This window comes from Pituophis catenifer, unplaced genomic scaffold (assembly GCF_029215685.1).
Source record: "Pituophis catenifer annectens isolate HBS135680 unplaced genomic scaffold, rPitCat1.0.hap2 SCAF_2, whole genome shotgun sequence".
Taxonomy (NCBI): domain Eukaryota; kingdom Metazoa; phylum Chordata; class Lepidosauria; order Squamata; family Colubridae; genus Pituophis; species Pituophis catenifer.
Window position 1 is genome coordinate 105,991,375 of NW_027256882.1, and position 115,376 is coordinate 106,106,750.

At 41.8% G+C, this 115,376-nt stretch overlaps 1 protein-coding gene and 1 long non-coding RNA gene across 2 annotated transcripts; one reads left to right on the plus strand and one right to left on the minus strand.

The window, feature by feature from the left end:
• Positions 1–11,025: 11,025 nt before the first annotated feature.
• SPRY4 (sprouty RTK signaling antagonist 4) lies at positions 11,026–27,905 on the minus strand. Its single transcript, XM_070933934.1, has 3 exons — positions 27,850–27,905; positions 25,409–25,504; positions 11,026–12,044 (listed from the first exon to the last, which is right to left on the minus strand). Exon 3 carries the CDS (start codon positions 12,014–12,016, stop codon positions 11,126–11,128), a length of 891 nt encoding a protein of 296 aa, XP_070790035.1. The 5' UTR covers positions 12,017–12,044; positions 25,409–25,504; positions 27,850–27,905; the 3' UTR covers positions 11,026–11,125.
• Positions 27,906–35,811: 7,906 nt separating this feature from the next.
• Positions 35,812–74,171, plus strand: LOC139309733 (uncharacterized). The gene is made up of 3 exons (XR_011599874.1): positions 35,812–35,882; positions 70,079–70,249; positions 73,956–74,171. It is a non-coding gene; the product is annotated as an uncharacterized lncRNA (long non-coding RNA).
• Positions 74,172–115,376: the final 41,205 nt, after the last annotated feature.

Sequence of the window (115,376 nt, forward strand, 5' to 3'; positions counted from 1 at the left end):
CGGTCATGATCTGTTTGATCTGTTTGTTGTTTTGGGTTTCTACTCTTTTATAAAACTCCTTGAATTTTTGGAAGGCCTCATCCTTTTTTCTTAAGGTGTAGACGAAGCCATATCGACTATGGTCATCCACTATGGTGAGGAAGTACCTTTTTTTATAGTTTATGGATGGCCTTAGGGGCCCTACCAGGTCCATGTGTACTAAATCGAATATTTGGTTGGCGGCGCGTAACGACTTCTTGGGTCTGGGTTTTACTTTCAGTTTTGAACATTTGCACACCGAGCACTCGAGGTAGTTTTCACAGTTTTTTATTATGGCACCCTCGGTACAATTGGCCATTTTCTGTATCACGGGAAAACTGGCGTGTCCAAGCTTGCGATGCAAAAGGTGGGCACAGTTGTCATGCATTGGTTTGCCTATTGAGGGTCTTCTTTGGGTGTGTTTGTTGTGTTGTGTTTCTGGTGTCATGTTACCATCTTTATTTACCTCTCTCCCGCCTACCTGTTCACCCTCAGTCCTGCCTTGGTCAGTGTCTTCTGCGTTCTCTGAACTGGTGTTTATGCTGTGGGCGTGATCCTCATAGAAAGTTATGTAGGGCAACCCTTGGTTAATGGTTACTCTCCCTATATCTTTCCCTTCCTTGCTAACCTTCACGTTGCCTTTTGTGAATATCATCTCAACCCCTGACTCTCTGCTAAGCTTTACTGCGGCCAGGATGTTGTGGGGTATCTCCGGGACTAGTAGTACCCCCTCTATTTTCCCTACGCCTGGTAATGTAATTGTCCCTTTGCCTGTTACTCTAACCTGGTTCTGGTCTGCAACTTTGATGGAAAAATCCTCTCTCTTGAATGATGAGAGTAGTTTCTGATTGTATGTGGTGTGGTTGGAGGCTCCCGAGTCCAGGAGCCAAGAGCTGGTGTCTTTGTCTTGGTGTGTGGTGTGTGTGTGCTCCCCTATTCCATATAGGGACCCTGTCCTGCTGTCGCATGAACTGTCCCTGTTTCCCTTCCTATCCCTGGGGATGGGTGAGTCTCTACGCCTATACCTTTCTCCGGATGTGTGCCTTTCTGTTTGTCTGTGTCCATGCTCTGGCCTGCCTCTCTCCCTATAGTTCTTGGGGCAGTCCCTTTTTATGTGTCCCCTCGACCCGCAGATGTAGCACTCGGGGGTGTTGTGTTGTTTCTCTTGGAAAACTACTCTCCTCTCACTCTTGTGTTCTCTGGGAGGGCCGGGGCGGCTCCTCCTCAGATTATCTTCTGCGATGAGCCTGTTGGATAGCCTCTCCACAGACAGCATCCCTAGGCTAACGGTGTCTAGGTGAGTCAGGAAGTTATTTCATGAGTGATCTAAAGAGTTGATTATCACACTCTTCATGATTTGGTCGGAAATAACTTCTCCCCTAAGGTGTAGCTCTGCTCTGGTGCCACTTAAGGACACTAGGTGCTCACTCATGGGGGTCCCTGGCTTAAGTCTGGCGGAAAAGAAGTCCTTGGAAATTTGCGTGGTGGTGGACACGCTCTCACTATAAAACAATCCAAACATTTTCCCTATAATTTCGGATACTGTGAGGTTATGGCCAATACAGTGGTAAATTGTGGGGGAAATACTGGCAATTAAAAGGTAGAATGCCTTATGGTGCATGCAATCCAGCTCTAAAGTCCATGGTCTCTCTGGGGGGTCATTAATAAAATGAGACATGTTTTCTTTCAGAAACACCACCTGGAGCTGCTGTGACCACTCTAGGATATTACCCCCATCCATCCTCAACTTGGGAAAGTCAACAGGTAAGTTCCCAGCACTAGTAGTAAAATTACTTACTGCTGGCTGCTGTCCATGGTTCCTTATGTTCCTATAGCAGCAGTAAGGCATGGGAACGCTTGCCGGCAGTTTAAAAGTCCCGCTTTGTAATTTTTTTCTTTTTTCTTCCTCTAGGCGGAAGAGCGCATGCGCGAAGTCCATTTCAGCTCCGCCATCGCCGAGGAAGGATCTGTTCGTCGCGGCTCCGCTGTAGAGGCCTCTGCTGGTCGGGTAGGCCTCGGCCTCGGCCTTGGGGGTCCAGGCGTCCTCTGGAAGGGGTCGTCCAGCTGCTGCTTCCCTGGAATGAAGATCTCGGCGGTGCTGGGGCTCCGGCGACGGTTGTAAGTAGCTGCCCCAATCCATGCGGTCCGGGGTGCGCGGCCTGGGCGATTGGAGGCGCGGTGTCCCTGGGGTGCGAAGGTGGGCTGGCGAATCGTCGCGGGCGTCGGTGGCTCTCGGGTGGGTGCCCCGCTGCCCCTCTCCTCGTCTTCCCTTCTGCTTCGGCCTCTCCGGCTTCTCTTTGGTGATTTTGAGGCCTGGGCCGAAGGCGGCGGCAAGGGTCTTCATGGCCCTATCCACTTGCCGCTCGCTGGGGGTGTACCAGGGGTCGGAGTCGGATTCGGTTCCCTCTCCCTGGTCACTTTCATCATTGTTTATGGTCCGGCATTTTTCGCGCGCCGGCCATTTTGAATTCTGATCGCTGATTGGTTGGGGGTCGGCCATCTTGTCTGACCATGTGGACAAAGATGGCCGCCGTTTCAAATTTAGAGCGGGGCTTTGGGGCTCGGTGGCCGTTGGGGGTGCCCTTTTGGGCGATCCACTCACCGAGTCCAGCTCCTCGAGTTCGGAGTCCGAGTCCTCTTCGCTCCTTGCCACTTCGCGGTCGATTATGAAGCTCCGCAGGTCGGCAAGGAGGTTCTTGTCGCCGGCTCGCTCTTTCAGCAGCTGCAGGACGTCGAGTCGCAGCTTCTCTTCCTCTTGATCGTGGTGGTGGGCCCTTTTTCCCTTTTCGATCTCCCCCCTTTCTTCCGTCGCTGTGGCTTTGGGGGTGGCTGAGGTTCCTGCCTTCCCTGGCGAGTCCAATGGGTTGCTCTCCCGTTGCTTCGGAGGTGTCGCCATTCTGCAGGTAGGTATGGGTCCTTGTCTTGTGGCTTGGGATCTTTGGGCCTTACCAACCATCCTCTGCTACCATTTTGTCACAAGGAATGGTGGATCAGGCCCAATAAAGAGACTTGAGTCATCTGGTAAAATATATCTCTTTTATTTGCAGGTTCATCACATCATCACTTGAATGCATCAGGGACTGGGGCGAGGAGGAGTGTGCCCACCTTTTATACCTGTGGGCGGGGATTCAGGTAAGGAGGGGCCTATGGGAGGAGCTGACCAGGTGGGAGTCTGGGTTAACCCCTGCACTACTGCACTATAGCTGATCCCTGGCACGGGCAGAGCATTTATACCTGACATTCTAATGACGTCGGGGTCGGTGGGCGGAGCCTCCCACTGGTTTTACTACTGGTTCTATAGAACTGGTGCAAACTGGGGGCAACCCACCACTGAATTGAACTGAATTCACACTTGCTAAACCAAATCAAGCATTTTTCTTATAGCTTTGTGTAATTTTTCAAACAGGATTCTAAAATGAAGGGTTTTTCAACTTTTTCAGGCCACAGAACTTGTTAGTTAAAAAAATAAATCCTGAAATCCAGATCAAGAGGAAAGTTCTAGTGATAGGAAACCTGGCTTCATTTTTCTTCATTAGTCTTTCATGGAACCACCTCACATTCACAAGAGAAGTCAGTTAGGAAAACCCTGGCATGTAACACTAGATTTTCCATCTGAAAATCCAAGTCTCAAAGAAGCTACCTTCATGAGAAGTCATGGTAGAAGGCCTTGAGTGTGCATAAAAAGGACAAGCTTTGATTGTGTGCTTGTGGCTGGTATCTTGGCTATTTTGACCAACCACCTCCATGCAGACACCTCCCCCCTCCCCCGGAAATTGGTTAAATGCCCATTCCCAAACTCCAGTAAGAACATGAAAAACTATCCCCTTTCTGTGCCAACAATCTTGATCTAAATCAGGGTTGTCAAACTCAAGGCCTGTGGGCTGCATCTGGCCCACGGATTGCTTAAATCTGGTCCAGGGGCCACTCTGGAAACAGCAAAGGACCGGCCTGTGGTGCCTCTGCCAGCAAAAACAGAACTTGGGAGGGCCCTACGTGGTCCTCCCAAGATCCATTTTCGGCTGCAACAGCCTCCTGCAGCTCTCTGCCAGCGAAAACAGAGCTCCATTTTCACTGGCAGTGTGCTCAGGCCCCCACAGGAGCCCCCTACACGAATGACATCGAGCTGGCCATGCCCACCCTGGCCCCGCCCACGTGGCCCCCTGAGGTCAAACATAACCCTGATGCGGCCCTCAATTAAATCGAGTTTGACACCCCTGATCCAAATCAAGAAGGCTGCAATGGGATATTTTTGTGATAGGAGGCCTGTGGAAGAACAAGGGCTGCTGTGAGTTGGGTATGATGTAAAATACCAAGAACACGTATGACACATATGGGAAAACCAAGGTTTTCTGGGGTTGCCTTTGAATTTTGGTGGAAGGTTGGATTTTTAAAAAACTCATTTCATCTATTTTAAGGCCTATACTTGGTTTTGGTTTATATTTTTAAATGCCTAACCCCCGAACGGTGGTAAATGGTGTTTCCTAATTTTGACATTTGTGGGCTGGTGCTAGAGAACCACAAACCAGGAATTTGAAATTGCCTGAAATCCTAGGGCCTCAAGGGGTCCAGCCCAGTTCTAGATAGACCAAAAACCTGACTCAGAAGACTGCAGCTTCCTCTTTGGGTGGGAAGCGATGCGATCGGAGATGTATATATGTATCTTTGTGTGCTTTTGTAAAGATGCTTGTACATAGGCGCACTCACAAGCCCACAATCACACATACCAATAGAAGATAAGTCATCATGGGCTGTGGCTTCTCCCTGCCTCACAAGTCAATTACCTCAGAAAAATGGCTTGTTCATGGAATTAGCAGAGATGGCTAAATTGAACTGCTTTGGTTAAAGAAAGAAATACAATTAATGTTGTTGCTACTTGGAAACTGCTTCTGGACTTTGTGGTGGAAACAAAATGAAACTTTGATTTTGGGTTTTGCTGATTGGATAGGTTTGTTGTTATAGGAATGGCTAGCATATATTATTATGTAAAAGTAATTTTACATAATAATATGTTATTATTAAAATATATTATTAATATATAACATTATTATTATTGTTGTTATTATTATTATTATTATTATATGTTATTATTATTAAAAAGTGATGCGGTGGCTCAGTGGCTAAGATGCTGAGCATGTCGATCGAAAGGTCGGCAGTTCAGTGGTTCGAATCCCTAGTGCCGCGTAACGGGGTGAGCTCCCGTTACTTGTCCCAGCTTCTGCCAACTTAGCAGTTCGAAAGCACGTAAAAAATGCAAGTAGAAAAATAGGGACCACCTTTCGTGGGAAAGTAACAGCGTTCCATGCGCCTTCGGCATTTAGTCATGCTGGCCATATGACCACGGAGACGTCTTTGGACAGCGCTGGCTCTTTGGGTTTGAAACAGAGATGAGCACCGCCCCCTAGAGTTAGGAACGACTAGCACATATGTGTGAGGGGAATCTTTACCTTTACCTAAAAGTAAAAAGTCAATGCTTTTCTTTTTCTTTTCCCTTTTACCCTACACGTTTTCTCCTTCCCCTTTCCTCCCCTATTTTCCCATTGTTTTTTCATTTTTCTTTGTATTTTTGTATTTGATATTTTGATAAACTAATATAAATACTTAAATCAAGACAATAAAAAATAAGTAAATGCCTTGTATACTTGTGATTATTGTAAATGCTAATAACATTTTAATGTATGAGTGGGTGGGGGGTTGGTTGATATGCAGAGAGTGATGAGGATCAGGCTCATCTAGCAAGAGCTGAAGCATTGCTTATTCCAGTTCGAGAGAAAAGCAGAAATACATGCTGGAATGATTCCGGTTCCAGAAAGAAGTTTTAGTGCCATAATATTGCTTAGGGGATCAAGGTTTCAAAGCTAATAAAAACTAGAAGAAATCCTAAAGGTGGGCGGGGGGGGGGCAGAAATGGAAGAGACAGGAAGGAGGGAGGCTGGTACATAGTTTATGGACTTTGGGAACATTTAAAAAACTATCTCTAACTCTTAACCAGCAGACTGTGTTGGGATTGGATCTTGCACAATCCTGCATTAGATTCCTTGAGATTGAAAAATGGACAGGTGACAAGGTGACCATTAAAAAAAAAACCACACCTGTGCCTTTGTGGTGATTTGGAACACAGTGTACCCTTCCATAGAGGTACAGTATGAAAGTCTTTACAAGACAAACCAGTGTTCCCTTGGAAAAAAAAAATTCTAGGTCAGGCTTTTCCAATGTTTGGGGCTTGCTGAACAACCTGTAAGTCCTTGAATGGGTTGATGAGCTGAAGAGTTTGAGTCCTGCTCTAAGTGGGTTGTATTTATGTGATAGACACTGGTCAATACAGGAATGTATATAAAGTCTGGTGCTCCCTGAGCAGAGTTTGACTTCTAGTGATGTAACACATCTAGGTAGTTTTTCTTAGTAGCCATACAATGTGACTTGCCACTGTCTTTCTAGATCCATCTATACTACGGGTGTCAAACTCCCGGTCATCTTGCCATCATGTGATGTATCGTGACATTATTCCCCTTCACACAGCTGGGATGGGCGTGGCTTGCGTGTGATGCATCTGACCCGTGGGCCACCAGTTTGACACCCCTTATCTATACCCTTGGGATTTTTTTGATGGTCTCCCATTTTTCCAAGTGTTCTTCCAAGAGCAGCCATGTGGGATGACAGTGCCACAAGTAACAAAAACATTTTTCAAGAACAAAACCACAAGATTGCCACATATTTAACAATATATATTTAATATATAATTTCTAGATCAGTACATTCAGTTTAATGTGTTTTTCTTCACAAACAGAAGAACTCTTACAATAGTAAATTTCTAAAATAAATACTATTAAAATAGAGCTTCGAAATAAATATTCTATACAAAGGAAAACTTCTGTGGTAATTTTTTTTTCAGTCGAGGAAAGAAGTAAAGAAGAGGGAAAACCTGGACTGCTCTCTGTAAAGATTAATAAAAATAACCTAACCATGCACAGAGCTCAGGACAGCAACTTGAAAAAGCAGCTATTTTACTTTGCTAAAGCAACAAGAGACAGAAATAGCAAGTGCTGTGCCACTGTGTTGCCCACTTTCCGTCTCCTTGCTTTGTATAGAATTATGCTGCCGGGCATGTCTTGGAAGAATTAATGTTTGCTCAGAACAAGGGATGGAACTATGTCCCTTACTTGGTATGCATTTTTCTTGTTTGTCCTGTTGAAAGATGAAGGTGCTACTACCCATGTGAGGGGAGCTTTCAGGAATCACCCAGGGAAGGTAGAGGAGGAAGAGGAAGATCAAGGAGAAGAAACCTTTAGCATTTTCCACCACTGGCCATTCAGAAAGCTGTCAGGAAGGCCTACGGGTTCCTTGCTTTTCCCATGGGTTTATCTATGTAGATCACGGGCGTCAAACTCAATCACGTCACATGACGTCACATGATGTATTGTGATGGTTTTGCCTTTGCGGAGCCGGGGTGGGCGTAGTCTGCACATGATGCATCCGGGCTGTGAGTTGCCAGTTTGACACCCCTGATGTAGATTGCACTTTGATGTTCCTGAACAATTTCCTTGTGAATCAGGATCCAGCCTGACCAGCTGGGAAAGTGTAAGGAAGTTTCCCTGGATTAGCCAGTCAGATCTTAATTTCACATAGATGTGTGGTGGTTCTGTCTTTATAACCCTTTGAGAGGGTGAGGTGGTCAGAAGGGTGAGTGGGAGAGAGGAGACAAGGATCAGCTGTAGAACGGAAAGGGCAAAAGGCTTGAAGGTGGCTGGGGAAGAACTTTTCAGGCAAAGCATTCAAGAAGGCCATGTCAAAGGAATAGCATAAGCCGTTCAGGGTCTTCTTGGGCTGGACTAACCCAGAAAGTTTTCAATGCTCGGCAAAAATGTTGTCAGTGGTGTTGCTAGGTCTCGAGGAAAGAGCTGTAGAAACATGCGGACCGACTGCTACAGAAGAGGGATAGTCAGGAGGAGGGGGAAGCTGTGGAGGCTGGCAGCTAAATTCTGCTTGCATTTTCAGAGTCTTCCCTTTCCATGGTCTTTTTCACACATAATCCATCTCCAGTACATTGATACCGATAGATTAAAAACAAGCTTCAAAAACCCACGCAGTAATTTAAGTGGTTTTCAACTATGTACAGTAACAATAAAAGCCCCAAGTTTTCTTTCTTAAAAAGTCTAAGAAATAATAAGACAAATGTAAAAGGTCAAAATGTTGACCCACCGGTTTGGATATTCTGCTTCTTTGTCTGACTTAAGAGTGCTAGAATTCTACTTTTTAAATATATATATATTGCTTGATCAGTACTGCTGCACACTAATAGGAACAAAAGAGACAATCAGACAGCATTTTCAATTTAGCGACCTCCAGATGTTTTACACATTAGTTCCCCTGCTGTCAGGAGGATATGGAGTTGACGTTTTAATCAATCTAGAGGACACTACTTTGAGGAATGCTGTAACAAAGCATTTATGGTTGGATAATGCTACTTCATTACCATGAATATTGACAGGGATGAATACATTCAACAATATGTTGACTAAGGTTCTTTTTCCCCCCCTCACTCTGCCTTCACCCCCATGCCCCTGTGATTCTCTCAAGTATTTGTAAGAATATCCATAACACACACTGAGCAGAATCCAGCAGGAACTTGTAATCTCCACTGAAATGAGTGGAAGAAGAAAACTCTTGCAGATTTCTCCCACCATTCATTTCAATGAACAAAGGTTTCCACCCCCAGTATCTCCTTGGTAAGGCTAATCTCAGACATCAAGGACTTGTAAAACAAATTCTCTTTCCTATAAAATAGAAGAACAGAAACATTTAAAATTATTAAAAATAATTTCCAGCCAAATCTACCATTCTAAATAAATCCTCCATCGTGAAGAAAGTGAGGATATTCCTCTACCTGCTTATCCCTAATATAATAATAAAATTGGCCTCCTTTCTCTCTACATAGTTGATTAATTTTGGATCAGAAATCCTATTTGGTTGAAAAGGTGCCATGGATTTTTCTTTTCTAATTAAAGAGAGACATATTCTTCACTTTTACAGATCAGCTTTTTTTTACATGCCTCTCTTTCCCATTTGTTGTATAGTGTCAGTGACTTCCTGTTTAGCATCTTGTAATAAGGTTAATCCACTGGCCTTGAGCAGGGATCCTTCCCACTTAAAAAAAACATCTTAACAGCCTTTGTTGCTGTCCAAGTACAGAGATTAACCTTTCCAACCTTCAACCCTTCAAATATATTCCACTCCTGTTTTCTCTATCCTTCCCAGTCAGCACTGGAGCCGCAGAACTTGTAATCCAACCTACCCAGGGGGCACCAGTTCAGGAAGTTTGATATTGATAGATGATATCTAGAAAGACAAAAACTGTAGGCACTTTGTCAGAAATATGCCCCTCAAGCTTATTTCCCCTCCCCAACACTTAAAAAAAAATGTTAGCAACCCTCCTGTAAGAACAGCAGCATGTTGCTTTATAGAAAGAGAATTAAGCAGCAACTATCTAATTTGAGAATTAAAATATTGAGTGTATGCTGTTTTGTCAAAAACAATTACATTTCAAAGAGAGTTTGAGATTGTGCTGATCCATTTCTAACTGTCCCAAGATACTCAGATATATTGTGCTTGGTTTGGGTTAATCCTTCAGATGCAGAGTAGAGGCTAATTCTTAAGCTTCAGCTCAAGCATCTCTATCATCTGATTTAATAAAGTATAATTTATTTCAGGAGAATTGAGCTGCTTATATTTATCCTGAAAGTACCGAGATTAGTTCCCTTGAAACTTAAGCTCAGTTTTCCTTCTTTTCCTTCTTCTTTTGCGTAGCAGGATCTTATTTGTGCAATAAAAATGTGCAATAATGATCAAGCAACATAATACGCTATTTCAAATGTATGCTCAGAATTTTGTGCATCTGAAATGCAAAAATCAGCTTAAAAGTCCTAGAAACTATGACCAAGTTGGGTCATAGCTTTCAAACTTGTTCCAGCGTTGAAACGTCAAAAGCCTTATGTTACCATTTGCTCCTACTTGACCTGAATGGAAAAAGTTCAGTCTGGTGGCCGCTGGTATGAATTCTTTGTGGAACTTGCAAAAAGGAATGAATTCCCCCTCCCCACCATTTCTGTTACAAGAGATCAAGAAACACTTAATAAGGAAGTAATCCATCAGTTAGAATATATTCTTTGTAGTGATCATTCTAGAAAGAACAGAGAGAGAGACAGAGAGACAGAGATGATTTTGGAAGAGAATTGGGATATTTTCTTGTTATTCAGACTTTCAAGACTGTGCCTTAATGGCAGTAAAATCAACAGGAGTTAAAGGTAGCACTAATCCAGGTGTTAAGCTCACCCAGGGCATTTAAACCTCTATAGGGAGGGCGCAGAGTGCCCTATCCCTGAATCTATCCATCTGATCAGTCTTGAACTCTTTATTCAAGTTTGAATACTCTGTTGAAGCTTAATACCTGAGAAGAGCTACTGATTTCTACATATTCAGAAAGATTATTTTTAAAAGGAGTACTCTTACAACGTACAGACACAACAATGACAACAACAAAAGGAGGCGGTAAGGAACATTCTTGTTAAAGCCTTGAGGGAAACTTAGCCCTTACTGCCCATAACCTATAAATATGTTAATTGGATGGTGGCCCTGAACTGAAGTCCTGCTTCCATCTGCTGATGTACATGCCAAGCCTACTTCTTGGAGGCTTCTTGGATTATTCTTGCAATCTCTAGATTGATCAAACTGCCAGGACTAAGGACTAGGAGAGGAGATGTCTTCACATTGCTCTATGTAGTCTGTTTTGGCCCTTGGACAGCAAAATATCCATATCCATATCCATATCCATTTCTCTCCCTCCTTCCTTCCTTCCTTCCTTCCTTCCTTCCTTCCTTCCTTCCTTCCTTCCTTCCTTCCTTCCTTCCTTCCTTCCTTCCTCCCTCCCTCCCTTCTTTCCTTCCTTCCTTCCTTCCTTCCTTCCTTCCTTCCTTCCTTCCTTCCTTCCTTCCTTCCTTCCTTCCCTCCCTCCCTCCCTACAAAAGGCTGACATATGTTATACTTTGACACAGGTGACAAAACACCCTTTCTGTTTTCTTTTCCCATCCTGTACTTCCCAACATCTCTCCAGCAATCAAAAAGATTTCTCCAGTCTGCTGTCAGCTTTCCCGTCTGGGGACGCTTTACAAATCACGCTGTTTGTGTTTTTGCACCGGCATCCAGGCCGACTCACTCGGTCATAGCACCGCTGCGATAGCTTCACACAGCCGGTGGCTGGCAGGTAGCACAGCAAGCAGGGGAAAACCAGGGAGAGGGCGCTCATGAAGGACCAACGGGCACAGCAGTTCGAGTGGGAGCAAGAGCAGGGATGGTCCGCGCAGGAGCCCTCGTCATCCTCGTTGGTGCAGTGGTAGAATATGCCCTTCACCAAGCACATGCAGGTTGAGTAATTGACCAGGTTCTGGGCTGAGCACAGACATTCCTGATTGCACACCCAACATGAGGGCAAAGTCATAGGCAGGGCACATTCCTTACACTTGCATTTTCCACAGGCTTCACACAGCAAAAAGTGCTTGTCCAGCTTCAGAGAGGGGAGTCCTTTCAGATCCAAGGGCTTGCAGTGAACTGCCTTGGGCTGAAGCCGAACTGCTCTTGGGGAGGACTGGTCAGCCACGGGAGCTGGGACCATGTGGTCCAAAAGCCTTTGATCTGAAGACGTGCTGCTGCTGCTGCTGATGGAGCTGGGTCGCCCACTGAAGGAGATCCACGGATGGGTGACATCTTGTTCACACCGTGGTGGAAGGGTGGGCTCGTGGTGGCTCCGGGGAGGCTTCTGAGCTACCAGTTGAGCCAGTGTGGGATTGTCAATGTAGTCGTTCTCCATATGTGTGGTCTTCATCTGGTCGATAGGCAGGATAGTCAAGGGATGTTGCAGTCTGCCATAAGGGATCCGGCTTTCTAGAAGAGGCTGTACCATGGTAGAACTGGGCACCACAGTCATGTTGTGAGGCATTCGAGGCTCCATTTTATTTTTCAGGCTGCTTTTAAGTGTCCTGAAAAAAAAGGAGAATAAAGAAAAAGAGGCTGAGATATTATCCATTGCTGTCAGAGTTCCAACAAAGAGCTGAGCTGTTCCTCTGCCAGGGTTGTCCCAGGGTCAATCTTGGCAGTTTACAGGTTAACTCTTTGGAGTGTTGTCAGTCCCATAGAGGAGAAGCGACAGTATGGTTGTGCAAGTCAAGTTGGGATGGCTCTACACTATGGTGGCATTCCAAAAAACTTGGAACTGCAATCTCACCTCCATGGGATTTTTTTTTTTTTTTCATATTGGGGGAAAGGGGAAAAAAAAGCATATCTATTGTTGTTAAGAAGAAAAAAGATAGATTAACTAGTATGGTGTAAGAGAGCCAGTCTAGTGCAGTCTAGTGGGAACCCCTCTTAGGGACTTTGAACCACTCACTCATTCTCTCACAATATCTCACAGGACTGTTTTTGTAGTTTAAAAAAAAATGGGACAATGGAGTACTAACAATAAGTAGCTAGGGCAAACTTCTGAGGGTAGCACTAGGAGCTGTCCACCTAGAAATCCACCTTCTGGTGAAGACTTCAAGCCAATGTGGCTTCAGTGTGCACGGGTTCCTATCTTTTTTGAGCCATGGGGACAATTTCTTCATGACCTCTGCAGGAATTCTTTTTCTCATTTTTTAAAAAAATATTTCTGGATAGCCAAAATTGTGGGAGCCAGTATCTAAATTTAATAATCAATAAATGTATTGCACAAGTTGCTTCTCTAGGGAAACTTTGTAACACACATATATGCACACATACTGAAATTAAAAGGGATCTTCTGGAATTAACCTGATTTCTATGAGTCTCTTCAAATATGACCTAGCAGAAGAGGGAATTTAAATGGAAAGTTACATGTTCTTTAGGGATTAGTTGAAATAAAAGAGGTGTACAATCACAGACATTGCCAATAGTTTTCTGCGGAGTGCAATAAAATGAGTAGAATAGGACTAGTTTGTCCTATGAACCTGGAGTGCAGAACTGGAATCAAGAGTCTTAAATTATGGAACTGTACTATTGAGTTAATGACACTGATTCTTGCCACATAAATTCTGGGCCTGCTGCCCACAGTGCCATCTGTCAGCCTCAGTTTTCTAGTCTCTAAATAAGCACACTAGTTATGATGACTCATTTGTTGAATCCGTACCCAGTTTCTGAAGGTCCAAAAGTAAAAGATGATAAATTAAGAGGAAATGTTAAAATGCATACATAAATATCGCCTAAAATCCAGCCAAAAACAAGCGCTGCCAGCTTATTCAGAAATATCTGTGAACGGAAGAGGGGAGTAGTAATGTCATCGCTCATCACTCTTAACTCATTCACAGGTTTTTTTTAAAAAAAGGTTGGCCATGAATGTATGCTAGTCAACTGGATGCCCTCCAGGTATGTTAAGATTATGACTCTCAGAATTTCCAGATAGTGATCGTGTAAGATTGGATCGTGTAATCACTGCACATCTTGAGGGCTCCATTTTGAGAAAGGTCCCCTGCATAAATCAAGGTACAGATGCTCTGATTCTAGAAGACTTGGAAAACACAGAGAAGGAGAGTCTCAATTTTTACATCAACAGTATCCAATAAGTGTTCTTGAGCCTCGGTTTTATATTTTCAAATGTCAATTCATTCTAAATGACTGATTTCATAGAATTAAAGAACTGGAATGATCTCAGATGTCTTCTACTCCAGGGATCTCCAACCTTAGCAACTTAAAGACTTGTGGACTTCAACTCCCAGAACTCTGGGAGTTGAAGTCCACAAGTCTTAAAGTTGGCAAGGTTGGAGACCTCTGCTCTACTCCATTCTCCTGCTCAGGACAAGATCTGCTAAAGCATTTTGGATAGATGGCTATCCAGTTTCATTTTGAAATCTTCTGGTGAAGGGAAACATGCCACTTCATGAGGCTATTTATTCCACTGGTTAAAAACCCTTATTGTCAGGCAGTTCTTCTTAATATCTAACCTGAATCTATTTCCCTGAGATTTTAACTCATGGGTTTCTAATTCCTGCCCTCTGAGGAAACAGAGAATAAGTCCACTCCCTCTTCCATATAATAACCCTTAAAATCTCCTAATAGTAGAATCTGATAGTGAAATATTGATAGCCCCCCCCTCAACCAACTCTAGTTCAGGGATCCCAATTTTAGACTATGATGCCGAGTATTAGACATTAGATTCCAAACAAGGCAAGATTCCAGCTGAGAAAAGTGAAATAATTATTCCACCTGATCTGGATTCCATGCTCCTCTTTACATATCTGAAAATAACAATGCCAGGGTACTAAAATCCTCCAGTAAAACCTTTCTCGGCATCCTACTATCGGGAGATATTCATGCTAAAACATACAGGAGTACCATCTCCAGATGGGGGTTCTGGTTTTGGAAGGAGCTCAGTGGACAGGTCCATTTGACATCAATGTTGATTCTGACATTAAGCCAACTCTAAGTCTGTCCTGAAATCTTTGGATTTCATGGCCTTCAACTTTATAATGTCCACATGCCATCGCTCTCCATTTTGATGAAGACTGAGTGGATTATAGATAATGACTGTTTTGATTTTTTTTAAGACGTTTGTGCCAAGCTCAGATTTTACTGCTCTAGGGTGGGCTGGAAATAATTCACTCACTCACTCACTCACTCAATCAATCAATCAATCAATCAATCAATAAGACAGAAGAATAGCCATTTTCTAAATCAGCTTTTATACTAGAATGCCTCATGTATATTTTGGAATTAGAATGGTACCGATATCTAGACCAGAAGGACAATGGGTCCTTCCCCTCCCACCCTTTACTTCAACTTTTTATCAGCCAATCATTGCATAGTACATAGTGACTATGTTTGCATGTAACTTCAGACCTTCAGTTATTTCCAAAATTTAAGAGTGCAAAGTTTCTCAGCCTTGGTCATGTGAAACATGGCTGGCTGGGGAATTCTGGCAGCTGAAGTCCATGTATCTTCAAGTGGCAAGGTTGAGAAACACTGTCTTAGTGTATTCCTCAAGAATTCCCTGAATCCTCAGGACACAGGTCAGGAATATATCATGATTATGTTGCAGGTAGGTCTAGATTTACAACCATTCATTTAATTTCAATTACAATGGCAGTCCTTGCACTGTCCCTGTGATGACATGTGATTAAAATTTGGACTCTGGGACACCAACATGTATTGACACTTGTTGGAGCCTCTGGGAGTCACACGATCACCATTTGTGTCAGGTTCCAAAATAGCAATACCAATAGCATTGCTATTATATATACTGCTTCATGGTGCTTTACAGCCCTCTCTAAGCAGTTTTCAGAGTCAGCATATTGCTCCCAACAATCTGGGTCCTCATTTTACCAACCTTGGAAGGCTGAACCAACCTCGAGCCTAGTGAGATTTGAACTGCCAAATTGCAGGCAGCAGAAGTAGCCTGCAGTACTGCATTCCAACCACTGCACCACCATGGCTCTTACCAAGAAATACAGTGAGTGTCTTCTAAGTAGTTTCCTTTACTGTTTCATTTAATGTGTTTGTTTGTTTTATTTGTATCCTGCCTTTATTATTTTTACAAATAACTCAACCTGGTGAACAAATGCAACATACCTTCCTCCTCCTATTTTCCCCACAATAACAACTGTGAGGTAGGTTGGGCTGAGAGTGTGTGACTGGCCCAAAGCCACCCAATCATGGTGAAGGCTGGACTTTCTCACCTACAGACAGAAATCTAGCCAAACTAAAGCAGGTACTTGCTTCATTAAAGATGAACTTTGAGAACTCCTAGGGAGTAGATATCTTGGCCCTCTACCTCGCAACTGAACTATTTTAACTTTGCTGTTTCTTGCTCCTCTGGAATGCAGCATTCCCTCCTGGGAATCCAGACTACATTCCCACCTCATTTTGTGACTGCCCCATTTCTTCTGACAAGCTTCCAACAAGCGGAGTCAATGTGACTTCCAACAAGCAAAATTAATGGGTGAAACCGGATTTGCTTAACAGCCCTCTGATTTGCCAAGGCAGTTTGCTTAACAGTCGTGGCAAAAAAGTTCATAAATGCATGACTCACTTAATGGCCACATTGTTTAGCAGTGGACATTCCAGTCCTAATTGTGGTCATAAAGTCAAGAATTACTTGCATAACCTAGTAATGAACCCATAGTGTGAAGTTCAATCATACCAATTAAATTATTTAAATTATTGGGGTTTTAAAACAGTTCAGCCAAATTTATTTAATTGGTTTTATCTCTATTTTAAATTTTGTATTTATATGTTTTATTTCATGGCTGTTCACCGCCCTGAGTCCTTCGGGAGTAGGGCGGTATACAAATTTAATAAAATGAAATAAAATGAAAATGAAAATCATACCAAGCTTTGGGCTCACTTTCACTCTTTACTCCAGCATGGCCAAGACCAGATTGGAAAGTCACTTTTTAGAATAAACCACAGATTAACAATATACATAAACTAAACTCTCAGTAACATTAACTATGTATTTTTAAATCCTCTGCTTATGAAATTGGCTTAACACCCCCATCTCTGAGCATCCAGAGTTTATAGTATGGAAAGTACATTCAGATGTGATTAATCTACAATGGAAAATTCCAAATTCTCTGCTATGCTTGCATCAGAGGAAATGCAGTGTGCAGCCCTAACATGTGCTGCAACATGTTCTCGCAATGCTAAACCAGGATAGGAGAAACTGTGGTTATAGTCCAAGTTTCATCAGTCCCACCCAAATGGCCCAGCTAATGGTGAAGGTGGAAGATGGGAGCTGATGCACAAGAATTTCTGGAAGGCCACAGGTTGCTGAATTGGGGGAGGGGGCGATAATTTACTTTTTAACTGCAAACATAGGCAAAACATTTTCTCTTCCCAGTAAAAATAAGCCAAATATAAATTCCTTAAAAGCATATTCCTTAGGCATTAACATCCTTAGGCATTAACATGACTGTTTTGCAAAAAAAGGAGCATAATGACTGAGCTGCAAATCAGAGCAGAGGACACAAAATCCTTTAAAATATTCAGACTATTTTTTCATCCAAACACCAAACACCACATAATATTTGGTTTAAATGCTGTTTACTAGCCAATCCCTTTATTGCTAGTCTCTAATTTCATTGGAAGAGTGCAATTTATACTGGAGCCCATCCAGAGATTCAACTGTAGGGGAGGACATGAAACCACAGGAAGCAACTAAACTTAAATCAAAGAACGGAAATGGCTTGGTTCAAATTTAGAGAGTACACATTGTTTTCTGGTGGAGTTGCCACTTCCTTGCAGTGACCTTTAGATTCTTTATTAATTATGTTTAAAAAAAAGAGAGAGAGAGGCAAGCAACCCCAAGCATTCCTAGCTGAGGCTGAAGAGAAGCTGTTGAAATCTGTGAGCCGAAAAAGAGAACTGGAGGGAAACACCAGTTCAGGGACAGAATGAGTAAACATGAGAAGTCATGGGGGAGAGAGAGAAAGTGCAAGAACTCCATTCAACATCCAATGAGACTTAAAAATCCCTCATTTGGGCTACATCTTGATTTTCATCCCATTAAATCCAAACTCCAGTTTCAATGCATGCTGTGAATCAGGCTTCGTCTCCCTTGCTTTGTGTAAACCAGGCATACTTATCAGCAATTCAAATGCCATTTCGAGCCTTTGGCCTTGCCTCTTAGCTGGAATTCTAGCTGGACTACCTTTTTTTTTTTGTTCTTAAAAACCAGAATGGTTGAAACCCTTGTTTGGCCCTTCAGTAATACTCCCCCAGTTTAGAAAAAGAAACATGTATTTTTGACGAGCTACACAAGTGGGTGGGTTTGTGAGGTTGTAAACTCCAGCCAATCGGAGCACAGGATAGCCGATTTCTGCTGCAAACTGGCAGAACTGGTTTCTCCTCTGCTGGAACTCCAGAGAGGGAGTCCTATCCCAAGACACAGAATGTGGCAGAATCTGCTTTTTCAGTGACACTGACGGGAAAGAAGTTCTGCATTTAGGTTGAGTTGAACCTGAAAATCTTCAGCTCACTCTATACTCACTGAGGGGTGGATACAGAGGAGGCAGAGAGTAAATCAATGTTCGCTGACTGCGAAGACAATAACAACATTTGTGTTGAAATTGTTTGGCACTGTTTGACTCACTTTCTAGAGTTCAGGGCACTTCCAGTATGAGCTAGGAAGGAGCCAAAGGTAGGGAATTAAACTGGTCTTGCAGATATTATGTATTCATTTTCAGGATTACTTGGCTGAATAATGAGAACCTGATAACAACAAGCCTTGTGCAATGGGAGGAATAAGACAAGAAGTTATTTCAAGTCAACAGTGAAGAAATTGCTAGTGGCATTGCCCTTTATGACAATGTCAGATTTTAAACAATAGTTTGACTTTTTCTGTCATTCAAAATAAATCCCTAAAGTATTTGGAATTGACTGATCACTTAAAGTTATGGATTTCAAAAGCCTGTTTTCACCAGGAATGCTGCTAAGCTCTTAAAGCAACCAAAAGCTTGTTAGGAGCAAAATGAGTTTAAAGATTAAATTTGCATTTTCTTTTTGCTGCAAGTTCCAATCTCAAAAATATATTTAAGGTAATTATATTGTTATGAGCATTTATTTCAGTTCTGTGTAGGCCTTCGACTTGAACGACTCTACAGCTTACAACCTGTTAACACAAAACCATCTATGGAGGCAATAGAATTTTTTAAAGTCTTGCATTCATAACTCATCGCCAAATGCCCAAAGGAAGAAGATGATTTTGACCTGCTTCCTAAAGGATATAAGAAGGCGGGCTTAAAGTAGACTAATTGCTTGCTTGGGTCAACAAAGGAGACTTTTAAGATTGAAAGCTTAAAAATGTGTATTATATTTGTGGACAGCTGGTTTCCATCCTTGATTATTGATGACAGAAATGTTGATTGAGGTTGATTAAAAAAAAAAAACTGAAATTAAGGTGAATAGTTATTTGCTCCTTATTCCAGCATGGACAGAATCAATAAATCAAGCTTTGAAAGAAAAGATTGACTGTGCAACTGTAACATGCATCTTATATTTTACCATGATAGGGTTTGAAATGCATACTACGGTACATTAACAATATTAGTAATAATTACTTAATTGCTAAACTTATCACCAGCATGAACTGGATGCTAAAAATCATAGCTACGTAAGAAGGTGATTAAACACTATGACTGTATTTTCTCTTGTTTTACACTTATTTTAGAACAGAAGTGGGAGAAAGTGAAGTTGAATATCATATTAGTTTTTAAAGGTATGATCATCTGGGAGGAGCTATGTATCATGCTGTCTCTGAACCTCTGAAATAGATCTGAAGCAGCACATGCAACATGATGCATTCCATCATTTTTGGGACAAGGCAGGCTTTTCTACTTATACAGTGGCTTTCAGCAAAGATGTCTCAAAACTGTCCTTGCACCTCAGTTACAGGGATTATGGTACATGTTATTTGGTACCTTTGAATTCCATCCTTGCCTTCAAACAACTAAGTCAGAGGTGGGCTTGTTCGGGCCTGCTTAGCCTCAGAGATGAAGCCATATCAGGGACCTTCAGGTCATTCAGAAAAGTGAAAGGTGGTCACAATAATCAGCATTGGAAGGAGAGGGAGGCGTCAAGAACACAAGGAACAGGTGAGAGACAAGTTATGCATGATAAGTTGTGCTTTAAAGAATAAAACTTTATTATATAGGAAATGGAGTAAATCACCCATATGAAATATGAATACAATCTTGTTGCAATTTGCACGTTTCAGCTCTGGTAAAGTTGGGCTCAGGTAGGAATAATATTACTTCTAACTTAATATTAATTTGCTGAAGTCAGAGGAAGCTGATGTTCAAATGAATAAATCAGATCCTCCTAGAACTGTTCTGATGTTGTTCTGACCATTCTCAAGATGCATTCACTTCAAAACAACTCTTCTGAGTTTAAAATGGATGTTTTGTACTTTCAAGGGCAAAACACATTTGGAATGGTAGGAATAAAGGCTTCGAATTCAGAACAGAATAAACTTCAAACATTTCAAATGCAAAGTCATTTGTACACCTTAATTAACAGCATTAGCAGAATCTGAATATTCGGAAAACTTGTAAGATTCCAATGAAGATATGGAGCTCTTGTTCACAGAAGAGAAAAATAAGATATAGAATTGAATCAAGAATTATCAATATTTTGAGACGTACAATAAATAACGGAATTCAAGAAATGTACTTTTAAAAATTTATTGGCCACCAAACTCCACTGGACTAGAGGTGGTTAACTTCAGAATGTCTCTTAGTAACTTAGAATTTTTTTTAAAAAAAATAGAAAACAATAAAAAGAAAATTATGCATCTGGACAAATCACATTTTATATGCCAGAATTGACCTATTGATTAGATTGAGTCAATAGTAGATTCAGAGCCTTTGGGAACTAGATTCATATTCTCTCTCTCTCTCTCTCTCTCTCTCTCTCTCTCTCTCTCTCTCTCTCTCTCTCTCTCTCTCTCCCCTCTCCCTGTCCCTCTCCCTCTCCCTCTCCCTCCCCCCCTCTCTCTGTGTTGTGTGGAAGCTTATTTCTGAACTGCATCCAATGGACAATAAGAAAAGAAAAGCAAAATACTTAAAATAAGTTCAGTAGATCATATAATACAATGGTATAGGGATTGACCAGGACTGATGTGGATATACTGTAAAAAGGCAGAGTTCATTACTAAAGTCATTTTTATTACGACTGATGGGGATTAAGAACAGGCAACAACTCTTTACCTTACTTGTACAACAACTGACCCCAATCAAAAAAAGGAATTTTAAAAATTAAAATAAAAAGAATTCTTCAATACTTTTGAAGAACTTTCAAAGTATGTTGAAGGTAGGTAGAATCTTAAAACAGAAGTTGATGCTTCTGTGACAAAAAGCAACATGACTAAGATGCCCCCAACATTAAATAGAGATTATTTACAGCTGAAACCACACAATAGCACCACACCTTACAAGATCTCATGAAATGTTAGTATAGGTGTTCATAGAAAGTTGGGTAAACTTGTGAGATTGCGGTTGGAACTAACAAACTTGTGATCCCACAATCATGCTTTCAGCTTTAAAAGTTCACCACCCAGGATTTTTCAACAATAACTAGTGTGACAAAGCAACTCTCATGTAACCATGGATGTTTGATTGATAACGTTTGGATCCCGTAATTTAATCGTCCCCTGAGCCTTATCAGTAGAGTACCTGCACCGTGCGGCAAAGAAGAAAAGTAGTTGGATATTAAATTAGATGCTAAGAGATTTGACATATAATTCAATAGCATATCTTATATGCCCACACTCCCCAAATATAATCTTTCACATTACTATTTGATCCAAAATGCTACTAATTGCTAATTAATTAGCACTCAAGGTCAAGCCCAGAGAAAACATGAGAAATGAGGCTTGCAAAAGTAGGAGGGATTTCAGATTGCCGACGTAAGAATCTACTTTCAGGATGCATTCTGAACAGAATTCTCTTATTATTATTATTAGGAACAATATAAGCAACATAAACAACATGGCCTATGAAACTTAAATCGGTACAACAGCACTAGAGACGATTCTATATAAAACAACTGAACAAAGTGGTTGGAACACACACAGAGATAAATTATGGATTGGAAATGGAGCCGTTTTATTTTTTGAGCAAAGTCAAATCATGAAAAAGGAATATTTCATTGCAGGTAATCTTCCAGGAAATTAAGGTAATTGTTTTTTTTGTTTTTGTTTTTTTTACTTTTCTCTCTTGTCCCTCCAACTGAACATGTTCACAACATTCATTTGGATAGCCTTTTCGTATGCAACTCATATGTAGCAACAGAAGCAAGGTTACCATTCTATATGAGCCTTACCCATTGACCTCCCATATTGAGTCTGGAGAGCAGGACAGGAAATGGTAGTTGTGAGCAATCACTTGGATCGCTAAGCACTGGAGGGACTTGAGGTCTCATTTCACCCTTCAAATCTTCCCAGTAGTTGGGGAGCTGACTCTACACATTTTGGGAGACACAGTCCTTATTATACTACACAAAGTCTGCTGTGGCCCTTGAATCAATGGAAATTGTGTCCTCCCTTTATAGACTCTAAATTAGGATTTAAATAACAATCCTGTGTTGTCAATTCCCGTCAGGCACTGTCATCAAAGCCAAGAGCTCAGGATCACGGCAAGCAAGGCTCAAACGGTCTATTCTTTCCTATGCTAAAAGATATTGCGTGTTAAAGCAACAATGTCTGCTATTTCAGATATGAATCTGAAAATACTGAAATTCAAAAATAACAAAATAATTCAGAAAGAGACGCCTTGAAAAGAAGTCATATTAACAAAATCCTGAAAAGAATATTTACTAAGCATAGTTCTAGTGGTTGACTTAGGCCATAGGAGACTCAGATTCAGAGTTCTTACCTGAATCCCAAGAAAGGCAGGCTTGAACTAAGAGAATAGAGCTATAAATATTTGGACTACTAGACCAATCTCTCTCAAAGGTAGGGGGCTGGAAGAAAGTGCCTCAGTTAATAATTAGCCTTATATTTTAATTGCACATTTTATCAAGGTGCAATCTGGCCACCATCCTACAAAATGAAGATAGCTATGGGGTATAACTTCCTTCAAAATAATCATGGTGAATATATTAAGGTCGTGTTTCTAAGGATGCTTATTTGGAAATATGTTGTACCAAATACATTGGGAATCATCTCCAAGTAGAACATTAGTAAGGATTTTCAGTTCATTTAGAGTGAAGGTTAGATATAATCTTAAAACATAAATCAATTTCATTGTCCCATGTATTTGATTCATAATCATAGGTAATCCAGTAATCACAGGGCCTCTCATCTGTTGGGCAGTTACTATCTGCCATAGTATCTGCCCAACTGATCAGATCTGGCTGGGTCTTTGGAACATTGACGTTGTTCTTCTCCACGGCTTTGGTGAGGGTGGGAGAAGCCTCCTCGGATTGCGTGAGTTAGTTTCTTCCCTGCCCCACCACTCTGAAGTTCATGTCTGTTTGTTGTTGCCTTTGTCATTTTTTTATTCTTTATTTTTGTTTTTTATTGTATTTTTTAAAACTGTTTTTATTTGTGAGCTGCCCAAAGTCACTAGGAGTTGGGCAGCATGCTAAACAAACAAACAAACAAACAAACAAACAAACAAACAAACAAACAAACAACCCACATGCTAAATAAATAAATAAATAAATAAATAACCCCACCTACCGTATTTCCCCGAAAATAAGACCCTGTTTTATATTCTTTTGAACCCTGAAATAAGTGCTTGGCCTTATTGCCATGCGCTCAAAAGCCTGATTGGGCTTATTATCAGGGGATGTCTTATTTTGGGGGAAACGGTAGAATTTCTACAAATATGCCATTTCTTATTTTATAAATTTACTATGTGTATATTCAATGTAAAGATAAAGAGCAACAGCTTTCTAGAGATTTCCAAGTCCTGTGGCTTTCAGTTGCTGAGTTAAACATACCCCTAGGTGTGCCTGGGCGATTGTAGAACGCATCAAAGTATTTAGATCCATCTCTCGTGCAGAGTTATCAGTGGAAAAGCAGTACCAATAGGACACAATTTGGAGTCTTGTCTTCACTCCATTGAAGAATGTAAATTGCTACAAATCTGGCTCAAATACAAGCCGATGTTTTTCTCTTTGTTTCCCTCCCCTCATTTTTGGGTCTTGGTTTTTAATCATCTTGAGGAAGAAAACAAATGTCTACCCCTGGAAGATTATTATTATTTTATAAATTTTACAAAAGGTATAGTTTTAATACAGGTTTCGATTTTTCTCACAAACCAAACAAAACCTTCTTTTAAGGGAAACTTTACTCTTCCCCCCCACCCCCACTCCCCGAAAGAGCTGTTCAAGAAAGAGCAGAAGCCTACTGAATTGAGTAAACATGCAATGGCTGTGGAACTTTCAACTGCTCTTGTTGAATGTTCCAGAGAATCCTGGCATGAATTGAGAGAGAATAAGAAAGTATTCATTCCACTCGGACAAAAGACTTCTAGAAGCAGGCAAGGCAACAGTGAAAGAATCTGAGGAGAAACTCTTACTTTGGGGTCAACCATTTGGGGGATTAGAAATTGGGCAGATTATCTGTCATATGTAGACAATGATCCAGAGGATCGAGCAACTTTTCAATTTGCATGGAGAAATATGAAACCAGGAACAGTAGGTACAGCAATTTCATGTACACAAAACCACAAGACAAGTACCATCCCTAGTAAGACATAACGCTGGGCTTCCCATACATTCCTGAGCAGTAAACCTTCTGAAGGAAATTCATTGGAATTTCAATAAAATGTCTGATCAAATACCCAGGCCTTGTCTATAGTTGCTCTATATTCTGGGTGCTCATTTGCACAACTGTAAACAGTCAGTCTGGTAAGGGTGAATGTAAATATCTCAATTATGAAGATCGCCCTGCTGTATTAGAATGAAAGATCTCAAAAAAGATTTCAAAAAAAAAAAGGGGGGGGATCTGTGGCCATTCTGATCTTGACTCCAAGCCAGTTCCAGCCAGCAAGACCAATAGTGAGGGATGATGAAATTTCTGATGAACTGTAGGTTTTCTGATTCCTAATCTAGAAATATTTTCAGCTACAAAATGCTTGAAAAAGCAACTACTACTTGAAAACTGTATCTTCAGGGAAGATACAGAGGACAGAACACAATGGAACATTCAAAAGAATTTCCCAGTATGCAAATCAAGGAAAAAGTCTCCCTTGCATTGACCAAACTGACAGGAGAACAGGAATGCCAGTTAATGAGGATTAAATTACTTGTAATCCCCATGGAACATGTAGTGTTTAACACTGAATAGCATCAGAAGACTTCAAACTACACTAAAGGGAACACTTGACATAAATCAGGAGCATCCAGTTTCACACATGCTATCTCTTTCTAGGTTTAAATGATACCTCATGTACTTCAGAAAATTTGCTTCCAATTCCTTCCTCAACTAATTTCAAGCTCTACTTAATCAAGGGAGTGACTTTGATGCAATGGAATTAGTCTATCTGGAATAAATCTTTGGTATAAAAGAAGCCACATTCAGATATAAGAAAATGAATAAAATGGAATGAAATGGCAAATTGATTAAATTTCTAAAATTGGGATGGTAAAACTGCAATATTTTAGGAGAATTATAATCAAATGTTTCAAGTGCTTCAAATTTTTCACTTTAAACACCAAACTTTCTTTTTTTACAGGAAAACCATCCAGCACCCTGTGAATTTATCTGTGTTCTACACATCAACAGTATTGCTTGATTTCTAAGCAAAAAATAAATAAATTAGCCCAGGTTTTTTTTTAGACATTGATTATAATTCTTGAGCTGCCACTACCCAGACCAAAGAAACACACTTACCAGGCACACTGAATTCAGTGAATCTTACTTCTGAGTGAACATGCTTAGGATCAGGCTTCAGGTCTTTTAAGACTGCGACAACCACCACAACTCCATCTGTCAAAAGGAAAAAGCAACGTTGCTCTCAAAAGGTCTAACGAACATTATATTCAATAGGTGCCCTACATGGGAACATGAAGGTAAATGGAAAGTAATCTTCCCATAACCTGGACCTTTGTAGATGTGTTGGACTGTAATTCCCAATGGACTGTGGTGGCTGGGAACGGCGAGACTTGTAGTCCAACCTGCCTGGAAAGCACCAGGTAGGGAAAGTTGCTGCTAAGGGAAAGCTTCTTGCTGCAGCCATTTTACAAAAATGGTCACATAAAACCATGGCTTTGCACAGGCAGAGTTAGAAGTGGCGCAGCATAAACCTTTTCATTTTATGTAGTATATAAACCTTTTCAATTTTTTGCAGGTGAAAAGATCATTTGCAGAAGGGGAAGGCAGCTGTTAAAAAGAGGTGCTTGAATACAGGAATCCCATACAGACTCCTTGAACAACCAATAGGTTGTAGGAAGCAGCATTTATCAAATGGAGACGTTATCAACAGCATTCCAATATCCTGAAAATGTTTTAATGCTTCCTTAATTCCTCTACTGTTCACCTTTATATAATGGGAACTTGGAGGGTCAGTAGAAGGAAAGCAGTGGAAGAGATCCTGGTCATTCAACGATCCAATTTACAAAACTTCTTTTAAAACAATTCCAGATCAAGAAAACTAGGTTACATGTTGAACATACTACAGTAATTAGTAATATTAGAGGGAGAGAAGAAAGATAGAAAAGAACAATACGGGAGTGAGAGCAAGCGAGTTTGTGTGTGTGAGGGAGAGCTTTAACATCAGGACTGAAATATTCTGTCCTGTTTCCTTGTGAATTTGATGACATTATTATTATTATTATTATTATTATTATTATTATTATTATTATTATTATTGTTGTTGTTGTTGTTGTTGTTGTCGTTGTTGTTGTTAAAAGAGGAGTGTCAAGCAGAGCAGAAACTCAATATTTAGACCGCCAGGCGTTTTTAAATAAAATAATCAAACGTGTTGGAAGATAGGAAAGAGCCTGGGCAGCCCACCCGTCTTTCCACCCTTACTAAATTCGATAAAAGGAGAAAAAAAAAGTGACACTGACATTTCAGGGGCTGCACTGCAAGAAAGCGGCAGACTGCAACGCCACCCTCTCTAGGCTGCCCTTCCGACCGGGGTGGGGACCTTCGGAAGTGGCCACAGCTCAGGCCCCTTTCTCACCCCCCCCATCCCGGTCAGATATCGAGACCCCTCCTTGGCGGCCTCCTCGCCTGGCTCAGCCTCTGGGTTCTTTTCGGCGCCTTCCATTTTCTGCCCTGGACCTGCAACCAGGCCGCACTGGGAGGGGGAGGGGGGGTTCTAGCTCTCCTATCTTGTGCGACGTTGACGAGGCCCAGCCGGTTCGAGCCTCGGCCTAGATCTCCACGACGCAATAGGTGGAGAAGGCCCCGACGAGATCAGCGCTTCCCACCACCACCCGTCCCCTCTCCCCCCCCCTCTTTTTCTCTCGCTCGTCTGCTGCGCACAGGTACAAAAAAAAAAAAAAAAAAGCCCTTGGCACACCCAGCTGGCGCCGTTTCCTTCTAGCGCAGCGCGATCCTCCCAGCTAATCTCGTAGTTCAAAGCCACAAGCCGCTGAGGGAGTTTGGGGAGGGGGGGGAGAGAAGGAAAAAGGGGGACCAGGCGAAGCGAAGCATATACGGGGTGGGTTTTGGGGGTGGGGGTAAGAACGAGACCGCATCGCAGGATGGTTACCCGAAATAAAAGGCAAGCGAAAAAGAGCAAAGGTCACGGCAGCGAGCAAGCAGTTTGGCTGGGGGACTGCCCCGATCCCAGCCGAGGCGTCGGAACCGCATGAAGCTTAACGAGGTAGGAAGGAGAGACAGAGACAGAGATGCCAAAGGCAAGGCGGGGGGGGGGGGAAGCTCGACGTTCCCCAGTGCAGCCGGGCTGCAAGCCGGAAAGTCCAGTCCCTTTGGCTGTATGGGCTGATCCCGAGCGACAAGCGGGGCAGACGCAGCTATAGGATGCGGCCGACAGACCGATCTTTAATCCCAGCGAACGCCCAGGTGCCTGCGACTAACACAGTGCCTTAATAAGGCGGGTATGTAGGGAGAAGGGACGAGTCTCTATCGCAGGAGCATCGGGCTTAATTACAGTCCGTGCCGAAGAGACAATTGGTGGGAAAAAAAAGAATAAAGCTTGGTCCTGGTGGGTTTTTTTTCTTCTTCTCAAGATACATCAAGAAGTTTCAGGGCACACGCCTTTCCCGCAGAAGATCAGACGAGGAAGTAGAACGATCCCCCCTTCTTTCATCCCCTTTCCTCCCGCTCCCTCAATCCCGCGATGATTTTTTTTTTCTACTTACTTTCAACAATCCAGTCCAGATCATATCTCAACAGGCGAGTTAATCCTAAATCCGAGAAAAATCCCGGCTGTACTTGCACGTGGGTGGTGAAGGATGAGGTTAAAATCGACACGAAACACACCCGGGGCTCAGAGAGCAACCTGAACAAGTGGTGCGCTGTCAGGAGCGGCGGCAGCCGTCGCTTCGCTGTTGCAACAACCGCTGCCTGGGAAAATGGCTATTTTATGAATGGGAGGGAAAGGGCCTCTACTACGCATGCTTGTCCTCCCAATTCTATGAATGGGTGGGCACTGGAGTTCCAAGGCGCATGCTCTGCTCTCATTTTATGAATGGGGGGCCGGAAGGAACTCATTGAGAGTTAAGGATGACTATAGACTGGTGTTTTTCCTCTTTTTTTTTTATGAATGAAACGCGGTAGCTGCAGGCAGTTGCGCATGCACCACAGTACACACCCCCAGCCTCGGGCTGATGGTAAAGCGAAGTACAGTAGAGGCAGGGAGTGGATGTGCGGTTAAGAGTGAAATAAAGGAAATAGGTCGTAGTGGAAAAATATCCTTTGTCTTTGCGATCGAGGGCGGCCGCTGGGATTTCTCATGAGTAATTAAGGAAGGCGGGCGGAGAGGGCGTAAGAGAAAGTGCGGTTGAACGTTGTTTCGGATCCTTTTGCGAGTATTTCTCCTGGCTGGTGCTGGGCTTTCATTTCCCGAGGTCTGTAGTGAGCCTCTGGACGTCCCGCGGGATCGCGATACAACGCCGATGCCTGCTCTCCTTCTCTGAAGGGCGGCCACGGCATTTCTGGTTTATTTAAGTTGAAATCCAGGTGTTTCGGAGACCTTTTAAAAAATGAAGACGACACTGGGAGGGTGGGAGAACATGTCCCCCTCTCCCAATCCTTTCACAATTCTGGAAATTGTGTAGGGCTTTACTCCGATCTTATTCGTTTCCCACGTCAACGGTTCAGAAGAAATCTGGAATTCCCTGTATTGGATATTGCATTGTTGTTCATTTAAAGGACACGGTCTGCATTCCTGTCAGCCTTGAGGACAGCAGGAAGGAAGGGATGTGATTGAGAAAAGGCCTCTGAATCGATGGAAAACGGCCGAGCTGGAAATCAATACTCATTCCTTAATCCTCCACCCCATCAGCTTCCTCTCTTCTTTTCCCCCAGGACAGGGTCGTATTTATAGGGCGTGTCAAATTTTTCAACTTGCAGTTTCCAAACATTAGGTGTGCTCAATGTCTTGGGGGAATTGTAAAAATATTTTGGTTACTTTGATATAATGTAGATGTGCTTGGTAAGTAAGTATATAAATATCATAACTTTTTAACATTTTGTTTGTTTCATTTGTTATATCATAGCTGCATTCAGTGCATCTGAGAACCCTGAGTAAAAAAACAACAACCCCAGGGTAAAGAATAAAAAATTAGCCTGACTAGGTGGCTCAGTGGCTAAGACACTGAGCTTGTCGATCAGAAAGGGAGGTCGGCAGTTCGGCGGTTCGAATCCCTAGTACAGGTCTCCTGAATGAGCAGAGGGTTGGACTAGTTGACCTCCAAGGTGTTACTGTTACTGTAAGTTTAACGTGGAGCATTTGATTTTCCAGAATATCTTCCCAAGCAAGAGCAGAACCTGGATCATCCAGAAAAGCTGGGCAAAACCATGTGAGCTGACATCTTCAAATTCAGTGACCTCCAGTTGTGTAGGACTACAATGATCTCCACCCCCAAGCCGAGGGGGGTGGGTGGAAGCTGTTAGTCCATCACATTTGGTCTCATCCATCATCACTGAACTTTAGAAGCAGTAAAATAAACCTGAAATGGGGAGAAGGGCAGAATAGAGCAGAAATGCAGATGAGTCTTAAGCAAAACAGTTTATCCAAGTAATGCAATCCAAATCTATGGCAACACCTTTATGGGTGTTCTGGTAAAATGAAATGTAGCTGTTACTTTCACTCAGTGGAAAGGCTCAAAGAATATTTTCAGACCACCTACAATCTGATATTTCTCCATTTTGTGTGAATCATGGGAAATAGAAAGAAATGGAAGATCTCTGTATTTCAGTAAATGTTCCCAGCTAAAGGGGCTCTTTGTGCTGTCAATCAAAAGACAGGGCATTGCTACTCTTGTCTCTGTATAACCATATTTGGTAATAGCAATGTTTGGTAAATGTTAATAGGTATTTGGTATTAAAAATAAAATATGAAAAAAAAAACAGTAGGAGGGAAGAATGGAAGATAAAATTATTACATTGCCTCTACAGTTCTATAAAGGAAGCAGGGTAATCGTCAGTAAAAGCCTTGAATATATTTTTCTAGCTAAACACTTGCGTTGTAAATTAGATATAAGTTATATGATCCTTTTTTAACTGAATTCATTGCAATTCTAGTCAGTATATTTTCTATGTGGAACTCTTTCTTGCCCCAATGGGGAAAGGAGGTATCTAGAATTTATAGTGCCTTTGATCCTTGTAAAGAGCACTGGGATTTACGGCAGCATAGCCTTCTATGTAGGAATGGAACCTCCTGTTCAAGTCAAATTTTCATCTTAGTATTGACTCAGAAATACACCTCTCTAAAGTGCCAAGAAAATTTCCAGGAAATTGGAATATAATTAAATTTACATTCAGACATGATTCAAGAAACAGTGAATGAGAATTTCTGAAGACTTAACTTGTTGATGTGTTCAATAATCTCATAACGTTTGACTGTTCCTGTAACCTTGTTAAATATTAATTGCAAGTGCCTCTCGTTCACTTTAATAGAGGAAGTAAACACGAAGGGAGATTCAGAAACATTTTTCCCCCATGAAGACTTCGTATTATTCTGGATTGTAGAATAAATTGAAAATGGCCCCTTGAATATTTAAAATGATGTAGAAATACAAATTACTATTTAATATATAAAAGATATTGAATAGAATCAGATGGATCCTGGTAGCACTTTTTCAGATTAACACATTTTATTAAAAGGTATAACACATTAGAGTTTACCTCATGGAATAGTAACCATTTTGTTAACTGATAGCTAATGCCTGTACGTTTGTATAAGTTAAGGAATGCAAAAGGGAATTGCTTCCTTCTCAGTTTACGGAGATCTTTTTCACGTGAAAGTTCAGGAAAGAAAAAAACAAAACAAAACCTGAGTATACACTTTGTAATTTTTTTAAAATTCACATCAACTTCATCTCTACTCCAAAACATTATTTTCAAAGACTTACTGATAACATTAGAATTGCTTGAATTTCTAGAACAGAAAACTAAATCACACAATAAATATCTCCTGAGAAGCTTAAGAACAGCTATGCAAAAAAAAAAAAAAAAAAAGGAGGTATCGTTTTCTTGCAGAGCTGGCTATATCCATGGGCAATGTGAGTGCCTCTTAGGGAGGGGTGCTAAAGAACAGAATACTGTACAGAGCTGGAAGGGAACTTGAAGGTCTTCTAGTCCAGTGGTCCCCAACCTTTTTATCGCCGCGGCCCGCTGAGCGCGCGCAGGGGTGGGGGCACGGCCCAGGAGCTTTTGTGCACGGCCCATTGCGCACGGCCCAGGAGCCTTTGCGCTGCAGCGTTCATGTCCCCCGGCCGCTGCGCGGCCCGGTGCCAGGTACTCCACGGCCCGGCACCGGTCCGCGGACCGGGGGTTGGGGACCACTGTTCTAGTCCAACCACCGCTCAAGCAACAGACCCTATACCATTCCAGACAATTGTCTGTCCAATCTCTTCATAAGAGCCTACAGTGATGGGAGCACTCAACTTCTGAAGGAAATCTGTTCCACTGATGAATTGCTCTCACTGTTAGAAAATTTCTCCTTAATTCTAGGTTACTTTTCTCCTTGATTAATTTCCATTCATTGCTTTTTGTCTTGCTTTCTGGTGCATTGGAGAATAGTTGCCCCCCCTCTTTTTTGTGGCAACCCCCTCAAATATTGGAACACTGCTATCATGTCACCCATAGTCCTTCTTTTAGCAAAGAAGGTTAAAGTAGTTGGATGATACACAGTGCTAACCCTTCAGCTTCTCAAGGTATCATATTTTATACAGTCAAATCACCTGAAGTAAAATAATAATCTAATAAAGGAGAATATTTGTAGCTCAAGGTTCACCTGAGGGGTCCTTGGTGCTCTCTGAGCTTGCAGATGTTTCATTACCCAAACTAGGTAACATCACCAGTGCTAGATGATGTTACCTGCTTTGGGTAATGAAACATCTGCAAGAAAACAAGTAAGCTCAGAGAGCACCAAGGACCCCTCAAATAATAATCTGTTGCACCTTCATTAGCTTCAAATGTGATATTTGGGAAGGAAAACAGTTGGGTTGTCATTGCTTTCCTGAATCAGTTTTAGGTATGCAGCAGCTTCTTGCCAGAAAAGGTAGTAATCCCATCAATTGAATTGCTGAAATTTATGAATCAGCCTCAAGAACTTAAAATAAAACCTGAAAAAGATCAACATAGCAATATCCTTCCTCTTTCAGCATGATAGATAGTGCTATCTCAGCAGGCTACCTTCTTTTGCCCCTTAAATTGGGAGGTTGAATCCCAGCTTAATTGTTTGCCAACTTTGCAAATCCAAGGTGGGTAGAAGGGATAGGGTTCAGCATAGGATGTGACATTCTCTTCATAAAAGATCAAAAAGGGCACCAGATGAAAATGTGCAAGTGAGGCTACAACATCTGGAGTTCCCATTCTCTGGCCTAATGTGCAGGTCCATGATCTATGTCTTCAATTCAACTTCTGAAGAAAAACATGTCCTTGACCCGTAGAGCCAATAATCTGACTAGGTAGACAGTAGTTTCAGCTATATTGAGTATGGACTATAAAAATCCATTTCTTCCCTAATTCTGGAAACATGCATTTAAGGTAACCTCAGCAATGTGTATAATTCAACAATCTGGCCAGATGTTTCAACAATGCTGAAGTTCAGTCAAGGCAGGCTGTATTCCCAAATCCTTATTTGTAGAGCAAAGGAGAGAAGTCTAAAAAAACATTTCTCCCTCCCCTTTGACTCTTTCTAGCCATCCAGATATGATTTATCCTAAGTTAAGGTAACATAAAAGATGGAGGATTCAGACTGCGTATGAAAATATGTATGAGATACATATTGTCCTACATTTCTTCACTGTCAAGGCCATCTGTGGTCATCTGTGAACCTAACTTTTTTTGGCTTCAGGAGGTGACATTTGTTTCAATTTCCCAAATTTGGGTTAAAACCAAAGAGTGGAACAAATACGGTCATGTACGTAGATGAAACCTCTGGCTTTTCCTCCTGCCTCATTAATACCTGGTACTTATATCCTCTATGAATTACTCATGACTGATTCTTATTTGGGGGTGGGTGGAGGTTACATAGCCAAGCCCAGCACCTTGTGAATTCCATTGACCCTTATCTAGCACAAATTTAATTTTGACCATTAGTTGACTAGATGCTTGTGTATAGGTAGCAATAAGAAACTCTTCTGTGCTTTGAACTCAATTAATGCTACTGGTTATCTGTGCCTGACAGAAAGTGTCTTGAATCGCACCTAGAAAGAAATTGGAAGTCAGTGTAGCTCACCCAGCATGGACAAACAGCCCAGAATTGTACAGGCTGCCACATTCTGAACCAGCTGTAATTTCTCGATGGACTCAAGGGAAGTCCCGTGTAGAGCACATTGTAGTCATCCAGATGAGAAATTACCAGGTCGTGGATGACTGTGAACTAGGTTTCCCAATCTAGGAATGGACATAACGGGCACACAAGATATATCTATGAAACTCCTCCCCCCTCCCCAGCAATAGCTGCTACCTACTCCTTGAGGACCTCAAATTGCACACAAGCTCTCTCAGGGAGTGTGCAACCACAGCAAAAGTTAAATATGATATTAACCAGAACTAGGGAGACAAAAAAACCTAGATCCCTTTTTCCTTGCTGTGGTTGAGTCCAAGCTGATTTCTCCCCCATGGTTTGTGCCTAAAGGCCTTTGGCATTATGCCCAGGAGCTCATGACCTAAGGGGCTGTATGCTATGAGGATATTTGAGCACTCTGAATCCAGGAATTGAATGAATGACATTTCCTCCCCATCATATCTTATTTTCCATACTTTCTTGTCTGTAAAGACTTCTTGTGGGTCTGATGAAAATTTAAGCAAGGTTGCAAGTCAATATGTCCCATTGAGACAATTATAGCAGTTATTGCATTGAATTATCTTTACCAATTCAATTCTATATCAGGGAAATTCAGATTCTGAATGATTTAATTAAATCACCTGCTTATTGTTTTCTAATGATCTGGATTCACTGTTTTTACTTTTGTGTAATCAAACTGGCAAATGTACTGAGCGACACAGTTGATAACCAGAATGTATATGGGTAGCTTTCGATGGGTGGAGCTGATGCCTTCCTGGGTATTATTGTCATATCATTTGTAGCTACCATCTCTCTTTCTAATCAGGAGAAGAAATTATTTTCTTTAGCTGAACACATGACAAGGACCACAACTAAAACTCATATTTAGCAGACAGTGATAGTTAGTTTGGAATATTTTCCAAGCTGATTTGTACTGGAGCCAATGATTAAATCAATGCTTTATAGGTAAATGGACATTTCCTGGACAGGATTTCACAGTTCAGCAGATCAAATGTATCCTTTTTGATCTGAGTGAAAATAGAGTGCAGAGTATGGCTTACAAAATAAATGATTTGCAGACAAAGCCAGAGTCATCTTTATCTATAAACAGATGTATCATTAGTTCATTCTAGTAAATCAATAATTTTATTTTTGCTCTGTGGACTGGAGGAAAGCATCCTGATTTTTGAATGAGCAGTTGACATCACGCATTGCAACCGGTGAGATAAGGTAGTGGCATTTTATTGCTTGATTATAATAATAATGAGTCTCAATGGTCCAGAAATTGAACTGGGGCTTAGCCATTATATCTGTAGTTGAAACTGAGTCTATGATAAGTATTTCTCATTCTGTTTTCTGAGAACCTACCTAGTTCCCACAATATACCATGTTATTTCTTTTATTCAGTACTTCATTCTAAAGAATCAAAAGCCTTTCTCCAAGAAAAATTCATAGCAAGTTATTTTTGACTGCTTCCTATATGTCTCCTGACTATGCATCTAACTTGAATAGAAGCCAAATGATGCTCCTTTCATGGGTTCAATCTTATTAATTAATTTTATATTTCAGCATTCTTAATATGGCTCAGGGAATGATCTTTTCATATTTTGTTGTCATAGCACCTAACTGGTGAAATAGGCTATGCCAGGAGAAGATGATAATCTCAAAATCATTCAGTGAGCTCCTTAACCAAAAGGGATCTTAAATCTCTATTGCTTCAATTAGTTAGGTTGAATGTGGTGGAAACAGACAAATACAAGCATAGAAAAAGGCAGTATATTGGTACAGCTTCTATGTCTCAAAGGTGCTTTTTTTCAAGAGGCAACTGGACTTTCTGGTTTTTCTCTGAAGTCGTTTTGCTTCTCATCCAAGAGGCTTCTTCAGCTCTCTTGGATGAGAAGCGAAATGTCTTCAAACAAAGTCCAGTTGCCTCTTGAAAAAAACAACTTTGCAACAACAATGACCTGGATGACTGAGAATCTCCATAGACAAGTAATTTCTATGCTAAAGAGAATGTCTACATAGTCCATGACACTTTCTAGAGTAGATCCATCTTCCATTTCATTATCTGGAGAAGATCAAACTGGGTTATACATGATCCAAAACGGATGCATACCAACTTAGGTGGTCCATGGACTGAATAGCATTTTATAGCATGGGCAAGATACTTATTTGCCAAAACTTAATCTGGAACTAATCAGTTCTCTTCCTTGAGTTCTTAACTCTATGAATCTTATGGTAGTCAGCTGACTACTTTCTCTGGACTTACCAGTAGCAGAAAATATGTTTTTTAAAACAAGAGGTAAAACATTGTATGTTACTGCCAAATATTTTTCTTACAGATTTCTGAATTGTCCACCCTTCTGTTGAATGCTTGAGACAATTTACAATGAATTGACAAAATTAAGAAAGGGAGAAGCTAAGAGAATCCAGGTGAGCACATTCATTTTTTTGTTTTTGTTTAAAAAAAGCTGATGGAGAAAAACCCGTTTGTCTGTAGCAGCAATCTTAGTTTAGCCCATGACAGCTGACATCATAATAATACAATATATTAATTTTCAAGATACCATAAAACTCTTTGCTGCTTTTTTTGCAAGTGGCTAATATACTTGCCCTTTTTTAAAAATGAGAAACAGGAACCTTTTCAAATCAGAGATAAATCTTCTGGGGTGTTTCTGCTGACTGAAGTGCTTCCTCTTGTGGGACTCTTCAACTGCTGATTTATGGCTGTAGCTGCAAAACTAGATACTAGGAATGTACCGTGTAGGTGTCTGCCAACTCTAGTAGCTCCTTCCTGTGCTCACCTGGAACTAGGTCTTACTGGATTCAGGGTGTTTACACTGTAGCTAGGCACAGATATGCCTTATTCTGGTGATATCTTCGGAAACCTCCTCCTTGGGTCTATGGTCATCTTTCAAAGTCCTCAGTCATTGTTGGGCCCTTACTTATGGATTGTAGCACTGGGGATGCCCCTGGTAAATTATTTCCTTAGGGCTGATTGAAGTCTCCCCTTCTTCTTGGCATTTCTGTTGCTTATTTTTTCAGTGCCCATTCCACAGTGGAATAATGTTTCATATTTTTCATATGCATTTTATTATTTTACTATTTTTCTTCCGTTTTCTAAAGCCTGTCTTTGGGTTGTAAGTGCCTTTCAAATCTGTTTGGAATGCAGCCCCTTCAGCTAGTTGGCAGATTAGAAATAATATCATCATAGGATCAGGTCCAACAAGCCACTGATATCTTTTTTCTTCTTCTCCTATGATTATCAATGTTGTACTTTTCTCTAGAGAAATCAGCAATAACTTTGATATTTATGGTGAATGCCCAAAGCATAGCAAAGAGACAGAGAGAAAAAATGACTGTACTGTAAACAAATACATCCCGGATGTGCTAGTATTAAATCTGGAGGAGACGTCATTTAATTACTGCAATTGGGATCTAAGCAGACCAAAACAGCAAAGATGAGGATAACATATTGCCTCGGGTGAAAAGGATGGGGGTCGTAAATGGCACTTCCATCTTCCGATGCAGATTTAGGGGATGTTTAACCTCATTAATTATATTTTTTGAAATAAACATATTTAAATCAGTGAGAGAAGCTGTAGCTAACTTTGCATAGCAGCCTTCGGTTAGAGGGATAGTGATATCGACTCTTGTTAGTATTTAAGGTGCTATACTAACGACATTTAAATAACTATTTTAGCAATAGAGTTTTGGACACTTGGAGGAATTTTTTTCTTCAGGGTTTTTTTTCCCCCATGAAAGTATGCTTTCAAGTCACATAGCAAATTGCTTTTGGAAGTCTTTTAATTTCAGAAGCATGCATCTACAATAGAAAGCTGCTCTTTGAAAACAAGCTTTCAGAGCAGTGCACGATTACAGTATGGCTGTAGTGGATTTCTTAGATCCTAGCCACTGTATCCTTTGCAAATACAATAGATCAGGTAGTAGAAATACTGTAGCTCACCTTTCCATAATGATTAAAATATCCCCCCCTCCGAGAGAGAAACAACACAGTCAGGACTTTGTATATTATTTTGAACTGGTGTTTAATAATCTACTACTTGATTAGAGAATGGAAATCTCTTAAGAATTGTTACTTTAATACTTTAGCAGGATTTTCTACTAACTCTTGACTGCAAGACCTTAGAAACAGATTTCTGAAATATTTTCCAGGTTATTGTGAATTTTCAGAAGGTTTAGAGCAGGGGTGTCAAACTCAATTTCATTGAGGGCCGCATCAGGGTTGTGTTTGACCTTGGGGAGAGCGGGGGGGGAGGGCGCATGGCCAGGGTGGGCATGGCCAGCTTGACATCACTCATGTCGGGGGCACCTGTGGTGGCCTGAGCACTCTGCCAGCGAAAACGACTCCCGAGCTCCATTTTCAGCTGCCATGGCCTCCGGCAACCCTCTGCCAGTGAAAATGGAGCTCCGTTTTCACTGACAGAGGGTTGCATGCTGTGGCAGCTGAAAACAGAACTCGGGAGCCCATTCTCGCTGGCAGAAGCACCGCAGGCCAGTCCTTTGCCGTTTCCAGGACAGCCCCACGGGTCAGATCTAAGTACCCACGGGCCAGATTTGGTGCCCTTGAGTTTGATACCTCTGGCTTAGAGGTATTGTCTTAAGAGTTATTGCTGTATAGAAAGTGGTTGGATGAGTCTTTCCTCAAGAGCTGCTCATAGATTACAGCTACGGCATCTATTACAATATTACAGATCCCATAATTTCCAACCACCTTAAGCAAGCCAGAAACTCAGCACTTCCAACTCCTACAGGTTAAAAATAAATATACTAGGTGCTATTTATGGCTGAGATATAAATATAATAATAATAATAAATTTATTTACGGTCACAGACCAAAATGCAAGCATAGCTACAGAAAAACATAGGAAAAAGAACATCACGAACAGCCGGCCACCGGAAGCCCCGGCCAAGAGGGACCACAGCACTCTCCTCTAATGGTTACGGCTCATAGAAAAAATTTTGAGACCTGAGAGGTAGTGTATGAGGAGCCATCCCCTAAACAATACAAGGCCAAATCACTATCATTGGGCCCACAGAAATCTGTCTCTAAGAGAGACATCAAATTAGTCCTGGCTACGTTGTACATGGGGCAGTGTAAAAGGACATGCTCCACAGTCTCAACCTCCGCTCTACCACAGGGACATAGCCGCTAGGTGCTATTTATGGCTGAGATATAAATATAAATGCTGAATATTTTAAAAAATAGAGTCTTATAGCCTGAGAGGAGTTCTATTTCTCACTCCCGAGTTTCTGGAAAGATGAGTCAGACAATTGCTTTTCAGAAACTGGCCTGATTCTACTTCTGAGCCTCAAATCCCATTAAGCTTGAAGTCTAAGAGCCATTGATAGCTGTTCCTCCCAAAAAAGTATTCCTTTCTTTTAAAGAGAGTTAGCTGTCATCTCCATACTGTAGGATGGCAATTCTATAAATGCAGTATTCCAGGAGGGCATTTTGCCTAAGATTCCACTGCCATTTAGTTTCATTGGGCCAAGTACAATGCTAGAATTACACGAGATGGAAAAGTTTAGTCTGCTACTTGTATTTCCCTTGGACTCTCGTTCTTCAGTTTCCCAGGCCTGCTGAGTTGCGTTCTTTTTGATCTCCCATGTTTTCCCTGGTTCCTATAATTAAGAAATGTGGAAGTGGAATCCATTTCACTACAAACCAAATTCTGGAAAGAACTCAGTACATTTTAACTTAGAATTTATCCTTTAAGCTTTTATCAGAAATATTCATCTGTGGTATACAATTAGCCAAGTGGATATAGAGAAGTCCAAAAATATTAAAAGCTTTTTTTTAAAAAAAAAAAACACCACCACTGCCATAAAAAGTTTTAATATTTCCTTCCTGTCTGTTTTAGATTCAATATTGTAAAATAAAGCTGAGAGTAAAATGGGAAACAACAGGCATTTTATTTCTAAGTAAACATGATTAGGACTGGGCAATAAAACTGCAATTCAGATAGCATTTATTTGGAAGTTAGTTCCACAAAAGATTGGCAAATGGGGGACCAACATTAACCCAGAAACTAGAAAACAATTAAGTCTGCAATTAGAAAACTAGCATTAAAATTTGTTCTGTGTGCATGTGTTTATATAGCACAGCTTTTTCATGCTCTGAAACTGTGAAGTAAAAAAAAATAATTGTAAAGCTGGAAGGGATAATTTCGGTTATCCATTCCAGCCGCTTATTTAATGCAGGACTTCAGACTGAAATATCTTCAGCATCTATCTACACACACACACCCTTTATTTGAAATTAGGATTTTAAAATGGGTCCTAACTCCTGCTTCTAAATGTTGCCGTAGCAAAGATTTCTGATCAGGGTCCCAAAAAGCTATAGGTGCTGGATTTAATATTCTGTTGTATTGTATTTCTGATTGACATATTGTAACATCACCTCAGTCTCTAGCTTTGCTATCCCTTGCTTTATTCTTGTTTTTTCATGTTTTCTTTTTTCCCAGAATTTCAGGGCCATTAAACAGGCCATTCATTGGCTATTTTGGGGAAAGCTCCTTCTATTTTAATCTACAGCTAGTATTTGTTGTTATTTTTGCTGAATAATCTTTATTGATGCAGACCATGCCATTAGAATTCAAAGCCAGATAAGGAATTTCTAAATAATAGCCGTTTTTTCAAGTGGCCCTAACTGGATTATAGGCAGGATTACTAAAAAAAAAACCCAAAAACGACCCAAACCAGACATGGATTTCAACCCGATTTAATCACTCCAAGCTTAAAAATACAAAACGTGTTATGAACAAGCTCCGTTTAATAGATGAGTTTATTTCTGAATGCTAAATGGGGGCTGTAAGGAGAATAAAAACTTATCGCCGCCGGGTTAGTTGTCCTGCACCCAGTTTGGAGCTGACCCGCCACTAGGATTTTACTCTCCTTACAGCCCCGTTTATTCAATATCGCTTCGCCGTTGCCTGGCAGAGTAGGGGAATGGGATCAGCGCCCACCGCTTTCCCGGAAAGCCATCTTCATCTCTTTACCCGGGATAATAAACTCCCTTCAACCCAGCGGAGTTTCCCTCCTTGTCAATATTGTCCTTGCTCCCGAAGCAAGCCCGTCCTTACGCAGGGTTGCTCGGGAGATGCTTACTCAGAGAAGTAAAGCCAACGTAAAAAGCAAAAAGCGGTGGAAAGCCGCCGCCAGTTTAAAAGGGTGCGAAAGAGCTGCAGCTCCGCAATACGGCTCGGGCGTGCACCCCGAAGGAACCAAGGGGAGAGCGGGTCGCTCCCTTTCCTAACTAGATTTTTGGATCCCAATTCTCGATCTGTCAACCGGTGCATAGGGAAAAGCCTCGCGCGCGGGCTCAGGGAGGTGCCTTCGCCGCCCCTCCTCCACCCAGCTCAACCAGCTTCAGCGCTGCTGCCGCCGCCGCTGCTGCTGCAGCTTTAAGGGACTGCAGCCATCCGCCTGGCAGACGCCGCCGAGCCTCACAAAAGAACAGGATGTTGTTGATTTGTAACCAAACCACAGAGAGGAAATGAGTGTCAATTTCCTCTAAACATCCCAACCGTCTGCCTCCTTCGCTTCCGCCTCTGCCACCCCCGCAGCCCTGGAGCGTCTGCGCCTGCGCCGGGTTCAGCCCAGGGAATTTCGCTGAGCCGGTGGCTTTCTTGCGCCTGGGCAGCTCCGCGCTCGATTCTCCGCTGTTTGTTGAACCCCAAGTCCAGATCCGTGCCCCCCCACCTTCCTTTTTTTTCATGGGTGTTTCCTGGGCTGGGGGTGCGGACCGCTTTACATTTTGTAAGCAAACGGGTAGCACCTTTCCCGACTACTGTAAAATAGCACTTTTTTTTTTCTTTTAAAAAGTATAAATTCATGATGTTTGGTAGTTGGTGAAGCTGTTTCCAGACTCTCGATTTCTGGCTGTCGTAGGTTAACACGACCGTCCTACGACCCCTATTAAAGATCCGTCACAACGCACTTGGGGGATGGAGGCAGATGGGGGCATTCCCTATGTGAGTTTCTCTCTGCAGGGAAGGAAGGAATCCATTAGCTTTAATCCTTTTTTTCTTTTTCTTTTTTGTAGTTGAGATCTCAAAATAACAGAGTTGGTCCTGCAGGAAATCCCTGAAATCCAGCGAATCTTCCCAATAATTCAGTTAGAGAACCCTGTTAAGTGCCACTTTCTAACTCGTGTGCCAGGGCTGATATATCAAGAGATGATGGCCCTCTTTTTTATTTTTAAAGCAGCAACTTTGATTAATCTACAGCCGCAAAGATTTTTTCACTCATAATGTGCACTCCCCTTGATTCCATGTACCTAAACAGATAATGGGTTTGGATTCATCATATAACAGAATACCAGTATTTGAGGGGTCTTTGGTGCTCTCTCAGCTTGGTTGTTTTCTGCAGATGTTTCATTACCCAAACTAGGTAACATAATCAGTGCTAGACATCAGTGCTAGTGTTAATACTAGAGCATCTGAGTCATTATTGAATAATTTGAGATTAACAAATTACTCAATAATTAAAATTAACAGAAAAACAAAAACAAGCCTAATACCGCAATAGCCCCACCAATTTTGTGTGGGAAATAAAAATAAGTTCTGTTTATGCTATTAGGAAGAAGCCTGTAGAACAGATTGAGAATAAGTCGTATTGGCTGATTTATTTCTGACAAGCATAGAAAATAGCTTTGGATGCCTGTTGATAAATGGGGAAGGAAAATCTGCTACATAAAGTCAAGGAAACAAGATAACTGCCAAAACAAGGGGAAAAAATCCAAAAAAATAAAATATTTAGAGGAACTGGATATTTAATCTATTATTGGACTCAGTCTTGACCATAGGATTTAATACCAATAGATTCTTGGAGAAGCATTTGCAATGATTAGTGCCGAACGGAACTGACTGATTTTGTTACTTGTTGGAATTTGTGATTTATGTATATATTATGATTGTTTTGAATAAAAAAGATGGCAAATACCAAATATGATCTTATGGTCCTGCAGATGGACAACAGATGTCCTTGTTATGTAGTTCAAATAATTTAAGCCAGAGAGGAATCAAGGGTATTATGAAAAGCCCTTTGTATTCACTTGCCCACATAGAGGTATACAAGCCTGACTGATAGCAATAGCACTTGGACCAGGGGTGAAATCCAGCAGGTTCTGACAGGTTCTGGAGAACTGGTAGTGGAAATTTTGAGCAGTTCAGAGAACTGGCAGTGGAAATTTTGAGCAGTTCGGAGAACCAGTAGTGGAAATTTTGAGTAGTTCAGAGAACTGGCAAATACCATCTCTGGCTGGCCCCAGAGTGGGGTGGGAATGGGGATTTTGCAGTATCCTTCCCCTGCCACGCCTACCAAGCCACACCCACCAAGCCATATCATGCCCACCAAGCCACGCCCACAAACCCAGTAGTAAAAAAATTGGATTTCACCACTGACTTGGACTTATATACCGCTTCATAGTACTTTACAGCCCTAAGTGGTTAACACAGTCAGCATATTGCCCCCAACAATTTGGATCCTCATTTTACCGACCTCGGAGGGATAGAAGACTGAATCAACCTTGAGCTGGTCAGGATCGAACTGCTGGCAGTTGGCAGAATTAGCTTTTTTTTTTAAAAAAAAAAATAATGTTGGCTTCCATAAAAGCATATTTATATTGCTGAATGGAAGACAGTTTGCTGTCTAGTCCCATGCATATTTACTCAAAATCAAGGCATACACAACTATATATCTTGCTAGAAATAAGTCCCATTGAACGCAGTAGGACTTCTGAATAAGTAGGCACAGGATTGCCTATAAATTCTTTTATGCCTGCAAATGTATTCTGGGATTATAGCTGTGGGGTACATCTAACGTGGTCTCCTTCAAGCCTTGATTCTGGGTTACTTCAGGGATATGTTTCTATAGTTTTTCTAGCAACAGTATGGGAGTACTTTGCCACTGATTTCTTCCAGGTTGGTTTTTTTTCAAAATCGCAGCCGAGTCTCCAATTCTGGCATTTCCTGATGCTACTCTATCCAAGTAATTACCAAGCTTGGCCCTGCTTATATTTTGGAGATAATTCCTACATTTGAAGAAGGGATTGCAGGTTTGACTTCTCAGCCTAACAGTGATGCTAAATCATAGGCAGGAAATTGAATTGCAACATAGGATTAAAGGGTGACAATCTGTTAATTGGTTATGGATGTATCCCTGTAGTAGTTGGATACCTCCCTTCTCAAAATAACTGATATGCAACTCCAAGATAACTTCCATACTTATCTTGATTTATTCAGTCATTGAGATTGGTGTTTTTTAAAACACACACACACACATGCACACACACACACAAATGTAGTAGCAAAATGCTATTTTGGGGGTCCCAGAGGAAGCTTAATTTGTCACAGTTAACTCCTTTCCCCAATATGTTTTCTAGTTTTTTTAGTTGCAGATAACATGTAAGTCTTTAAAATTTTAGGGTCTGGGTGTGATTTTTAGGACATTTTCAACCCTTCCCCTTGAAAGGAAAATGTCTATTATTGAAAGTATTTTTTTCTTTATCTCTATATTTTGATCCAAAACTTTTAGGAGATTGCAGTGTTTCATGTTGCAAATCCAAGCAGATGGAAGGGCTATAATTTATAAAATACGCTTAGGAACTTAAGGCAGCAATTCTATTCCTTCTGATACTGGGAGTCAATTCCAATTGACCACGGGTGTCAAACTCGCTGCGTCACATTGATGTCACATGATGTATTGCAACATTTTTTGCCTTCGCGGAGCTGGAGTGGGCTGGCCTGCGTGTGACGCATCCGGTCTGTGGGCCGCCAGTTTGACACCCCTGCTGTAGACCCAATAGGATTTACTTTTGTGAAGATACAGCTCCATAATGCAAACTGGAAACAAATTTATTTCCACTCCAGTTTCTTTCCTCACGGAGGGAGCATGGTTTTATATGCAATAAAGGTAGGGATTGTATAATTTTCCAGATGTTGCTGAACTACAAGGCCTATAATCCCACTGAGCATGGCAAATAGTGAGATATGCGGGGACTATAGATCAACACCACAGGATGATCCTTCTTCTGATATTCAAAGGATTCCCAGGAAAGATCTCATGCACCATCAAGGGTTACTGCTTTAGGCGCCTTCAAACATAACATGTGCAAACTTTTTGTTCTCACAAAAAGCTAATCAGGATATAAACCCAGACTTTAGAGTACATGTTTGGGTTTACATCATTTATTGATTGCTATTCAAAAGGGTTACCTACACATTGAAACTGAACACTGGGGATTAAACTGAGCTTGAGTTCTCCAATGTCATCTTTGTGTGTGTGTATGTGTAAGAATACAGGTTTTCCTTTTTTAGGACCACAATAGGAAACTGTACTTGATCATTAAATGAAGCCATCACTAAGTGAAACTGTGACTGTGCTTATGATTTTACTTCAGATTTTCTTTGCTTTACAGACCTGGCAAAGATTGGAAATGCAGGGATTGGTTGCAACATTACTTTTTCATCACCATTTTTAACTATGAATGGTTATTAAACAAGGCCGTAGCTAACTGAAGACTACCTGAACCTAAAAGTTCAACATGGTATAAAGAGGAAGCATGTTTAGTATGCCAGCCTTTGTTTCTGAGGTCACATTTGTATACATTATTCAAGTCACAGCAATAAGCTTTTTCTAAATAAGGGTTTAAGGTATTTAATTTCAGAATGCCAGACTACGATGGAGAGACAGCAAAATGCTTGCACTATACACTGGTTTTTTTCTAATACAAAAAGGAGTGTGGAGTCACAAACTATTCTAACAAACAAATAGAGTTTTTGGAATTGCATGGAGCAACATTTGCTTAGAGTAACCAATATGAGGATGAATCGAAATGGTAGTCCAATTGTTTTAAGATTGTAAATGGCTCATGGATTTGTCACTGCAGCTCCCTTTCCACTTTTTCTTTCTTGCATACACATGAACTTGAGTTTTCTGGAAGGAATATATGCATATGCATATTCAAAAATAATTCAGATATATTTCAGACCTTGTGCTTCTTTGCTACAAAATAATCCACACTACTCTGAAAAAAGATGAAAAAGTTGACTTAAAAAGCTGTTTTTTTGAAAATCCAAGGGTGCACCAATTACAGGATTATCTCTATCCATGTTCATATGATACTCTAAAAACTCCATCAGCAAAGCTGGAATTGCTTTGGTAGAATCCATGCAAATCTTGTTTTCCATTGTGCCTGGTTATTTCTTTTCAGATGCATATATGTGCTCCCAGCTGATGGAAATGGGAACCCTAACTCACCAGGGCTTCAGTCCCTAGAAGGGGTATTGTAGGTCTAAATTCATATTTCCATTTTTGCACATCCTCCGTTCACATTAATATTAAAATACCTTAAGAGGTGGGAGTTGCATGTAATGATTACGGAGAAAGGCTCATTGATTGCAGTCATGGCACAAAGTAGGTGGGATCAAATGATAGTAGAGCTTGGACTTTCTCTTTTTTTCCTAATGTGTATGTGTATGTGCAGTTTACTTCGGTAACATTGTAGTAACTTATCTGTTAAGTGTCTATGGAGATTCTCAATCATCCAGGTCATGGTTGTTCCAAAGGTAGTTCTTCAAAAGGCAATTGGTAGCTACCTTTTGAAGAAGCACCTTTGGGTTATCTATTAAGTGTAATGTACTATTGCTTAGTAACAATAAATCATAATAAGCTACAACAGTGTTTCTCAACCTTGGCCATTTTAAGATATGTGGAATTTAACTCAAAGAATTCTCCAGCCAGCATGCTAGTCATGGAATTCTGCAAGTTGAAGTCCACACATCTTAAAATGGCCAAGGTTGAGAAACACTGAGCTAGGGAAAAGCATTTATATTCACTTGTTTTTAACCTAGAAATCTAAACAGAGAAAGATCTAGATGGGAAACATCAGAAAATACTAGGGCAAACGGCTAGAAGCTACAAAGTGCAATAAACACCATGGAAGAAGATCATAGAAACTCCCTTGCCCAAATTTGTTAAAAAAACGATATGGACATGTGCATGGAATCACCAGGAATTGAGTTCAACTTGAAAGATTTCCTTTTTTAAGGGCCTACTTTACATTTGTCACATTTTTCGTTTCTTTCTTGCCTCAAAATAGGAATAAAGAGGATTTCCAGAGCTGCAAATAGGGGGTTGGGCCCATTCCTGGCCAGCAAGATAAGAGGAGGTTGAATTTTCTCCATGAGCTCTTCCTGAGTCCCAAGGTTCACATCACCAGAAGGCTATTTGAGATGCACGAATCCCAAGTGACAGTTTTTGCACTTGAGCATTCCTGTCCTGTTTGTTGGAAAAGGGCCCTCCTTGTGGGAATGAAGTATCTAGCGAGAGAAAAGTGGTTCTGCGGGTTCCATTTTGTTTATTCCTCCCCCTCTATTTCTTAGTCACATCTTTGGTTGTATTTAAGTTATCAAATAACAGCATCTCCCAGGTCTTGCCTTCAGCAGCGAAGAGCATATTCACACCAGATCCTGCTCTTGCCTCACTAGGAAAGGGGGAACCTGCATTTTATCACAGCTGTTTCTAGCAGCTGTGCTTTAGGCAGGGGGTGTTAATTGATAATTTATGTCTTTCCTGTCACAAAGTGTTACTTTGAGGTATTAGCAGCTTCTGCTAACACCCGGTCCTTGGATAAAAGCAATAAAATTAAAGGGTGAGGGGGTTGTGTCCAACTGCCCCTCTTAAAGAAAAAAATACACACATTTGTTCCATTTTTTGAAAAAAAATAGGAACTTCATTTTATATCTTCATTTGTTCATTTGAGGCTAGTCTAGAGAAAAGAAGGACTAGGGGTGACATGATAGCAGTATTGCAATATTTTAGGGGCTGCCACAAAGAAGAGGGGGGTCAACCTATTTTCCAAAGCAACATAAAGCAAGACAAGAAACAATGGATGGAAACTCTGGAGTTAAAGAGAAATTGAGACAGTGAAAACAATTAACCAGTGGAACAGTTGTGGGTGCTTCATCACTGGAGGTTTTAAAGAACAGACTGGACACCCACCTATCTGAAATGGTATAGGTTCTCCTGCTTGAGCAGGAGGTTGGACTATAAGACATTCAGCTCTATTCTGATTGATTCTCCTCATGACCATCAGATGTTTCTCTGTATCTACATACATACAGGCCCACACTTTTATTTGGTTTGTGTTCTGTTTGAAAACAGGCGTGAGAAGTTTACTTGCCTATACTGAGACCTGAAATGGCAATTGGTGCAGCTAATGAGTAGAAAAGGTGCTATTTTGGTCCTTATGTGGCACATTGCATCATTCAATGAAGTCAAGCATCTGTAACAGAAAAGTCTATGCAGGAAAAGTAATTCAATATGATTGCTTCACAGAGGCGTACACTCTGGGCCCATTAGGAAAATAAAAGGAGACAAGGTAAGCGGAAATTAAACAGGCTGAGGGAAAGAATGAGGAGAGGAAAGCAAGTTCAGGTAGGATTACTGGAAATGATTTTTTTTACAATCAAATGTTATTGCTTTTTTCCAGACTGTAGAGGTAAAGCCGCATATCTAAATCTCTCATACCAGAAATTCATTTATCTAGGAAATGAACATATCAAGGCAAAAGGATCAGCCTTCCTTTCTACTTGGCCTGCCACTTTGTGTATGTGTCATGGTTCAAGAACCCATATGCATGTGGACTGCAGACCACTCTTTCCTGATTTAATAATTTACTACAATCATTAAATTATATCGTTTAACTCTGCTTACCATAAAAAATCAGATCCAGGCATATGTAAGACTGAATATCTTAGTATAGGTAGTCCTTGACTTATGACCACAAATGATCCCAGACTTTATGTTGCTAAGTGAGAAATTTGTTAAGTGAGATTTGCTCCATCTTACAACTTTTCTTGCCACAGTTGTTAAGTGAAACACTGCAGTTGTTAAGTTAGTAACACCGTTGTTAAATGAATCTGGCTTCCCCATTGACTTTGCTTGTCAGAAGGTCACAAAAGCTGACCACGGGACACTGCCACTGCCATAAATATGAATCAGTTGTTGAGCATCCAAATCAGGTGAACATGAGGAGGCTACAACAGTGTGAAAAATGGTCATAAGTCACTTTTTTCAGTGCCTTGTAACTTTGAATGGTGATTAAATGAACTGTTGTAAGTTTAGGACTACCTGTACTTTAAAGCTTATCTCTATCTTTTTCTTTGTTGGAAAAGACTATCTGGATTATTGAAGTCTAAAACTTGTGGATGCCCTTCCTAGGCATTTGTACCTGGGAGCAGCCTGAATGAGTGTGGTGAAATTTATTTCTGAGCAAACGTGCAGTGGTGTCGTGTCAATTAATTTGCCTGACTTCTGGTGTGATATTTAGGGTAACTGATACAGAAAGGCAGCTGTCTGAATGTAAACAAAGCCACACAACCACAAGTAGGCTCTTTACTTTTCTTTTGTCTTGAGTAAACTGGTTTAGTTTATAAAGAAAATAATGGGGTTGAAGAAGGATTTATTTAGCAACAATGCTTCAGGACATCCTATCTCAACTACTGTGATTCACAGCCTTCTTATCCACTGTTTCCTCTTCATATGAGTCACGGTATTTCAAAACTATTTCCCGTTCCACCTATGTTAGGTGTTTTAGTTTCAAAGGAGCGATTCCTGAAAAATACACCTTTGGCTGTTGGAACACATTTGAGTATTGACAACCTAATGATTGGCCCTGGATCTATATGCCACTAACATATAGAAGGGGAAAATACAGGGTTCCCCCCCCCATCCCTGCTGGGTGGGAAATAAGAAGCTGGCATTTCCTCTTTTAAACTATTCAAAAGCTGGTTTTAAATAGGATTAACATCTTAACAGATGCTTCATGGTGTGCTCTCTGCAGGGAGGATCAAAGAGCAAAGAAGGTCCTCTGACTGTTTGCTGTTCCTTTATGTAGCAATTTTACGGGGGGGGGGGGGGGGAGGGCTGGCCCCTTTTGCCTTTTATTTTAAAAATAATGAAACAGGACCACAAGTTAACTTGAAATTGCAAACTGGATTGCAGATTCCACTGGACTTTTTGGGTCCCCCCCCCCTCCACTCTAGTGTAATCAAGAGATCCTATCAGTGGAAGTCTGGATGAAAAGAATTACAACAGGCTACATACAGTGCAAATCACCCAGTCCCTGGAAACTGAAAAAGAGATTCCCATTCTCAGCCATGTGTGTTTAGCACCGTTCTTCAAATTACAACTTTTAGATACTTTTGGTATATGCACGGTGGTTATCCAGTTTTCCTTCGGCTTCAATTACATCCTTAATATAGAAGCCATGATCCAAATATATGTGGTGTGATATGCATTTATACTAAGCAAAAAAGCAATAAATAAATACATGATAAAAAAAAAAACGGCAGACATATTTTTAAAATTACTCTTGGACCAATTGTCCTGAATTCAGTTTTCAAAGAATGATGGTGAAGGTGGGTTATCCCAGTTGTTTTAATCTTCATTTCCCTTCATTCCTGATTATTAGGCTATGCTAGTTGAGGGCTAATGGGAAACAACTGAAAGGACCCAAGTCGGCAAGGCCAACTTTAGACATTTAGGCGACCTAAGAAAAGTCATATTTTGGTACCCTCATGATTTGGTTCATCTTCTGATTTTGTTAGCAATTTCAAAAAGGCACTCTCTTGTTTCTTAATTATGTTTAACACTCAAGTTGACAAATTGGCTCAAGGAGTGTGCTGTTATTGCTTTTCATTATTTTACTATATTTTTCAGAAGGCTTCAATTTGGGTGCCCCCCCCCCCCGCAAGACATGGCACTCCTAGAGTGGTGCCCACTCGGTCTTGCTGGTCCTGTGGGGAAGCTAATACTTTTGGCAGATTCTTCTGCTCTGTGTTTGTTGGAACACCTGGAATAGAAGGTGCAATTGCCAAATTGTGCTTTAGAATCAAATAAAGCTTCTGCACATTGGATTTGTTTTTGTTTTCTGATAATATAATGATGAGCACTTGGCATTGGTTTAGTTTGTGGCAAAATATGCCCAAACTAAGATGTATTGTCCTAGGGAATGAAGCATATAATATAAATGTGACAAAGGCTGCAAGTAAATTTACATTTTATTTAATATGTGAATAAAATACAATCAACTGTGGTTTGGAGAAAAAAAGTAAATAGTAAATAGAGCATTAATTAACTGAAATGAAAGAAAATGTATCCGGAAGAGAGGAGATAAAGGAAAGCTGTTAGATATCTGAATGAAGGTCTCATCCTGTGGATCACTGCTGATAAATATGTACAGGGAAGTGAAGGGATAGGCTTAATTATAAACAAAAGGGCTAAAAGGTTTGTGAGAAACTGTATGTGTCACTGTTACAAAAATAGCTGGTTATCTTTGTATATTATGCTCCCATGAATAGGAAGAGCCATTTTGGGAATAGGAAGAGAATTTTGGGGAAAATTGTGTAATGTTTTGAATGAATGTGATCCAGATGTAAAAGAGTATTTTGATAAGTGATGTAGATAAATAGGTGGGAAAAGAATGAGATACCACATAAAAAATTGGATTAGGCTAATTGGAGACCCCAAACTGAGAATAACACTTAGATGAATAATTACTTAGAAAAAGTTTGTTTGTTTCAAATGTGTGATTCTGGGATAAATAGTATATCTATACTGAAAAAGAATGAATATAAATCTTAAAATTGTAATCAATTTGTTCACTAATGATGAGATATTGACATAATTAGTGAAATATATGGTGAGAAATTTTGAACCTGAGACAAAATATTTTTTATTTTACTAATCTCATTTTAATAATGTGTAAGAAATAGACATTAAATCAGTTAAAGAAATGGAGTGCACATTGGGCTGCAAAAATTATTTTATATGAAAAAATCCCAACAGAATAAAATAAAAGTGGACAGGGAAGGGAAGAAAATGTAAATGATGAAGGTAACATGGTAAAAAGTACTATATCTATATAGAATAACAGAATTGGAAGGGACCTTGGAGGTCTTCTAGTCCAAACCCTGCTTAGGCAGGAAACCCTACACCACTTCAGACAAATGATTATCTAATCTCTTCTTAAAAACCTCCAATGTTGGAGAATTTACAACTTCTGGAGACAAGTTGTTCCACTGATTAATTGTTCTAACTGTCAGGAAATTTCTCCTTAGTTCTAAGTTGCTTCTCTCCTTGATTAGTTTCCACCCATTGCTTCTTGTCCTACTCTCAGGTGCTTTGGAGAATAGCTTAACTCCTTCCTCTTTGTGGCAACCCCTGAGATATTGGAACACTGCTATCATGTCACTCCTAGTCCTTCTTTTCATAAGATTAGACATATCCAGTTCCAGCAACCATTCTTTATATGTTTTAGCCTTCAGTCCCCTAATCATCTTTGTTGCTCTTCTCTGAACTCTTTCTAGAGTCTCAACATCTTTTTTATATCATGGCGACCAAAACTGGATGCAGTATTCCAAGTGTGGCCTTACTAAAGCATTATAAAGTGGTATTAACACTTCACGTGATCTTAATTCTATCCCTCTGTTTATGCAGCCTAGAATTGTGTTGGCTTTTTTGGCAGCTGCAGCAATTGCTGGCTCATATTTAAGTGATTGTCCGCTAGGATGCCAAGATCCCTCTCACAGTTATCCATACACTGTACCTGTGCATTTTGTTTTTCTTGCCTAAATGTAGAACCTTACTCTTCTCACAATTGAATTTCATTTTGTTAGATAGCATCCAATATTCAAGTCTGTCAAGATCCTTTTGTATCTTAAGCCTGTATTATACAGTGCTTCAGAAATTTGTGGATTTACTGTACTGCAATGAAAAGGATTAAAAAGGACGTTGAAGTGAAAGAAGCTGTGGATGAAAAAATATATAAGAACATTATTGCTGAAAAACATGAGGCTAAGAGAAAGATTTTCTCTGAGTACAGAGAAAAAAAAAGTTGGAAATATGGGCAAAGAAAATTAAAAAATGCTCAATAGTAAAACAGGCAGAGAAATTATAGACCATTTTTAATGGAAACAAAAGAAAATACTTTGGAAGTTGGGGAAGTAGAGGAAGAGGCTCAACCAAGTTGCCTCTATTGGAAGAAATTGAACTAAAAAGGAAATTGATGAAATTATTAGGATTTAAAGGAAATGATGGAAAGAGAATTTTAGAGATCTTTATGAGAATAGTAGAGGTATGTTGAAGTGTGGAATTGAAAGCAGCACTATAAATATTAGTGACAAAAATGCAATGAGAATATTGAAAAAATGACAAGGCAATAATTATAGATTGTAAAATATGAATATGACTTGCTTATGCATTAATTTGACAAGTTGGTTAATATGCACGTGAAGATTTATTTAAAAATTATATGGTATGGTTAGCAAATTATTTAGTAACGAGAAGGAATTGTTGCTGAACATTAGAATTCAACCGATGTGTTGGAGTGGAATGTTCTGATATTTTTTTAAATGGAGTTTAGCAATAGGTATTATCCCAAATGACTTTTCTGTGTTCTTTTACCACTTTAGTGCCTAATGGTAGTACTTTAAAAGCCAGCTGAATAATCCTGAGTGATATTACCTGTAATAGGAATGTTGTTTACAGGAACCCAGTAAAATGTGACTCTTCTTATCTGAGCTGGATCTGGATGTAAATGAAAACATCTGCAAAAGGCATATGATTCCATCCTAAAATGATTTGGAAGTTAGTGGGCTGGTTAATTAATAATTAATGGACTGCATGACCTGAAGCCAACTATCTTTCTCTTCAGATCATATAAATCGTAAATCACAGATGGTAGGTCTGAATAAGGAACTTGGTCAGTATGCCCAACAACACTCCAAGCAATAAACAAGAATGACTTTGACGAAATCGGAATAGCTGGAAAGCAAAATCAAAGCAAGGCACCCTTGCATGGAAAACAAGTAGCTTGGAAGAAATATTGCTGGAGATGTACCTTTACTCCTTTTCCTTATTTGGACAGTTTCCATCTGAACCTCAAGAGACTGTCAATTTTATACTCTGGCTTCCTCTGCTTTCTTGAACTCAGTGAATGTCCTGATGCTACCGCCTGCCTGGGAGCCTACCAAGGCAACAGCTTTCACTTGAAACCCAGTCTCTGTCCCTAGAGAAAGCAGAAAGGACCTGGAAAACCTCACTGTGAAGATGTGGAATAGGAGGGGGTTGGGAAGGAGCAACAGCACTTCTCCTTTAGCTGTTTACTTAATCTGACACAGACGTCAAGCAATCAGTTCATTTTATGGCCTGTTTGATGACTGCCAAACTTGGGGCAGTACCTTTTAAGGGAAAGGCTAGATTATATGGCCTGGTTTGTTAAGGGTACCTTGAATGAAAGCCATAGCTTGAAAGTCAAGAAAGCAGCTTTGTGTGCCATGGGTTCTTCTCTGCCAAAGCACTTTCCAGACCCTGATGTAAAACAACTCCATGTTCTGTTGCCTTTGGGATGGGATTAGCCCAGAGGTGGGCTTCAAAAATTTTAGCAAGGGGTTCTCTGCCCGGTTGCTGGGTGGGCGTGGCCTAGTCAGCCTCTTGCACCACGGCGGCGGGGGGGGGCGGTTTGCCCTCCCCAGGCTCCAGAGGTTTTTTTCGAGCCTCCGGGAGGGCGAAAACGGCCTCCCCAGGCTCTCGAGGCCAGAAATGGACCATTTTCTGCCTTCCCAAACTTCTGGTAGGCCCATTTTTCACCCCCGAGCCTCCACGTGCGCCCTGCAACTTACCTGCATCAAAAACAGGCCGTGTGGAGACTCCTAGGAGGGGCGGGGCAGGGTGGGTGGGGCGGAGCCAGCCAGGAGTGGGATTTGGGAGTTCTCCGAACTGCACAGAATATTAGTTAGAGGTTCTCCCGAACCCCTGCGAACCCCCAGCAGCCCACCCCTGGATTGGCCTTGATCTCTCTCGGTGTTTGCTGCCCATCTAGCCATCACTAGATCCTACCCTCACCGATAATTTTCATCCTGTCTCCAACTTTCCTTTTCTGGTTGTTGAGGTTTTTGAGAAGGTAATTGTGCTGCAACTCCAGAGGATCCTGGATGAAATGGGTTTATCTGGACCCCTTTCAGGCAGGATTTAGGTCTGTAAATGTCACTGGTTACACTTTTCAATGATCTTTGGCAAGAGCAGCACAGGGGTAGTGTATCCATCCTTCTCTCCATGGCTTTCAATGCCATCAACCATGGAATGGCTCCAGAGATTGGGAATGGAGGGGGGCACTGTGTTGACCTGCTTCACTTCTTTCCTCTGAGGGTGTTTTCAGTAGGTGTTGATCAGGAGTGTGAAACTGATGGATTAGATCATCTGTCACAATGGATTATATGCTAATAATACCAAGTTATATAGTTCTGTCTATGGTGAGATAAGTGATGCTGGGACTACCCTTTCTTGATGCCTGGAAGCTGTTGGGGCTGGATGGGACCAATAGGCTATGGCAAAATGGAAGGATTTTGGATTCAGGCTTCCTTGGTCTTGGCGAATATTGATCATGGATGGAGATGCATTCCCTAGACAGACAGGATATGTAACCTGGGAGGTCTTCTGGACTTTTGACACCTGCTCAAAGAACAGGTGGCAGTTATGTTCAGGAAAGCTTTTGTGCAACTGCAGGTTGTGTACTGGTTACATCCATTCCTGGACTAGCCTCCCTTCTTCACAGTCATTCATGCCCTAATCGCCTCCTTTTTGGACTACTGTAATGCACTGTACATGGGGTTGCCCTTGAAGAAAGTCCGGAAGCTTCAGTTGGTTAAAAATACAGTAGCCCACATAGTTCTGTGTAAGTTGAGATCAGTGCATGTATCATCTGTTTTGCAAAACCTGCATTGGTTGCTGATTTGCTTCTGGTGAAATTCAAGGTGCTGGTTATCATCTTTAAAGCCCTACATGGGCCAGGTTATTTGAAGGATCATCTCTCCCCAGTTACATCTATCTGGCCCACCACAGCAGGAATGCAAGGTGTGTTGCAGGTTCCATCTACAGTATTAGGAAAATACATCTAATGAGCCCGAAGAAAAAGGCTTTCTCTGTGGAATACCATTGCCCTGGACATAAGATTGGTCCCCACCATGATACTTTTCTGGAAGGCTCTGAACACGTGGTTCTGTCAGCAGGCCTAGGTATCCAGGTAGAGACAGAGCCAATCAAATGGCTGGTGTGATTGCGTGACTGCTGCCTGAAAATTTAATACTATAAGATCCCAAAGTCACTGTATGTACAGGTAGTCCTCGACTTACGACCACAATGATCCCAAAATTTCTGTCATTAAGTGAGACATTTGTTAAGCGGGTTTTGCCCTATCATACAACCTTTCTTGCCCCAGTTGTTAAGTGAATCACTGTTGTGGATAAATTAGTAATCTGGTTGTTACGGGAATCTGGCTTCCCGATTGATTTTGCTTGTCAGAAGGTCGTAAAAGGGGATCACATGACCCCAGGACACATCAACGGTCATAAGTATGAACCAGTTGCCAAGCATCTGAATTTTGAACACACAACCATGGGGGTGCTGCAAAGGTTGTAACTGCGAAACACAGACATAAGTCACATTTTTCAGTGCTGTTGTAACTTTGAACATTCGTTAAATGAACTGTTGTAAGTCGAGGACTACCTGTATTGGACAGCCGTATAATAGCAACAACATTCTTCCATCTCCCCGGCATACCACAGCCAAATTATACAGCTGTAATAAAAGAAAAGCTTGGGGTAACTAGAGTACATTTTACATGGAAAGAGTATGAACTCACTAAGGTCTTCCAGTGTGCAAAACAAAATTTTTGAAGTCTAATTACTTTTTTCAGGCTGCCCTCCCTCACCCTAGACATCAGTTAACACCAGGTTTGACTAGGAAAAAGAAAATCCTGTCTGTTAACAAGGATTTAATTAGTTGGCTTCATTTCTTCTGTTTAGACTTCCACCCACCCACCCACACACTGGTTTGAAAGGTTACGCATGTGCTAAACCAACTTGTGCGTCACTTTCTTAAGTATGTCAGTAACTGACATTAATTTCAGTAAAACAATTTAGTCTTTGGTACTTACCCTGTAAACTGTTACAATCCGCGTTAGATTTCCAAAAGAAGAAAACGCATCCGAAGTTTATATGATGGGAGAATTTCCTACCCTCTGGGAATTGCATAGGACACTGAAAGGATAGGTAGGCAGTTCCAAATATTTGGTCACACTAAGCTTGAAATGAAGAAATCACTGGAGGACATTTGGGATAAAGAGAAGATGCTGGGGTTCTTGATCATAAACAACTCTTGAAATGGTAGCCTCAGTGTATTCTTTTAAAAGGTGTTTACAGATCATCTAGGACAGTGATGGCTAACCTTTTTGCCATCGTGTGCCAAAAGTGGGGGGAGTGCGGGGGGTGTCATGTGTGCGTGTGCCCACACCTGTTGAATAAGTGGGCAAACACAGACAGAGGCTTGGTTGCTCGAACTTAACATTAATCGTGTAACAACAACAAACAGCAAGGAACACACACAAGTCTGGCTCTGACAGCCGCTTAAATACTCGGCTGTCAAACCCTCGAGCCAATCAGAAGGAAGCAATTTCCCTCCATTTCAGCTGCTTGCGTCGGAACCAATCAACATAGCCTGGTAACAGCAGAGGCTGCTTAGGCGTACTATGAGGACTCAACACCCCTTCACACCCGGAACGCGCACTCATAGTCCTCCAAGTATGTGGGACGTCGATGACGCCTCCCAGACCGTCTTAGAGTAGGTGGACTTGGTGGTATGGGCGGGGCCCGCCTTCGCTTTCCTGCTTATCGGGAAGTGGATCTTCGTCAGGACTCGAACTCACTGCCGGAGCATGGATGTCAGGTAAGTCCTCCGGCGCGAACGATCTGGTCAGCGGAGGCCGGCCGGCCTCCGGTCTGGGAGGAGGTACATCGGGGGGGGTGAGGTTGTGGGCGTTGATGGGTCAAGCAATGGCCGTGGGTCTAAATCTGCGGCCCATCGCCTTAGTTGGTTAACATGCCGTCTCCAAACTCTTCCGTCGGTGAGAAGGACCCTATAACAATAGGGTCCAGTTATTTGGAGAATCTGTCCAGGCAGCCAACGGGGGTCTTTTTCAAAGTTAAGTGCATATACCCTTTCCCCCAACCCAAAGACCCTAGGGGGAAACCGTGTTCTGGCAGGCGGATCATGGGTGTAACTAGGGTGTAATCGGTCCAAGGTTGTTCTCAGCCACCTACTCATGAGCAACTCAGCGGGGCTTTGTTTGATGGTGGCGCAAGGAGTTGTGTACTGTGCCAACAGGTATTGGTGAATCTTGTGGTGCCAATCAGTGGTCCCTAACCTACGCAAGGTCTCTTTGGCCAAATGAACGGCCCTTTCAGCTTGACCATTAGCCGCCGGATGTTGCGGGGCTGTTTGGGCATGGCGGATCCCCAAACGGGCTAGGAACAGCTGGAAAGGTGCCGAAGTAAACTGCGACCCATTATCGGTGACAATAGTATCAGGTAGCCCATGGGTGGCAAACCAACCTTCCACTACCTAATGACGGCCGAAGATGTAGTGGACTGCATTAAGGACAGCTCAACCCATTTGGAATGGGCATCCACCGCTGTCAGAAAGGTCTGGCCCTGGAAGGGGCCTGCAAGGTCTAAGTGTACCCTAGCCCAAGGAGCCCGTGGAGGCTCCCATTCCTGCACAGGGGCGGCCAGGGGGGCCGGGCGTGTAGCTTGGCAAAGGGGGCAGCGAGCTACCCAGTCTTCGACCTGCTGGTCAAAGTTAGGCCACCATAAGTAGCTTCTGCCAAGGGCCTTCATACGCACAACCCCTGGGTGGGTTGCGTGAAGGCCGGCCATGACCTGGTCTCTGAGGACAGTGGGCACTACAACTCTATTACCCCACAAGAGGCAGCCCTGGAGAACTGACAGCTCATGGCGCCTGCGGAAGAATGGAAGGAATTCCGCAGTCCCTTGAGAATCAGGCCAACCCCTGCGCACCCAGTCCAGAACCCAAGAGAGAACCGGGTCTACAGAGGAGTGAGCCCGAACATCATCCGTGGTGATTAGGGAAGGCAGGTCGTCCACAAGAAGGATGGGCGCCATGAGGGCAGGATCGTAGACAGGCAAGGGAAGCGGACAACGGCTGAGCGCGTCAGCATGGGCAATAGCCTTACCCGGTTTGTATAGCAATTGGTAGGAGTATGCGGAGAGGAATTCCACTCAGCGCGACATGCACGGGGATAATATTTGGGGAGTCTGTCTGTCTCCTGCTAACAACCCCAGGAGAGGCTTATGGTCAGTGACTAGGTAGAAAAACCTACCATAGAGATAGTCATGGAATCGCTTGATTCCAGCTACAGCCGCCAAAGCCTCACGGTCGAGTTGGCTGTAGTTTCTCTCAGCAGCCGACAGGGTCCTGGAATAGTAAGCGACAGGAGCCTCTGCTCCGGATGGTAGAATATGGCTAAGGACAGCCCCCACCCCATAGGGGGAGGCATCGCTCGTCAAAGATCGAGTCGTCATACTGCACCAGGACAGCGTCGGAGGAGAGAAGGTCCTTGACAGCCCAGAACGAGGCGGCAGCGCGCCTGTCCCAGCACCATGGGGATTTGGCATCCAGGAGTCGATGGAGAGGCTCCGCAACAGAAGCTTTGTGGGGCAGAAAAATGGCGTAAAAATTGAGGAGGCCAAGGAACGCTTGAAGTTGAGCCCTGGAGGTGGGGGTAGGAGCGTGCTTAATAGCCTCCACCTTGGCAGGGGCGGGCCTAATGCCAGAAGCATCAATGAGGAACCCTAAGAACTCAACTTGGGGAACCCCCAGGTGACACTTTTCTTTCTTTAATTTAAGCCCTGCCTTCTGGAACCTGGTAAGGACAGCCCTGAGTTTATTGATGAGGTCGTCCTGATTAGCAGCCGCGATCAGGACATCATCAAAGTAGGGGACTAACCCCCCCAGCCCATGGAGCAGCCACTCCATGAGGCTCTGGAAGATTCCCGGGGCCACGCTAACACCAAATTGCAACCAGGTGCACTTAAAAGCGCCCTGGTGTGTAATAATTGTCTGGGCCAGAGCAGTGGAACTATCAACGGGAAGTTGCTGATAGGCCTGGGCGAGGTCCAACTTGGCAAAGACCTTCCCCCGGCCCAAGGAGTGTAACAAGTGTTGGACCACCGGCACTGGATAGTGGTTAGTTTGCAGGGCCCTATTAAAGTCGCCTTGTAATCAGCACATATCCTGATTGAGCCATCCTGTTTGAGGGGAATTACTATAGGGGTCTCCCATTTAGAATGTTTGACAGGTTGTAGGACCCCCTGGGCGATGAACTTATCCAACTCCCTGTCAACCCTGGGCCGCAGCGCCAGGGGCATCCTCTGCAGCTTGAGTCTAATGGGAGCCACCTGGGGGTCTAAATTAAAAGATATTGGGAGGCCATTGTATTTACCCAAGCGGCCGTCAAATACATCGGAAAATTCCTGTAGAATATTATCCAATATGACAGACCCCATAGAGTGGACCCCAGAGAGACCCAAACGGAGGGCAGCAAACCAATCGGGACCCAACAAGGAGGGGAGGCTATTCTGAACAATGACAAGGGGCAGATGGCCAGAAAATGAGCCATAGGATACGTGAAAGGACCCACAACCCAAGGTTGGAATGGGATTCCCCTGATAGTCCCTCAACACAATGTGACAAGGCTGCAGACGCCTTGGTGATAGTGGGCAGCAGACCCTTGAGTGTGGACCATGCGATCAAGGACCTGGAGGAGCCCGTGTCCACTTCCATCTTACAGAGGACACCCTCCAGCTGGACAGTCAAGTGGATCATACTATCAGAGAACGGGGAGGATGCGTGGCTTATAGCAACCGCAGCCACCTCGGCATCTTGAGAAATGGCGAAAGATCCGCCCTCTCTTCCTCTCTCCCTCTCATGGCGACCCGAACAACCGATCTTCTGTCGCTTGGAACTCGGCCCCGGAACTTCTGTCGGTCGGGGCAGGAAACACAGCACGGCAGACCCTGGACAGGTGCCCACGCTTCTGGCAGCGCCGGCAGACGGCAGATTTAAACTTGCACTCAGAGCGGTTGTGCGAACCGCCACAGCCCAGGCAACAGCCTTGAAGATTCTTGGGAGCAGGAGGCCACGTCTTGCGCTGGGTCGCCTTGAGGCGGCTGATGTCATCGACTCCATCACCAGTGCCGTCAAAATCCGCCGCCCCATAATTTACGGAGGGATGGCCGATGGACTGGCCTCCGGACCCCGCCTGGTAGCGTTGAATTTCGGCCACGGACTTGGCAGACATCTCGGTGGCCCGTGCTTCATCCAGGGCAATGGGAAGGGTCAAATCAGAACGGGCCAGCAGCCTCTCCTGCAGCTTCAGGTTCCTCACCCCGCACACTAACTGATCGAGGAGCATATCATCCAGCTCCCGAAACTCACAATGCCGATCTGCAGTTCTCAAGGCCGACATTTACTCGTTTATAGACTCTCCCTCTCTTTGAGCCTTCTGATGGAACGCGTGTCACGCGTGATCTTCGATGGGGCAGGAGAATAATGATGCTTAAGTTTCTCCACAAGCATCTCCCATGGCACCGTGTAAACTGGCTGAGGTGCAGCCAAAGCCCTGGCCATCCCGAAAACTTCGCGGCCACAAGAGCTAAGGAAGTAGCCCCTCTTCCTAGCGTTGGATACCTTGGAGAGGTCTTTCTCCAGCAGGAAACACTCGAACCTCTCGAGGTAGTCTTCCCAGGTTTCCGACACGCTGTCGAATGGTGTGAACGCTGTGAGACCCATAGTCATTGTGGCGAATCTGCTTTGAGTGGCTCCCCGGGTATTTGGCAACCGTCACCTCACGAAGATCCCACCCTCGTCGCCAGTGTTGAATAAGTGGGCAAACACAGACAGAGGCTTGGTTGCTCGAACTTAACTTTAATCGTGTAACAACAACAAACAGCAAGGTACACACACAAGCCTGGCTCTGACAGCCGCTTAAATACTCGGCTGTCAAACCCTCGAGCCAATCAGAAGGAAGCAATTTCCCTCCATTTCAGCTGCTTGCGTCAGAACCAATCAACATAGCCTGGTAACAGTGGAGGCTGCTTAGGTCGTACTATGAGGACTCAACAACACCCATAATTCAATGCCTCCCGTGCTCCACTCCACTGCGTATGCGAGCGTGACCCCCCCACTCCCCCTGCCTTTGGCACACGACAGCAAAAAAGTTACTGGTGGGCCTGGTAGGCCGGTTTTTCACCCTCCCCAGGCTCCAGAGGCTTTTTTTGGAGCCTGGGGAGGGTGAAAATGGCCTTCCCCACCCCCTATGGGTACGCTGCAGCTGAGCTAGCGAAATGCTCACATGCCCACAGATATGGCTCCGCGTGCCACCTGTGGCACACGTGCCATAGGTTCGCCATCACGGATCTAGGACATTTTTTTTGTTACCTATTACATGGAAGAGTATGTCTATTCATTACAATAGCAACAAGATTACAGACATGGAAGTATTTGAGATTTCTTAAGATGCTACAAAAAATAGACACTAAGTACATATATCCCTTCTCTTGATTTGTTGGGAGATGTGAAATTATCATAAGACACCGGCTGCTAACCATGATGAAGAAAAAATGATTGACATGCGCAACAACTTGTTACATTGAGAACCTGGTCTCTTGTGTTTATGTTCTCCAAAGTCAGACATGAGTACCAAAGTCACAAGGTTGGCATTTTGACACCACAACATGAGTTTTGTCACTTGCCGCCTTCCCCCCCCCCCCACAATCCCATGGATGTCTATGCAAATGAGGATGTTATGACATATTGATTGCCAAATATATTTAGGCCAATTCTGCACTGCAGCCTAAGCTGCTTGTCTCCCATGCTGTTTCCATCCATTTCTGGAGCCAATATCAGATATTTCAGTGAGGATTGCAAAGGATTGCCAAACGGGCTGGGTTGGTGCTCGTTTTGAGCTATGGAAGGTTTGACGGGTCATTCTTTTGTTAGCCATTTGAGGCAGTCCAGATAAGAAGCACAACTATGAGTACCAACTCTTATGATTACTGTAAGGTTACATTAACAGAACTGGAAGACTAAAAGTATTTCTCCCAAGGGTGAAATGCTCCTGGTTCGGACTGGATCGCCCAATCTGGTAGCGATGGCGGCGGGTGGTTCGGAGAACTGGTAGCAAAAATCCCTGCACCCCCCTACCATGCCCAGCTGAGCTGCGTGATCATCAGAGGCTTTTTTTTTTTTACTTTTAAAAGCATTTTTTCTACAACCTTTTAAAATGCTTTTAAAAGTAAAAAAAAAAAGCCTTTGATGATTGCGCAGCTCAGCTGGGATCGTCAGAGGCTTTTCAAAGCATTTTTTTCTGCAATCTCTTGGCTGAAGAGGTGGTTAAAAAAATGCTTTGAAAAGTCTCTGAGGATCCCAGCTGAGTTGCCTGAGTGGCAGAGAGGTATTTTTTAAAAAGCCTCTCTGACGATCCCAGCTGAGTTGCCTGATCGGCAGAGGCTTTTCAAAGCATTAGAAAAAATGCTTTGAAAAGTTAAAAAAAAAAAAGTTGGCTACGCCCACCCAGTCACATTACTCCCCCCCAAGCCATGCTCACAGAACAGATTTTACATTTCATCCCTGATTTCTCCCCTCCCCTCCTTTTACTCTCTGGTAAATAAAGGAGGGACCTTTTTGAAATGCTTTCCATACCTCCCCTCCATCTGTGGGTGAGAAATCTTTTTTAGGCCAGTTGTCCAGTCTGTAGCTCTTTCTCCTATCTCCAAGGCCATTCCCACATACCATTACAGATGCTTTTTGATCTTCCCATTCATACAGAGAAGGCAATCCTTCCTGGCTGACTCCTCTGTAGATCAGTCTACCTGTGCTTGCAATTTCTTTTAGGGGTGTTCTTTCTTCAATTGACCCTGTGCCTTTCTTATGCTTTCCCAGATTTGCATACATGGAAGTAGGGATGGGTTCTGCTTATTTTTACTACAGGTTCGCAACGGGAGTGTGCGTGTGCTTGTTTCACTTACTCACGTGCACGCGCTTCCGAGCATCAATTATGATGTCTGGGCAGATGGGCGGAGCCTCCCGGGACAGAACTGGGAGCAACCCACCACTGCATGGAAGGTGTAACATTCCCTTCCCATTATTATGCTTTTTGATACTAATGCAGGCCCTGCTTCCACGGCAGCAAGAACTGATAATTCAGCTTCATAAAAACAGATTAGTAAAGTTTCTATGTTGCAAGTTAAATATATTTTTTAAAAATGAAGGGGAGGGAAGCTTTGTAATGTTGTGGCCAGGGGATAGGAAAGCAAGAAAAGCATGCTACAATTTGCCTGAAAGGGAAATATAAAAATTCAATGAGCCTGAGCTTCCAATTTGAAGATTGTTCAGTGACTTGACGGAGCACCATTGGTTTTGACTGCAGGATCATAAAAACATGCAATAGCAGACTGGTAACCCAGGATGAAGTGCCAGCCTGGGGTAGCAACCAGTTTCTGGAAGGGAGGGGTCATCTTGTGAATTATAGCCAATCAGAGCTGGGGCTGCTATGGAATGGATTGAAGCAGTGGAGACTTCCTGCTCTGAAAGGCTCAAGATAGCTTGGGTTGGAAAACAAGAATTGAACTGAAGCCGGAGAACATGGGCGTGGAGTGCATTTGCAATGGGCTGGGAGTAAGTGTAGGATGATGTCATCTGTTCCTGCGCTCAGGAAGTGGTGAGTAGCCCATGTTGGCAATGGGCCAGGCAAAAAGTGCACAAATGCCCTTAGGCTTGAGCCTCTTGGTGGCCCTGAAGAAATACAAGGGAAGAGAATAGGAGTAAACACAAATGCTGCCCTTCTTCCTCTCTTTGTAGAAAGGCCAACAGTCTCTAAGAAGAAGTCTCCTCTGTTCATGGAGACCTTCCATGCAGTTTGCAATCCATCTGGAAATAAAAGGCTAAAGAAAGCTGTAGGTATGGAGAGAAATAGTATTTTGGAGGTCTGGAGAATATGGTGAGAACAAACACAGTGAGTTCCTGTTCAGATAAATTGGTGCTTTGCACATGTAGCACATCTGGATTGCCAAAATGTGGATGACCACTAGAGTATAACTCTTTGCAGTGATGGTCTGGAATTTTGCAGTTAAGATCTGGTGGCCCAAGTATTTTGTGATTAACCTTACCTACCCTGATGATCTTAGGGGAATCAATGGTCAAATATGCTCAGTTGCTTCAACAAATTGGGGTCTCTAAGGGAATCAGTGTTTCTGATCTTTGTGGATGTAGTAGAGGCTCACAGCCTTTAAATAGAGGTTTCCTTTTTCTGGATGGGAAACAACTGTAAATTGGTTTCTTTCAAACATCGTTGGTGACATCTGACCCTTGAAGTAGTTCTCTGACATATTTTCCTCAAGGTTTTGTACACAGAGCTACAGGAGTGCTATTCCAAGCTGACAGATATATGTTTTCAGTCACAGCTCTTTGCTTGGGACCTTCAGAGATTTGTGCCACTTGTAATTTGACCTAATGTCCTTTGCCAGTATGGAAGCCTTTTGAACATTAACTTACTCTGGGCTGGGCCTACAGCTGAGACACTCCAAAGCAGTTGTACCTAGCTATCAGAGGGGAGAAAGGTAACTTCTTGGGGTGTGAAATGAAACAGCTGCACAAAGTGCAAAGGAGGGAAATCAGGAATCTAAGTAGGCTATAAATTCCAAAGATTAGCTTGCTTAATATTCCTGTCCATCAATGTATTCTGCTTTAGTTGAACTGTCCTCAACAGTTCATGAGGTGGAATGACTTTAAATAAACAAAACCTTGTCAAATGTCCAAGCCTGAGGTGAGCAGTTTTCTCTCACTTAGGACATTTTTCTCATTACGAAAAGAAATATCCTAAAATCCAAATTCACAGTGGCAACTACCTGTGCAAAGCATGTGTAGTTGTTGGTAGGCTGGCTGGATCAGTATCATGAGAAATAGCAATGGGAACAAAATCTCTTTCTCTGTGTTTGTGCTACATGCTTAATCGATTAATTCCGTTTTCTGGGTTTGCACAAGGCACTGGATTTAAATGTGAGTTGGCTAGCTTGTGATTCAGTGCGTCATGCAAACAGCCATTTTCTCGCTCTCCATAACACCATACACAGTCAAGGGCAGGTGCTTTCCAGTCACTTCCCATTCAAAGTGGGATGGGTAATTATCAGCATATTCTTGATTACTAACCTTTCAGATGTGGTAAAACTCAAATCCCCCAATTCGTTTTCATGATAGCCAGGAGATAAAATGCAATATATATATATTGCTATCTAATCCCTTTACAGTGCCAAGACAGAGAGAGACAGAGAGACAGGGAGACAGGGAGGGAGGGAGGGAGGGAGGGAGAGAGAGAGAGAGCTGAAGGAGGCCGTCCAGGCTGAAAATGGGGTGCTGGTGATGGTGGTGCGCGTGCGGCCATCCTGCGTCCCATTTTGGCTGCAGAAGCACCGCAAGCCAGTCCTTTGCTATTTCCAGGTGTGCCAGATTTAAGCACCCCATGGGCCGGATCCAGCCCAAGGGCCTTGAGTTTGACACTCCTGCTTTAAAAGGATCAGATAGCTTCTCTGGTTTCTGGAAGGGTTGGTACCTAATTATTCCAAATTCAGTACTGCAATACTTAACTTCTTGGGTTCTCTTGCAAATTTCAGGGAGCTGTATCTAAGATTGCATTTTGCTATATGGGCACTCCATCTACAAGAGTTAGAAAAAACTCTGGGGAGGGTGTTCATATGAACAGCACTGGTTGGGAATTTCTTGGACCATATCAGTTCTCCCACTATTGGGTTTGCAGATAATTCCAAAACAGAGCTTAAAAATAAACAAGAGGATTTTTGTACATGAATGAGTGTTTCTCTCCCATCCAAATTTCATTTGCATTTTTAATTTGACTATGTTGCATATAATTCCCATTAATCTCCACTTTTCATTTAAAAAATCTTGCAAGCGCAGCGGCTTGGTTCATGCTCGCAAATGATCCTAAATTTAGTCTCTCTGGGATATCTATGTTGAGATGGGAAAGATATCTGTCTGAAATCCTGGAGAGCTATTCCTACAGAGTCACGTCCTGCTAACCACAACATAAAGGTGCTTGTCCTGATTACGTCACACCATATCATTTCCACCTAAATTTGTTCTTAACTGTTCCAGTTGTGAAATTGTGTTTTCCTGTTTTCCTGACACAAGTCTTGTGTAAAATCTCTCTGATGAAGCAGCCAGAGGCTAGGACCTTCTTGGGCTCCCAAAGATTATTTTTAGCTGTTGAGTAAGGGTCTTTACTCCAGTCCCTACTATTAGTACTGCTACTATTCCTAGTGCTACTCCTACTAATCATTTTATTTTCTCCCTGAACACCAACCAGTTCTACAAACAAACTGTTTTTTTAATCTGTTTGAATCTGTTTGACAGGACTTTGTGACTTTTCCTTTAAAGCTTGCAACTCCCACAATCTTTTCCCTCACCTCCAAGCCACCCAGAGTTGTTGAGAGATGAATGGCACGCAAGTTATATTATTATTTTATATTTATAGGAAACACCTTTAAAATGCAGTGAGGGTTGTGGAAGGAGAAAGGTGCCTGGGTTTTAAATTTCCAGGAAAGCATTCATTAAAGGGTGGGAAAAAGCATTCTTTTCAAAAGTATCATTTATACCACTGATTTACTATTTTAATAACAGCTGCATCGCATAATAACAGCACAGGAAGGTGGGTGTTGCTTGGCCCCAGAGGAAAGTTCCTCCATCGTTACCGAGCTCCTTCTAAAATAGATTTCACACTTTTCCTTAGTGTGGCATTCATTGGGTCAAACCAGAGCATACTTTGACAGACGATGAGAGTCTGTCAGAACTCGTCCCCCGTCCCCTGGTCCATGTTACCTAGCAATTATAGGTAGTCCTCGATTTAAGACCACACTTGAGCCCAAAATTTCTGTTGCTAAGTGAGACATTTGTTAAATGAATTTTGCGCTCTCTTATGACCTTTCTTGCCAGAGTTGTTAAGTGAATCATTGCAGCTGTTAAGTTAGTCACACAGCTGTTAAGTGAATCTGGCTTTCCCCATTGACTTTGCTTGTCAGAAGGTCGCGAAAGATGATCACATTGGTCAGGGTTCCAAGTAACACCCCCAACGATGGCCTCCAGGGCTGACACACGTGACCCCAGGACACTGCAACCGTCATAAATATGAACCAGTTGCCAAGAATCTGAATTTTGATCGCTTGACCATGGGCATGGCTGCAATGGTCGTTAAGTGTGAAAAATAGCAATAGCACTTAGACTTATATACCACTTCATAGTGCTTTTACAGCCCTCGCTAAGCGGTTTACAGAGTCAGCATATTGCCCCCAACAATCTGGGTCCTCGGATTTTTGGTCCTCAGACCAAAAATGGTCATAGGTCACTTTTTTCCAGTGCTGTTGTAACTTTGAATGATCACAAAATGAACTGTTTAAGTTGAGGACAACCCGTGGATGATTTTTCCACTGACAGTGTCACTGTGTGGGAGGGAAGCACAGCAAAGCCAAGGAACTCGCCCAACTGCTTTCCTTAACTTGTCCCTTTTTAACTCTCTAAGGGCAGCACCAGCCTTCCGCCTTAGGGCCATGTTTGGGCACTGTGGCAGTGCAATTTACGCTTTTCATTTGGCTCAAGGATTAGTGGAAGGCACATTAACATGGCTGTGAAGAAGAGCTTCCTTCCTGTATGGCTTCAGCCAAAGAATAGTGAATGACCTCTGGCAGTTTAGTGGCTGATAGACTTTGATGAGACAAAGCAGATTGAAAAGGCGGAAGGATTAGAACTCTTATCAATGTGAGGATGTAGCTGCTATGATTACACAGAATATTTGCTTCTTTGAAATGGGGACTGCATTTTAACCAAGCAGATTTTGTTAAAACTGCTGTACAAGCTTGGATAGTACAATGCAATGCAAAGTTTAGAAATATTTCCCAAAATAGACATCTGTTGTCAATCAGGCTAGGTTTTTAAATCTGTCTTCAATTGTGTGGGTTCACAATTGTGTGAGCACCTAATTTGCATTTCTTCATTCACAGATGAGGCATTTAGATTTTGGAACTTTTGGACTGGTTTCTGTTGCTAAAAATAAAGTAAAATAGAATCTCCATGCCACAGGGTTTAAATGAAATGATTAGGGCTATATGCTAGGATTACACTTCCATAATGCCAGACATCATGTTTCCATAATGCCATGCAATATGCTAAGGGATAATGCCAATTGTTGTCCAATACTTTGGGCAACTTTCTCATACTAAGTCTATTTTATGGGACTGTGGTAAAAATAAAATGGAGGAAGCTAGAAGGAGTCTGCATGTCACCTTGAGATCCTTGGAGTAGAGGTGGGATATAAATAAAATGGATCTAGAGAGCACCGTGTCTCTAAGCTATCATATTCAGGTCACTCTTAACTGTATTTGAAGCTTTATGATTTTATTATTTTTTTTTGTAGTGAATATCCAGGAACCAGATCTATTGATCCATGGAGTAGATGCAGAAAATGTTAAACTTTAGCCATACTAGACAGCTAGTCAGATAGCTATCCTTGTTTCTTTCCAAATCCTGTCGGTTCCTGAAGGAATGGTAACAATAGATATCTGGAGGTCTGTGCTGTGTACTCACTGTTGAGGGATCTCTCTTTTCCAAGAGCATACTGTATTACATTGGTGTGTTTGTATGTCGGCATATGTAGAAAGCCTTTTTTATATGATTTTACATCAAATTTACAGGTTTACTGGTTTAGGCATCTATTTCTCAGTTGCAAGGACAATATACCAAGAAACAAAAATGTGTGTGGTGAGTGGGAGCTATGTGTTTTTGGCGCTCACATGAAAGGAACTAAAATTATATTACTACACAACAATACTACTGATTTTTTATATGAAGAATTATTTTTCGGTCTTCTGCACTGTACAGTTTTATCATTCTTTCTCTTGTCAGGGATTAAAATCGGGTTACCTTTTCAATAGAATCTTCCTTCCTTCCTTCCTTCCTTCCTTCCTTCCTTCCTTCCTTCCTTCCTTCCTTCCTTCCTTCCTTCCTTCCTCCCTCCCTCCCTCCCTCCCTCCCTCCCTCCTTTATTTTGTCCAGTTCAAAGAAGCTTCTTAAATAAAGCCTTATTTTGTTCCTTATTTTAGCAGCCAGGCATATTCAGAGTCATAACAGCTGGTATTAGGATGGGATAGGATGGGAAAGTAACTAAACCACAATCCACTGATCACAGGAACTATTTAACTGATCCTTTGATATCATAATACTAGAGGACAAAGCAATGTGACATGGGACACTTCCTCTCCCCAATGGGAGCTATGATATAAGACACCTGAAACAACAAGTACACAAAAGATTCACAGTGTCTGTCCTGGAATGTCTTATTTGGGTTGAAGTTGCTTGTCCCGGAACTGTGTTAAAGACACAAGACCAGCATATGTATGCAAGATATTCTTTTCTAAACAAAAAATAAATAAATAAATAAATAATCAACACAGCTCTAATTGGTATACTCGCATCACAGAGGAATGTTGAAGTCAAGGGTAGGCTGGATTTTTGGCTCATAGAAACGAAGGATAGTTTATCCTTCCAAAATCTCAGAGAAATAGAATGAAAATATACCAAGCTAGTAGATAAAAGTTTGACTTCTTGCATTTAATTTCTTACAGGCTTCCCAGACAGCTGTACCAAAACATGATTCACTAGTCTTTGGAGAGAAAAACAGCCGTTCATTCAGTGGCCATTTGAAATTACAACAATGCTGAGCGAATGGTAGTCACAACTGGTCCTCAACATTGCAGCCATTGCAGCGTCCCTGTGGTCACACAATCAAAATTCAGGTGCTTGGAAGTCTGCCCACATTTTTTTTTTAAAGCATATGGCACGTGTTAGCCAGGGATCACCGAAGTGGCTGCCTGTCAAAGGAATTTTTTCGTGCAGTGTTATCTTACCCACGGGACGCCTGAATGCCAGTAGGCAATTGGGGGAGACTCCTTTCTTGTCTCTACATGGTTTATTTGCTCACGGGAATCAAGCCGCCGAGCTGTCGACCTCAGTGGAGTGCAGGCTCAGTGTCTTACCATGTGAGCCACCACGGCCCCCTGCCCACTTTCATGTCCATAGATACACTTCATCTCCCACCCACCTTGCCACATCTCTGCCTACCCCTTTTGACTGTCCTGCACTTCTCTGCCTACCCCTACCACCCCCAACACGCCTTTGCTACCTTCTTCCTCTCACTGCTGCAAGGCATGCCTGGTCAAGTCAGCTGCCAGCCCTGCATGAGTCCTCTCTGAGGCCTTGGGGAGCCTTGCAGGGACTTGCAAAGGGCCAGCAGCTGCCTTGACTGGACGCACCTCATCAGCAGTGGAAGGAAGAGGATGGTGAAGGTCAACTGGAGAGACTGAGGCAATAGGGGGAGTAGGGGACTAAAGAACAGGGTGGTCAGAAGGGCAGAGATGACGAGAGGGGAATGACTTTGTAACTTTGAATGGTTGCTGTATGAATGATTGTTAAGCGAGAATTACCTGAAATGAAAGAAAGCTTGGGTCAAGGAAACTTTCTTCATCTCTGTGTATTATATTATACTGTTATCTGATTGATGATTGTAAGTTTTCTTGATTTGATATCCTATATTTGTTTGATAAATAAATAAAACTCTTTTTGACCAGATCAACATGTGAAAACATGTGACCCCCCCAAAGTCAAAATGCACTCAAGGTCAGTGCAACTCAGGAAGAGTTTGTAGGCTTTCCCTTTAGAACAGGGATGTCAAACTGGCAGCCTGTGGGCCGGATGCGTCATGCATAGGCCATGTCCACCCCAGCGCTTCACGAAGGGAAAAAAACAGGGTCAAAATCCAGCAGGTTCTGACAGGTTCTGGAGAACCGGTAGTGGAAATTTTGAGTAGTTCAGAGAACCGGCAACTACCACCCCAGAGCGGGGTGGGAATGGAGATTTTGCAGTATCCTTCCCCTGCCATGCCCACCAAGCCACGCCCACAGAACCGGTAGTAAAAAAATTTGGATTTCACCACTGGAAAAAACATAACGAAACATCATGTGACAGCAACGTGACAACTGCGAGTTTGATACCCGTGCTTTAGAAGATAATCCACAGCCTCCTTGATGTGAAGCAACCTTGCCATAGAATTCTGAGAGATATGCTTGGACCGCCACAAATCAAAGAAACCTGAGAATCACTTTCAAGATTATGAAGGGTGTGTCAGTGAGTGATTTTTTGATGAGAGTCCCAGTAGTGACTATCTTCAAACTTTATATGAGACTGCCGGAGGTCCATTGTCTTCAAGATAAAACATCTAAACCATTATGCCCACAGTTAAAACAATACATTCAAGTAATAAAAGCAGCATTACTAGCAGAACTCATCTAACCTCCTGGCCCAAATGCCTAAGGGAAGACCCAGGTCCAACTAGATCTTCCCAGAAGTGTGGTGATTAACCAAACGCATTCAATAAGGTTTTCATCCCCCAACACTTTCTCTTTATATACCATGCAGCAACTAACCAGGGGTGAAATGTAAAATTTGTTACTACCGGTTCTGTGGGCATGGCTTGGTGTGTGTGGGGGGTAATGTGACTGGATGGGCGTGGCCAACTTTTAAAAAAAAAAACTTTTCAAAGCATTTTTTCTGCAAATACAAAAAATTGCTTTGAAAAGGCTCTGCCGATCAGGCAACACAGCTGGGATCATCAGAGAGACTTTTAAAGCATTTTTTTCTGCAACCTCTTCCGGGGAAGAGGTGGTTAAAAAATGCTTTGAAAAGGCTCTGATGATCCCAGCTGTGTTGCCTGATCGGCAGAGCCTTTTCAAAGCATTTTTTAAACCACCTCTTCTGCTGAAGGGGTTGCAGGAAAAAATGCTTTATAAGTCTCTCTGATGATCAGGCAACTCAGCTGGGATCATCACAGAGACTTTTAAAGCATTTTTTAACCACCTCTTTCCCGGAAGAGGTTGCAGAAAAAAATGCTTTAAAAGTCTCTCTGATGATCCCAGCTGAGCCGCGTGATCATCAGAGGCTTTTTTTTTCGCTTTTAAAAGCATTTTTTCGGCGGAAGAAGTTGTAGAAAAAATGCTTTTAAAAGTAAAAAAAAAAAAAGCCTCTGATGATCATCCGGCTCAGCTGGACATGGTGTGTGTGTGTGGGGGGGGGGGGGGGCGCAGGGATTTTTGCTACCGGTTCTCCGAACCACCCGCCGCCATCACTACCGAATCAGGCGATCCGGTCCGAACCGGGAGCATTTCACCCCTGAACCTAACCCTTATTTCAGGATCCAATTTGGGTCTGTCACTGGGACCAGAGATTTTGTCTTTTGAGCTTTCAGATTCATGCTGGAGCCCATCTTCAAGGGACTTTGCAGATTTCAGCAGAACTGAAATGGTTTCAGAAGAAGATATTGTCCCTACCTTCAAAAAGGGGAAGAAGGAGGGACCAGGAAACTATGAACCTGTCAAGTTGATATCTACACCAGCTTAGGTGGTTACTGCCGATTTTTTTTGTAGACTTGCATTTCTAATTTTCTATTATTTCTTTTATTGATGAGGATATCCAGAAAGAATAGTGCTTTATTTTCTTCTTCACCTGTGAATTTTATTCCTTTGAAGATGTTGTTAAGAGTTTCATGTGTTGTTCTCTAGTTGTTCCTTTTTTATTATGACAAAGATAACAACTACATATTGAATCCATATAATTTTGGTTGAACGCATGAGAGTGCTATAGTTTCTAGAGGCTTCATTAGAGTCACTGCTATGAGTCCTTAGAGTGATGATCCTATCAGTGTTCTTCTGATTTGTTGTTGTCTATCTAGGTAGTGAGGAAGAGATTGATGTGGTTCATACATCTGATTATTTTGATCTTAGTGTATTTGGTTAGGTCAGGTGTGTCGTGTAGTACTGGTGTGATGGATTATTTTGATAGTTTTGGAATTATGAATGTGTAGAATGCTGTGGCATCAAATGTTGTAAGGCATATCCCCAGGTAAGAACTGGTATGGGAAGAATTACATATCATAAAATACTCCTTTCCCCAAAGATTGCTCACCATAACCAATCAACTCCCCAGGCTGCTATCTAACCTCTCCATCATGTACCTTTGTCTCTTCCTTGGCAGGTGGGTATACAGAGCAGTGGGCTGCATAGCCCTGCAATTTTTATTTTGCAGTCATGCTTACAATGCTCAGAATTGTTATTTAGTTTTGAAGCAAGCTTTTAATTCCTACTGCTAAAGTAACAATGTACATCCATCCATCCATTCATCTATCTACACAGGCATTTGTCAATCATTCAGTCCAGTGTGGTAGGGATAATGTCTGTCGGTGCATTGGTACTGATGGGCATCTCAATGTAAATCCAAGAGTTTGATGTATTTATTGATGATGTCATTTAGTATTTAGTCCTAAATACCCACCCAGCCTCTTAGTTAGGAAGCAAGCTTAAGATAATAATTTAATCAGTCCAGTGCTTCAGAACATATATGGTAAAGTCTTTTCATCTCGCTTTCTTTTTACCCTCTGGATTTCTTTCCCAGGAACTATAGTGTCTTCAGGAAGTACAAGAGGATCGAGATGAGATGTTATAGTGGTGCTTTTTCTGTTGACATGCTTTTCTGACGAACACGTGTCATTTCCAGATTCTAAGAAAGCAGCTTCCCGGGAAGACACCTGAAACAACAACTGCCTTCACTTCACTCTATATCTTTGGTGAAAGCCACAAATCCACTCCTCTCCTTTTATATCCCTCTCATTTATCAAGTCGGTTTTGTGTTTTGCTTTGTTTTCATTCCTCTACGCCAGAACAAATCTCAGCCAGAGGCAGGTGCCAGGAAGTGCTGTAATCAGAGGAATGTGTTTCTATCTTTAGTTCTTTTAACTGCAAGGAGAATTGCTGTGTTATTTTATTTAAATAAACACAACCTTTTATTGGAAATGTGAATTAGCTTCTGTATAAAGGGGTGTGCCCTGGAGACTTGTTGCTGAGCAGTGTTCTTACTGTAGAACAGTTTCCCCAATCTGGAATCTTCCAGAAATGATTCCAACTTTTCAGCCAGAAAGGTGGCAATTGAAGAGTTTTCATGCTAATGCTTTTGGAGGTGCCAGATTGGAGACCCCATAGGGAAGAATACTCTTCAGTTCCTATTTATACTGCATCACCTCTAAGTATCTCAGGTAAAAGATCACCTCATAGTTCTTGGCATTAATTAAACAGCAATGCCTGCCATCCTTTTAGATCTAGTTAGAACTTCTAGGGCATACATCTTGTGTGTCCCTTCAATGTGCATAAAAAGGATGGGAGGTCATGAGAAAAATCTCATTGCATCCTGTTGGTTTCTACCAAGAAAGTCATCAGTTAAACAGAAGGCCTTTTGATTATGGTGGAGCAAATAAAGGTTCTTTAAAAAAAAAAAAAAAAAGGAAGCAGGTCAAGATGGAAGTCTCAAAAACATTCCAGAAGGAAAGAAAAAGTGGCAAAGTGTTTCTGTACAGTTGCATGAAAAACTTCAAAGACAGCTGTCCATGAAGATACCAAGAGATTAACTTGATTCAAAGGAGACTTGAACAAAAATTTTATCTTCGCAACTGAAAAGAATAAAAGGTAGAACCAAAGAAGGTAGATTATTTTGAATTGAAATATTTTTAAAAGATTAATGGCTGAATAAGCTGGGAATTTCCTAATGGATGCTCTGTGTGCGTCTTCAAATCAGTTTTTGACTCCTGGCAACTGTGTGGACTAGTTCTTATAGTTTTCTTGGTAAAACTTTTAGAAGTGGTTTGCCATGGCCTTCTTCCTAGACTTGAGAGAGAATGACTGGCTCATGGTTGCCCAGCTGATTTTGTGCACCTAAGCTGGGACTAGAACTCACCAGCCTCCCAGCCTGGTGCCCTAACCTGTACACCAAATTGCAATGGACGTTAGTCCTGTTATTTTTTTCCTTCTTCTTTCAATATCAGGATCCCAAGCAGAAATCTAGGTTTTTCTTAGCCCAAAAGGTATTTATAGAAGGACATTAGTCTGTTAATTTCTGCCTATCTCATATAAGCTTTGGAGCCCTTACTCTGGAAATGTCACTTAATATAGTAACACTCTGGAGATTTATGGGAATATAACATCATTTCCAGCATCGCACAGAGAGATTGCCTTCATTGTTGCTGCCAACATCTTCAACTTTGTGGTGTTAGGGATACATACTTACTTTTCAAAGAGCCTCACAGAGTTTCTGTGCTTTTGACATCTGAACTTCAAGGAGACACTAAGATATTGATCAAATAAATACAACTAAGTTATAATTAGATTAATAATTGATTAATAATTAAATTATTATTAATAATAACAACAATAAGACATTGTCTTCCTTATTTAAGTTTAGGTTTAAACTACTTAATACAGAGAGAAGGTTGCAGCTGTGCATTCACTGGATATCAGTTCCACTGAGGGAAAAATGACTTACTTCTGTGTAACCAAGGAGCCTTGATAGTACAGTGGTCTACGCACCCTGTTATTAACACAGCTGCCTGCAATTTACTGCTGGTTCGAATCTCTCCAAGGCTCAAGGTTGACTCAGCCTTCCATCCTTTCTAAGGTAGGTGAAATGAGGACCCAGTTTGTGGGGGCAATAAGCTGACTTTGTATAAATATACAAAAGTATGAAGGCTATTGCTTAATGCATTGTAAGCCGCCCTGAGTCTCTGGAGAAGGGCGACATATAAATCAAATTTTAAAAAAAAAGGATTAGACAGGGCTTCCATGTATTGGCACACTGAAGATAAACGCAATAGGAATGGGATTCAACTTGCATGCTAGCCAGATATCTTCTAATCAAGATATTGAGAATATTCTTCAATCCTGCCAGCATTCTGCATTTTCACTAGTTGCCAGGAAACAATATAATGTGAAGTGCTCAGTCATTCCAGATGTTGCTGGGAAAGCTTTCCTGTAATTATTATCTAATTTCCCACCTCATTCTTGCATCCTTTTCAAAAACATTCCACTGTCACTTCCTCTTCATGACTATTTTATCTCTTACTTCTGTTGCACCTTTTTATTGAGCTTGGAAACAGAGGACAGGAGTTAAAATGCAAGAGGAAGGATCCCTACTGTGAGATGTTTTCAATCTAAATTAGTCTGACAATACTCCTCTGACAACAGTAGCTGGATGACAGGTCGAGAGGATTGGGAAAGAGTGCAACAGAAACCAGAACAAAAGGGGCCTTGCTACCAGTTAAAGTTGATTTTAGATTTGGAAGAAGAGTTCATATATATTTTGTATCAACAAACCAGGCAAAGTAAATCATGTCAATTTGGTGGAAGCTGCAAAATAATTAAGAGTCACAATGGCAATTTTATTCCTGGAGTAGGTGTCCTTAATACTATTCTGCTACATTGGATGGCAATATAAAATTAGGACAGGGCTGTCTGTCTGCTAACAGATAACCATCAGCACAAAGACAGATTGGTATGGAGTAGACTTCTTTTGATAGCTTTGCTCTAAGCTGCCAGCGCTTTGAAGGGTCCTCAGAGATGGATGGGAAGGCAATGAAATTCTTTCAATACATGCAGGACATGTCACTTCTGGTATAAGGGGCAATAGGACACTAAACTAATTGCTGGGGATCATTAGCTAGACTGGAACAGAGGAGGTTGGCTTTAGGTCCCATCCAGATAATTTAAGTTTCTGACTTCTTTTCAAAAACAGCTTCATCTATTGAGTGTTTTGTAAGTAGAAAAGTGGAATAAATATACCTTAGATGATAATTCAATCAGCATAGGACACTAGATAAATAAGTAGTCGTTTTAACAAAACAGGAAACTGTGGCCAGGGTCACTTCTCTCCAGAAGAAGTTACATCTAGCATGTTAGCCTGAGTTGTTACTAGGTATTCCTTGGTAGACACCTTTTTGGATCTCCTTAGATGCAGAAATAACTCTAGAATAGAACTCTAGAATGATCGTGATCATTTGAGGCAGTTCAATTCCATCTGGGTCATGTTGAATCTTATACTTGAGCCAGTTTGCTCTAGCGGTTAAAGCACCAGGCTGGAAAAAGGCTGTCAGTTCTAGTCCCACATATTTTTGAAAGCCAGCTGGGTGATATTGGGCCAGTCACTCTCACTCAGGCCAACTCACTTCACAGGGTTGTTGTGGGGGAAATAAGAGGAGGAAGGTATGTTGGATACGTGTGCAACTTTGAGTTATTTGTAAAAATAATAAAGGTGGAATACAATTAAATAAATAAAATTATGTTTTAATTTACTGGTCATGTTTAGCCCCATCTACCTGTTCAGAGATTCCATTGCCTCAACTGGAATTGTGATAAAGGTACACAGTTAGTACAATGTATTGTCATTATCACATCATAAATCTCTAAATGACTTCTCCCAAGGGTGTTATGTAAATGTTGAAAAACTTTGAAATGAAGATAGAATCCAATGATACTATGCAGTGTAAATTTATAGTATAAATTTTGAAAAACGTTTTCATGTTTGTAGTTCCCAAGATGCTCTTTATAGTAGTGGAAAATCATCTTCCCAGCAACAACCAGCTGCTCAATTTGAATAGCCAGAGAAGTGAAGTTCCTTCTGATTTACAGTGTATTTGGCAATGGACGACTTGGCATCAGTGAATTAATCCATTTTCTCCCTTTCACCTTCCATTAGAGTAAACCATAAACCATAATCCAGACCACATCATGGAGCAGAATGGAAGGAACATTGTCTATTGGGTCATATGAAAATTCAGTTGAGACCACATGTTAAAATGTATTTATATTATTCTTTAATAAAAGTAAGATAGTTTGCACAGCAGAAGAAAAGCAAAACAACTTTCTACTGTTCTACCAAAAGCTACAAGTGAATGATCTAATGTAGTAAGTGCAAGGCAAGAATATACTTTAGTCTTTGTAATATAATGTCTTTCAGTTGCATTAGGACCACAAGACTCAGAATTGTTAGCCAGCATGATATTCTATAATCCTAACACATTTGAAAAATATCTGGTTGGGGAAGGGATTCATGTAATTGGAATTGTGGTGCTCAAATACTATCCTCATATGTTACACTTACATTAAGCCTATTTCACCCATGAGTGCTTAACTTTAACGAGATCAATAATCAATAAGATAACAGTACCTGTTGATATCAGGACTTTTAGTGTTTCCAGGCAAAAGGAATTGGTCAGTTATTCCATTTTCCTGGGTAAGCATAGGAAGATAAGTAACTAATAGCAGCAGTTTTTGGAGTTCCTGTTATTTATATTCTAAATATTAATATTATTAATATTCTAAATTAGGTGATGAATGTAACAAACATTTTGCACTGAAATATTATTTACAATTATTTACATGGTAGTGATACTGATAATTTTATTTTTATATATATCCCGCCTTTATTATTTTTACAAATAATAAAGTGAACATATCCAATGCACTCTTCTCTTCCTATTTTCCCCACAACAGCCTTGTGAGATATGTTGGGCTGAGAGTGAGAGACTGGCCCAAAATCATTCAGCTGGCTTTCATGGCTAAGATGGGACTAGAACAGGGGTGTCAAACACAAGGCCCACGGGCCAGATCCAGCCCATGGGATGCTTAGATCTGGACCATGAGCCCACATTGGAAACAGCGAAGGGCTGGCCCGTGGTGCCTCTCCCAGTGAAAATGGAGCTTGGGAGGGCCATGTGTGGCCCTCCTCAGCTCCGTTTCAGCCATGACAGACTCCTGCAGCCCTCTGCCAGCAAAAACGGAGCTCAGGGAGGCCGTGTGTGGCACGCCCAGGCTCTGGTTTCAGCCACAACGGCTTTCTGTTTTCTGTTCTCTCCATTTTCTGTTTTTGCTGGCAGAGGGCTGCAGGAGGTCATCATGGCCGAAAACAGAGTCCGGGCAGGCCATCGCACCTGAAAACGGAGCCTTAATGAGTGATGTCAATCTGGCCATGCCCCTCCAGCCATGCCCCCCAGCCCCCAGAGGTCAAACACAACCCTGATGCGGCCTTCAATGAAATCAAGTTCGACACCCCTGGACTAGAACTCACCTGGTGCCTTAGCCACCAGACCAAACTGGCTCTCAATTATTTTATATTGAATTTATTATATTTTTTTATTTATTATATTGCATCAATATTTTATATTTATTGAAGTATTCTTTAATAATAATTGAAATACCCTATCTATTATTAAGTTTATTTCCCTTGGGTGAATTAAATAAGTCTTATATTTTTCTTAGCCAGATACTATGCTTAACATGGGTCATGCGGCAGAAAAACATCTGTGGGAACTGACTGAAGAAAGGTAACCAATCAGTAGTGGGTTTCAAATCCCATAGCTTTCGGTTCGCTCGTGGGCGCGTGTACACTCGTGCACGTGTGTGACGCTTCTGCGCATGCGCAGAGATGGGCAGGTGGGTGGATGGCGCCTCCCGCCGCCACCGCTACTGGTTCACCCGATCCGGGGCAAACCGGTAGCAATCCACCACTGTAACTAATGATCCTGAATTATATGATCAGTTTTGTTACTTGTTTTGTGAACAGGATGACTTACATAGTGGACATATGAGGAGCAAGGGAACTTGATAGGAAAAGGCATAAACCTCATGGCTTGGTTAAAGCATGATCAACCTTTTCTGACTTCCATGGAACTCCATTTAAAATGAAACGCTTTTAAAACTGCTGCTACCCAGCCAATATCTACAATATTTTTAAATTTCAAACTGGCATCAACATCCGTCTCCTTCCTACCTCTTTAGAGTTTCAATTTCCAAAGAAACCAAGGAATGTTCCTATTGTCTGACAATAAGACTAATATTTTTTCTCCTGGTCTTGGCTGTGTGGACATTTTTTTTTCATTCTGAGGGACCCACAAGAACAGAACATGTTCACTAAGATTAGAATGCCAGACTAAGTGCAATCATTTTGGCATCACATTTATGTAAATTATTGATGTATAACACAGAATAAGTATCAATAATAAAACAAATGGAAGAAATATAGTCCAGTGTAAATGCAAACAACTAAATGGTCTGGAAAAATAAAAGAGCAAAACTGGCGTTGAAAAGAACACAAGAAAACCTCTTTGAAAAAGGAGTTTCAAAGATAGGTAGCCATAACAGAAAAAGAGTAGCTATCATCATCCATGTTACTTCTGAGAGTGGGGGATCTTAGCACTGTTTTTTGAGACACTCTTTATGGCCTCGTCGCAACAAATTTTAAAGCACAACTGTAGGACAGCATATTTTTTTTCCAGGAAAAGTATTGCAATTCACTAATAATGAGGTCCACATCCACCAAATTAGTGAATAAATCTTACTTTTATTACTTTTACTTTATTACTTTTATTGCATTTGTTTTTACTTTCCATTAAAATTAAACCTAAGCTTGTAATTATTTTTCACAATTTGCAATATTGCAAATACATGCAATTTTTTTTCCCCACACATCAATATTGGCCATTGGGTACTAGGAACCTTTGAAGTTCTTGAAAGTGGCACCAAATCTTTCATAGATTAGTTTTCTGGGACACAGTCAAAACATTAACTGCTTGAAAGATGCCTGTCCATTGTACAGAATACTTCAGAATACGTGATAGTTATTTATATTCATGAATGAAACATAATTCATGTGAAATGGGTGCCGCACATTTAGCTGCCAGTATTTGAGGCTAGATACAACTTAGTAGCACAATGAAATGATTTTTGTCATTCTGCTTTGATCAAAGGTCAGAAAAATAGATGCTGTGAAGTATCCTGGGCTCTTTGCAGGAAAGGTAAGGGAAGAGATAAAAGCAAACCATAATTGATTATTGGTTATAGCTCAGCAACCAGTCATACAATTTCCATTTTATTTTGGCAGCTTTATTGGCTATGATTAGGATTGAGTGAAGAGGTCAGACTTGAACATGAAAATTATAAGTAAAAAATGTATACACGACTTTTAACTTCTGGAAAACAGCAAGGGAGTCCATGGAAGCATATAATGTAACAGCATTGTTCTTGTGAGGTTAGAGAAAGGAGATGAAGTGGGTATGGAGGGGGGGGGTGTTAACTAAACTCTGAACAGCACCAACTTCAGTTATTTCTATTAAGTTGCTGAATGCAATACATTCAAAGGAACATGTAGTACGTTTCCTCACTCTTCATTTTGCACAGTATTTACTGTTCTACTACTGCAATGAATTTAGACTGCAAAAGCAAACAAGGAGAGAAGTGGCAAACAGTGCTAATCTCTCCAATAAATGTTACAAATACATTGTGTTTGCAGCATCAAGAGGCATTGTGGAGCATTGCGTGGTAAATAATAAAGACAATGAAGCTGATGTGCAAAAGCCCATTCCTGTGTTTTTAGAACTCTCTGCTATCACATACCCAGTCCATCCACATGGCTCTTGGCAGTAGCTCACACCTTTGGTTCAAATTTATCACAGCCCTGATCAGCTTTATCTACTTTTATAGCTTATTTCAGACTGAGGTCCGTATGCTAACTTTCAACTTGCCTTGTTGTCCTTTAGCTTTGTTGGTACATCAGTGAAGGACTAAGGAGGGGCTCTAATTTCCATCTATTTTACCCTTGTAGTTAAGATAATTACATCACCATCTCTTTAGCTGGCTAAAAAAAACCAACCCCCCCTCCCCAAACCTTTTCAACAGACCAGGTCCTCTGCTTCTCCACTCATTCAGTCCTCCCACACTATCGCATTACTCCGATGGCATAAAGAGTTTGAATGATTTCCGCTGGGAGACACATAATGGAGGTATCTCTTTACAATGCCCCTCCTTCAGGCCAGCTGAATGCCTGAACAGCGTCTCAGAAATGCTGCCGCCCTAATCTTTTTAGCAACAAAGATCTGTTTCTTTGCTTAGCATGAAGTAGGCCTCAGAGGCTTGTGTGTGCCTTGGCCTGTAGGCCAAAAGCCTCCTGTTTACAATTTCCTTATTCCTGTTTTTAATGTTGTTCCGAGAGGAGCCACAAAGGACTGGTTTTATCCACAAGGAACAAGGGAGCTATTAGAGAAGGCCGGAGGAAGGAAGCGAGGGAGGAAGGAAGGAAGGAAGGCAGATCCAAAAGGAGCAGCCCAGGAGGGATTAGCAGACACAGCTGTTCCCTTCGGGAGCTGAGCTTTCTGCCTTTTATCGTTTCCCCTGCATTTCATTTTATTATCTTACTTCCCTGTTTCTATCTCGGCCATGTATTGGGCTGAATTTCACTGCAGCCTCTGGAGATTAGAGATTTGCAGTTATGTAAATTCTGTCTCTTTTGATCTTTTCCTTCAATGCACACCCAGCTCACATTTACCAAGGTAGCATAAAGCCTTGCTTAATCAATATGCTACCCAGCCACTTAAATCATTCCTAAACTTGAATTAGGGAATCAAAATGCTCTGGTTTTGCCTGCTCAAAGTAGATAAGTCCGACATGAAATCACACTGCAGTTGTAACAGAACAATTCTTCAGATGTTACTTTGCGATAGATGGAAACCTTTGCACTGCCATTCAAACACTTTCAGTTAAGGAAAATAACAAGAAATGAGGCATTCAAATTTATCATTAACTATGTTGTTACCCTCTTATCTCCCCCCCCCCTCATTTGAGAGCTTATGATCCTTTCATCTGGTGAGTTCCATTAATGGAATAGCTAGATAGGATGCAAACACGAAATCACCGACATTGTACTGTATGCATAAGCTGGCTTCAGATGTAACACCAACCTGTAGTTTCTCGCAACGTGCCTGAACCACGGCAACTTCAGACTCAAAGAATCCCTTCTTGTATTTCCTGAATGAAGGGAAGGGAAAAAAATCCCTGCATCCTTTCCATGTGCAACAAACCCCTTTCTCTTCTGAATGTGGGACACAAGAGCTTTGTGCAAACTCTGGTCAGTATTTTTCGTAGATTTTTAAAGCCCCGTCTTTATTATTTGTATAAGTCACTCAAGGTGGCAATCATATCTAATACTTCTTCCAACAACCCCATGGGGTGAGTTGGGACGAAAAAGAGTGACCGGCCCAAGGTGACCCAGCTTGCTTTCATGCCTAAGGCAGGAACAGGTATTTTTATTTATTTATTAAACTTGTATATTGCCCATTTCCCCAGAGGCTACTCTAGGTCAGCGGTCACCAATTGGTGGTCCGTGGACCACTGGTGGTCTGTGAGAAAATTTTGGTGGTCTGCAGAAAAATTATTTGCATTTTTTATATTGCACTAAATACTATTTATCTTTTAAAAATCCATATTAGTAGTCCACGGGATTTACAATTATGAATTTAGTGGTCCCTGAGGTCCAAAATGTTGGTGACCCTTGCTCTAGGTGGCTTACAGACACACAAAGGTAATCCTTAGGATCACAACTGAGATCAGGTGACCAAAACCTCAGTCGTCGACTGAAGCAGTCATTAAGCGAGACATCCACATGATTGCTTTGCTCACAACCACAATCTTGGTATTCCCAGTTGTGGTTGTTAAGTAATCTCATCTTAAGTGGTTATTAAGCAGCCAGAGCAAAAGAGCTGCCTGGCGAGTTTAGCACCTGTCTGTGTATGGAAGAAAACTCCTCTGAAGGCTGCCTGCAAGGGTGGGGAAAATCTCAGTTCCATGTGGACCTGAGATTCCGTCCCAGCTGAGATTCCATCCCTGCAGGCAGTCCTTTCACTCTCAAAGAGTTGCCTGCCAGAGCTAAGGAGTGTCTGCAAGCTGCAACCATCCTTGTTGGCTTCCCCAATCACTTTCTGAGGAAACCAGCAGAGAAGATTGCAAATAACAATCACATGATTGTGAGGCACTTGGCAATCAATTATACATGTGAACAGGGTGCCAACACCCAGATTATGATCAGCTGACTGCAGAGGTGGTGGCATAACATTTTGCAATAACTGGAATGTTTACAGGTCAGAAAGCACTCATTCTGTGATCGTCATTAGTCATAAATTGAGGACTACTTATAGAACTCACCATCTCCTCTTTTCTAGCTTGGTGCCTTCCCAGTAGATCAAACTATCTTCAAGATAGGAGATTTATCAGAGCCACATATCTGACCAATATTTAGACCAAATTAAATCATGCCTTATTGCAAATCACTAACAAAACTGTTTTGCATATAAAATAATTGTAGCCCAGCCCATTGTACCTAATGAATATGACAGATCCTGACTACTGCCTAGTAATTAAGGAAACATGCTTCCTTTAGCTATTATAAAAAAATATTCTGGACATGGATTGTTGACATTGTTATTGACCAAACAGGATAAACTATGCTTTTATAACATAGGTCTGATACAGAAAAATCCTTAGATTGAATTGTAATGCTGTTGTCAAAACTGAAATTTGACATATGTTCAATATAATGCAGGGGTTCATTTTTTCTTTTAATTTCTAGAATATTTTAAAAAATGCAGGGATTAATATAGGGCACAGAGACAAACATTTATATAAATATTTTGATGTCTTGTTCTGGTTTTAATTATAAAAGTTTCATTGGATCCATTCACTTACTGAACAACTTTAACATTGGAACCATAATTTAAACTAGTCAGAAAAAGTTGTGTGAGGTAACCTTTTATATTTGCAATAGCTTGCCACTTCAGCATATTTCAATATAACTAAAATATTGGTTTTAAAAGAATACATAACAGTATGCATTGGCTTTGTATCGCCCCACATACTATTTGCCAAAAAACAATCGTCCAAAGTTATCTGAGATTTATAAATGAAGCATTCTTCTGCAGAAATATTCTTAAGTGTCCTTGTGGAATTTGAGTCTCCCAAAAGGAACTTAGATTGTAAACTGGTCTTGAGTAACAGAAAACTCTGTGATTAACATTCTCCTGATTCACTCAGGGACACAAATCTAAACTTTTCCTTCCTGCCCAAAGTGGAATTATCATTAACTTATAACTAGTTTTCAAGAGGAATGATTAGTTTGTTTGGGTTTTGTTTTTCTTTGTTTTAAACAAAGGAATTCTTCCAGGTAAGTTTTTTCCCTTCAGTTTTTAAAAATGGAAATGGAAATTTTAAGCCAGATGCCAACAAAAATGCAATCACCATTTACCAGCTAACTAAGGCAACCAACCACAAGTAAGTGACACAGTCCCTGAAATATATTTTTAGTGCTGGTTGGTAAAAGCACAATCTAAATCCACAGTTGCAGTTATTGTGATTATTTATAATTTCCTTTATAAAGAGAATCATAATTTAGGAAATATAAGCTCAAACAAAGGGATGCAGTGGCTCAGTGGCTTAGATGCTGAGCGTGTCGATCGACAGTTCAGCGGTTCGAATCTCTAGTGCTGCGTAATGGGGTGAGCTCCCGTTACTTGTCCCAGCTTCTGCCAATCTAGCAGTTCGAGAGCACGTAAAAAATGCAAGTAGAAAAATAGGGACCATCTTTGGTGGGAAGGTTACAGCGTTCCGTGCACCTTTGCCATTTAGTCATGCCGGCCACATGACCACGGAGATGTCTTCGAACAGTGCTGGCTCTCTGGCTTTGAAACGGAGATGAGTACCACCTCCTAGAGTCGGGAACAACTAGCACATATGTGCGAGGGGAACCTTTACCTTTACCTTTAAGCTCAAACAACTCCCACAGCAGTCTTCAGCTTTCGGTGGTATGATGTAGTTTCATTTTTCAGGATTATAGACTACAAAACTATGATTACAGTGTTGACAGAGTCTGCTTTCTATATCTCTGTATTATACTGCTTGCAGGTCCCCCGCCCCCCAGTGAGTTAAAGAGAAGGGCAGATTTTTCTTGTCCATGTATATTGCCAAGTTGATATTGGGAATAAGATAGGATGAAGTTAGATGATCCTGAGAGTCAGCTTTAAGTTACTTTCTCAGCAATTTAAAAAAGGTATTTGAATTGCTACAAGAGTTTGTAATCTGAAGTCTAAGGGCCATATTCAGCTCCTTGCAGAGCTGTTCCATGAATTATTATCAATCAATAATGAGTGTGTGTAGTAGTATGACTGTGAGCAGTAATTATATTAACATATTTAATCAACTTAATTTGATTTTTCCTTAAAACTAATTAATTGTGAGGGAACATGTTGCATTACTGCTACACCTTTCCTTTAGAAGTTTGAGGTATGTATTTCTCCCCACTCCTCCAGTTCTGTTGTGTTTTCTGAATAATCCTACAAGGTAAATTGGGCCAAGAGATCATGAATTGACCCAAAGTAATTCAATTACTTTTATGGTTCAAGTGGGAATCTTCTCACCAATATACCTAGTGCCAGCTCAAGGGTACGATACATGGCACTCCTAGGCCAGATTGACAGATGGCGCCACCTCCTGCCAATGTAAAGATTTGCATTTTAGAATGATTTAGATGGAGGGGTGGCATTGGCACCCCGTAAACTTTGGCATTCTATTTTCATTTATACAAACCAAATGCTACTAACTTCTTATTAGGCATATATAAGATTGCACTATTTAGTTATTTTCATAAACATGTTCTGCAATTTATCTTGAGATTTTGGTTACATTTGAATCTGTATTCTGAATGTTACCCAGCACAGTGTGGCATTATTGAATCCTTAACTAAAATAAGAAAACTGCTGTAATAGAAATAATTGGGAATATGAATCCTAACTAAGTTTTTAAACTAGCCTTCTTGAATCTTGTACCTTCATATCTGTTCAGATTGTAGTTTGGATACCACACCAGTGGATCGGGGAAACCTTAGGACAGGCAAAGATAGTATCTAAACAATGATTCTGACAAAATTGCACACAAAGTGTAACTGAAAAAAAAAACCCAGTCACAACATCTTTGCTGAGAAATTTGTAATTTAAATATATTGGTGATTTTCAACAATAACCATGACATGTTTTTGTTTTAAATCATGGCTTTGCTACTGAAGTACACAAGGGTTCTGCATCAGTTCAAAAGCATTATTGGACCGCAATACCAGTTTCATTTAAGAGCTGAGCTGATTTATTTCTGGATTATTTGAGCTATATTTGAAGTGATAACAGAACAGGTCTTTGCTGGGTAGGCCATTGGCCAGGACAATTTCTTCATCACACTTTTTAGCTGGTTTGATAGTTTCCGAGCTTTATTATTTTATTTTATTTTATTTTATTTTATTATTATATTATATTATATTATATTATATTATATTATATTATATTATATTATATTATATTATATTATATTATATTATATTATATTATATTATATTATATTATATTATATTATATTATTATATTAATTATATTATATTATATTTTTTTATATCCCACTTTTATTATTTTGATAAATAACTTAAGATGGCAAACATACTTCCTTCTATTTTCCCTAAAACACTAAGAGGTGGGTTGGGCTGAGAGAATGATTGGCTCAAAATCACCCAGCTGGTTTTCATGCCTAAGGAGAGACGAGAACTTATGATCTCCTGGTGTGTGGTCTGGTGTCTTAACCCTCAGACTTATCTACTTGAATAAGTAACTGTATGAAAGCAAAAAATATGAGGTAAAGGCATGATGCTAGGATGCAAGATCCTTCTTTAAATTTTCTTTTTCAATGGAGAAAATTGCAAAATACAAAGACCTGAAAATAGAAATAGAACAACTGTGGCAAAAGAAAGCGAGGATAGTATCAATTGTGATAGGTGCCTTGAATAACCATCCCTTTTCACAGGATTATCCAGTACTCATGAAACTTGCATCAAATGAATAATTTGCTACCTTGGCTTTTTTCCTCACTGTCCAGTAGTTTTACCCTGTGGGAATGGTTGCCCTCAGTAACTGAACAAACTCTTTGGTTGAATCTTCTTCCTTGTGGGTTTTAGGTAAGCAGGCTTAGAACAGGAACCTAAAGGAAATTTTTACTAGCTGTAAAATGTATCTCATGTAAAATAATACTTAGAAGGCTTTTTAAAAAAAAAACCAAAAAGAAGGAAAAACAGAAATTCTAATGAGTTCCATATAGTTTAAGCATGTGGTTTTGGCAATGCTGACTTGAGTGAACTGTGAGGAAAGAAAATAACTTATAAGAAGCATCTGTCTGACAAAGGTTAAGATGATTTCTAAAGGTGTATAAGCAAAATATTTTCTGAAAGTCAGAAGATACCGGTAACTTAGTGGAAAGAGCTATTAAGTTAAGAAAATATTTATTTGTTTTTCTTTCTTTCTTTCTTTCTTTCTTTCTTTCTTTCTTTCTTTCTTTCTTTCTTTCTTTCTTTCTTTCTTTCATTCCACAATCTGCTAGGACTCCCATGGTTAACAATATATAGCTATTTAAAACATTTACAGTAAGAAAAAAATAAAATAAAACATGCATGGTAAAATCATCACTTTCATCATCATCAATAAATAACCTCTAAAAACAAAGCCTAAATGCACCAGTAATATACAGCACCTAGATGACATCCACTTAATCCACCAATGGAAAAACTGTTTTTAGCATCTTCCAAAAAAGAGGTCACAAAAGTCTGATCATATCCAGAAAGCTATTCAAAGGATGCTGCCACTGAAAAAAAGCACCATCTCTGAGCCTCAGATGCCTTCACTTGAGGTACCACCAACAGTTTCTCCTGCAAACAATCGATTGTGATTCTGATAGGGGAGCCTGGTCTTGAATGTATGTATGCCAGAAAAATCAATCCAGTTATTTAAAATAACTGGCTTGTTTATTTATTTGTTTAAATTTCTATACCACCCTTCTCCAATATAGGGGGAATGTTCTCATTCTTAAATAAAAAAGGATAAGAATTATAGATAACCTGCTCATCTCTCTTTCAGTATAGTAATTTGTGTGCTAAAGATATCCACAGTCCTCATCCCCTATATTTGAATTTGTGTCCCTTTGTTATATCTTTAACTGCATCCCCTTCCCCCCCATCTGTCATTGAGAAGAACTTGCTGAAATTTGGGGAAGAGCCTGCAAGCATCTTTGGAAATATTTGAGCAGCATTCCATAAAGTGACCTACATGGTTGTTATATGCAGATGGTCCTATATCTGTATTCTCACTTTGTGCCTCAACTGACTCAAGCCTGAGGAGACACTTTTAAGTGCCTCATGCTTTCACAGCACTTAATTTGCCTTGTCCTTTGGTCATTTGTCTGCTCCTTTTCCTTCTCTGCTGCTTCCTGCCTCGTAAAATGATAGCCAGCTGCCTCTTCAAGGGAATGATGGAAATCTCCTGGGAACAACTGAGAGGAAGGGAGAGTTGAAGGAAACATGTCTCCCCCCCCACCCCCACGGATGGTCAGCTAAATGCTATCATGAGCTGTTTATCAGTCCAGATGGCTGATTGGCCACCATGGTTGTACAGAAGGAAAAAAGTCAATGTTTTCAAAAGAAGAAGCAGAAAAAAATCATGAGATTTCTTTTAAAACAGAACAGGAAATGATTCATATATTTTCTCAATGATAATTTTTTTAAAAAAAATAATTAAATTAATCCCATCTTAATTGTTTAACAATTGATGAGAGGAGGGCTGATATAGATGTAGTCATATTTACAATATATATACTTATACATTAAAGTCAATGGTAGTCCAGTTATTTATGATTAAATTCTTATTGACTGCCATGATTCTTACATCAGTTCTGAATCCAGCACTTCTTAAAGAAGGGAGCCATTTCTTTGTAGATAGTGTGAATTGTCAGGCATGAAGCAAATTATAACGGTCTCCAGCCACAATTACATCCAATGCTTTGATCTGTGATGACTTCATTTTAGCCAATATTCTCATTTCATGGTTTTTTTCTTCCCCACTTTATATTTATTATTTACGTTTATTCCACATGTATTCCTTTTACAAACAATCCAAGGTGGTGAACATATCAAACACGCGTTCCTCTTCCTATTTTCCTCACAATAACTCTGTGAGGTCGGTTGTGCTGAGAGAGACAGTAACTGGCCCAAAGACACCCAGCTGACTTTCATGCCTAAGGCAGGACTAGAATTCACAGACTTCTAGTTTCTATTCTGCTTTAACAGAGCATAACTATGTTACAGTTAGTCATCAGATTTCTGGCAATATGACTTATATGATTTCCTTCAAAGAATGACAGGAATTGAAATTTGATGAAGGTGCAAACTATTTAATTTTAGATATCAATTAGTTTTTCACAGATGTATACTTCCCAAATGGGACACGGTGGCTCAGTGGCTAAAATGCTGAGCTTGTCAATCGAAAGGTCAGCAGTTCAGCAGTTTGAATTCCTAGTGCCACCTAACAGGGGAGCTCCTGTTACTTATCCCAGCTTCTGCCAACCTAGCAGTTCGAAAGCACGTAAAAAATGTAAGTAGAAAAATAGGGACTACCTTTGGTGGGAAGGTAACAGCGTTCCGTGCACCTTTGGCATTTAGTCATGCCACATGACCATGGAGACGTCTTCGGACAGCGTTGGCTCTTCAGCTTTGAAATGGAGATGAGCACTGCCCCCTAGAGTCGGGAACAACTAGCACATATGTGCGAAGGGAACCTTTACCTTTTTACTTCTCAAAGACCAGGTAGCAGCTGTGGTCAGGAGGGCTTTGTACCAATTCATCTTGTTCAACAGTTGGATCTGGACAGTATGAAAGCTTTGTCACTGTCTCCTGAATGGACTATTTCAATGCAGTCTACAAGGGGCTGCTCTTAAACATTTGAAACCTGCCACTGGTCCAGAATGGTAGCGCATGCAGTTTGAAACACACCCCAGTACATCCTTATAACACTACTGATGCATTGGTTTCTAGTAGACTTCAGGATACAATTTAAGGTGCTAGTCATCACCTTTAAAGAACAGTTCCAGGTTACTGATAGAACCATCTGTTTCCCATTATTTTTACTTGTCCCATTGAATAGGGTGGAGTGGGCATTCCTTTTCTCGTAGAACATTGTGATCTGGCACAGTCATTCAGATAACGATTCCAAGGAAGAATTTCAGCATTGAGGAGAACAGAATTATAATATAATGGGTCTTATGGGACATAAGACATAATTATAATGTAATGGGTCTTATGTTTTGCCTTAATAGGCAAAACATTGATACATGGAATATCCTAGTAATTTCTTGACATACAAAATAAGAAAGTATGCTCAGGAGTGGGCTTCAAAAATTTTAGCAAGGGGTTCTCTGCCCGGTTGTTGGGTGGTTGTGGCCATGGTGGGTGTGGCCTAGTCAGACTCCTGCACCATGGTCGTGGAGTGGTGTTTTTGCCCTCCCTGGGCTCCAGAGGCTTTCTTCAAGCCTCCGGGAAGGCGAAAATGGCCTTCCCAAGCACCAGAGGCCTTCTGGGGGCCAGAAACTGACCTGTTTCCAGCCTTTCTGAACTTCTGGTAGGCCTGTTTTTTGCCTTCCCTGAGCCTTTGCGCACGCTCTGCACTTACCTGCTTCCAAAACGGGCTGCGTGGGGACTCCTGTGAGGGGTGGGGTGGTTGGGACCAACCAGGAGTGGGATTTGGGGGTTCTCCGAACTGCTAGAGGTTCTCCCAAACCCCTGCGAACCCCCAGCAGCCATCCCTGAGTATGCTGTTTAAGATGTTGGACCTTGAAGATGTTGGTTCAGGATCATTCACTATGGAGACTCATTGGGTAAGCTGGGAATAACTTGAGTAGAGAGTCTTCTGCTGTGGCGGAAAGGGAGTTATGAATCTGAGAAAACAAACACATAAATAAAAGTCAAACTCACCATTTTATGCTCCCAACTGGTTGAAATGGGGTTAGGGTAGGATAGAACACTGGTCAGCCATCTTTCTATTGAACTATCTGATGAGCACCACCTTTGGCAGTGGCTTTATAAGATTGCATAGGAACTGAGCAACAGATGGAAGCTAACCTCTCTCGGGTGAATTTATTTATTGTTTATTTATTTATTTTTTGGTTCGATTTATATGCCACCCTTCTCCAGAGATTCAGGGCGGCTTAAAATGCATTAAGCAATAGCCTTCATACTTTTGTATATACCTGCTTAGTAGGGCTTTCGCCCCCTCCCAAGCGGTGTTCTTTTTATACAAAGTCAGCTTATTGCCCCCATAATCCGGGTCCTCATTTTACCTACCTCGGAAGGATGGAAGGCTGAGTCAACCTTCCATTCAGTCAACCTGAATGGAACTCAGAAAGCATTAGTTTTGCAGAAATACTTGATCACTGTTGCCAGAGTGTTGGTTGGTATTGTTATAGTGTTAAGGAAGGGGAAACCAAAGATGGAGTGATCTCTTTGGGTGCTAGATCAATCATACAAGAATATAATAGTATAATCTAGCTTCTACATAAAAATAATTTGAGGTACTAACATTGGATTTGAATCATCCTTTTCAACAAGCCTGTTTAACTATGTCTTACAACCTGCTCCAGTGAACATTATTATGTAATAAGAATGATTGCTCCAAGTATAAGGCTGCATCCATTGTCCTCTACTGGATTAGTAAGAGTAATTTAAGATGAGACATTACTTTTGAATAAAGCAACATTAGAATAGAGTCCCAAAGGTGTTTTTTCAGGAGGCAACTGGACTTTCTTGTTTTTTCTTTGAAGACGTTTCACTTCTCATCCAAGAAGCTTCTTCAGGTCTGACTGGATGATGGGGAATGGAAGGATTTATATTCCTTGCAGATCCTTCCATTCCCCACCATCCCGTCAGAACTAAAGAAGCTTCTTGGATGAGAAGCGAAACGTCTTCAAAGAAAAAACAAGGAAATCCAGTTGCCTCCTGAAAAAAAGCACCTTTGGGACCTGGATGACTGAGAATCTCCATAGACTATTAGAATAGGCTGAAAGGCCAAGATTTTAGCACAAGGTTTCAGGTATGCACAAGAATAAAAACATTATTTTCTTTAAAGTTTAGGACATACAGGTAAACCTCGACTTACGACCACAATCGAGCCCAAAATTTCTGTGACTAAGCGAGGCAGTTGTTAAGTGAGTTTTGCTCTATTTTATGACCTTTCTTACCACAATTGTTAAGTGAATCACTGAAGTTGTTAAGTTAGTAAAAAGATTGTTAGGTGAATTTGGCTTCCCATAGCTTTGCCTGTCAGAAGGTCACAAATAGTGATCACCTGACCCCGGGACATTGCAACCATGCCAGTCGCCAAGCATCTGAATTTTGGTCACATGACCACCGGGATGCTGCAATGGTCATAAATGTGAAAACTAGTCCTTAGTCACGTTTTTTCAGTGCGGTTGTAACTTTGAACAATCATTAAACGAATGGTTGTAAGTCAAAGACTATCTGTACTGGATTGGTATTGAAAATGGGGCAAAAGAAGGACGAAACATTATAGATCAAGAAAAAAAGCCATGGCAGGGTATGGAACTCGGCTGAGTTTTGATACATGCTGTCAGGTTCCAAGTCAAGCCAGCAAAAGAAGAAGCCACACTGTGAGCAGAACGGGTCTCTTTACTGGAGTCTCAGCTCGGCATGTGGTGAACAATACATGTAAAAGGTTCCTAGCCAGCATTACTGGCTTCTGTTAGCCAGCTGGCTATATGGATTCAGTGTTAGATCAGGCGCAGGAACAGAAGACGTGACCAGCTCGATACATGTAACAGCTTTATTTACAATGTAACAAGTAAAAGAAGACTGCTGGCGCGCTGCCGGAGCTCTCCTTATATTCGCTCCCGGCAGACGCACCGCCCCTAGACAGGGATTCAAATTTCCCGCCCGATGGCTGGCAGCCAATCAGGGCGGATGTCCTTATAAGGACATAACACTCCTCCCCCCTTAGTCTGAACTGTCAAATCTCGTCCACAAAAGTCACGTAGTCACGCAGGTACGTAGGACGCCTCGGCACCCTAGCTGACCTGCGCAGTCTCACTTGTTCTCCGTCTCCGACCTGGATGGACGGGGCTCTGTCGTCTCCCGGCTCCCTGTCCGGAACCGGGCTTGGTTCGGCTGTCGAGTGAGCGGGGTCACCCCCAGCGCCTCCGGCCGGACCGCAGACCTTGGGTGGCTGGTTCTGATGGTCTTCTTCCTGGTCTGTGGATCTGTCGCCTCGTCTCGGTGGCTCGGTTCCGACCCGGGAAGAGCGTCTGAGTCTCGGTAAGTCCATCGTTTGCTCTTCCCTGGTCTCCCGGGCGCTGCGGTTCGGTTGCGGTTCGGCCTGGTGCCGGGTGGGTGGTGGTTCGGTTTGGTGCCCTCTGGACCGGCCCGCCGGCTGCGGGTGGTGCTGGCCTGTGTTGCGTTGTCCGACCTCGCAGGGGTGGCGTTGGTCTGCTAGGTCGGGCTGGCGTTGGTCTACCCCGTCTGGTCGGTGGTGGTCGACCTGGTCGGGCTGTTGTTGCGGCACTACCTCTGCGGGGCGGCGGAGGTCTCCCCTGCCGGGGTGGTGCAGGTCTACCTGGCCGGGTTGTTGTCGGCTTTCCCTTCCCCCTAGTCCCTGGTCTACCGTCGGGTGGTGCCTGGGGTCATCCGGGTCGGGGTGTCGTTTGTTGGCTGTCTTCTGTGATGGGCGGGGGTCCCCCACGTCGGTGAGTCGTGTGCCACCCTCGCCCGTGGGTCGTGGGGTGCCCATCTTGGCTGGGTCCCGGTCTACTCGCCTGGAACTGCAGTCTCCCTGGCTGGGCTGGCATAGGCTGCTGTAACTGGTGGGGTGCGCTGCTCCTCCTCTGGGCAGGTCCCGGTCTACCTGCGGGCTGGGTTGGTGGTCCCTGGCCTTGCCGTGCCCGGTGCCCACCTGGCTGGGTTGGTGTTGCCATCCCCCGTGCGGTTGGCCCCGGTCTACCTTGCTGGGCTGCCGATGTGACAGCATCTGGTAGTGGGCTGGGCCAACCTTGTCGGGGTGGTGCTGCTCTGCCTCGCAGGGGTGTGGTAGGCCTACCTCGTCAGGGTGTTGTAGGCCTACCTCGTCGGGGTGTTGTAGGCCTACCTGGTCTGTGTGTGGTAGGCCTACCTCGCCGGGGTGTTGGAGGCCTACCTCGTCGGGGTGTTGTAGGCCTCCCTCGTCAGGCTGGTTTTCATGTGCCCCCCCCCACCTTTTTCGGAGTTGGTCGATGTGGCGTCTTGTGAACTGTCCATCTTCCAACTCGACGATGTAGGATTTGGGCCCGGTTGTGCTGGCAATTTTCCCCTTCAGCCACTTAGGAGAGCCGCTGAAATTCAGCGCGAAAATTGAATCTCCGTTGCTGAAGGCGCGAAGTGGGCGGCTGGCGGTTGCGGTCACTTCCGGGCTGTATTGGGGGTGCAGCCGGTCCAAGGGTGACCTCAACCTTCTGCCCATCAACAGTTCGGCCGGACTCTTGTGGGTGGTGGCGTGTGGCGTGATGTGCTGGGTGAGGAGGAAATTGTCTATGCGCTCTTGCCAGTCCCCCGGGCCCATCTTGGTGAGGGCCTCTTTGGTCAGTCGGACCATGCGTTCGGCTTGTCCGTTTCCGGCCGGCCTGTACGGGGCGGACAGGGCGTGGCGGATGCCCAGTCCTGCCAGGAAGGACTCCATGGCCAGGGATGTGAGCTGGGGGCCGTTGTCTGAGACCAGCACATCCGGTAGGCCATGCGTGGCAAAGAGGCGGCGCAGGGCTCGGATGGTTGCGTCCGTTGTGGTAGATGCCATGGGCACCACCTCGAGCCATTTGGAGAAGGCATCTACCACGATGAGGAGGTGTCGCCCTTGCATCGGACCCGCGAAGTCAATGTGGATCCTCGACCAGGGGTTGCTGGGGGTCTCCCACTTCGCGACTTCGGATTGCGGCGGCGCTGGGCGAACTTCTTGGCACGGGTCACATCTGGAGACCCATTGTTCAATGTCTCTGTCCATGGAGGGCCACCAGACGTAACTCCGTGCCAGAGCCTTCATGCGGACAATGCCCGGATGCCCCTTGTGCAGGGTTTCTAACGTCCGCCGTTGCAGAGTGCTTGGAATCAGCACCCTGTCTCCCCATAGCAGGCAGCCTTTTATGGTGGACAGCTCCTCCTGCTTCCTGGCGAACGGGCTGAACCTTTCCTCTGGCTTTTCCGCTGGCCACCCTCTGAGGATCCAGGACTTCACTTGGCGGAGTGTGGGGTCCTTTTGGGTGTGGACGGCCACATCTGCGGACGACACCGGGCAGCTGGCGTCGTCATCAATGTGGAGTAGGTGGAGCGTGGGGGCTGGGTCTTCGACCGGCTTCTTCGATGGGCATCTGCTGAGGGCATCCGCGTTCCCTATGGCTGTGCCTGGCTGGTGCACGAGCCGATAGGAGTAGCCAGCTAGGAAGATGGCCCATCTCGTCATTCTTGGGGACATGAAGGTCGGGGTTGGTTGGTCGCCTGCGAGGAGTCCCAGAAGAGGCTTGTGGTCTGTGACTATGGTGAAACGTCTTCCGTAAAGGTATTCGTGGAAGCGCTTCACTCCAGCCACGATGGCCAGGGCTTCTTTGTCCAGCTGGCTATAGTTCCGTTCTGCGCCGGACATTGTCTTTGAGAAGTACGCGATTGGGGCTTCCGAGCCATTGGGCAGTTCGTGGCTGAGGACTGCCCCCACCCCGTAGGGCGACGCGTCGCAGGTCAGTCTGATGGGGAGCGTCTCGCTGTATTGGATGAGGACGCTTTTGGACGTCAATAGTCCCTTGATGGCCCGGAATGCCGCTTCCTCTTCCTGGCCCCACTTCCAGGAAGCCGATTTCCCCAGCAGGCGGTGGAGTGGCTCAGCAACTGTGGCTTTCTGTTTTAAGAAAATGGCGTAGAAGTTGAGCAACCCAAGGAAAGCCTGAAGCTCCGTTTTGTTTTTTGGGCTTGGAGCTTCATGGATTGCTTCCACTTTTGATTTGGTGGGGTGTATGCCTGTGCTATCAATGAGGAAGCCCAGGAACTCGACTTCCTGTACTCCTATGATGCACTTGTCCCGCCTGACCCTCAAACCCTTGGCCTTGAACCGCTGCAGGACAAGCCTGAGCCTTTCAAGGAGTTGGGCTCTTGAGTCACCGGAGATGAGCACATCATCGAAGTAAGGCACCACCCCTGGAACGCCTTGGAGAAGGCGTTCCATCATGGATTGGAAGATACCAGGGGCAGCGCTGACTCCAAATTGGAGGCGGTTGCATTTAAATGCCCCTCTGTGCGTGACAATTGTTTGAGCCTCTGCTGTTTTGTCATCCACTGGCAGTTGCTGGTAAGCCTGGGCCAGGTCCAGTTTCGCGAAAATTAATCCAGATCCCAGGGAATGCAGCAGATGTTGCACCACTGGGACTGGGTATGCGCTCTGTGCCAACGCCTTGTTGATGGTACAACGGTAGTCAGCACAGATGCGCACAGACCCATCATGCTTCAGTGGGGTCACAATGGGGGTCTCCCATGAGGCATGATCGATCGGTTCCAGTACGCCCTGGGCGATCAGCTTATCCAGCTGTTCATCTACTTTAGGCCGCAGGGCAAATGGAACTCGGCGGGGCTTGAGCCTGATTGGGGTGATTCCCTTGTCCAGATTAAAAGAGATTGGCCTCCCCACAAATTTCCCCAGTTTACCATCGAAGACTTCTTTGAACTCTTCGATGATGGAGTCGAGTTCGTCCCTGCGGATCTCGTGGATGCCCTGAAGTGAAAGTCCTAGAGGCTTGAACCACTCCACGCCCAACAGGTTCGGTCGGCTGTGCTGCACAATGGTGATGGGTAGCTTTCCATCGAAGTCGTTGTACTTCACATGGATGGTTGCTCTGCCTAGGATTTCAATGGGGTTTCCGTTAAAGTCCACAAGTTTGTCTTTCGGGGCTTTCAGCTGGGTCCTTTTGTATGCCGGTTTCAGCTGTTGTAGGTGCTGCCAGTCCATGATGGAGAAGGCGGATCCAGAGTCTACCTCCATCTTGCACGGAGACCCCTCTGCTAGCAGCGTCACGTGGAATTTGGTGGTCCCCTCGTCGCTTGTGTGAGCAATGGTGGTGGTCTGGTGCACCGTTCTATTTCGGGGATATTCCTCCTCCCCGCGCCGGGACTGGTTTGAGGACCGTTTGGATGTCCTCTGGTTATCTTTGCGATTTTCCCGGAATCGTGGTCTGGGCGGCTCCGGGGCTGGGTCTGTGGCTCTGCAGGCCTCGGCGATGTGGCCCCTCTTCAGGCATCGTCGGCAGGTCGCGTCCCTCCATCTGCAGTTTGCTCTGGGGTGGTCGCCTCTGCAGCTGCCGCATCGCTCTCCCCGGTCGCCATGCTGTGGGTCTTCCCGCCTGGGGGGGCGAGACACCTTGTGGACGGCCATTTCCTCATCAGACTCGGATTGAGCGGTTGCCTCGTCTGATGAGGTCGGGCCCGACTTGTGGATCTTATGGATCCCTCTTGCTTTTATCATTGCGGCGGCTGCTTGTTCAGACGTTTCAGCCGCTGTTGCCTCGTCGAGGACGTCTTTCAGCGGGATCCTCTTCCGGCTGAGGAATTTCTTTTGCAGCCCCACATCTCGCATTCCAAAAACAATGCGGTCTCGGATGGCATTGTCCACATTGTCGAACTCACAGTTGGCAGCGATTTGGCGAAGCGCTGCCACGAATTCCTTGATGGATTCACCTTCCCGCTGGTTCCTTTGCTGGAAGGTGAACCTGTTTGCGATGGGGGTGCCTGTAGGTGCATAGTGCTCCTGTAGGACTTCCTGCAGATCGTTCCAGGACATCTCTTCGATGTCCCTGGGTGCCACGAGGTCAATCGCCATCTCCAGGACGTCCGATCCGCAATGAGCCAGGAAAAGGGCTCTTTTTCTCTCATCGTCGAGGTTCTGGTATCCATTGCCTCGCAGGAACTGCCGGAATCGGACCATGTATGACCTCCACTTCTCCCGGGATGGGTTGAACGGGTTCAGCGCGGTCATCGGGGCTTGCGGGGTAGCCATTCTGGAAGTCGCTGTGGTGTAGTGACTTCAGCTTGTTGGGCGATCGTGCCGTGAGTCTTTCTCAGGTTCTCTTCTCTAGTCCTTCGTCGCCAGTGTTAGATCAGGTGCAGGAACAGAAGACGTGACCAGCTCGATACATGTAACAGCTTTATTTACAATGTAACAAGTAAAAGAAGACTGCTGGCGCGCTGCCGGAGCTCTCCTTATATTCGCTCCCGGCAGACGCACCGCCCCTAGACAGGGATTCAAATTTCCCGCCCGATGGCTGGCAGCCAATCAGGGCGGATGTCCTTATAAGGACATAACACTCAGCACACCCAGCCCTCCTGTTCCCGGTTCCTCCCGGCTGGCTCCAGCAAGTACTCTTCGGGCCTGGATGGCTTTGAATGGGATGTCTCGGACGTTGATACATGCCTTAGCAACATTCAAATGTTATTTAATTTACATGATTGCACTCAATTGATTAGAAGGGATGCCTCGGTGCATTTCTCCTTTTGACTCATTTTCTGATCTGGGAATTCTGTGTGAGGATTGTTTGAGCATTTCAGGCTTATAGTGATAAATCCTCCACATGCAGTTGCTTAATCTATGCCTTTGATAAAATCAGTGTGCAAAGCTATGTGTGCTGTTAAGAGTCATCAGTGATGGGGAAGGATGTGACTGTGATCTAGTCAGTCCTGGGAAAACTCTCTCATCTTCAAGTAATTCAGCATTGATTGACAGACTCAATTTGTTGTTATTTCAAACATCCCTGAAAGGGCCTTGGTTAAAAACAAACAATCTGCTTTAGTCAGCTTATCTACTACATACAGTTCACTAAAGGGTTAGGTTGGTGCACAGACCTATTTGAAAGCTTTAGGTTAATCCATGGATGGAGCTGAGAATAAATCAGTCATTGCCATATACCGGTATGTTGGGCAAACGTTTGGAATACCATACAAGCATTGGCTGCCCACATTCCTCTGAACAGTTTGCATTAAAAGGTTAGGGCCAAATTAAACAGGATATTCTCTATGTGTACCCTATTATGTGTGTGCTTTTAAGAACATAAAGAACATTTCTACTCTGTTTCCCCCAAATAAGACATCCCCTGATAATAAGCCCAATCGGGCTTTTGAGTGCATGGCAATAAGGCCAAGTGCCTATTTCAGGGTTCAAAAAAATATAAGACAAGGTCTTATTTTCGGGGAAACACGGTATATGTATGCATGCAGGCTGATGACGAGAAGCACTAATACTCATTAAGCTAGCTAGGTGGCAACTTTGGGTCTATCTAAGCAAGATCAGGCCAATTTAGTACTGTACATGGATGGATATCTACCAGAAAATACAAAGAGTGTAAGCTAGATTGGCAAATTGTAAAACATCCTGGAAGAAGACAATGGCAAATCACAGCTGTCTTACTTCATGTCCCATCTACAGTAAAGAGCAATGTCATCTTTCAGGATGAGAAAGGTCTTCTCTCAGAAGCTCCAATGCAGAGGTGGGTTTCAGCAGGTTCTGACCAGTTCTGGAGAACCGGCAGTGGAAGTTTTGAGTAGTTTGGAGAACCAGTAAATACCACCTCTGACTGGCCCTGCCCGCATCTATTCTCTGTCTCTTGAGTTCCAGCTGATTGGGAGGAAATTGTGATTTTGCAGTAACCTTCCTCTGGAGTGGGGTGGGAATGGAGATTTTACAGTATCCTTCCCCTGCCACGCCCACCAAGCAACACCCACCAAGCCACACCCATAGAACCGGTAGTAAAAATTTTTGAAACCTGATCCAATGGCCCTGGTTTGATATGTTTTCCTTAAATCTTTAAACATCTGGCTCTTCCAGACAATGTGGATTATATTCCACCATCTGAAATGTCATTGACTGTTACTGGGTTTTGTTACGTGTTGGTGTCCTATTGGTTGTTATTGTGTGTCTTTCCTCCTCCCCTCCCCCAGTTGTGGTTTTCAATTCTCATATGTAAATTGCTACAGGGGCCTTTGTGATTGAAGCAGATACAAGTGGATTAATTAAAATAAAAATATGGTTGCCAAAAAAAAATTAATTTGGATATATTACTATACTAATGAAGACAATAGAAGGGGAGTTCAACTTGAAGGAATTTATACATTTTTTTAATCCTTTGCAGTCCTGCTGCAGACCTGACAGAAATACTAACGTTTTTTCTTGGCCAATAGCTGTTTGGGGTGGGGGATCCTGTTGTTATATTTTTACTTCATTATTTTTAATATAATGTTTTAATGTTTGTAAACCACACAAAGTCATCTCTGGACAAGATGGGTGGTACATACATTTAATAAATAAACAAGTAAATAAATATGCCACTACTACCGGTATGTGCCCTAACTTGGTTAGTATTTTATTTATGAACTAAAAACATAACTTAAGCAAATTCAGAGCTATCTTTCCATTGAAGGGAAATAGAGAAGATGGAAAATCTGAATGTGTGAATTTGTTGCTCAAAATGCAAAAGCTGGTGAAATGCTACTGATTAATTTCTCTAAGTATATATCTGCTTTTCTGTTTTGAGCAACAAAGTTACGTACATATATACTGTACTGTACATGAATAAACCACAGCTGATGTATTTTGAGTCAGTTCCAATGGGATGTAACAGTTTAGACGAAAATGCACGTTAACATTTTTCAAAATGAAGTGTATGGAAGATAAACATGCGAGATAAATATAGTGTGGAGCAGGAAGCAATTGTTTATAAAGTGGTGTTCAAGAATGACACAAGTGATGTCAGAGCATAAGGTTCTTCCTTCCTCCATCCCCCATTTCAACCCATCCCCTCTTGGAGTTTATTTGTGCTTCTCAGAACTTCCAAGCTAAATGGTTGGTTTCTTTTGCAATTTCCCCAAGTCAGATAAGCGATGGGCCCTTGCACTCGCGTGCGAAGCTCCACTCACATGAGTAAAGAGTACTTGAGTGGAGGGCAGGAGTGAAATGCTCCCGGTTTGGACCGGATCGCCCAATCCGGTAGTGAGGGTAGCGGGTGGTTTGGATAACCGGTAGCAAAAATCCATGCCCCCCCCAATTCCAATTTTTAAAAGCATTTTTTCTACAACCTCTTCGGCCGAAAAAATGCTTTTAAAAGTAAAAAAAAAAGAGCCTCTGATGATCGTGCGGCTCAGCTGGGATCATCAGAGGCTTTTAAAAGCATTTTTTTACAACCTCTTCGGCCGAAGAGGTTGTAGAAAAAATGGTTTTAAAAGTTAAAAAAAAAAAGTTGGCCATGCCCACTCAGTCACATTACCCCACACACACCAAGCCACGCCCACAGAACCGGTAGTAACAAATTTTACATTTCACCACTGGTGAAGGGTACTTACTGTTATTTTGAAGCCAGCTGAGAAACCCCTTGGTACTTTGCTAGATACCCTAACTGTCTGCTAACCCACACACGTTTTGTCCTCTGCTTGGGATACCCTGAATCTCAACAGATTTTAGTGTGGCTGGACTAATAGTGAGATTAGTATTCAGATCATTCAAAAGAAATGTACACAATAAGGCAACTGCAATAGGTTGTGAAAAAGTAATAAAAGTGGCTGAAAAACAAATCCAGAAAAAGGATGGAAATACTGTAGTGTGAAAGTAATGTTTTGAGGGTTTGCCATGTGCCATATAAGTGATCCAGACATCTACTACCTTCAATGTAGATTATCCCACAGATGAACTTCAAAGTTGAAGAACTTCAAATTTCATGCTCATACTTCTTTATTTCTAAGTTGGACAGGCTTTCAGGAGCTTTGATGGAGAGCCAACAATTGATGTATTTATATTTGTGTTTGTTTTGTCCTCATGCTTGGTTGAACTGCTTGTGATGTATTCAAGAAAGCAATAGACAAATAAAATAATCATGAATTCTTCAGCTTGTGGTCAAAGGGCACCACGGTTCAGGAAGTGCAATTTATTTACCATTTAAAATGAAATATATGAACTCTATATGGACAGCTGTGGATTTCCCAGTATTTGAACAAGCATGTGCCTCAAAGAGTAGTTTAAAAACTTGATGGGTGAAAGTCATGCCAAGTTCTTCATACAATCAAGGGAGCACAGGTCTAACACAGGTCAGGATGAGAGGAGTCAGTACACTAGAAAAAAATCCAAAATTTCAGATTTTCTTTTCCTATTTGCTTTCCTATAACCTTTTGCTTCCCTCTTATATTATGCCTGACGAGAATTTTCCTAGCTATTTGAAAAGACCGGAGAGTGGAAAATGAAATCCATCCTATTTCGTACTGGAAATCCCCAATAATAAATTCTATTATTCCTTGAAATGACTGTTGACTTTTTCTTGGAGATGGTGGATAGAACTGACACTCTTGTCATTTCTGATTAACCAAATACATCTTTCTTCTGTTCCTGCCAAGTCTCAAGATTGTGAAGCAGCCTTCAGAAGGACCTATGACATTTAATAAGAACTTTCCTGTCTGTCTGTGGAGATTCTCAGTCATCCAGATCATAGTTGTCTCAAAGGTGCTTCTTCAAAAGGCAAATGGACTGTTTTTTCCTTGAGAAAGAAGAAGAAAATGTTTTGCTTCTCATCCAATAAGCTCCATCAGTTCTGATGGTGGGAGAAAGGAAGGAGACAACTTTCCCGACCATAATTTGAAATTCAGCTCATAATTGTAGATCTGTGGAAACTGATCTTTCATGACATAAGGTATTTATCACATATTGCATCAGTATGACAGAAAAACTAGAAGTACGATCTTATTTAAGTTTACACAGAGGTAAATTCTACTGTTTAGTAGAGATTATTCTCTGTTAAACATGCTAACAGGTGCAACCTGAATATCTTCCCAGATTCAAAATTGTACCTAAAATTGTTTCAGTTCAACATTTCTTTCTACTAATACCATCACACTAATGATTACAAAAAACTATTTCATATTGTGGGTATCTGAAAACAATGCTCTTCCCTTTTTATCTCTTGTGCCATACAAATTGCAAATGCATTTTAATTCTGTTAGAATATTTAATTTAGTAGCTGGAAAGTTAAGTGTACAATGGGTCAGAACACACAATTGTAGATGATTGGTTGGAGAATTCTGGCTCCTACATGAGGCAATCTGTGCTATGATTGGTTGCTATGGGTGAAATGGGGGAGTTTCCCTCCCCCCGGCCTTTTTCTTCTGTGTGTTCTGTATGCTATTTAGATTTACCTCATGATGTTCCTGTGTACCTATCTTGTCTGCTGTAAATATAAATGCTAAATATATTTATATAAAACTACAAATTTGTGTGTCTCCCATTTTATTTGGACAGTTGCTGCACTATTCCATGACAAATTCCACTTTTATTAATAAATTATTTTACTTATTCTATTTTGGACTTAATATAACTTAAAAAAATTGCTTTCCAAATCTGACTTTCTTGATGGAAAACAGCAAATGTGTGAAGAACATGGACAAGAGTAATATAACAGGTGCTTTTCCCCCCACGAAAAGGTACTTCCTTGGCTTGTTCATATAGTGTTGACAACACTTTCCATCTTCTCCAGACAGGACAGACTTACAAGGAAGAATAGAATAGAATATAATTTTTTATTGGTTTTATATACTTTTACATTTTCAAATCAAATCTAACCAAGTCTTTATTTGAGCCACAAGACCAACAATCAGCTGCAAAGTATATACCATATACCACCATATACATTTTTTTCAAATGCAAAAAGAAGTGGATGATGCATGAGGAGAAATAAAACTGGCCATCCGGGGTGAAACATCTTAATAAATGTTTTTTTCTTAATAAATGTCTGAAGGAAAAGCTGAAGGCTTTTCCTTCAGACTGGAAAAGCCATAAATAAAAATCATACTCTCTGCCTGCCTGGGAATATCTTCAGGATAGGATGGATAAAAGTCATCTGGGACTTCCTGCGAAGAGAACAATAAACAATAAACAAATAAAATATATGTTGCTCAAAAAGTCCCCTCAAAGCAGCGGTGAAATCCAGTTGGTTCTATCCGGCTCGTGCGAACCGGTAGCGGTGGCAGTGGGAGGCTCCGTCCACCCGCCAGGACGTCATTATGTCCTGTTTTTTACCCTCTGTGCATGTTCCCACGCACCCCCGTTCCCGAACCAGTAGCAAAAGTAAGCGGATTTCACCGCTGCCTCAAAGATATATTCATTTGTGTAGAGGAGTAATTCTGTAATGCCCCAGCAGAGCATCAGAAGCAACGTATCGCACCAGGCTGGCCAAAGCAAAAGCTTTGTGAAGTTGCAAAATGCCAAGTGCTGCAAGGTTGGAAACCAGACTTAATTTGATTTGAAAATTATTGTCTCAGATATGTTGCTTAAGAATACTTCAGACATTTTTGAGGCCTAATGGTCAAGGGCTTTCTAACAAGATCTTTAGGGACTGAAGCTTGCAAGTAATTTTTTGAAACAGCTTGAATTAAAATGGAAAAATGCTTAACTTTAGCCAAAGCTTGAAAAGTTCTAGCATACATGGAGACCAAGCCTGTCTGTAAATGTATAACAGCTTTTCTAATATATCTTATCCTTGGAATTGCAAAGATTGCTCTAATAAGCTTAAACTGAACGTATTCAAGGGTATCAAGTTTTGTACAATGCAGAATTGGACACTGTAGATAAATGAAAAATGACCTGGATGTGAAGATCTTATAAACTGGGATAAAGGGATAAAGAAGGGATAACCTTCTTCAAAGAGAAAAATCTCAGCAATCTCACGTTAAGTTATCAGATATAGGAAACACCGTCCTGCAGAAGTTCTCACAATTTGGGGCAGATTTTCTCCTAGGATGCAGGGCAGTAGTGGGTTTCAATTTCAGTTGCTACTGGTTTGCTTGTGGGTGCCTGCGCGTATGTGTAATGCTTCTGTGCATGTGTGGAAACTTCTGTGTGTGCGCAGAGATGTCTGGGCAGATGGGCGGAGCTTCCCGCCACCACTCCCAATCCAGGGCAAACCAGTAGCAACCCATCACTGATGCAGGGCTTGGAGATGGTGAGGACCAAATTGGGGCTTTCTGCATGCCAAATAGGAGCTGGCCCTCAGTTTTCTTCCTTCTCCTGTAATATTTTACTTCATGATTAGTAGCAGGTTTATCAGATACATAACCCAGAAACCACATGAATAAAAATAATTTGTTTCTGCAGGAGTTGGTTCTGGCATGGATGGTCCTATAAATGGATTAGACAAAGGCAGGGAACAGGAAGCTATTACCAAGGTCTATCATGTGCATTAAAAACATGCTTATGGCAGCTATTCTGTCATTGTGGCACTTAACACCCAGAGTTGCTTTGGACAGCAAAATGGGTGGCATATAAATTTAATACATAAATAAATTTATGTTTATATGCAATCAACTCCATTCAGATTCATGGTAGCTTATGAACAATGATTGAAACATCCATGATATATCAATATAGATATTAAAAGAATATTACATTTATAGCATTATACATAATTTATTAAAACCAGAAACTGTAAAAATCTCCCCATAATCACACAAGATCCAGTTCACCAATAATAATAATAATAATAATAATAATAATAATAATAATAATAATAATAATAACAACAACAACAACAACAACAACAATAATAATGATTATTATTAGTGGATAAACCTACCTACTGAAGATCCTCTGAAATGATTCAGTCTTTAAAATTTACCTGCCTCTTAGCCCCACTATTTAGATCAGACCAGGACATGAATCCGACAATAAAGCGAAAATTATTTTTATTGAGATTGGCTAGAGAGTAACAGAATTTTGCAGGTTTGATTGTGCTCTAACTCCTCTTCCTTCTTCTTATACTTCAGTGAATTAGGAAGTATTTGCCTAAGCTGCTAATATCTCATTGCTCTGAATTTAAAAAGCACGTGAATCCTTTTGCCTAGGGAACGATTCCTATATATCTGTCAAAGCTCTCATGTGATTTCAAAGGGAAGCTATTCTATAATACTGTATGGGAGCCAAGCCCAAAAATGATTGTCTTCTAAATTTAGATCCCGCCCCCCAATCTTCTGAAAATATAGAATCCATGAGAGCTTTTTCCATGATGAACATATGGAATGAGTTGATTCTGGTTGGAGAAGAGTAGTGTGTCCTGAAGCTACCAAACCACATAGCATTTTATAGCTCAAAACCTGTATTTTTAGTTGTATCTGGAAGCCAACTGGCAGCCAATATAGGGCCATAAGCGTAGGGGTTAACAGCTGATAGTAATTGGGCCCCCATATTTTGCATCAATTATTAACTTCGAAGTGATATTGCTTCTTCACTTCAGTGAGATGTAAACTTTATTTTCAGTGGTCTTCAAAGGTAGCCCTGTGTAAAGCAGATTGCAATAATGTAATTGCATGGTGATAGGTTAGCTTTGAAAGACAGTCATACTCCATGTGGGGCTGCAACTGATGCACAAGCTGGGACTAAACAATAATTGGTTAGGAGCAGAAACCTAATTGTCCACATACAGCTGAAACTCACCTCCCTCCCCAATAGCAGCAAAGAATGTATGTCCCTTATTTCAGTTCTTGTGTATTCTGACTCCTTAACAGGGGAAGCAAAGCAAAACAAAAACAAACGGCTAAAAGTATTTCCAGTTCAAAAGCAGTTCACCATCTGGGTGAGACAAAACAAACTCAGATTAAAATCTACCAGAGCAGAGTTGGTTGCTGACAGGAGGCATTGTTGTAATCTTGGAAAATTGTTCTGGTAATTACTCTGGATGGGACTGAACTGGCTGGCAAATCTCTTCTAGATTTGCAGCTACTGATTAAAGAGCAGATGGAAACGATGGTCAGGGCAGCCTTTGCCCAAGTTCAACTGGTGTGCTGATTATGACCACCTGGATCAAGTAACTCAGGTATCATGATCACCACCTGGCTGAACTACTCCAATGCCTATTATGTGGGGCTGTCTTTGGAAATGACTTGGAAAATATAGTGATACAAACTATGGTGCTAGACTCCTCAAAGGCTAGTGAGAATAACATCTATCTTGAACTGAAGAAGCTTCTTGGATGAGAAGCGAAATGTCTTCAAGGAAAAATGAAGTTCAGTTGCCTTTTATAAAAGCACTGTTGAGATAACCATGATCTGGATGACTGAGAATTTCAATAGATCTTGAAGTTTTGGTAGGCTTTGGGCCCAACTCAAAGTGCTGCAATTATTTTAAAAACCCTTTATGATGCATAACCTTATGATCTTCTCCCAAATGAAGCTGTCCGTGAAATTCTCATGCTTCTTTAATTGGGAAACATTTACCAATGTTTAAAAAATTTAAAGAAGGGGAAAATAGGGGGAAGCCCAACATAGAAAGGAAAATATAACTTCTTTTTTTCAGCACTCTGCCAGAGGCTCAGATGCACTATGGATAAAAATACATTATTTTGTTATAGTGGTCCATTTGCATATAAAACTGTGGAAAATTCTTGATTGAGGGCAGTTGATTCCAAGCCAAATCAATCCAATCTCTGAATTGAATCGGATCAAATTGTCTGGTCAAATTCTGGTCAAATTGTCAAATCAGATAGGGCAGGTCTAAACTGATTGGATGATTTGTGCAAAAAGCACAAGCATGGGATCAACTTGATTCGGTCCTTTAAAAATAAAACATTAAGTCAACTCAGTTTTCAAGTCAACTTGAATTGTTACAGTATATTAGAGTGTTATGATAATCTGAACTGAGAATTCAAAGCAGATGATGAGCTACTTACCTTCTTGCTAGTACCTGTAGCTACTTTTAGAAGGTAGGCAGAGACTATGCTTGAATATAATAACTCATAATTAGTGTAATGTTTGCTTAGGTACACGGTTGATCACGTTAAGGCGACAATGTGTGGCCTCTTGATGAGTTTAACAGAACGTACAAGTTTTCAATACCCAAATGATACTGCCTGTTTCTGTTTTGTACACTAAACTTCTAAACTCTTTCTAAAAGGCAGTTCCTAAGGCTCTGTTGTCCAGCACTGAGAAAGCCAAGAGCAAACTTTTGCCAGCAGCCTCAGTGCACTGAAAACATATTTTTAATAATATCCAGATGGATCCACAAAAACAGCTTGCTCTCCATCCCTTCCCCCAAATCAGTTGCAGGATAAATGAGATTCAAATGGTCGAAGGAGGGGTAGATTGGAGGAGAGATCCTTGGTCTCCCCAAGAGACCCAAGATATGGCTGAAATATAAAACGCTGCAGTGGAAGCAGCACAGTCCTAGGCAAACTTGGATGGAAAGCAAAGGAGAGGCCCAACTGGGTGCCCTAGGGAACAAAAACTTGTACTTGGAGTGATTGGACAGAACAACTAACCTTTCTACTAGCCCAAGTCTCACTCATTTGATCTGAAGTTGACATCCCTTTTATTTATGAGCTACTTTGAGAAACAACCCCCACTTTTTCTGGGGACCACCCTCCCCTTCCAAAAACAAACACACAAAAGAAAGGAAACAGGCTGACTTCATTCATCTGAGAGTGCAGAGCTTTTGCATTGCAAATGAAAATGGGAAAAGTGTGAAGCTGTTGGGCATGAAATCCAGAATTCAAAAATGTGTCACTCTCATGGGGCTGCCTGTACTGCTCGATTCCTTCATAAGGTTGAGGCAAATTGGCAGTCTTTGTTAATATAATATGGATCATTGGAGTGAGGTGAAACCAGGATGGTTTCTTGGAAACACCCCAGAATCCTCTACAAAATTGAGGGCTTCCTCAGTGGTTTAAAAATTATCATTTTGTAGTTACAGTTATTTATATTCTGATAATATCTAAGCTTGGAATGCCTGAAGATTATTTGAAAAGTATCTTGGCTTTTTTTTTTTTTTTTTTTTTGGCAAATCTATAAAATTATATTTAAAAAATAATATCCAATCTAGAGTTGTTGATGGATCTTGCCCACTCTGAAATAACTTTGCTGGTTTATAACCCATTTGTAATATAGGATAATACAGAGATATGGCTGCATTGCTATTATCCTTCTTATCTTCTCATCTTTCTTACTACGTTCTCCTATTGGTATCTTATGATTTATCCGTTGTTGTTTGTATCTTATAATTTATGATAGTATCTTATAATTTATAATCTATGACTTACCACTTTGTTGTTTGTATGTACACCGAGACCTTATGCACTGGAGATAAATTCCTTGTGTGTTCAATCACACTTGGTCAATAAAGAGTATTCCTATATTCCTATTTTGATTGCAGTTCAAATCGTTGATGTGATCAGAGAGAGTTCTCAGCATCTCTTTTACAGACTTTTCTTCAGTAGTTTCATATAATGTCAGCATTTTCATCTTTCTTGGCACCAGGCAAAGATATTCATTCAAAATACTGTATATTAAAAATGCATTTTTAAAAGATGCTGCTATTTAATCCTTATCTGTGTACATTAATAATTTAATATTAATTTTTGTTGAAATAAAACTGTTCCATTTGAAAGAATTATTTTCTTTCATTCTTTAAGAACAAAAATTAATAGGATAATTCATCATATAAAAGCAAACAATTGGTCAGCTAAAAATGGTTTAAATGGCTTTAATCAAACACTTAATGCTGCATATTCTGGACACATTCTATATGTAAGGGTTGTGCTCTGGAAAGTCTTACATATAGTATGTGGTCCCGAAAAAATCCACATAAAAGCCTTGTCCTCGTTTGTAGTTTACTACTGTAAACTGCAGCCCCAGATTGTAGTGTTGGTGCACCAGAATGCCCTGACAACCACAATCTTCCCCATATACTAGCTACATGACATTGGCCTCATGTTGTCTCCACCCCTTCAATCACCTGGTTATATAGTTCTCAATGTCTTGCTTTTGGTTCCAATTAAATATTCATAAGTCTCTGAAAGAAGCTTCAAAAGACTAGTCCAAATCCAGTCCCAAGTTCCAAGATCCAGGTTGCAAACCAGTCCAGATTTCAGAATTTCACAAGCAGAATCCACATACACAAATGTCACACAAGAAACAGAGATCCATGAGTTATTTCTAATGAGGGACTATGGGTCTGGGCTGCCTCTTAAATTAAACTGCATCCTGTTGTCTCTAATCAAAGTATTTATTTCCTTGTTTGGCAAGGAGCCTCAGAATGTTCTGCATTCTTGTCTTCTCTAGTTGTCAAGTATGGAGGGAAGCCGCCCCCCCGAGGCCTTACATCATCATTATCTGACTTTTCCACTGCACAGGTGGTGCCTGTGTTTGACCAGCCTTGTGTGGGTTCTTGGCTTTGTGTCCCATGAGCCTGACATCCCACTGGTCCTGCTGGAGCACCTTCTTCACATTTAGAGGCATTGTTTGATTCCTGGATCATGACACTCTATAGGAGCCTTAGAGAATGAGGGAAATGAAAGGGAGAGACGAACTAAACTTTTGATATTGTAAACTGAGTCACCCATCAACTCTGCCAGCAGCAGTACCAGTGTAACTGCAGCCGGCCACTTCTCCTTCCTTTAATCAGCCAAACCAGTAAAAACGGGCTGAGGAAAGTCAAACCTTCCTGGCATTCAATACTGACTACCCTGTTCCTTTTCTTTGCACTACCATGGAAGCTTATCTGGTTACTTTTGAGGCTCAGATACCTTTACTTATGCTGCTGTGTTTCCTGATTTCTTTCATCCTCTTTTAATCCTCCTCTGTGTTTAAATTCTTTCCAAAGTATTCACCAAGTAAAGAAGAAAAGTTCCATTATTTTATATGGGAAAGAAGTGAAATGTTTCAGGAATCTACCTCTACAGGGGGTTATTTGATCATGACAAAAATCTGTTTCCCTCCTATTTCTATCCTGGCACCTCCTTTTGTGTCTCCAAAGACAACCCAAGCAGTTTCTCTGATCCGTGCAATATATGTTGCAATGTCAGTGTTTTCTTGCTGGCCAATGACTTCCTGAGGGCAAGGAAGCAGTAGCAAGCCAGAGAAGAAAACAAATCTCTTTGACCATAAGAACTTGCCCAGCCAAAATCAGACAATATTATTCAGCTTGGTATTAGAATGAGTGCAACTGAAGCAGAATAGAGGTAAGCAACCCAGATAGCAAAGTTTTTGATGGCATGGCTTAGTGCCAATAGAAGGGTCAGCACTCAACAGGTATAGAATTGTCTGTATCAGACAAAATCAATAAACTCTCCCTCTGATTATTAATGTAGCAAGTTTCTTGTTGGAGCATCTTTTTCTGCTTCCATCCTCCCTTCTCTTCCCCAGGAGAAGAGGGAGGGGGTGGGGAAGGAGGAAAAGGGAGAATAATAATAATAATAATAATAATAATAATAATAATAATAATAATAATAATAATAATAATAATTTTATTTCTATACCGCCCTTCTCCCGAAGGACTCAGGGCGGTGTACAGCCAGTTTAAAACACAAGACACAACAATAATTAAAAATTAAAATAATTAAATAGATTTGGCTGCTTTAAAAACTCTAAAATTTAAAATACCCCAATTTAAAATTATTATATTGACAGCCCTGCCTGGCGGAACAACAAGGTCTTCAAAGCGCAGCGGAACACCCGGAGGTCAGAGATCTTGCGTATTTCCGTAGAAGAAGAAGAAGAAGAAGAAGAAGAAGAAGAAGAAGAAGAAGAAGAAGAAGAAGAAGAAGAAGAAGAAGAAGAAGAAAAATTTGGACAGTAACACAGGACATAATTACTGAGGACATGGCTTGTTTCATAGCCATGGCTATGGCCTAAAATAATATTATAACCCCATGATAACGTGAGCAAAGAATGTCAACATTCATCGATTTATATTGAACCTTTGGGCAGAGAATGCCTGCAGCAATGAACCAGCTTGGAGGGATTTTTTTAAGGAAGAAGGAATTGGGCAAAGAAAGTGACATATTTTGGTATCAGAGTAACATTTACAAAGATTCCCTAGTCAGGAAGAGAGGATGTGGATACTTGAATATTCATATCCTGGAAAATTTCAGTACATAATGCTCTATCCTGAATTAAAGGATTACAGGGTCGTAAAAAAGGAGTTTTAATGCATGCAATATTAACTAGATATCTCTATCACCTTTCTTTCATCTCTTTTCTTTCTTTCTTTCTTTCTTTCTTTCTTTCTTTCTTTCTTTCTTTCTTTCTTTCTTTCTTTCTTTCTTTCCTTCCTTCCTTCCTTCCTTCCTTCCTTCCTTCCTATCATCTATCTATCTATCTATCTATCTATCTATCTATCTATCTATCTATCTATCTATCATCTATCTATCAATCATCTATCAATCATCTACCAGCATCATCATCTCCTCTTCTGATTAATTTGGTAAGCAGAATTTTCTGTAGCAACCTTTTTTTAGTAAGGACCCAAGAGTCAGAAATAATTCTGAAGACATAACTTACAAAAGTTTCCTCAAAGGAATGTAAAGTTATTACTATTAAATTATGTGTTGGTAGAGAACCAGAACAGAGGGATGGAAAAATACACATGAATGGTAAATGCAGCAATTGACATAGGATTCTTCTTTCTTAAAACATAAGTATTAGAGCTCTGTTTACATTTTCCAAAAACAATATATATTGAGCTATAGGGATCTATCCCTTCAGTTGTTGTTGGAATAGGTTTGTAGGACAATGTTCTGTAAAATATTAAAACTATATTTGCAATATTGCAAAATTTGATTGGTAATATCAATATCAAATCAAATCAATTTGATCAAATCAAATCATATTGGTAATATCATGGAGGGAGGACTTATAACTGTCCAGTTCAGTTGTAACTGTCCGCAGCAAACAGAAAGAGCTAAAGCAGTGGTGAAATGCAAATTTTTTTACTACCGGTTCTGTGGGCTTGGATTGGTGGCCGTGGATTGGTGGGCGTGGCAGGGGAAGGATACTGCAAAATCTACATTCCCTCCCCATTCCTTGGGGATGGATATTGCAAAATCTACATTCCCACCCCACTCTGGGGCCAGCCAGAGGTGGTATTTTTTTGGTTCTCGGAACTGCTCAAAATTTCCGCTACCGGTTCTCCAGAACCTGTCAGAACCTGCTGGATTTCACCCCTGAGCTAAAGGGTTTTCCTGAAAGTTTAATAAGAAGAGGAGAGAGAATGATAATAATTCCTGTGTTTGAGGAATAATGTGTTGAGATATTTAGGGGCAAAGGTAAACTGAACAGCTAGTGATTGAAAAGATGATTTGTACTAAGAAATGTTGATTTTCTATTGTGAAACACTGGGCTCCTACAGAGTAAGCAGAAACTGTAAGAGAAAAATAGGACAGCTTGGATCCAGGGCAGGGGTGAAATGCTCCTGGTTCAGACTGGATTGCCCGATCTGGTAGTGATGGTGGCGGGTGATTCGGAGAACCGGTAACAAAAATCTCTGCCCCTCCCCCATGCCCATTTGAGCCGTGCAATCATCAGAGGCTTTTTTTAAAATTTAAAAGCATTTTTTCTACAACCTCTTTTGGCCGAAAAAATGCTTTTAAAAGTAAAAAAAAAAAAGAGCCTCTGATGATCACGCGGCTCAGCTGGGATCATCAGAGGCTTTTAAAAGAAAAAAAATCCTCTGAGGATCAGGCAACTCAGGTGGGATCATCAGAGGCTTTTAAAAGCATTCTTTTTACAACCTCTTTGGCCGAAGAGGTTGTAGAAAAAATGCTTTTAAAAGCCTCTGACGATCCCAGCTGAGTTGCCTAATCGTCAGAGGCTTTTAAAAGCATTTTTTAACAACCTCTTCGGCCAAAAAGATTGTAGAAAAAATGGTTTTAAAAGTAAAAAAAGAAAAAAGTTGGCCACACCCACTCAGTCACATTACCTTCCCAACCAAGCCACACCCACAGAACCGGTAGTAACAAACTTTACATTTCACCACTAATCCAGGGAGAAGCTTATTGAGTGAACTATTTTTTTTTTTATTTTGCATGTTCACATTCTGGGAAAGTTTCGACCAAATTTTCCTTCTAAATCAAGATATTTAACTTGGCTAATGTGAAAGCATGAGAAACTAGCAAGCAGAAATAAAACCTTTTTATTGACTGTGTTCTAAGGTGAAAATGAATGAATAGGAATCTACAACAGTGCCCTTATTTGTCTTCTTTCTAAAAAGCAACTTGAAGAGGACTTGCAGCAAATTACAAGCTGATAGCAGATCTTGGAGAAAATAAATAAATAAAAATCAAAGACAAGAATTTATTTACTCAGATAAAGAAGTCTCTACAAAAGAAATGTATTTAATTAAATTTATATGCCCGTGAAAGCAGGAGGAAGGAAGGAAGGAAGGAAGGAAGGAAGGAAGGAAGGAAGGAAGGAAGGAAGGAAGGAAGATGAAGTTATAAGCACACAATGGATGGGAGTAACAAC

Bases quoted from the DNA above. Each gene is read 5' to 3' on its own strand.
- SPRY4 (XM_070933934.1), bottom strand. From the start codon at position 12,016: ATGGAGCCTCGAATGCCTCACAACATGACTGTGGTGCCCAGTTCTACC.